Below are 129,933 nucleotides of genomic sequence, written 5' to 3'. Positions count from 1 at the left end.
GAAACTCCTAATTTATAACAGTTAAATATTTCAGTGAAAACAACAGAACATCATTATGTTTAGGTCTACTTTTACCTACATTTTGCAGAATGACTGACGTAACCGTACTTAAATATTGAAATTAGGATAAGTGGGACAGTTGGAAAATAAAAGGAAATTAGGGTACTTTTACAAAACAATGATGTAGCTACTAAAAACAGAAAAGTTTTTCCTTTGCATTTTTGCAAAGTTTTGTGTGCAGACAACAACATTTTCAAAATGATCAAAAAATGCTGTATTATTCATGTCAGGCCAGTAATCACTTTGTAAAGAAACATTGCACGCATATAGACCTAACACGTAATACACATGCGCATAATGTCACCGTTTTCACAAATTCATAATTTTGTAGTTTGAAAACTTTGAAACTTGTGCTTTGAGGTTTCATGTTTTCAGGCCCCCAAAATGCTGCTGTTGTGTAAATGAATAACTAGGGCTGGGTTTTGTTTTAATTCTATTGATTCCGATTCATATAGAAGAAATTTAATGGCAAATGTTTTGAAATAAGAAAAGCTTGTTGAACTGCAGTAATTGAAAAAATATACAATCATTCTTGCATTTCAATGCATTTTATTTTCAGGGTTTGCATTTTTATGGGCTGAAATTCAACATGGTCGTATATTTAAGGAATATTTCACTTCAAAACATTTCACACACATTTTCATTATTAAAAATTTTAAAAATGTATTTAGATAGCCTACCACTTATAGTACATTTGAACCCATAGTGTACTTCAAATGGTAACTAAATACATTTTTTTTTAAATACAGAGGTAGTGTATTAAAAGCACATTTTAGTTCATATTTCATGGTGTCTCAAAATAGCACAATTGAGTACACTTAGATGTTCTTAAGATTATCTTAAGAAGTACTAAAGAAGAATTTTTTGTATATTAAGTACAAAGTTAGTGCGTGAAAATAGAGCACTTTAAGTACATTATTGAAATGTACCCTTTTTTTCACCTGGGTGTTTACTCGCTTACCTGAATGTCACCCATTGTTCACTGTTTTCCTAAGGCCAACGGGTGGCGGTGAGCCCTGGTGCGAGGGCTTTCATCGCTGCTTGCAGCTTTCGTTTAAAATGGAATCTTATCTTACAATTGTGCCTTTTAAGTAATCTAAGGAGGCTTTTTTTTTACTACAAAATTTGAACAAAAAAATAACAAACACGATATGCACCTGCTGCTGTTAAAGAAGTTTTATGTAATAAAAGTCAGAAGTGATTTTGGTTTGCTGAGTTATTTGCATACATTTTGTAAATTTACTGGATTAACATGTAAAATCATTCCAGTTCCTATTTAAAACGAAGTAAAATGTGTTGCTTCTGTTTTGATCATCCAGTATCAGGAGCGTCTGATCGCACACAGCTTGTGTGGGGACGGATTCAACGTGACTCCGACTGTTCCTTTGAGATCCAGATCATCTCAAGACACTCCAGTTGGAGTTGTGAAGCGGTAGCTCTGAAGGAGGGAAGTGAAGAACAGGAAGAGCTCCATTCTGGCCAAACTCTCTCCCAAACAAACCCTTCGACCTGAGAGAGAGATAAAGAGAGATAGAGAGAGACTGTGTTAAATTCCAAGTCAAATTATTATTACTTCAAAACACTGGGAGATTAGATTTTAGTTGTACCTGCAGAAAAGGGCATGAAAGCATCTCTCTTGCAGCCACACCTATTGGGAAGTGTTCTGGGTAAAAGCTGTTCGGTTTCTCCCATTCGCTTGGATCCTTCAGAACAGACGTCAGCAGAGGAATGACGGTGGTACCCTAAAACAGAGAAAAGACAATGTTCAAGATGCACATGGTATCTTTTCTTGGCCTACATGTTTACTCTTCTAACAGACCTTTTTGATGAAGTATCCATTGAAGTGAACGTCACAGCTGGTCTTATAAGGGGATTCATGGGCACTATGTTGGCCAATCTCTGAGTTTCATGAATCACAGCATCTGTATACGGTAATTTCTTTCTATCTTCCACCACTGGCTGACGTCCACCGATCACTCGGTCAATCTCCTCTTGAACTCGATCTGCACACAAATGCAACATACTTTTGTTCCTTTGGACACTACTGGATTCAGCATTGAGGAAAATCTCTTGGCATTACTGTGTTTTTACCTTGTATATGAGGATATTTGGCCATGAGCATCAAACCCCAGCGCAGAGTTGTTCCTGTCGTGTCAGTACCAGCAACAAACAGATTTCCTACCGTCATAAAAAGATTCTCCTGGTGAAAGTGAGTATTTTTTTTTTTTAACTAAAATAATGAGGAAATCAAAATGTTGCAAAGTGTTTTATTGATAATAATACTTTCAAAATGCACATGCAAACAGATTTTTTCCACATATAATCACTGATTAAAGACATATTTTCAAGCTAACAGATATTCATTTTTAGGTTTTTCATGGTGGTTCACCACAAAATGTTTTACGCATGTTTATAAAGAGCTCATATTAGTGCCAAATTTAATGAAAACCTTTTTTACTTCAGTAGTTAAGCCCAGTTGAGTGCAATGGCCTGGAGAGGCCATGAGGAACTTAAAGGTTATGCAACATGTTTGATTTGCAACATGTTTAGCATTTACAGTTTGTTATGTACATTAAGTTTCTGTACATTAATTTGAGTTGGAAAAAAGAGAAAGAATCCTACCATGTTTATAATCCTGAAACCAGGTCCAATATACCTGTCACCGAACTCTTCTGCACTGTTCACTAGAGCTTTTTTGACAGTTTTGTACCCAACTAAGATCACTTTTCTGGGCCCCAAAAACACTTGGAATATGTTTCCGTTGGTTTTGGACAGCTGGAGGACACAGAGGAAGACATTTACAAACAAATCTTAAAATGTTAAGCTACTATTCATTTTAATTGTATCAAGTCCTCACCTCACAAAAGGAGTCAAAGGGTCTCTTGAGGTCAAGGGTCAGCAGGTTCCCCATCAGCGGCAGTGGTTTGGGTCCAGGAGGCTCTTTCCCCTCATTCTGAGATTTGGATCCAGAGGAAAGCAAATACAAAACCAGAAGCAACAGCAAAGCACCCAGAACTGTGCTGAGAAACTGCAGAAGTGACTCGAATACAGACATTTTCTCTCTAAGCTTCTGAACTGATGCACTCACACATTTATAGCTGCTATGTAAGGGAGCATCCTCGTGTGATCCTAAACAATTTTTTAAAAATCCATGAGAATAGAGGTTTGGTATGGTTGTTTAAGCAAGTAGGTGACACCATTTGAGGAAATAACTTTTTTTAACTTGTTAAAAAAAGATGAGGACATTTTTCAAGCAATGAAGCCTTAAGGAAAAAAAAAAAAAAAAACTGGTTTAACAATATTATTGCATTTTCATGCTTTTGGTTTACATATCCACTGTTATATTGTACTTTCCCAGCAAAGCAAGTCTGAACTGTGACACACAGAGATACCGCAACCTTTTCAAACCTTAAACCAACACAATATATATATATATATATATATATATATATTCCAACACTTAACATGTATACGCTCGACAATAAAACACTATTATGAACTCTATTATTTATCTTTTATATATTATAAGTTTTACAACAACTCAATAACACACATGCACACACACAAATCATCTATGTGTTTAGATGGGTATTAAAATATAATAATTTTTAATAACAAATGTATAATATTTTGTATTATAACTTTATAATACAAATATATAAGGTGATCATATCAAAGTAAGCCTTTTCTCCAAAATGCAACAGAATATCAGTCACAGCTTTAAGATGTGCTGCTTTGCATTCAGGCAATGAGCGTAATTACATACAATTTAAATGAGAAACATTTGCACATATTTGAACTTTTTTAAAACTGAACTATGTGGTACGTGATCTGTGGTTGTTGTACAGCAGGAACTGTGCAGAAACTGAATCTGTCTTGATTGCTTCACAGCATGTGAGAAAAGGAATAAAATCTCAATTAAATTGGAATATACTGGTGATAATGAACATCACTTTATCAGTTGTATTACACATTTTCTATTACTCTACTATTATATTCTATTTCTATTATATTTTTTTATAAGAATACATATTAAACATATAGTAAAAAGGGTTTTACATTAGGCTGATTATCTCTCATGTCACATTCAGTGATATTAAAATGAAAATAAAAATATAAATTTATAAAAAAAAAAAAAACTAGAATGTATCTCAATGATACTAAAATAACACTGGTGCATGCTTAAAGAGTTAGTTCACCCAAAAATTTAAAATTCTATAATCATTTATTCACTCTTATGTCATTCCAATATGTTATTTTTTCGTCTGTCACACAAAAGAAGATATTTTGAAGATGTTCATGCTGCTCTTTTCCATGCAGTTAGAATGAAGGAGGACTAAGCCCGATTTACAACGCCAGTGACTTTGTCACAACATGTCGCTAGTCTCTGTACTGTGAAGACGCTTATTTTCATTTTTAGTGCTGTTGCTCTAATGCTATTGTTAGACTGCACGTATGTGGCCATATCTTTAGAAAATGCAATTACAAATAATATATTTTGCAAGAAAAAATAAGATACCATTCTAATTTGACTGAAAAGATTAAATGATCATTCCAATTAGACTTAAAATATCCAAAAATCAAGCATTGCGTTAGTTCAGGCAGGCCATGTCAGTCAAGCACACATCAGCTGATAGTTAGTTGTCCCTGACGTGTACCAATCCAGTTTCGACACTTGTCACAGCGGTCCATATAAATTCTTATTCTTAAATGTACTTTTTACTTCAATTCATTTGGGATAAGTAATGCAGTTACACATTACATTTTGCATGGCACCTAACTTTTTCTGCAGCAGTTTGTTTCTGCTATAAAGAAGCGATATTGCCATCTAAGGGCACTGAAGGTACTACTTCTTGTGTGTTATGCCTTTACTCTCCCGAAATCATTCTCACTGAGGTAGTCATGTAACATTTTGTTCCAGTTTCTATGTGACTGTTTTAAACCATACAGAGACTTGTTGACTTCACTTCAAATCCTTCTGGCTGTTCCATGTAAATCTTAGTCAATTGGAGCATGCAAATAAGCAGTTTTTACATCCATCTGACATATCTTTCCCTTGAAAATCATCATCATCTGACATTGTCTGGTGCTCAGTAACACACTTTGTTAGTTTGTGAGGCTTGAGAGCTTTTCCTGTTTCTGGATAGCAGACCATGAATGCAGGGCATACCACAACTTCAAAGATTTGTGTTATAAGAATGTTCTCCAAATGTTCATTATTGGTTCTGGGAATGTAAAAAAATGTCCAGTTTTCTTGACGTTCTTTCAATTTAATTTTGATTAACAATTCAACATTCTTTCAATCATTGAAACACCTGCTGTGAACAAGCACTGAAAGAAGGAGAAATAAGAACACAAACTACAACTTTCTTCAGCCACAGCCTTGGATGAAATCAACTGAAGATAAAAAAACATTAAATCTCTGAAGATCTGATTAAACAACTCCACAAACAGCATTACCAGTTTCCCTTATTACTAACCAGAATGACTTTATTTCTGCCACACATCTATAGAAGTTCTTATTGAGAATTAACAGAGGTTTAGAAGTTGATGTTTTGTTGAAAATGTTTAGTTTGAAGTCACCATCATGGTGATCAATTTGCTTTAGTTGGGCTCTTGACCCTTGACTTTTGTCAAAGTTACTTTATTTCAGCAATTGCAGGTATTTTCAGAAAACATTACTGCATTGATAAACCAGATCAACATGGTCTGCTTTAAACCTTAAATGCATGACTGTTTCGCCAATCATTCTTACATATTCGGGTCTTTATTGACCCAGATCTATACCTAACACGGAAGGATCTCTACCTGTCTTGATAATATAAAACTCCTCTGGTATTTAGAGTAACAATTACAGAAGAATAACATAAATCATATTTTGTTACCTTTTGGAGCGTGAAAGCTCTCAGTTTGAGCAGATGTTTTATGCCATCATCACTGTCCTCATCAGAGCTCATTTCCCAGTAAATTCAGCAAATAATGGGCTAGTTTTATGTCTGAGGTCACGAATATGAGCCCAATCGCGATCTCAAACATCAAAATTATATAATTTTCAACATCTTTAAAATCAATATTTCGATCACTAACAGTTTCATCAGATCCAACCAGTGACAGTTACAGTCATATTTGATTGCGTTCAGTACTTGTTCAGCAGTAAATTGCTGAGACATTTCATGTTTTTCTTATTATTTCGTTTTCTGTCTGAATGAGTCGTCACTTCAGCATTGTGCATCAGACATTGCCACCTTGTGGAATAAAGATGAATTGCACTTATTCTGTCATTTTAGATTCATTATTGTTGTGCAGAAAAAAAATATATGTACACTCACACACCTCGGGTCGTTTGCGACCCTATACAATTTTTACACAAAATGAATACAAAAATAGGCATTCTTTATAATTTTATGATTTTTTTTCTTGTTATATTCTTTATAATGAATTGATTGAGGAATACCAAGAAGGTTGATGTCTAACTTTAAAAAATGCACAAGGAGGAGGGTAGCGAATGATGTCCCGGATCACTAAAGACCCGAGGTATGCATTTAAGGGTTAATTATTCTAATTATGTTTAATAATTTCTAATACATATTTCTTAAATGAGAATTTTTGTTTTGATCAAAAAAAGAATTTAAACAGAACTGACTTTCTTCAGAAAGAAAATTATACTTTATGCCAGGCTTTATAAAATAGTTTTCATAGACAGAGAAAATATTGTTTAGGGAAAGTTTTTTGTTTGTTTGTTTGTTTGTTTGTTTGTTTGTTTTTTTGATAAAGTTATAAAATATAGATTTTTTAATTGGATGAATGAAAAAAATTTTTTAGTGTGGTACATCATTTTGGTTAAGAAAAAAAAACAGCTTTTTCTTCTACCATTTTTTAACACATTCATTTGTCTATTTCTTCATAGGGTTGGTTGCACAGTCCCTCTGGAAGCTCCTCTGGGCTCTTCAGTGGTTTTGCCCTGTTATAATGATAAACTCTTACTAATAGAGGGTCTGGAGGCAGAATGGAGAAGAACAGACACAGAGACTCTGGTTCATCTGTATCAGATGGTGAGAGCCGACCAGAGGCCCGTTAGCATAATATGATGGCTATAGCTTTATTTTTGCAGAACTGTTTGTAGATACTAGAATTACACACACTTCACCTAAAACAAAAAGAGAGATTTGCATACATAAATACTGGTACAATCTTTGTGAATGCTGAAAAATGCGTTTGATATTTTGAATTTTCAGTCTTAATTTCAACGTGTTTCCAGTAGAGGGCAGCAACGTTTTGTTAATAATAAGAGCCCAGATAATTCACAGCAAGAATGGAAAGTAGACAGACATGATCACATGCAAAGTAAAGAACATACAGTAATGCATTTACACCATTGATCACCTGATATTCTCCTCTTCATCATGAGGAAGAGTAGAAACCGTTTCTCTGTCTGAACTCAGTGTTACACAATACAAGAGAGACATTATACACAGGAAATCACACTTACCTCATTCCTCTGACTGAAATGATTGGTTAGTTAGATAAGTAGTTCAAATTAAAAAAAATTCATGCTTATATATATATATATATATATATATATATATATATATATATATATATATATATATATATATATATATAAAACCAAAAAATATTCAGACAATATTTTTTGTTATATATATATATATATATATATATATATATATATATATATATATATATATATATATATATATATATATATATATTATATTTTTTACTAGTGGGTGTAGGACACTATAGTTCATTTATGCAAGTGAGGATAGCAAAATAAAGTAAACTGTGACATTATACCCAAAAATTCTTTATACAATGGACTACCAGTAAAATTGATTAAGTGTGAAACCATGATTAACTTGATTAACCATGATTAACAACCTACCTGGAGTTTCCAAAAGTGCAAGGTGTCAGGATCTCAGAGACTTTACCACTGTTTGAAGACTTTTTTTCAGTAAGCATTTTTAGTCCATCTCCTGATAAGTCTGTCTTGCAGATATGGACTAAAAACAAACTCCCAAAACGTACTGCCAGATTCCGAACAGTGGTAAAAGAGGATGTTGTGCTGGTCCTTCAAGAGTCACTCTCAATCGGTCTCTCTATAAAGCCTATAAAACTTCAGCTTATGATTCTTATTAAGTGTGGGTAATTTTTTAGGATTCTTCACCTAACCTAAGTCTCTGAGATCCTGACACTTCTGGAGACTACAGGAAGGTTGCAGTTCTGGAAAATGGTGGCACTTTAGATTGAAGGGTTTTTGATGGTTTCACACTTAATTCTTCACCTTAATTCTTAATTATTTTGCCGATAACATGTCTCTTCTTCTCCACCTGTTTTTTTCTGACCCTGCTGACCCAGTGAGTGTTTCACTGTCCAATGATCATGCCTTAACTGCAATTTCTAGTATTGCATTCTTCATGGGCATTTAGTAATTTTTGACTTGTCAGTCTGAGTTAAATCTCTTTTTTTTTTTGGCTCATTTTATCTAAAAGAAAACGTACCTAATATTTTTGCACATTTGAATATAAGGTGTTTTTCATTTCCAGCCTTCATGAACAATTATATATCACTTATAAATTAAATTAAATTATAAATTTAATAAATAAAAATATAAATAAATTTAATAATAAATTTGGAATTGGTAAAATGAGCCTGGGGGGAAAAAAATATGATCAGAAAATCAACTTGCCTTATTATTATGCATACACAGTATATATACACATATATATAGGTCTACCTTCTAGTTATACTTACAATATTGAATGTTATACTAAAGCTGCACTTTACTTTTATTTATTTATTTTTTTTTTTGCACTTTAATTTTTTTTAAATTCAATTATTTAAAATTTTCGATGCTAGTCATGATCTGTCCTACTTTAGAGATACAGATCTGTTCATGCTTTATTTTCTCCTTAGGTGTGATCAGTTGAGTCGTCATTCAAGAGCTTAGTTTTTGAGACATATTTATCTGATTTTAGCAGTTCTTTTGGGGATTATTCTGAGATAGAGAAATAGAGGACAATCTAATAGAGATGCACATTAGGGAGGATGACAAGGGTACTTGAATTGTCCTCTTCAGGGTTTATGAACACAGCTGTTGCCATGACGATTCCATTTCCACAGACATGCGGGAACAACGGCTCAATCACTCTTCTCAGTCAACAATCTCAGTCTTTTTCAGTCGGATGTTGAATGTGTCAAGAGAATCTCAGTAGGACTGAGTGCTTACAGAACATAAGTGTCTCAACATCTTTGAGAAAGAGATGAGCTGCTGTTGAAGTGTCTTCCACATGTTCACCACATGTTCACCAATATTACACTTCAGTTTGAATATTTCTACACTGCAGGGTCCAATTCAATTATATGAAATCACATGCATCATTTTAACTAATTTCATCTGTCTTTCATGTACAAATTATTGGTTGTCAGCAGCAAAGAACGTTTGCATTCATGAAAATCACAAGATGTTACTTTTAAAAAGCTTTCTCTAAATCTGATCTAAATCTCTAAAGCACATTCTATGAGTAGTATAAATGATGGACAGTAAATAAATAATATTTAATGTGGCAGGAGTTGCTGCTGTTATTTAAGCTGAAAGTCATTTGTTTCCAGGCATCATTATGGAGAACATAATTACCTGAAATTTACTCCGGAAGCGACTGGGAAGGTCAATCGTTTCTGTGGAGTCTGATGTCATAAGACAAAACTTACGTTTTTGGCACAGTAACTTGGTAACTGGCACAGATTTCCTTGCGCTTGATGTTTTTGGAGTCCATAGTGCTGTGTAAAGATGTTTTTATAGAGATATTTCATATAAAAGATACAAGTTGTGTCTTAAATTATATACTATGCACTGTGTACTCAACCATCTGTAAAAAATAAATATGTAAAATAACAGAAAAAGCACCGGCAGCTTATTACCCGAACATTATCCAGTAATTTTATGAACATTTCCGTTAAACCTAAAACACAACTCAATGAAGTGCAAAATACAGCAAAACACCTGTAAAAAAAAATGAATACAGAAAATTCTGTTAAATTAATACAGTCGGCATTGAACCCTATTTTTATGATTGTAGTGTTTGAATTTTATAAGGTTATTTTGTCATCCAGCATCAGAGTCTCATAGTCCCTCCCCAGCTGCGAAAGTTGAGTGCCACAAGTGTCAAACATTTTATTTCTTCAGTGAATGTAATGTGTCATCTGGGGATTTGAAATACACTTTTTATTTGCATAATTTTATGTGTGAACACACTTTGTACTCAAAGTGACATTGAATAGTGCATAAGTAATGCACCTATATGGGATGCACCTATAAATATATGTAAAAAAAAAAAAAAAAAAAAAAAAAAATGTCTTCAAATATGAAAGTAGATTTTGCAGTATTCTTATTTTATTAATATATTGCATAATGAAATATATGTATCCCTATCAATATCTGATCACACATCCTAACAGAAGATAGAAGAGTGATAATCAAACTAAAACTGGCAAGTTCGTACCCTTGGTGAACTGATGTATTTCCAGATGTGTGAGACAGTGCTGTGCTATGTGTGAGACTGAAATGTGTGTGTTTACAAATGAGAATGCTTTTAGCAGGTACGCCTCTCATCTTCAGCCTTTTTAACCTTTCACAAATATCGAAAGCTGTAAAACAGACGCAGTTAGTGTAGTTAATCCAAATGAATAGCAAAAAAATAAAGTTATTAATCTTTTCTAGTGTTCAATTACGAAACATTTCGCTGGTGGTTTTGTGGGTTTGTTCAACCATCATTTGTTGGGAGTTTGTCTTTAGCTCTTGGAGAAGCAGAGTCCTGATAGCTCTTCGATGAATTATTCAGCTTCTCCTCTTTGACCATCTGTGGGCTTGTTTTTAAAGTTGTCTACAACCTGCATTTGCTTTCAGAGACCCAGCAGGTGTTTCAGCACAAACTGGCTTCTCATATTGTGGGTTTTTTAGTTTTCTTGTGTATGTGGGAAAGGATTGTCAAGTCAAGTCAAGTCAAGTCACCTTTATTTATATAGCGCTTTTTACAATGTAGATTGTGTAAATTGTGTGTCTGTGTGATACTCTGATATTCTTATACACACACACACACACACACACACACACACACACAAAAACTGGAACTAGTTACTGCTACCCAATGTTTATATAATCTCAATGTTTATGTGCTTTTTTGGAGTTGCTCAACACTGTAAAAAAATCCCGTTGTTTCTACGGAAAGATACCGGCAGCTGTGGTTGCAGAACAATACTGCAAAAATGACATCAACCGTAAACATACTTACGGAGTGACATGTGAATTTTACATTTTAAATCTGTTACATTTACGGTAAAATAACGTATTTCATTAAGTGATATAATGTTAATTTACCAACCTAATGAAGTACTAATATGTGTTTTGTACCTTTATAATACACTGACAGTCACCAAACACAGTGGTGATAAGAGACACACGATGAATCAAAGTTCATCACAAGCAGATTTTCCACAAGCTGAGAAGGACAACACTAACATATAGAAGGTGCACACGGTGTCATTCACACACACACTAAACACCATCATGGTAACATGCATGAAATTTTAAAAATGCAATAAACATTAATTTAACAATATTAGATACAACATAAAACGCTAATGTATATAACTGATTAGAAAAAAATGAGAAAAACTAAGAAGAAACAGAGTTATTTAAACGAAAATATATCAAATGTGAAGTGTCACGCAGGGAATTGTGGGAATGTCAATATACGGTTTTTCACTGTAAATTTTACAATGAATTATTTTTCACTTCCAAAAACTGTGAATTTAATGGTATTTTACCGTAAAATTACATTAAATGTACCATTAGATCTATTACAGTTATTCACCGTATATAGTACGGAAACTTTCTGTAAACCAATCAACAGCTTTTCACCGCAGCATTTTTACAGTCTTTTACTGTTAAAATCACAGTCATTTTTTACAGGGAATCTCATCCAGTAAAACAACATTGTGCTTATTTGGAGTCAGATCTAAACAGATCTATACAGGTGGAGCTGGGGAAGGTGGAGGGTTTCTGAAGCACGCTGCACTGCTAAGCAAATGCTAACTCGTGTATTTAAAGATTAAGCACGCAAACTCATTGGCTACTAACACGGCAAGAACCAATCTGTGACCTATAGATAATGATGTGATTATTAGCAGGCTGAGTTCAAATACCTATTAGCCTGCCCATTAGAGTTTCATGCCAGAACTTTGTGTTTAAACAAGCTGGAAGGACCATCGGTTTTCTCAGTAATAAAGTACATTTGCTAACAAAGGTTGTTCACGAATTAATACTAAATCGCTGTTTAGTGTTCAAATGTACGATACTTGCAAAATGCCTTTTGCTGTTGAGGAGCATCGGATCTGCAGGTTGAGGAGAAATCCTTGATGGTTCGGTTCAAAGTTCTTCTGCGTTGGGAGAAGAAATATGAAACAACTTAAGCTGTTAATTTGACTCTTGTAGTAGGGAAGAGTTCTTTCTCTCTGGGTTAAGCACATGGTAGGGCACATCAAGGCCTACAGGCAGGACCCCACACAGATGCAGTTTCAGTCGGATCAGCAAGAGAGAGGGAGGAGCATTTTGCGCTAGCTTTTAACCTATTGGTGCTGGCCTCTCCCCCTCTGCGTCAGTGGGCCAATCATACTTGAGCTTCCAACAGGAAAGTTTACGATGCTTTGTCTTCAGCAGATCACATGCATGTAACTGGATTGGTTACAGATGGAGAAGAAACTATAAAAGATTCTTGTAATACTGATATGTTGCACAGGTATCGACATATCATATAGACAAGCATTTAAATGTTCAAAATACAAACTCATAGGCACCAAACTTGGTATAGGTTAGTTTACGTTAACCACTGGTTCTTATCATAAAATATGCATAAAACAAATATCATCCAAAAGACACTACACAAAACATAATCATAAACACAATGTCCTAGGATGCATGTTCATTTATAGATCAGTTCATCTATAAATTAATGCAGGAAAGTCTGTTTGGAGGGCTATGGGTCTCTTTGCCTCTGCTTTTCCACTTGACCACATACTTCGGATGTTTTTTGCATTACTGATACTAGGATAAAAACATCCAAATGTCGTTCCAATCAGCTCAGCATAGAGTTTGAACAATGCAACAATGCTGCAGATTTCCAGCATGCATCGCTGCATGAATAAATTATGTTGTTACTTTTATAGAATCCTTTTACTCTTTGCTGGCTTTGTTGTTGTTAGTTTTGTGTGTGTGTGTGTGTGTGTGTGTGTGTGTGTGTGTGTGTGTGTGTGTGTGTGTGTGTGTGTGTGTGTGTGTGTGTGTGTGTGTGTGTGTGTGTGTGTGTGTGTGTGTGTGCTTTTGTTTATATTACATTGTGGGGACCAAATGTCCCCATGATGTAATATAAACCTGAGTTCACCTACATCGTGGGGACCAGCCAGCGGTCCCCACAATGTAAATGGGTTTATAAATCATATAGAATGAGTTTTTGTGAAAAAGTAAAAGTTTGCACAGTTTCCTGTGAGGGTTAGGTTTAGGGGTAGGGGCAGGGTAGGGGGATAGAATGTACAGTTTGTTCAGTGTAAAATGCATTGAAGTCTATGGAAAGTCCCCACAATTCACAAAAACAAACATGTGTGTGTGTGTGTGTGTGTGTGTGTGTGTGTGTGTGTGTGTGTGTGTGTGTGTGTGTGTGTGTGTGTGTGTGTGTGATGTTCAGAGTTCAAATTTAACAATATATAAAATTGTCAATTGTCAAAATGTCAGCCTTACTTGATTTTATATATAAATATATATATATATATATATATATGATATTATCCATATTTAATGGAGAGCAAATGGAGACATTATCTGAAATCTCCTGAGAATAAAATCTTAATAATGAAAGAGCAATAGCATATTACTTTAGATTAAATTGGATTATGTTATTACATGCATTTTGATGAAAGATTATGAAGACTTTCTTTTCTTCAAAATAACTAGTGATTTGTGCACAACAAGAACAGGAACAATGACATTACAGTCAGATTTTATTGATGTTGATTTTTAATTGAATGCTACAAATGCACTGCATCTCAAAACATCTCCATTTGTATTCCAGAAGTAAAGTCATATGGGTTTAAAATGACATGAGGTTGAGTAAATGGTGACAAAATTTTCCTTTTAGGGTGAATTGTTCCTTTAAGTGATGCAATAAATTGCAGGGAAGCACACTCTTTATGTTATTGTTGCGCAGAGCTGATTAGTCGTCCTCTGCTCGGGTGCTTTGCCCACAGAACACCTCCCTCTCTTCTCAACCTCTTTCATTTTATGCTTCCTTCTGCTCTCCTCACAGGAAAGCTGAATAGTCTCGCATTGTCTTTAAGCCCCAAACGCGAAAGCAATCTGCTCAGCAACTGGCACATCAGACGGCTTTCTTCCGATGAACACTAGCAATATTTGATTGCATAACACATTTTAAAATGTTTGTTTTTAAGAGCATACTGTGGTTTAAGGCACTATTCTCTGTAACAAACAATATATATGGCATTTGTCTGTTTTTATTCAGTATATGTTGTTATCACATGTTATATTTTTCTCACAGACTAGACACATACTTAAATATACAATAAATAGACATATACACATACAGGTGCTGGTCATATAATTAGAATATCATCAAAAAGTTGATTTATTTTACTAATTCCATTCAAAAAGTGAAACTTGTATATTATATTCATTCATTACACACAGACTGATATATTTCAAATGTTTATTTATTTTAATTTGAATGATTATAACTGACAACTAAGGAAAATCCCAAATTCAGTATCTCAGAAAATTAGATTTTTAGAAATCTTGGCCAACTGAAAAGTATGAACATAAAAAAAAAGAGCATGTACTGCACTCAATACTTAGTTGGGGCTTCTTTTGCCTGAATTACTGCAGCGATGCGGCGTGGCATGGAGTCGATCAGTCTGTGGCACTGCTCAGGTGTTATGAGAGCCCAGGTTGCTCTGATAGTGGCCTTCAGCTCTTCTGCATTGTTAGGTCTGGCATATCGCATCTTCCTCTTCACAATACCCCATAGATTTTCTATGGGGTTATTGTCAGGTGAGTTTGCTGGCCAGTTAAGAACAGGGATACCATGGTCCTTAAACCAGGTACTGGTAGCTTTGGCACTGTGTGCAGGTACAAGTCCTGTTGGAAAATGAAATCTGCATCTCCATAAAGTTGGTCAGCAGCAGGAAGCATGAAGTGCTCTAAAACTTCCTGGTATACGGCTGCGTTGACCTTGGACCTCAGAAAACACAGTGGACCAACACCAGCAGATGACATGGCACCCCAAACCATCACTGACTGTGGAAACTTTACACTGGACCTCAAGCAATGTGGATTGTGTGCCTCTCCTCTCTTCCTCCAGACTCTGGGACCCTGATTTCCAAAGGAAATGCAAAATTTACTTTCATCAAAGAAACATAACTTTGGACCACTCAGCAGCAGTCCAGTCCTTTATGTCTTTAGCCCACGCTTCTGACGCTGACTGTTGTTCCAGAGTGGCTTGACACAAGGAATGCGACAGCTGAAACCCATGTCTTGCATACGTCTGTGTGTAGTGGTTCTTGAAGCACTGACTCCAGCTGCAGTTGAATGGGTTTTGTTTCACAATCCTCTCCAGGGTGCTTATCCCTTATCCCTATTGCTGTACACTTTTTTCTACCACATCTTTTCCTTCCCTTTGCCTCTCTATTAATGTGCTTGGACACAGAGCTCTGTGAACAGCCAGTCTCTTTTGCAATGACCTTTTGTGTCTTGCCCTCCTTGTGCAAGGTGTCAATGGTCGTCTTTTGGACAACTGTCAAGTCAGCAGTCTTCCCCATGATTGTGTAGCCTACAGAACTAGACTGAGAGACCATTTAAAGGCCTCTGCAGGTGTTTTGAGTTAATTAGCTGATTAGAGTGTGGCACCAGGTGTCTTCAATATTGAACCTTTTCACAATATTCAAACTTTCTGAGATACTGAATTTGGGATTTTCCTTAGTTGTCAGTTATAATCATCCAAATTAAAAGAAATAAACATTTGAAATATATCAGTCTGTGTGTAATGATTGCATATAATATACAAGTTTCACTTTTTGAATGGAATTAGTGAAATAAATCAACTTTTTGATGATATTCTAATTATATGACCAGCACCTGTATACACAAATAGACATACATAAATCCCGTGGCAGATCTAGGCAGGTGGAGCTGGGGAGGTGGAGGGGTTCAGAGGAACTCTGATAGTTTACAGTAAACACTCAACCAGACTATTTAAATGTTTAGCAAGCAATCTCATTGGCTGCAGGATCAGCAGAAGCCAATCAGCTTGTGTCATGCGGTAATGATGTGGTTGATTGCATGTAAAGGACCGATCAGCCTGTGCAATCTAGAGTTTTATGACTGAACTAGATAGGCTACTTCTATCATCAGAAGGTGCTGATGGGTCTCCCTGACTGTTTACCTCTATCAACTCAGTTTTAGTTGTTATAGAGTGCCTCAAATTCAGATGTAAAAGCAATCAGCCAACAGTCAAGTCTTCTATAAATCTCCTGGTTAGAGGTGCAGGACTGTTGTAGATTGATGGCAGAGATGCTGATGTCTGCAGATGTTCTGACTAATGCTGATACAGCTATGGAGCTCTCAGCCATCATGCCAGAGGGATCTTTTCAACTCTCATCTCATTTAAATTCAGTGAAAGTGCAGATTTATAGAGTCCACTTATAGCTTCACCTTAGCATGAACGTTCACCTGATTACTTTATGTACATCGCACTACAACATGCAGTAAAGAAATGCTGTTAATAGTGTGAGCATGGCAATAGATATTCTTTATGAACATGCATTATAGTAAAATATGGCTGTTTTCTAATGGAACAGTAATTATACTGCAGCTGTTTTTGTTTCTACTCTATATTTCAGTGAAAGCTTCACGATAATGGTATTATTGTGATGATAGCTGTTAGCATTTCACTCCAGGTTTGATTCATGGATATTTCCGTGAAGGTTTATGTGCGCCTTTATGATCCATAGAGTCATTTCATGTGAGCATTAGGGCTATATGGCCAAAATGCATAAATAATAAACAGGCTCATACTCCAGAGCACCATTTTGTTCTTTTGTGTTCATATCTGCAACTGTTGGCTTGCAGTGCCCTGCCATCAGTCATTCTGTCAAATTAATTCCCACTTCAGCACCTTCATCAGCCGACCGTTTCCAGTGTGTAACCACAGATAAATAAATCTGTCTTTAGCTTTAGTATAAGCTGGCTCTTTATGAATCTATGCCAAATAGTGACATAAAATCATAAGCCACTGTCATAGTGTATTTATATATTCCTCTTTGTTCCAAATGAATGTGTACTAACTAGTGATAATGACTCATTGTCTCCATGATTCTTTCATGATTCCTATAGCACAATCCTCCAGTTTCTTGGTTCCTCTAAATGGCTCCATCTTTCATATCCCGAGGGTTCTGCCTGTTTGCAGGAGATTTGCTCTGGCGTGACTCACAAACACTTTCTACTCTGGATTTTGACCATGCTGTATTCAGAGGAACCCAGAGAGCCCCAGGCCTTAAAATATGACATGCTTCCACATCACCCAACTCACATCTGCTCCCTTCTGACCCCATATGTATGACCAAAAAAAAAAACAAAAAAAAAAAAACATAATACTGAAGAAATCTATTTTTCGGGGATAAGTTTTAGTTCAAAATATCACCAAAAAAAAAAAAAAAAAACTTTTTAATTATTTATTGAATGATATTCAATTAATTTGGTGTAATGTGGATGTTTCCTATCAGGGGGGTTGTAGGCAACTGCTTTATTTTAACTATAATTTTCTTCTTTTTCAGATCTATTATTTGCTGTTATTGAATGTTTAATATATCAATGTAAGCGAGCATTGATTTACTGCATTATTGTAGAAAGGCATTGGTGATAACCAGTGTTGGGGTAACGCATTACAAGTAATGTGAGTTACGTAATCACATTACTTTTTTCAAGTAACTAGTAATGTAATGCATTACTTTCAGGTTTACAACAAATTTTCAGAGTTACTTTTTCAAAAAAGTAACACAAGTTACTTTGTTTTCCCATTTATAGACTGACAACTCTCCTGTTGCAATGTTGAGCGAAATCAGGAGTAAGTTTGCACTTCCTTAAGCCCGGGGCTTATTCATTTCACTTTTATTGTGAAAGGATCTTTACATTTGCCAAATATAGTTTTTGTTTTGTCTTTTTGTTCAAAATCAGACAAGCAAGCCCAGCCCATGGTGAGCAAAGTAACACAATGCATTACTTTCCATAAAAACTAAAATAGTTACTTTTTCAGGGAGTAACACAATATTGTAACAGATACTTTTAAAAGTAACTTTCCCTAACAGTGGTGATAACAGTGAAAACAATCCATCAAGTTCAAGTTCAATCAAGAGTGAAAAAATAGCTATCAGTGATGCCTGGCAGAAAGCAAAGTTGTTTCAGACACTATAGCTGGGTTTCCATCAAAATTACCCAACAATTTGTCCCAGGAACTTTTTCCCCCCAAACCTATTGCTAGCTGTGTTTCCATAGCGGTCTAAAGTACCGCGAAGATAGTCCAGTGATGTACTGCATGCGCAATCCAGCGGGAACTTTCTAGTTTCTTTGTGAACTCAACCAATCAGCATGTTCAGTTGCGTAAATAAGTCCCACCCTTGAAAGTTCCGGAACTTTGAAAAAGTACTACCTCATGAGCAGGGACTTTCTGAGGAGAAAATCTTTACCTGGAACTTCATGTAGACCCTGGTTTCTGCGATCGAAACACACCGAGTACCACCCCAAAGTTCCTGGGGAAAGTTATTCCTGCTGTGGAAACGCAGCTTATGTACTGTACATAATTTTGAGGAAATGATGGATGATGTGGAGTGAGGAAATTATTTTTTTCTTTCGGCGTAATGCAAAGTGATTTAAGTAAATGCAGTGAATTTTGATTTCATGTTGACTTTAAAGTTATGGTAATATTTTTAGGAATGACATTGATTTTGATGAATGAACATGAAATAATACTCTTTTCATTGCGTAATTATCAATTTAAAGTGAATATATTGCTGGGATGCTCACAGAGGCATTTTAAGTCAATAAAGGTCAGTAGGATATACATTTTTCTGACAGAAATTAAGTGTGCAGTGCAATGCATTAGTCCCACTATACATGCTCTCAAATATGAACATGCACACACATTTGGTTTGCCTCTCATGCCTGAAATATTCATTCAGTGGCATGTTGCGATATTTTGAAGCAGCCATGCATGCTAAGGGTGGACAGAGGAAGATTACTGTCTATTTTTCAGTCAACTTGCCTCTCATGATCGTTCTCTCACATAATGAAGAAGATCATATGATATGATTTAAATCAGCTGCCAGCTACTGCGACCACAGCGAAGAACATCCAGCCCAATGATTCTCATAAACATATGCATGTGTGTGTGTGTGTGTGTGTGTGTGTGTGTGTGTGTGTGTGTGTGTGAATGTGCATTTGCATTTGCATGTGATGTTTTCAGTCCTTTAGGAAGTGAGATGTCTTTATTGTTTCTCTTAGAACTCTTACACTGTATAAATAAATACATTAAAAAAATCTGTGAACATTATAAAATGTAGCTACCATATTTTTATGGTAATGGTCTAGCAACCACAGCTGCCTTTTTTCCCCCAAGTTTTATGGCTTGAATTTAAATTTACTTTTTAAATTTACTTTTAAATTTAAATTTACTTTTACTTTTTAAATTTACATTAACTGATATGTTGTTAATAAAATACTAAAAAATGTTTTGTACTATTACTGACAACCACCTTAGAAACAGAAAGACCCACAAAATGACTTAACGTTCATCACAAATAGCTTTTCTGTAAATCCTAATAGAGATGCATGCACACAAATATAAGTCGCACATGACACTAAAATAATGCAGTAAACATTAATTTAACACAATATGTAACAAAACCCAAATGTACATATACTGATTTAAAAATAATAAGAAACAGTTATTTAACTGGAAGAAAAAAAAAAAAACATTTGAATTGTCACACATGGAAATTCTGGGAATGTCATTTTATGATTTTCCTATGGAAGAGGATTAGGGCCAAGCAATAATAAAAAAATAAAACCATCTTGAGATTAAAGTTGATAAATTTTGAGAAAAAACTCATTAAATTTCAAGAAAAAAGTTGAAATAAAATGTTGAGAATAAACTTGTTAAATTACGAGAAAAAAACGTGTTAAATTTCAAAAAAATAACGAGATAAAATGTTGAGAATAAACTCTTTAAATTACGAGAAAAAAACTCGTTAAATTTCGAGAAAAAAGTCGAGATAAAATGTTGAGAATAAACTCTTTAAATTACGAGAAAAAAGCTCGTTAAATTTCGAGAAAAAATTTGAGATAAAATATTGAGAATAAACTCATTATGACTTTATTCACAACATTTTATCTCGACTTTTTTCTCGAAGTTTTTTCTCATAATTTAACGAGTTTGTTCTTGTAATTTAACGACCTTTTTCTTGTAATTTAATGACTTTATTCTCAAAATTTTATCTCGACTTTGTTTCTTGAAATTTAACAAGTTTTTTTCTCGTAATTTAATGTGTTTATTCTCAACATTTTATCTCGACTTTTTTTCTTGAAATTTAACAACTTTAATCTCGAGATGGTTTTAATTTTTTATTATTGCTTGGTCCTAATCCTCTTCTGTATTTTCCACTGTAAATTATAGTATTAATTCACTTTCGAAAACTGTGAATTCAACGGTAATTTACTGTAAAATTACACAAAATGTCCCTACAGCTTTTCATAACTTACTATAGCATTTTTACAGATAACAATTTACTTTTACTGTTAAAATTATACAGTATTATTTTTTACAGTGAGATTACAGTTTTTTTCAATTGCTAACAAGTGTTTATCAATACTTAAAGTACTTTTTCTAATCTCTTAACACAGCAACGCACCTACATCACACAATTAGCCAAATAGTTAATTTTCTGCTCAGAATCATATTTTGTTATATAAACACAAACTCTACATTTCAAAATGCTAATAACCTTTTTCTACACATACTAACTCTATCAAAACACAGCAAACCTGATTCAAAATCGAGTCGTTCTGTCAAACACTAGCACTAGTTTTCTATCCAACATGAATATATAGTCAATCAAAGTTCAATGACTGTCAAAATACTAACAGCTGATGACATTATGAAAACGGCATTACTTGTCATGTTTCAGTTCTAACTGGAGAAAATATGAAATTCATAGTTTTTAAAATCCAGTTTCCTTTTACTGCAGTAAAAGTATAATGCATGTAAGCCGTTCTACATTTTTGGTTGAGTGTTGAATGTGTGCATTCTTGGCAACAGAAGAGAGTCATTATTTTATTGAATGTGCAGTAGAAAAAGAGAAGAAGAAGAAGTAACAGAATTGCTCAGGGCAACTACTGGTCAATTGAGTCCCTTATGCAGAACTAGTGTCCCTGTTGGTTGAAATCTCTTTCTGGGGGTGGGTGTGTGGTGTTGATGGTGCACTCATGAGGGTGGGATGGTGTCCACTTAGTGCCCCTTAGCTAGTGCCCTGTGCAGACCACATATTGTGTAAATATGAAACAATGGTTGTGGAATCATTGTAGTATAAAGCTTTTACTGAAATGAAAACATGAAATTGCTGCCATTGATCAACAACAAATCCAACATACATGGTCTTTGGTTATTATGGAAGCTTTTTTTCCACCACAGAATAAAAAAGCATAAAAGGTAATTGTGACTTTTTATCAAAAATATTTTTTATTTTGCAATTCTGAGTTTATGTCTCACAATTATGACTTTTATTATTCTCAGAATTGTGATAAAAAGTCACAATTACCTTTTTTTATTTTCTATTTATGGCAGAAATAAGCTTTCATAGGTTCATCATGTGTAAGGGGGAAAACCATAGAGATGCAAAATCCAGCACACATTCTTCCTCCTCTCCTCTACCTCTTCTTCTCACTTGTCCTGATCCAACTTCTCCTCTCCTCCTTCATCAATTCCTCTCCCTCACCCAGATATTATTTTCTCTCTGCTCCTCTGTGTTGTTCTTCATACACACTGAACAAATCCAATTCAAAGAGTCCTATTTTACTGAGACTGGAATCTGCCAAATATTTAAGTGATCTGCTAATTAAAAATACTTATCAATTGTTTCAGTATGTGTTATATGTATATTTTCAATACTTATGAGCTGCTGTTGTTGCAGAATTAGAGGTTTTATCCTATATTTAATGACTGGAACATTAGGTCTTCATTTCTGACTTGCTGTGTTTAAGCATTTGCAAATAAGATGAGAAAGATCCATGATTTTGGTATGAGGTATGCTTATATGAAAAGAAAATTCAAGCATTTTAGAAAAGTGTTAATTGACTGCATTTTGTATGAAAACGACATGAATTGTATTAATAGAATGGCCACAACAGACGGATGTTCTGCTAAATGTGTTTAGAGTTTTGAAAATGTGACTACAGATTGGACAAAAGTATGTTAGCAATTGAAAAAAACTGTAAATGGAGAGTCTCTCTCCAGATTCTCCCTTTTTCTAGTGACAAAAAAGCCTTTAGTTATCTCACTTCACCTCATGATTATATTCTCACGTTGTCTTCAGATTTGCCCAGACATCAAAATCAAATCTCAATCTGCATTATCTCAACAACAAATAATATTAAAATAAAACATAACTGGGACCTTTTGGATGTCTCCTGGGCTATGAAAGTATGATCTCGAGCAATAAGGTTTTATTCTCTTTTTTCATTTATCATTTGTAAATGGCAGTGAGGATGCTTTGAGACATTGATTGTGATGGCACCTCTTACCAGTGAGTACAGATCAGATTCATGAGTCATGACAGAACATGTGAGAGGACATGGTTAGTTTCTCAGTCTGAATAATTTAGATCTTTAGATCTCCTGTGCTGTATTTGTGATCAGGAACATGTCTTAAGAAAGTACATTTTGTTTTCATATTGTCTTTTTAAGTTGCTTAAGCAGAAATATATGTTCCTATATTTCAATAAAGGGATTATAATTCCTATAGCCCAATAAATGCAACTGAAATAAGAAACACCAGCCTGTTAAACTGCAATACAATGTGTAAAACTGCTATAGAAACACAGAGAGACACATTTCAGGTTTTTTCCCCCACAATTTTAGCACAGTTGTGCTCTACCGGGAAAAAAGGCAGGAATGCAACCTGTCCATTCTGACTGCTTCCTAGCTATGGCCTCTTTTTTTAGTCATGAATTTTAATGAGGGAAGGCCGTTTATTTGCCTGTCGCATCAGTGTAGTCTGTATCAGTCCTCCATCTGGTGCGCTGAATAACACGCATCATTTCCCGCGTGGCGGCAGGAAAGAAAGCCATTTTTCTAGTGAACTAGAGGTTCTATAAGATCTTCTGAAACAGGCTCTAATGAAACATGATGTTCATTTACCCATTGTACTTAACACTGTGGGGGAGATGAGGAGAAGAATGAGTTGCACCCGCTGATGGTGCCCTTTATTTGCATGAGATGTTTGCGTCGCTTTAGCATCTAATTCACTGAAGGAGTTATGCAAATCCAGTAACAGTGAAAATGTGCCCATAAAATCTGTGCTAAACTCAAGTTGCATGGCGCAATTTCCCATCTTGTGCCAAGCGAAACTGAGTTTCACCAAAATAATATAGTCACAGTAACTTCTTCAGTGTAAGTCAATAGTATTTTTTTGCACAAATCACAAGTGTGAGTTCTTAGCACAGATCTCGTCAACAAATCACATAAGTTCATGTCTGTAGCATAAATTTTGCAGAATGAGTTACATGACAAAATATATCTGTTAGTGGTTTCTCTAACCCTATGAACAATAATAATAGTGATGCAGATGCCTGCTTTTGCAAGAAAAAAAAACAATCAGAAACAACTGGTTCAATTATTATGTAACATTTATGTGCTGTACATTCATGCTTTTTAATATATTCATGATTTTGACCTCTTTTTTTAATGTATCCTTCAGGTCTTGGAAAATATAATGCATCTGTTTGCTTATGTAGCTGACATGCAGAGCAGAAATATGAAGCATTTGAGGTCTTTATTGATTTTTCTCTTCCTCCGAAACCCCCCTTATTGGAATGATCAAGTGTGAGCAGCAATGCCTGACTGAATGCAGGACTCAAGGGATTGATGTTAAGCAGAGCTGTCCAATAACACACACACACGCACACAGTGGTAAAAGGTTAAGTCCCATTTGCACCCAATGGACTGCTATAATGCACATAAATCACCCTTGAGACATGCACGCTGCTTTAGTTTCAGATTATATTTGCATTTGCTCCAGTCAGTGATGCCTTTGTTATTTGCAAATAACATTAAATGAATATCCAGAATCTTTTTAATTCAAACAAAGGTTTGGTGCTTTAATCTCTAAATAGATATTGTCAGTTTCTGAAAATATATAAATGGAGCTTGCCCATCAAAAAACCCATTGCTACGGTGTTCTAGATGGTTGCTAGGACATTGCTAGGTCCATCCTTAAAGAAACACTCCATATTTTTTGAAAATAGGCTCATTTTCCAACTCCCTTAGAGTTAAACAGTTGAGTTTTACTGTTTTCAAATCCATTCAGCCAATCACCACTTTTAGCATAGCTTATAGTTCATTGAATCTGATGAGACCTAGAAAATCGCAACTTTTCATTTTCCGTCGGTCTTAGTACACGATTTAACTACAGAAGAGTCAAGATTTAAATAGGAAAGATATTAAAACTCTTTGGTCATTTTTGAGTGAGATGCCAACGGTCTAATCAGATTCAATGAACTATGCTAAGCTATGCTAAAAGTGTTACCGCCAGAACGGGAGATCGGCTGAATGGATTCGAAAACGGTAAAACTCAACTGTTTAACTCTAGGAGAGTTGGAAAATAAGCCTATTTTCAAAAAAGTGCAGTGTTCATTTAAGTCTCAATGATATTCTGGTCCTTCATACGTTTTACTGACCACCAAATAAAAACTGAAAGTTTGAGCCCTTAAAGGCACAATATGTAATTTTCCGCCACTAGAGGTCACTTATTCAAATCAAAGGCGCAGCATGTTGATGCCTTGATTTCACATAATCGTGTTGTCTTCACGTATACATCCAGTGCAAAATAATTTGACGAGACTCGGGCAGGAATCCTATTCATGGATGAGTTAATGTATTAAAGATTTTTTAACATTACTGTAGTATGAAGCAGGGTGTGGGTGAAAGCCGTTGGAGCGTAATGAAGCCGCTTGAGCGCGACACACAGCTCTAATAAAACCTTTTATTATTCTGCAGTGCTGTTTCATCACATTAGATACATTTGTGTGTTAAAATTCGTTATAGTGCTACTCTGTGCGTTCGCTCTGTGGCTAATACGAGACTCTTGTTGCACACTGCAGTAAGCAAGATCGATATTAGTCATGGTAAAACATTGTACTACTCGAGGTAAATCGTGAAAACGAGATTTAAACAATAAGACTTACTGTGCTCAGCTATATAACATGATTAGTTTCTGTTGATGAATGTATCCAAACAGTTCCTCATCTGTCTAATAAAACACATACAGTTTTTTTTCAATTGCTAACAAGCGTTTAGCAATACTTAAAGTACTTTTTCTAAACTCTTAACACAGCAACACACCAACACAACACAATTAACCAAATAGTTAATTTTCTGCCCAAAACCATATTTTGTTAAATAAACACAAACTCTACATTTCAAAATGCTAAAAACTTTTTTAAACACAAACTAACTCAATCAAAACACAGCAAACCTGATTCAAAATCAAGTCGATCTGTCAAACACTAACACTAGTTTTCTATCCAACATGAACATATAGTCAATCAAAGCGCAATGACTGTCAAAATACTAACAGTTGATGGCATTATGAAAAATGCATTACTGTCATGTTTCAGTTCTACCTGCAGAAAATATGAAATATATTGTTTTTATACTGTTTATACTACAGTAATAGTATAATGCATGCAAGCCATTCTACATTTTTGGTTGAGTGTTGAATATGTGCATTCTTGACAGAAGAAAGTCATTATTTTATAGAATGTGCAGTAGAAAAAAAGAGGAAGAAAGTAACAGAATTGCTCAGGGAAGATACTGGTCAAATGTGTCCCTTATGCAGAACTTCAGTTGCCCCCTTGGTTGAAATCTCTTTCTGGGGGTGGGGGTGGAGTGTTGATGTTTCCCCCATTAAGGGTGGGATGGTGTCCCCTTGGTAGCTAGTGCCCTACACAGACCACATATTCTGCATATATGGAACAGTGGTAATGGAATCGTTGTAGTATAAAGCTTTTACTGAAATGAAAACATGAAATTGCTGCCATTGATCAACAACAAATCCAACATACATGGCCTTTGGTTATCATGGAAGCTTTTTTCCACCACAGAATAAAAAAGCATAAAAGTAATTGTGATTTTTTTATCAAAAATATTTTTTTATTTTGCAATTGTTAGTTTACAATGTGAGAGAATTGTGAGATAGAAAATAGGAATTGAGAGAAAAATCCGAATTGTGAGATAAAAAGTCACAATTACCTTTTTTTATTTACTATTCATGACATAAATAAGCTTTCATAGGTTCTACATGTGTAAGGGGGAAAAACACAGAGATACACCGTCCAGCACACATTCTTCCTCCTCTCCCATACCTTTTCTTCTCTCTTTTCCTGATCCATCTTCTCCTCTCCTCTTTCATCTATTCCTATCCCTTACACAGACATTATTTTCTCTCTGCTCCTCTGTGTTGTTCTTTATCCACACTGAACAAATCCGATTCAAAGAGTCCTATTTTACTGTGTGTTCATGTAATGAAAATAAATTCAACACCTGACTATGCCTCCAGCTGAGACTGGAATCTGCTATTTTTCAATATTGAAATGGTCTGCTATTACAAATGTTTATCAATGTTTCAGTATTTGTTTTAATAAATTTTGTTACTGAATAATGCTTTTCCAGTACTGCTGTTGTTACAAAAGTGTAGGATTTATCCTATATGTAAAGATTGGAACATTAGGTCTTCATTTCTGATTTGCTGAGTTTAAGCATTTGCAAATAAGATGAGAAAGATCCATGATTTTGGTATGGGGTATGAAAAGAAAATGTAAGCATTTGAGAAACGTGTTAATTGACTGCATTTTGTGTGAAAACAACATGAATTGTGTTAATGGTATGGTCACAACAGACGGATGTTCCGCTAAATGTGTTTAGAGTTTTGAAAATGTGACTAAAGATTGGACAAAAGTATGTTAGCAATTGAAAATGTAACATATTAAAGCGTCTTTGGTGTTTCCATGGTTTCTACAAAATAAAATCAGAAATCGAGAGTTACATAGGATGTCACTGATATGCGGTACACGGTCCGTGTCCTGGTTAAAACTGCTTATTTCTCTGGATTTAAACATTCTTGAAAACATTTGGGATAATGTAAGTACACAAGTCAACAAAATATATAACACTGTTCTAGTGGTTTCTGGATATTTTAATCCAAAAATCTTACATATTGTGCCTTTAAATGAATGTTCACCCAAAAATGTCACTTCATGTCATTCCAAATGCATTTAGTTTTCTTTCCTCTGCAGAACAAAAGATCTTTTGAAGACAAAAGAACATTGGACTTTCATTGTGTGCACAAAGAAATGCTCAAAATATCATCTTTTGTGTTCCTTAGTAGAAAAAAAGTCATATTTTTGTAATGACATAAGGTTGAGTAAATGATGATAGAATTTTACTTTTTGAAGGAATAAAGTACTTTTAACTGCTTACAATGACCGAAAGTCAATCATTTCCCATGAGAATTTGCATAGAAAAACTATGGAGTTCTGACTCAGATCTTGATCCTAAAAACCTGCTATGGACAGTTATAAAAAATCAGAGGTACAAATTGAATTGTTTAAAAGGTTAGTTCACCCAAAAATGAAAATTCAGTCATTTATTACTCACCCTCATGCCGTTCCACACCCGTAAGACCTTCTTTAATCTTCAGAACACGAATTAAGATATTTTAGTTGAAATCCGATGGCTCTGTGAGGCCTGCGTAGGGAGCAATGACATTTCCTCTCTCAAGATCCATTAATGTACTAAAAACATATTTAAATCAGTTTATGTGAGTACAGTTGTTCAATATTAATATTATAAAGTGACGAGAATATTTTTGGTGCGCCAAAAAAAATAAATAAATAACGACTTATTTAGTGATGGACGATTTCAAAACACTTCGGAAGCTTCGGATCATAAATAAATCAGCGTGTCGAATCAGTTGTTCGGAGCGCCAAGGTCACATGATTTCAGCAGTTTGCCGTTTTGACACACGATCCAAATCATGATTCTATACGCTGATTCATTTGTGCTCCGATGCTTCCTGAAGCAGCGTTTTGAAATCGGCCATCACTATATAAGTCGTTATTGTGGGGTTTTTTTGGCGCACCAAAAATATTCTCGTTGCTTTATATGAGCAATATCACACGAGTAGCCGTGCGATATGGCTGTATATCAGCACGCTGTGATTCGTCCGTAGGCACGAGGCTGCAGGCCGAGTGCCGTAGGTAATCACAGCGTGCTGATATACAGCCATATCGCACGGCAACGAGTGTGATATTGCGTTTATACAACAGTTCGACGGCACGAGTGTGTAAATAAATAAGAACAACAACGGAGTGTCTTTAAAACCTTCTTTTGTGCAGCACTACTTCCGTCCGCCACGGATTCAAATCTCAATTTGACAGTTGGACCAAGCCTCCGTTACTAACTCTAAAACGTCATTTTAGAACTAGTAACGAAGGAACGTTGAGTCGCTTCATTGAAACACATTGAATTTTCTACAGTATTAGAGAGAGAAAGAGAGAGAGTGAGAGAGTAGGCTATTACCTGTGTCTGGTATATTGCATTACATTCATTCATCAAGTCGATGTCCATAATATTACATCCTTTATACAAGTCCGTTTAAATGTCCGCTGAGGTAAGCGATTTTTGTATTTGTCTTTTTTTCAGCTTTGGGAATTTTCCATCCATAACACCACAGCGCTAAAACAACTTCCTTTTGCAAAAGTTCCTTTCAATTTAAAAGTCTCTTGTTACTCCCTGACTAATTCTCCTGTAAAGTGTTGCCGCCATCTAATGGCGTATTAATGTAATGTTCACTCAATCCATATTACTTAATGGACATATTTATATAAAATAATATTTATTGAACAACATATAAGCACAATTGTACAGTTCAGTCAAACATAAAGCACTAGTTATTAAAAAAATAAATAGGTCACCATTTACGCTGGTATGTGGGTTTTACAAATATTTAACGAATGAAAAGGATTTTAAAGAGCTTGTGACAAAACCTCCTAACTCCATTGGATCCTCAAACTGTCAATCAAGCCTCATTAATCCACCTCACCTCGTGAATGAAGTGCGCACGCAGTTTGGACATCTCTGTGCAATGCAAAGGTAAATAAAGATCTGATGTTTGGGAAAAAAATTGTAAATGTTTTCTTTACTCAAAAAAACATATGTTTATAAAGTTTAATGTTTTACGTATTTGAAGCAGAGAAGAGTCTGATATGTCCCGTCTAGTTGTAGCCAATATGCTATATAAGGATGTAACGTAACGTTTATTATTATCAAATTTAATATAGCACAATTCGACTTGCTCTGTAACAAATAATAGATTAATAAGACCAAAGATTGCCCGTTCTATGTACTCAAATTGAATTATGTCTCGTGTTTAACCACTATAAGAGCCAGGCACTGGCCGAGATGAAGCTGTTCTCGGCGGTTACAGAAGCACTGAACGGCCGCTGACGCACTCGAGATCGCATCTCCGAAAACGTCAAAACAAATTGTAAAATAAGCACTGTTATTAAATATGAGTCATATATTTCAGGTCTAAACAACTACATTCTCGCCTAAAAAACTATTAAAACTACAGTTCGTGAAAATTACAGTTGATTTGATCGGCCGCCATGACGGTCACTTCAAGCGGAGTGATACAAACTGTGAAAAGGCAGTAGGAGTGCTGTTATCACTGAAATATCGCATGGCTATCAGCCAATCAGATTAGAGAAACAGACAGAACTGTTGTATAAATATTAATATTGAACCACTGTACTCACATGAACTGATTTAAATATGTTTTTAGTACATTAATGGATCTTGAGAGAGAAAATTTCATTGCTTCCTATGGAGGCCTACAGAGCCATCGGATTTCAACAAAAATATCTTAATTTATGTTCTGAAGATGAACAAAGGTCTTATGGGTGTGGAACGGCATGAGGGTAAGTAATAAATTACAGAATTTTCATTTTGGGGTGAACTAACCCTTTAACATTGTAGCCTTTGGCAACCAGTATTATCCACAATTATTGGCTTTTATCTTATATGGGCCACTGTTCATTCATTATACTGTATGCATTACTATCAACACTCCTTGGCAGTAATACTGATGCATGCTATAGCAAACACCACTAATGGGTGTAATGTAACTCTTTGTTTTACATATTGTAGAGACTGACAGGCTTGACAAACTTTGACCTACTGCAATTCAGTTTGAATTTAACATTAACCTACAGTCACTAGAGCTCATACTGTTACCTGAAGAGAGAGAGGGAGAGGCACGAGCTTGAATACAAATCAGACTCCCCGTCGCGCACACGCGCATTCTCTGCAGCCGCACTGGAGAGCTGCGGTTGAGGTGACGATTTCATCTCTCACGCCTCATTAAGGAGGATCCGCCTGTGCATGCGAGTGCGGTTTGCACACAGACCGTGAGCGCATCTGCATACGCTAATGTGAGGAAACGCTCCACGAGAACAATCCCGTGTGGGTGGGAGGATAGAAGGAAGGACGAGGAGAGGAAAGCTGCACAGGAGTTCCATGGCAAACGCGCGTTATGGCCACTGCATAGGAATCCATCGCGACGGCTGCAGGGTGTGAAGTAAGTGTGGCTATCCATCTAACTGTGCATGCTTCTGGTCAGGGGTTCTTCCATTGTGTACGGTGCATGACTGTAATTTCACGGTGAGTGTGGCCGCTTTGGAGTGAGTCACCCTGGAAGGATGAGTTATGTATCCTGCCCCATATCGCTGGAAATCAGAAGGACATGAAGAAGCAGGATGGGGGTGTGGTATTCCCCAAACGCTAGCTCCAATTACCCTGTATGGCGAAATCCCTTTAGGGTTTTACGCTCTTATTGCCTTCGCATACATCCCCCACCTTTAATAGCTTGAAATTGCGATGCTGCCGGATGATGCATGAGGTGATTTGAAACGTGCATGTGTTTCGGTGGCAAATCGATGATTGACAGTAGAGCGATAGACTTACACCGTGTAATCCAGGTGCTTACAACAGCACGCCAGCAAGAGGATTACGCTCTTGAGCATGTGTTTTATTATTGTTGGTTTGGATAAATGAAGGAACGCAGAGAAGAGGGAGAGACAGAGTAAGTCGTGTAGTCTTGGTATATGCTTTTGATTTTCATTTGTACATGATGCATAAAGGGATATTTATTTATTGATGGGATAGTTCACCTAGAAATGATACTTCTGTCATCATTTCTCATCCTCCTGTCGTTCATATTTAGTTTGGACCCCAACATCCTTCATAATATCTTCTTTTGTGTTCTGCAGAAGAATGATATGCATATAGAGCAGCATGAAGGTAAGTATGATATTTTTGGGTGAACTACCAAGCATCAGTGTTTCCATTGCTCCATAATTCATCCTGCTTCATTTGTCATATAACGAGAGGTGTGCTATTACTTTTTTCTAAGCAATAGGATTTATTTTCCTTGGTGGGATTTATGTTGTTATAGACTCTTTTGAGGGATCTTCTGACTTGGGCTAGTAAGCAAACACTTAGCAACCACCTAAAAAGCACGTGCAGCTTGCAGGCAAGTTTACCTTGTTCTGCAAAACTCTTGATTCACTTTTTCTGCAACCATGATTAAAGTCTTTTCTAACCTATTGTGAGTTACACCGATCAGGCATAACATTATGACCTCCTTCCTAATATTGTGTTTGTCCAACTTTTGCTGCCAAAACAGCCCTGACCCGTCAAGGCATGGACTCCAGTAGACCCCTGAAGGTGTGCTTTGGTATCTGGCACCAAGATGTTAGCAGCAGATCCTTTAAAGGGTTAGTTCACCCAAAAATGAAAATTATGTCATTAATGACTCACCCTCATGTCGTTCCAAACCCGTAAAACCTCCGTTCATCTTCAGAACACAGTTTAAGGTATTTTAGATTTAGTCCGAGAGCTTTCTGTCCCTTCATTGAAAGTGTATGTACGGTATACTGTCCATGTCCAGAAAGGTAATAAAAACATCATCAAAGTAGTCCATGTGACATCAGTGGGTCAGTTAGAAGTTGTTGAAGCATCGAAAATACATTTTGGTCCAAAAATAACAAAAACTACGACTTTATTCAGCATTTTATTCTCTTCCGGAATCCTTTCAATTGAATTGATTCCATTGAATATTTTCATCTGTCGGCGTTGGTAATGCACTTTTACGTCGCTGTGGTTGTTTTTGGAGATTAGGACATCTGCGACATTTTGAAGCATCGAAAATACATTTTGGTCCAAAAACTACAACTTCATTCAGCAGTCAGTCTTCTCTTCCGGAATCCTTTCCATTGAATTGATTCCATTGAATTTATTCCATTGAATCCTTTCATCTGTCAGCATTGGTAATGCACTTTTACACCGCCGCGGACATCCGCGACATTTTGAAGCATCAAAAATACATTTTGGTCCAAAAATAACAAAAACTACAACTTTATTCAGCATTGTATTCTCTTCCCGGTCTGTTGTCAATTCGCGTTCACGCTTCTTCTTCTTCTTTCCTGTTTTACGGCGGTTTGCATCCAGCTTATTGGTGCATTACCGCCCCCTTCTGCTCCGGAGTGTGGTTCACGACTCTGGCGTAAGGCGCTGCTGACGTGTTATCCGATGCGCTCGAGCTTCGTTTACAGTCTGAGTTTGGACATTGTTTGTATTTTGATATTGCTATATTTTCTAAAATGGTGTGTAAGTGTGCATGTCGCGGATGTCCTAATCAACAAAAACAACGACGTAAAAGTGCATTACCAAAGCCGACAGATGAAAGGATTCAATGGAATCGGTTCAATGGAAAGGATTCCGGAAGAAAATACAATGCTGAATAAAGTCATAGTTTTGTTATTTTTGGACCAAAATGTATTTTCGAAGCTTCAACAACTTCTAACTGACCCACTGATGTCACATGGACTACTTTGATGATGTTTTTATGACCTTTCTGGACATGGACAGTCTACCGTACAAACACTTTCAATGGAGGGACAGAAAGCTCTCGGACTAAATCTAAAATATCTTAAACTGTGTTCTGAAGAAGAACGGAGGTCTTACGGGTTTGGAACAACATGAGGGTGAGTCATTAATAACATTATTTTCATTTTTGGGTAAACTAACCCTTTAAGTTCTGTTCACAAGCAAGGACCATGCCACAACCATAAATGTTGGAGAATTATTTATTGAAGAAAGTTAGGGATGAATAGGGAGTGGATGAAGAAGAAGGGGAAAGGTATGTTAATCGGTTAGGAATGAATAGGGAGAGGATGAAGAGTAATCAGGTTGATCCGGGCATCTAGTGTTGGTGGCCGGGAGACTCAGAGTGGGGGCATCATTTCAGTTAGATGTAGGCCAAGTGATTAGGACCCCCCGATACAACCTGGAAGGGAAGAGAACCGGTATGGTAAGGATGGTTGAATGGATGAGAGAGGGAGGGAAAGGGAGGGTTTGAGAGAACAAGACAAACAGTACTGAAGGGGGCGGCCCGATATAAGAAGGTTTTGAGAAGTCATGTGATTGGTTGAGGCGTAGCCCCGTTCCAGAACCTAAGTTAACCATTTAACTCCATTAAGTTGCGAGGTGGGGCCTCCATGGATCGGACTTGTTTGTTCAGCACATCCCACAGATGCTCAATTGGATTGAGATCTGGGGAATTTGGTGGCCAAGTCAACACCTCAAACTCATTGTTGTGCTCCTCAAACCATTCCTGAACCATTTTTGCTTTGTGGCAAGGCACATTATCCTGCTGAAAGAGGCCATAGCCACCAGGGAATACTGTTTCCATGAAAGGGTGTACATGGTCTGCAACAATGCTTATGTAGGTGGTACGTGTCAAAGTAACATCCACATGGATGGCAGGACCCAAGGTTTCCCAGCAGAACATTGCCAAAGCATCACACTGCCTCTGCCGGCTTGCCTTCTTCCCATAGTGCATCCTATTGCCATGTGTTCCCCAGGTAAGTGATGCACATGCAGCCGGCCATCCATGTGATGTAAAAGAAAACGTGATTCATTAAACCAGGTCACCTTCTTCCATTGCTCCATGGTCCAGTTCTGATGCTCACGTGCTCACTGTTGGCGCTTTCGGCGGTGCAGCCCCATACGCAACAACTGTGATGCACTGTGTATTCTGACCAGGAACATTCCACAAGAGCTGCAGTTTTGGAGATGCTCTGACCCAGTCGTCTAGCCATCACAATTTGGCCCTTGTCAAACTCACTCAAGTCCTTACACTTGCCTATTTTTCTGCTTCTAACACATCAACTTTGAGGACAAAATGTTCACTTGCTGCCACCCACTAACAGCTGCCGTGATGAAGAGATAATCAATCATTGTTATTCACCCATCAGTGCTCATAATGTTATGCCTGATCAGTGTATATTTGAGTGAAACGGCTTCTCGACCAAGAAAAACTGTAGTGTGGGACTTGAATTTGTCCATGAGGAATTGATTTGATTGGTTGTGGTTTCATTTGATTTTAGCTGGTATTTTTATTATGCCATTAATTTATTTTAGTCAAATGTACTCAAATATTGCATGTAATTTTACCAAACATTTGTTTTACCAAACCATGTCTGTCTTGTTTTTTGTGCGTTGTAAATGCCAGTTTGCATTGGTGAAGACAACTAATGCTCTATTATAGGATTAGATGCAAAGCTAAAGACCTTGAGGAGACTGTTTTGGTTTACTTTTCACCCCCCTTTAATAACAATCATTCTGAACGCTAATGTAATATGAAAGCTGGTACAGACAAATTTTCATACATGAACCATAATGGAAAGTCAGGGCAAGCTTTGCGTTGTAATGGAGTTGGTCTGCTCTGGGAACCCACAACCGCTTGACTGTACTAATTGAAGCTCAAGTGTCCTCTGAGGATATACTGTAGCAGCCTAGCCTCGATTTGTGGTAATCCGGCAACCCTCCATCTCTAGAAAAGCCCTCCTTTTGAAGTGGCTCTTTCAGGATAATTCATTATTTTAGTCATTGCCCTTGTGTTTGTTTGTCAGCTTGGCTCTGTATATTGTATGATACACATGAGTTAGTCATACAGAGCCAGACTTTCGGCTATCAGCAAAGTCTGGCCAACTTTGCAGTTTATTCTGACCAAAACCTGCTCATTTAGTGCCATCTGATCGGAACACAATCATGATGCATGGGGAAATAATGGTACTTCAGTCTACAAAAATAGGCATTTTACATTTTTTAAAACATTGTTTAAATTGAACCTATTTCGTCATGTCATATTAAAAGGGATGTATATATACTGGAGGTATATTCCTATAAATAAACCAATTTTATATGTTCATTGAATAAAATTGGTACCATGTTGTAAGCTTGACTAGCCGACAATTTTGATTACGATCTTGCAATTTTTGTGTGTAAAACGCAACAGACGGTCTGTAATGGGTGCGTGGCTGGTCTGTAGGCGTGCCGTCTGAGACTAAACATGAGTGGACCATATGCTCTTCCAGACAATTTACCTACATCATTTTTTAAAGCTCGACTCATCTACATAATTATCAAAGCACATGTTAACAAAGCCATACTGCACAAAAGTAATTTAAAAACACCATCAACAGTGAGTGAGCAAGAGAGATCCAATTTTGTTCTTAAACCTTCTTCCTGGTTGCCCACTTTGCTTGTTTACAGTTATATTTGGATGAATTTACCCCTGGAGTCTTATATTAGAGCACGTCACTCTCATGGATCATGCATTTTAGCTTCCTTTTTCCTCAAAGATGTTAAAACGACACATGGGCCAGTGTTGCCCCACAATAAAAAAATTCCTGGGATCTGCCGCTCCTTTTTTTTTTTTTACATTATCTGAGGACTCGCACACTGACGGATGTATAATGTTGACCGCTCCACCGCTGTGAGCTTAAGGCACACTAAAAGCGGAGGCATGTACTAGATGCTTTCTGTCGTTGGGCTTTAGTGCTTGGCTTCATGTGATATTCATTTCCCTGTCCTGAACTCAGAGGCTTACGCTGTGATGTTGAACAGACCTACTGACAAAATGCTGCTCGGTGGTTCACAGATGAATGTAAGTCCAGTCCTAGAGAGCTCTTGGTAGGTTTAGACCAGCTGTTTGTAAATTTATCCTAAAGTAAAATTACCAATTAGATTGTAACCTGCTAAAAACTGTTGCACCATTTGTTCTTAACACAATAGTTAATCTTGTAGGTCATAAGCTCTCTGTGAAGTAATGAGTAGTCACTTAATATGACATATATCTTAATTGATCCAAAAAGATCTAGTTTGTAAACAGCAAGTCTTGTAGTATTTCAGTTTACCATTTATATTTAAAACCTTTTTTGGGGGTCAGTGGTAATAAAATAATTTTCTATAAAGTATTTACAAGAACAGGAAATACAATAAATAAATAATCATGAAGCACAATAGCATGTTTTAATATGTAAATAATAAATATTTTTCATTGCAGGTTTGGGGAATGCTTTGTTTCGGAGATCAGCCACTAACAATTCATGTAATGCCCATGATTTTAAAACATAAATGAGCCTTAATGGTTGGTGTGTATATATATATATATATATATATATATATATATATATATATATATATATATATATATATATATATATATATATAAAAAATACACACACACATTATGGTGCTGATTAATTAATCTAATTAATCGCAAATTAATTGGACATCAAACTTGGCTAAGAAATTACCCCAAAAGATAATTTAAAGTCATTATTGTGTTAAATGAGAAAAGCATCAAATAGACATTACAAAAAGTAGCTTTAGAAAGTTTTATTTTTTTTATTATTCAACATAGACTTCATTACACATAAACTTTAAGGCTGCAACAGCCATGATTTTTCGTTTTCAGAAGTTGCGTCTGAATTGGCATTTATTTAGAGACCAAAACAGTTTGGTTACTAACATTCTTCAAAATATCTTCTTTTATGTTCCACAAAAGAAAGACATACAGGTCATGCAGATTTTAAACGGCATAGGGTGAACTATCCCTAAAATATTAAATTCTTTTTTTTTTTTTTCAATGAAATGATCTTCTAAATAAGGAAATAAAACTGCCAGTAGGTGGCAGTAAATGTCTAAGTGAGTAAGTGTCATTCATTCATTTGCTCTTTTTATAAATAGGCCGTTGTATCATCGGTTCACTAGAACATCAGGTTCATTCAGAAACAAAACACCTCTGTGTGTTGCTCTGAGACAGACAAGAGTTTGCTTAACTATATCCTATGATATAAATATGAGACAACAACTCATACAGGGGCATTTTTGTCCTGATATCTATAAATTTAGGGGCATTTTATAGGCTCCATACAGCAGTCAGTTGTTGCCCTGCTTCATGTTCATCACCAATCAACTGTTTGAAATATAATATTTAGTTTATGGGTTATGTTTTAATGTAGTCAAGCAAGAGATGTGCTTCCGATGTGCCAGGAAAAATAAGCTATTGTAATTGAGTTTTCTAGCTCCTGACCTGTTCTTTCTCTTTCTCTTTCATGTGAAAAGACTAAAGTGGGAGAGCGTGAGGAGGAACAGAGCAGAAAGAAGAGGGATCTACAATGGCAGCAGAAGAGAAGCCTGCTGTGAAGAGCAGTAGCTCCATTGTACCATGTTTCCTATTTGTGGAGGTGAGTTATATTCACTCTCATTTGTATGTCCTGTATGTCATCACATTCAATTATGAATTACATTAATAATTTCAAATTGATCAAATAATAGCATTTTCAATTCAAAATAGCGAAATTTCATAAATATGACCAGTAGTTTCCATTACTGGACATTACTGTTGGTCCCTGAATATTTCAATCATAAAACAGTCATTAAATATTAAATGTTTAGCTACTTACTCACCACATACTCTTTCATGAATATGTGAAGTTGTGTGTGGAGTGATGGTGGAGTCGCATGGTGATGCTCCAAAAACTGGTGAGAAATATAGTTCTAAACATCCAGTTTTTTCATTCTTTGTTTCTTGAAGGATGGAAAGATAATGGACTGAATTGTTTTTGTGTTTGTTATTGTGTGTGAGCGCGTGAACTAATGTTGGTGTGCATCACAAACAACTCACGACACTTGCCTCCGCTGTTGTTACTATGGATACCAATCAGCTGGATCTGGATCCCATCTCTGTGCTATCATTTTTAGATTCTCTCTCCCACACGTGTAAATCTTCTCTTTGCTGCTGCCTTCTGCTTTCTTCCAGTAATTTGCACGCACATGCATTCACAGACAGAGCTAGTGTGCTCTTGCAGAATGCATATATGATTATTTGATAAGCCACATTGATTTTTTTTTTTCATGTAGCACATTCAACTACTGCTGTGAGTCACTTTAGCGAGGCGAAGCACAAAGCATGGAAGCTGGGAATGTTAAAGAAACATCATAACAGCCAGTTATGCAACTTAATTGGAGGGCAAATATAAGGTCTGGCCCTTTCAATCCTTCACTTACCATTTACTTACAAATTTTCAATGAAAAATCTGTCATATTTAGTCATAGTTTTTTTCTAAACACAAGGGGAAGGGGAAATTTTGAAGAATGTTCACGCTGCTCTTTTTCATCTATTACCATTTTATTTGTATACAATTCTATGACCAGACCTTCTATGGTGATTCTATGGCCAGCTCTTGCCATACACAAGAGACTATCCATGAATTTTCTTGGCAATGATTTTTCCAGGGTAGGTTGTCAGGTCTTTCCCCAACCCTCCCCATTATATGCCTTGGAGCTCACACATACAGCAAAATCTCCAGAGTTAAATCATCTCTGCTCAGAGTACATATGGTCCCACTCTAAATAGTGTTAAAATAGCACTAAAGCAGAGTTAAAGTTAATGAGAAAATTAAACAATTAATTAAGTGTTGATTGTGCATTAGTGATGAACGCCTGCTGTTAACAAGCAGAATCACTGAAGAAAAGAGAAACTCAAGAACTACAACTGACTTCAGTCACAGCCTTGTTAATTGCTTAAGTATCTAATTAACTTTAACTCTGCTTCAGTGTTACTTTAACACTATTTAGAGAGGGATCATATGTTGATTTAACTCTGGGTATTTACTGTGGACACACACATTCAAACCTATGGCTAATTTAGCACATCCTATTCACCTAAACTGCATGTTTTTGGACACAGAGAACATGCAAACATAGAGAGAACATGCAAACTCCACACAGAAAGGACTCCCTGCTCAGCTGGGATCTGCAACTGGAGACCTTCTTGAACAAAATGCAAGTTTTGGGCACTTGTGACCCATTTACAGCACCTGCAATCACTAAAAACAGCGGGACATTAACATGAAAAATACTTAAAGTGCCTTAAAGGTCCCGTTCTTCGTGATCCCATGTTTAAAACTTTATCTGTAAAATCTGTAAAATTTTAAAGCTCAAAGTTCAATGCCAAACGAGATATTTTATTTAACAGAAGTCGCCTTCATCGAACGGCCGGTTTGGACTACATCCCTCTACGTCCTTCTTTAATGACGTCACTAAAACAGTTTTTTGACTATCCTCCGCCCACAGGAATACACACAAAAGGGGGCGTGGTCTTGTTGCGCTCCCACGGAGAAGAGCAAGAGTTGCGTTTGTAGAGTGTGTAGAGCGAAACGCTGTTATTTTCATCCCGCAGTCCAATCACCTTTGTTTGGCCTTCCCAGGGACGCTGTACTTAGAGATCAATGCTTACAATTTATGTTTAACTCGGTTCCCGAAAATTATAATTGTGGTATCCTTACTGCAATAGTTAATGTTGGACTGCAGTGCACATAATGGCCACAAGAGGGGACTATGTTTATGTATATGGCTGCTTTCCGTATGAGGTACTCTTCTGAGTGAGTGATAACGTTGTACATTTTCTGTCGCTGCTTGTGGAGATTAAAGAGTTCAGTCTCTCGGGAATTATTGTCTTTTGTGTTAATTCGGCACAATACCACAATAATCCACATGTAAAACTATGTGCAGCACACGTTATGGTAAGAGGCGTGACCTTTGCGGGCAAGGAGGGCTAAGCTGCTGTCGAATCACAACACAGGAACCGCTGGCACAATCAGAACTCGTTACGTATTTCTGAAGGAGGGACTTCATAGAACAAGGAAGTCATCAGCCCGTTTTTATGACAGTGGAAACAGCGGTACATAGATAAGAAAATTATGTGAAAAATACTGTGGTTTTTTTTACACGCAAAACATGAAAACATGTTATATTGCACACTATAAACACAATCAAAGCTTCAAAAAAACACGAAAAACAGGACCTTTAAAGGCACAATATGTAATTTTTTCGCCACTAGAGGTCGCTTATTCAAAACAAAGGCGTAGATTGATGTCTACAGCCGGTGGAAATGAATCTGACAGGTCTATTAAAGATTTATTCACATTACTGTAGTATGAAGCATGGTTTTGGTGCAGAACGAGGCCGCTGAGCGATTGCTAATGAGAGACGAGTGCAACACGTCTCAAGAGCAGTGGAGATTTTATTATGCCACAGGCGAGCGCTTCCCCTTCTTCTGGTCAAGCGTATATGGGGTAATGTAGCGCTGTTTATCATATTAAAACATTTGTGCGTTAAAAGTTGTTATAGTGCTGTGCGTTCGCTCGGCAGCTGCTATAAGACACTTGTTGCACACTGCAGTAAGCTGGATCGATATTAGTCATGGTAAAACATGGTACTCAAAAAAAATAATTAAAAAAATTGCCTTTAATGTACTTAAAGGATTAGTTCACTTTTGAATGAAAATTTCCTGATAATTTACTCACCCCCATGTCATCCAAGATGTTCATGTCCTTTTTTCTTCAGTCGAAAAGAAATGAAGGTTTTTGATGGAAACATTCCAGGATTTTTCTCCTTATAGAGGACTTCAATGTCCTCCAAACGGTTGAAGGTCAAAATTACAGTTTCAGTGCAGCTTCAAAGGGCTTTAAATGATACAAGACGAGGAATACGGGTCTTATCTAGTGAAACAATCAGTCATTTTCGAAAAAATACAACTGTATATGCTTTATAAACACAAATGATCGCCTTGCATGTGCTTCCATTTTCCATATTCTTCAAAAAGCTTACGCCGTATGTCCTACGCCTTCCCTATTCTACTAAAAAAAACTAAACTGGCGCCGCGTTCGTTCCATAAGTTGAATAGGGCGTAGGACATATAACATTAGCTTTTTGAAGAATACGGAAAGTGGAAAAAACATTTGTGTTTATAAAGCATATACAGTTGTATTTTTTTTTAGAAAATTACCAATCGTTTCACTAGATAAGACCCTTATTCCTCATCTGGTATCGTTTAAAACCCTTTGAAGCTGCACTGAAACTGTCATTTTGACCTTCAACCGTTTGGGCTCCATTGAAGTCCACTATAAGGAGAAAAATCCTGGAATGTTTTCATCAAAAACCTTCATTTCTTTTCAACTAAGGAAAGAAGGACATGGACATCTTGGATGACATTTATTTGAAAAAGTTTATTTGAAAGTGAACTAATCCTTTAAACAGTGATATTAAAAGATCAAATTTAGTATACACTAGTGTTGTCAAAAGTACCGACCGCAATACCAAGTCGGTATTTTAAAAATCTTTTAATCTTTAATCTTTAATCTTTTATTTTAAAAATCTGGCGCTTTGAGTGCTGTGGAGCAGATTCGTAAACACCTCTGATTGGCTGTTGTGTTCACGTGCTCATCAGATAAGTCTGTGATTGGCTACAATGTTCCACGCACGGGAGCTTTTGAAAGCGCACGGAAGAAGAGGAAGTACATGCAGAAGAAAAATACATCTCTATCTTTCCTATCATCGGTGTGCCTTTGGAAGTGAATAGCCCTGAGCAATAGCAGATCTGCTCGACTATAGTCTCTCTGGCTCCTTTGATAGCAGTGTAGAGATCTACAAAGGCACAGAAAAATGAAAGGAATGAAAATTGATTTTTTCAAACGGGTTTGACACTTGAACTGGCAGGTCACTGATGAGCATTGTGAGAGCTGAGCAGTTTGACTCAGTAGGAGGATAAAAGACAAACAGTGGGAAGGCAGAGGAACAGTTTTGCTCTTGACAGATGAATGAGTAGTTACAGAAGACTTGTAGAAAGGGAGGACATAAAGGGAGGAAAAGCAGCACATCTTGGCAGAGGCCTAAATGACTTGAATTTTGCGCTCCAGCAGGATAATGTGTGTTTACAGCTGAGACTTCACTGCACACATGCACAAACACAGACTAATAACAGACTGATCTTACATCTGTAGTCCCTTAACAAGCTGTTAACTGTGAGGCAACTACAAACATATTAAAACATCATTCATTTTGTGCAGTAAATATTTTGAGCGCCACTTGCCACAATATTAACTGAACTAATATTGAATTCTAAATTCTTATTTGAAAAGCTAAAAAGTGGCCAACATGAGCGAACTTTTTCTTTTCTTTTTTTTTTGTCATTGTTGCCTGCCACAAAAACACAATTTTAAAGATCTTATTGTTGCATCCATCCACCCATCTATCCTCACACAGTACAAGAATGCGGCACATGCTGTCCTTTGGTGCTGTTTAGTTCTGCTCATCAGACAGAATAAAAGCCCTTAATGAGCTATGAATAAGATGAGAGAGAGCTGTCACTCAAACTGCTAGACAGTCTTCAGTGTCTGTCAGCTTGAGAATGCTGTTGAAGACGAAGAACTCTAAAAATACACTGAAAGAAGAGTCTGATTTCAAGCTTAATTAGAGCTGAGACATTTGAATGACACTGAGATTTTGAGTGATATCTGTCTGTCCATCTGTCTGTGGTTCTATCTATCTATCTATCTATCTATCTATCTATCTATCTATCTATCTATCTATCTATCTATCTATCTATCTATCTATCTATCTATCTATCTATCTATCTATCTATCTATTTGTCTGCCGTTCTATCTATCTATCTATCTATCTATCTATCTATCTATCTATCTATCTATCTATCTATCTATCTATCTATCTATCTATCTATCTATCTATCTATCTATCTATCTATCTATCTATCTATCTATCTATTGTCACGGGGTGAAGAATCACTCGACAAGAGGTACGTGAAATCAAAACCCCCGGAGGGTGGATTTATTGAGAACTGTGGGGTGCCTGGTGAAATGTGTGGCTTCGCTCTCTGGTGGCCTGGTGCTTCCCGTGTGCTCTTCGTGCTCTTCCAAGCCAGTTGAGGTGAAAGTGGGTGTCCAAACGTGCTCCAAAGTGGCTGGGCTGTCGATCATTCACTGCTTTCTGTAAAGAGATGAGACAGGGGTTAGACCAGCCTTGCATTCGGTTCGAGACCGCCGTTTGAGCGCAGCGTGTGCTCCTTAAGAGTGTGCTGGCTGATGGGGAGCAGCTGTGACCGATCAGCCGGTGACGAGGAAGTGCAGGTGTTTTCCGTTGGTTGCCAGGGCGACGCTGATTCCTCTGGGAGTGCTCGTCACATTCCCCCCCCCCTAAGCGTCGTTCTGGTCCTGTGAAGACATTTAGAGAGTAGGGGTGAAATTAGGGGAGGGTGGGGAATGACCCCTGACAGACCTGCATAAGCTGTCCAGATCCGGGAGAGCCCATCGGCGTTCGCGTTGGCGGACCCAGCCCGATGGCGAACTTCAAAGTGGAAGTCCTGGAGCGCTAGGAACCAGCGAGTCACCCTGGCATTGGTGTCCTTGGCGCGGGCCATCCACTGTAGGGGCGCGTGGTCGGTTACCAGGGTGAACTTGCGGCCCAGGAGGTAGTACCGGAGCTCCAGGACTGCCCATCTGATGGCCAGGGCTTCCTTCTCCACGGCGGCGTACTTCCTTTCGGCAGGGGACAGCTTCCTGCTGATGTAAATGATTGGATGCTCCTCACCTTCTTGAATTTGGGAGAGGACTGCTCCCAGTCCTGTGTCGGAGGCATCCGTCTGCAGCAGGAAGGGGCAGCTAAAGTCCGGGGCGCGGAGTACCGGCGAGGACGTAAGTGCTGCTTTAACCTGGGAGAAGGCCTCTTCTGCCGACGGGGTCCAGCATACTTTCTCCGGCTGCCCCTTCCTGGTCAGGTCTGTCAGGGGGGCGGCTAAAGAAGAGAAGTTGGGGATAAAACATCGGTAATAACCCGCCAACCCCAAGAAGGCTCGTACCTGGGTCTTTGTCTGGGGTCTTGGGGCAGCGTGGAATGAGTCCTCGGCCGACTTGGAAGCCCAGGTACTTGGCCTCCGAGAGAGCTAGGTGGCATTTTCGAGGGTTGGCGGTAAGTCCAGCCCGCCGGAGCTCCGAGAGCACCCTCCGCAGACGATTCAGATGTTCATCCCATGCCTCGGAGTGTACCACGACGTCATCCAGGTAAGCGGCCGCGTAGGCCTGGTGGGGCCGCAGGAGGATGTCCATCATCCGCTGGAATGTCGCGGGAGCCCCGTGTAGGCCGAAAGGAAGGGTCCGGTACTGCCAATGGCCACTGGGGGTGGAGAAGGCGGTCTTCGGCTTGGCAGCGTCGGAGAGCGGTACCTGCCAATAGCCTTTGGTGAGGTCCAGGGTACTGATGTACCGGGCCCTTCCTAGGCGGTCCAGCAATTCATCCACTCGAGGCATGGGGTACCCGTCGAATTCGGAGACTTCGTTCAGGCGACGGAAGTCGTTGCAAAAGCGGAGGGTGCCATCCGGCTTTGGGACCATCACAATGGGGCTGGACCACGGACTCCGGGACGGTTCTATTACCCCCAACTTTAGCATTTGTTGGACCTCTTCCTCAATAGCCTGCCGACGAGCCTCCGGGACTCGGTAGGGCCGTTGCCTTACGACGACTCCTGGGGCCGTCCGGATGTGGTGTTGAAGCACGTTGGTCTGCCCGGGCTGAGAGGAGAACACATCCTGGAACTGACTGACGAGGTGCTGCAGCTCCGTCTTCTGGGCAGCCGAAAGGTGGGGGTTGACATCCACAACCACGGGCTCGGTGAGGCTTAGGGCAGCTACCTGGTCCTGGGTCCCCACCCATTTCTTCAGGAGGTTGATGTGGTAGAGTTGCTCCGCCTGCCGGCGTCCCGGCTGTCTCAGGCGGTAGGTGACTGGCCCAATCCTCTCCACCACCGAGTAGGGTCCTTTCCAGGAGGCCAGAAATTTGCATGCGGAGCTGGGGACCAGGACCATGACGCGGTCTCCCGGTTGGAACTCCCGTGGTTGGGCTGCCCGGTCGTAATGACGTTGCTGCGCCTGTTGGGCCCTGGTGAGGTGTTCCCGGACTAACGGCATCACTCGGTCGATCCGTTCCCTCATTTGCCGGACGTGTTCAATGATGGTACGATGGGGGGCCGGCTGCTGCTCCCACGCTTCCCGGGCCACGTCCAGGAGGCCTCGAGGTTGACGGCCAAACAGGAGCTCGAAGGGGGTGAAGCCAGTTGAGGCCTGGGGAACTTCGCGGATCCCAAAGAGCACGTAGGGGATCATGAGGTCCCAATCCTGCTTGTCCTCCGCCGCCACGCGTCTGAGCATTTGCTTGAGGGTCTGGTTAAACCTCTCCACGAGCCCATCGGTTTCGGGGTGGTAGACGGTGGTCCTCAACTGCTTCACTCGCAGCAGCCGGCAAAGGTCTGCCATTAGCCGGGACATGAAAGGGGTTCCCTGGTCAGTCAGGATTTCCGAGGGGAGGCCGACTCGACTGGCCAGCAGAAACAGCTCCTGGGCGATGGCCTTCGCGGTGGCCTTCCGCAGGGGGACTGCTTCTGGGTACCGGGTGGCATAGTCAACGATGACCAGGATGTGCTCATGCCCCCGGGCAGACTTCGGCAACGGCCCCACTATGTCCATTCCAATCCGCTCGAAGGGCACCTCGAGGATAGGCAGCGGGATGAGCGGGCTGGGGGGAGGAGTCCTGGGTGACGTGGCTTGACAGGTCGGGCAGGCTTGGCAGAACCGCTTCACTTCGCCGTCCAGGCCCGGCCAGTGGAAGCGGTCGCGGATGCGTTGAGCGGTATTGGCTGCAGCGAGGTGTCCTGCCATGGGGTGGGAATGAGCCAGTTCTAGAATGGTCTCGGTCTTGGCTCGAGGCATGACTAGTAACCTTTTCTCCTCCCCCCTACGCTGGGCGACACAATACAGCAGGCCATTCTCTACAACAAAATGTGGGAGAGGGTGGGGCCGGGGGAGGACGTCCTTTCCATCTACGACTCGCACCTGGCTCCAACAGTGTTTGAGTCGGTCGTCCTCCCGCTGTTCCTTGGCGAAAGAGCCCCCTCCAGCGGCCTGTTGGTACACATCATAAAACAGATTAGTAGATTGGGAGGGGGTCTCACCTTCTCTCCCACTGTCGGAGACGAGCAGGGCCGGTCGGCGGCGGGGTCCAGGCGGCCGCCTCGGTCTTCGACGGTTCCCCTTGGGGCTGGCAGGCTGAGTAGAGGCGGACAGCAGCTTCTCGAAGCCGGGCCAATCCCTTCCAAGTAGTACGGCCACCGGCAGGTCTTTCACCAGGCCTACTTGCACCGGCCAGGTGCCCTGGGGGGACGAAATGACCATCTCACGGGCCGGTACTTGGCGAGTGTCCCCGTGCACACAGGTAAGTGGTAGGAAGTTTTTCCGGCCGCTTCGAGGGGTGCACAGCCGCGACTGGATGAGGGTGACCGCACTGCCTGAGTCCAACAGGGCCCGGAACCGTCTTCCATCGACCTTCACCTCTGCTTCGGGGGCTCCCGCCGGTACTCGCTGGTGAAGGATGCAGCCTGCCAGCCAGGCTCGCGGAGGCGATGGTGGATCTGCACTTGGCATGGGCTCATCTCGCGGTGGGGAAACCGTCGGCCTGCTGACTGGTCGCGCGGTGCCTTCGAGCGGGCGTCGCTCCTGGACCACCCTCCGGGGAAATGGCGGCAGCCGGTCCCCTGCTCCGCTGTGATGGACAGTATCCGCCAGCTCGATCGCCTCCACTAGTTCCCGGACGTCACGTGGGTTCCTCATGCCGACGGCCTGTCGGTAGGCGCGAGGTAGTGCGCGCAGGAGGCGATCGACCACCACTCGTTCCGCTACCTCGGTTGCGGTGGGGTCCCCTTCCAGCAGCCAGTGCTGGGCGATGCGGCTGAGTTCAGCTGCCTGGGCACGGGCTGGCACCCGGGGCTTGTATTCCCACTCGTGGAACTGTTGGGCGGCGCACACAGGGGAAAGGCCCAGCCTCGCCAGGATCTCTCGCTTAACTTCGGTATAACTGTCGGCACTTGCCACGGGGAGCAAGAAGTAAGCCCTCTGTGCTTCACCGGTGAGGAGGGGTGCCAGCGCACGTGCCCACTCGTCTTCAGGCCATCTTTCTCGGTGGGCGGTGTTTTAAAAGACCTGAAGGAAGGCTTCCACATCGTCATCAGCTGTCATCTTGGGTAACAGGCGGGTAGCTTGTGCCCGAGGCTCAGGTAGCGGAACGCGCTGGGCTGCGGCCGCCCGGATGGCGGCGAGTTCATCCTCCGTCCTGCCCAGGCGAGTGGCGAGGTGTTCCGCTATTTGCTGCTGGCGGATGCTTACTTCAGCGAGGCGTTGTAAGACGTCCTCCATCGCAGGGACGCGCACGCCGCCTTCCGTGGTGCTGGTGACACAAACAGAGGAAGAGGGAAAAAAATTAGGGGTTGGAGCAGTGACCTTGTCGGTGATTCCTCACCGTTATGCCCGCATTCTCCACCACTGTCACGGGGTGAAGAATCACTCGACAAGAGGTACGTGAAATCAAAACCCCCGGAGGGTGGATTTATTGAGAACTGTGGGGTGCCTGGTGAAATGTGTGGCTTCGCTCTCTGGTGGCCTGGTGCTTCCCGTGTGCTCTTCGTGCTGTTCCAAGCCAGTTGAGGTGAAAGTGGGTGTCCAAACGTGCTCCAAAGTGGCTGGGCTGTCGATCATTCACTGCTTTCTGTAAAGAGATGAGACAGGGGTTAGACCAGCCTTGCATTCGGTTCGAGACCGCCGTTTGAGCGCAGCGTGTGCTCCTTAAGAGTGTGCTGGCTGATGGGGAGCAGCTGTGACCGATCAGCCGGTGACGAGGAAGTGCAGGTGTTTTCCGTTGGTTGCCAGGGCGACGCTGATTCCTCTGGGAGTGCTCGTCACACTATCTATCTATCTATCTATCTATCTATCTATCTATCTATCTATCTATCTATCTATCTGTCTGTCTGTCTGTCTGTCTGTCTGTCTGTCTGTCTATCTAGTTCTATCTGTCTATCCGTCTGTCTGTCGTTGTATCATCTATCTATCTGTCTATCTATCTATCTGTCTATCTGTCTGTCTGTCTGTCTATCTGTAGTTCTGTCTGTCTATCCGTCTGTCTGTCTATCTATCTATCTATCTATCTATCTATCTATCTATCTATCTATCTATCTATCTATCTATCTATCTATCTATCTATCTATCTATCTATCTATCTATCTATCTATCTATCTATCTATCTGTCTGTCTATCTGTCTATATGTCTGTCTGTCCATCTCTTTCTGTCTGTTGTTCTTTCTTTTTATCTGTCATTATATCTATCTGTCTGTCTCTGCAATTCTTTTGTATTTCACAATAATATGGATCTTTTTCCAGTTGTTATTTCCTTGTTTTTTATTCAATTTTTTCTTTGACAACCAATATAGTTATATTTAGTCCTAAACATCAAACATCAGCTATATGGAAAACAAATTCTCAGCGTTCAGGCTGAGAAAAATCTAATATTTCACAGGCCAGCTGCACAAAGCTCTTGAATCAGAAAGAGGTCAGAATGCTCTGAGGAGTCATACCTTCTCAAACAGGCTTTGAAACAGATCTCGGTTCACCATGTTCTTCCCGAGATTACAGCACATCTGTCATGATTAATTTATGATAGCAATGTATCTTGTCCTTTGGAAGTCCCCTTCTCCGCTCTCCTCCAAACATAATCAAGCGTGTCCTCCTCTGCGCTTCTCCAAAGCATGGCGTCTGCTGTCAGCTTTGTTTACTGTGATGCTGTGGTTAATACGGCAAGGGTCTCTATTGATCTGTCTCAACTTGTTTGCAGTATGCACTACAATAACGGTATATAGAAGTACATATATTACAGAGCAAATATTCATATGCAACTGTGACGCACATTTTTTTTCCTCATGTCTTCCACAGCACATGGGCTCTTTATTTCAGTTTGGTACAGTCATGTCTCCAGGCTTGTTCAGAAACTGAACTTTTATCTCAGACTAAACTATCCAGAACTGACTGATGATAGCAGAGTAATGTTGAATTTATCTTCCTGTTGAAAAACATGTTGCCATATGGAATATTTCTGCTCCCCCCGCTCTCTAATTAGACTCATTGAGTGAACACAGACCCACAGAGTGATTCTGGCACAGTTGGTTTAATGATTGTTTCACTAACCCATGCCAAATACAAGCAGCATGTTCCAATGAGATACTATTTTAAAATTTGGGTTGAATATTTCCCACTAACAAATGAATGAATGATCAGATACTACAATCATCATTATCAATGCTTCTTTGAGGTAGTATATTAGTAGAAAGTGGCTGAAAAAAAAACTAAAACAACTAGATTTTTACATTTTGCATTTTTAATGCCCTGTTGTGACGTTTCTAGGTTTGCTACTTGCTCTAGGTGTTTGTCTACTAGTTCCAAGTCAAACGACTCCAGCCTTATGAAGTCTGTAAATATGACTTGAGTCCCTCCTTTAATGTAAATTTGTAGGGTTTTTTTTTTTTTTTTTTGCCTATTTTATTCAAAATCATAAGTCTGATCACTTAGAAAACTAACAGCACATCTCTCCCTAACAAACCAAAGTTTATAATATTATTCTTTTTTTTTTACGGTTATTCACCAAAGTTTAATACCTATGGTTATGGAATTGTTCAGATTTCTTGCTCTAAATATAAGCAATCGTAATAGTAATTCTTGCCTTATCAGACACTGATCATCTTCAAAGCTCTGGTCTGTCCCCTAGTGGACAGTATCAGCATTGCACTACTCTAAATCTAAGCTCTTTTCTTTTTATCTTCTTTATTTTTGTTTCTTGTAAAGCTGCTTTGGAATGGTGTATTTTTTAAAAGAATATTTTAACCCTGTATGTTTAACCACTTCACCAAGGCAATCATATGCAACAGTATTTGTCTTTTTCTCACTTTTTATATGTGAGAGACATTAAGAACTCTTGACTGACACATGGGTCAAGGTTTGTGTTTGGGTGTGTGTGTGTGTGTGTGTGTGTGTGTGTGTGTGTGTGTGTGTGTGTGTGTGTGTGTGTGTGTGTGTGTGTGTGTGTGTGTGTGTGTGTGTGTGTGTGTGTGTGTGTGTGTGTGTGTGTGTGTATGTGGGTGTCTGTGTGGGTTGAGAGATCTGGGTGAATAATCCAAGCATATTTTTTACGCTTCATATGCTCAGGAAAGAATGCACTTATGAGAATAAGAAACATATTATATTTAAATATAGTGGCCTCCAAAAAAATGCCTTTGGGCATGTATGTCACAGTTATGTCAGGTTACATTTAACACTAATATATATATATATATATATATATATATATATATATATATATATATATATATATATATAATATGATTTTTTATATTGTAATATTATTCATGTGTTCATGTATTATTCATGTAATGTTATTCATAGTCATGTGACATAAATTTACTGCCAATTTATTTTTTTTTACATACAATTATATATTTATTTAATATTTTCATATTTAATAAAAATAATGTGAAATATTACAATATTATTTAGATTTTTTATTTTAATTTTAGTATGCATTTCATTGAAACAATATTTTTATATGAATATTAAAATATTAAACATTTTTATTATTATAGTTTATATACATGTATAAATGTATTCTTATATTATATATTAAAATAATGATAAAATTGTTTCATATTTTTAATCAAATAATGTGAAATATTACAATAGTATTTAGAAGTTTAGTATTTAATAGTTTATTTAATATTTTAATATTATTTAATAAAATGGTTTAATATCATGATAGTATTTATAATATTTTAATATTTCATATTATAATATTTTTCTTATTTTGTTTTTTATTTTGTCATTCTTTTTATTTTCATTTACTATTATTATTATTATTATTATTATTATTATTATTATATAGCCATGTTGAAATATTATAATCACAAATTTTGGCCAAAGAATGTAGCCCTACAAACAAGCACAGCAAACCTGAATTTTTTTTTCTTTTTTTTTTTTCCAAATGCATTTTAAATCGCTATTGCAATTAGATTTTTCCCCCAACTTGTGCAGCCCTATTAGATACCTTTTGTGATCATTATATATCAGTAGTTATTTTTGGATTGCTTGTGTAAAAGCCTGTTGTCTTTGTATTTTAAAGGTTTAATGAGAAGCATAGTGTGTTAAAAGGCTTGAATGAACGGGAGCTCGTTTTGAAAGTTGCTAATGAGTGTGTTCACACCCTCGTTGTGTTTCACACACATCCAAAATGTCACATACGTGAACACACGGACACACACATGCGCTGCTGAGCCAATTTGTGTCTGCTCAGGCTCAAATTCACGCTGTCCCTCCCCGCTGTTTCTCTCCACATCTTTCCCCGCTTTCCACTCTCCTCGCACTCGCTCTGTGCGGCTTTCCTCGTAGAACAGCATGTAACGTTCTCAGTATCACGACACCGGAGTGTGTGTCTCTGTGATTGTGCGCTAACACACAGGCTGTGGCGGAGCGTCTTCTTCTCTGGTTCTAAAGCGTGGATCATGTTCTATTTTCAGCTGGTGATCATGGCAGGCACCGTTCTCCTGGCATACTACTTCGAATACACGGACACCTTTCCCGTACACGTCCAGGGATTCTTCTGCTTCGATAAGACGTTCTCCAAACCTTACCCTGGACCGGATGAGACCAGTAACGTACCGCCGGTGCTCGTGTACTCTCTGGTTGCTGCGATTCCTACTATAACCGTGAGTAGCCCTTCATTTCTCTGTGTGCTTGTGGGTAGTGAGAACTTTAGCTTGGGTGATAAAGGATGAATCATTCATTATCTGGATATATGTACATGTGATGTGATTTTGTGCATGTGTGTGAGAGAGAATTCAGATCGCACAAATCCTGTCAAGAGCAAGTGTGGGTCATGTTTCACACCAAAATCAAACACTTATAAAACAGGCTTTATTATATAACAAAGGTTATTTTAGGACTTATCATTTTGTATGTGACATTATTTTCACAACCCAAATGGCATTCTTTTCACCATAATGTGGGGGGGGGATCATAAAGATATTAAGGTAGGGTGGGCAATTCATAAACACTTTTAGAGTTATTCTGGTTAAAATTCACATCCTGATAGCAATCAATAATATAAGTGGTCTAAATGTACATATATCTTCTGTGGAAGTCTCAGGAGCAAAAAATGTTCATCCAATCATTGCATTCGGTCCTGTCAACATATGTATTTTTATACCTCAGATATCACACGTCATCAGCTTGTTTCATGCTGTGCAGTTAGACAGACGTCAGTCGCAGAGTGCCACAAACAAACAGCAGCTGCCTTTACAGTTCCTCCTTAACCTAAACAATGAGCTTATGCTGTTTCACGCCATATCGTAACCATGACTATAAGATGGCAAACCATGACGTTTTACCAGGAGCTGTTCACGTCCTCAGATTTATGCATTTCTATGCCAACACTATCAACACCGAAATTAATCTGCAGCAGTCAGGTGGAACAAGTTACCGCTTTGTAAGTTGTTTATGTTCATTATTCTTGTAATGTTATGTGCTTTGCAGACTGTACTCTGGCTATGTGCGTTCATGTGTTTCGGGCGAGGCGTGGCTTTGAAGACGCTCTGAAGGGAGGGTGGGATCTCATGCTTTGAAAGCTAACTTGCTATTGCGAGCCTCTCTGAAATTGCCTACCTTACCTTTATTATATATTCTTTAAATTGTAAAATATTTATTCAATAATAATAAAATAATATGAAAATATTAAATAAAAATATTAATTTATTATTATAGATAAATTAATTTAGCTATAATAATAAATTATTTATTATAATTATAATAAATAAGAAACATATTTTTATATTTGACCGTTTTAAATTGGTAACATGAAAATATCATAGTGTTAAAAATCGTAAAGATTTTTTAAGCATTTTTTTTTTTTTCATTTTGATTTAGAAAATAACTGGCTGTATTTTAGTAATAAAATTTGTTTTTCTATTTTAGTAATAAGAGTTTTAAAATTGACAATAATATTACAATGTAAAAGGGGGGGGTTAAAGGGGGGCTGTTTACACGACACTGTTTTCAACTAAAAATTTAAAACTTTATGCGTTTTGGCCGTTTTGGCATTTACACAACAATAGGGGCCTGGAAAGTGCAAGTTTTTGAAAATGATAGTTATCGTCAGTGTTGGGGAAAGTTACTTTTAAAAGTAATACATTACAATATTGCGTTACTCCCTAAAAAGTAGGAATACATTACATTACTTTTGTGTTACTTTTTCTCACCTGGACTGGGCTTGTTTGTTTTTAATAACAATAAAACAGTTATATTTTTGGCAAATGTTAAGGCCTTTTTCACACCAAAAGTGTAATGAATAAGGCTCAGGCTGAAGGAAATGCATATTTACACCTTTACAGGAGAGGGCGCAACTCAAACAAACCGTTCAGCTGTGCTGCTATTCTGGAAGAATAGGATACAGGAGAAGGAAGTTCAACACTCTTATTTCTAAATCTAATCTAAAGTAATTTTTGCTTATTAGTATGGTTGAATTGGATCATCGATGTTCAGCAGTAAAGACATTGGTTACTAAAGTGAGATTAAATGCATATATATTTGTGCAAAATGTATATTTGTGTAATTTAATATAGTTTATTACAGGTTTGCATAAAATTCTGAGATTTGCATTTCACTGTTTTTATTAATTTTGAGGTATTCTGAATGTTTTTGTGCAAGTGAAATGAGTAAATACATGTACATATTTAGTCTGGAACTACAATGACCATCATGTTCACACAGCGCACACAATTTCTCTCAACATAGAGTCAGGAGAGCTGTCAGTCAATAAATGTGAAAAAGTAACTTGCGTTATTTATTTGAAAAAGTAATGCGTTACTTTGCTAGTTACTTGAAAAAAGTAATCTGATTACATTACTCAAGTTACTTGTAATGCGTTACTCCAACACTGGTTATCGTCTCCGTGTCTATGACAAAAATGATCATTTGTGATGTGTAGGTGTGTTTCTTCATCGCCATGAATAATACAGCGTTTTTAATTTCACTGATCCATGTGAACAGGGATCGTTTTGACCAAGTTTATTCTCATCATAATCAATTCCTCCTTACCTTTTAAGTTTAAAGTTAATCCCTTACCAAGATTTAAAAAAGCGTTTCAAGTAATGGAGCAACAGGATTACATTTTATCTATCTTAAATGTAAATTAAAACCAGGATAAAAATATTATAGCTTAAATGTAAGCCTGTCTATTTTTCACAAAGTCTGGTGCAACAGAATTATCATGTAAAACTTGATTTAATATAGTTGCCAGCTTAATCTTTATTGGTGCAACTCACCATAGGGACATTTTATATTAAGCTGATAGTGAAATGAAACATCCGTGATGAGTCCATGACTAGTGACAGAGCGACCTCTGAACAGTAAAGAAGGTGTAGACAGCAACTATAACTAGATGTGATGGTTTGTAGGTGCTGGTTTTACTGGTGTCTCCCTGCCACGTTGTGAAATGGAGGCAACAGATTGTGGGACCACACGGATCTGCCTCCCTCCTTTTCTGAGTCTGTCAGAGCCACGTGTGGTACTTCTAGTGTGTGTGTTTGTGGGCATGTGTTTCTGGGCGAGTGCATGAGCCAGCAGTAGATCTGAAGCCTGGAGTACGAGCTTCATGTGTGAGTGTACTGGCATGAGCTGTCAGAGACAAAACACACTCACACATAAAGTACAGCCAAGTGAAGACGAGGTCGAGAGACGCATGAGGAGGAGTTTGAAATGAAGACTTCTGTTAGATTCATAAATAAGGGAAAGTACAAGAAATCAAGCAAGGCATGTGGGATAGAAACACAGCCAAGAGACTCGTTTAGAGATGTTGTGATGGCCCGGCAGGGGCAATGATAGATTGAGAGTGAGAAAGAGAATGAAATGTGCAACATCTGGTGCTTTTTTCCCATCGGGACACAATCACTTTCTGTCCAAAACAGTGACACGGTCACCCAGATTTGTTTTTTATGAGGGAATGTCATGCATAAAATACACTACAAATCTCAAAAACACTGTAAAAACAGTGCTATTGTGAAATATTTTTACAATTGATGATCATTACTCCAGTCTTAAATCATTCTAATATGTTGATTTGATGATCAAGAAACATTTCTGATTATTATCAATGTTGAAAACAGTTGTACTGCTTCATATTTTTATGGAAACAATGCTAAAAAAAAAGGTTTCTTTGATAAATAGAATGTTTAAAAGAACAGAACAGTACACTTTGTAACCTTTTTTGTTGTTATTGTTCAAAATCATCAATATTTCTTCCAAAATGTGTTTTTGTCTTACACTGATTCACGATGGTAAGCCTGTTTTAAGTGTTTATATTTTAGACCTGATGGGAGGGTTTTCGCGGGGTTTTCATATTTATGGTGTGGGAGTGGCATAGGTTAGTTGTGACAATGAGCAAAATGCAATGGAACACTCCACTTTTTTTTAAAAAATAGGCTCGTTTTCCAACAGTTGAGTTTTACCGTTTTCGAATCCATTCAGCCGATCTCCGGGTCTGGCGGTACCACTTTTAGCATAGCTTAGCATAGTTCATTGAATCTGATTAGACCGTTAGCATTGCGCTTAAAAATGAGAGTTTCAGTATTTTTCCTATTTAAAATTTGACTCTTCTGTAGTTACATTCAGGGTTCTAAATTAACACCCGCCAGATGCGGGTTAAAATTCATTTTGGCGGCTGTTAATAAAAACTTACTAGCCAGTTTGGCCGGTGATGCCACCGTTTTGTAGCTCTTTCAAAATAACCCGCAAATACATTGCAAAAAAGCCCGACCAACATACAGCAGCCTGTTGGCTGGTTGGTTTTCGGAGCAATCGTGTAGTGATTATATTCACCAACAGAGGGGGCTGTGCAGCTACACTGTCACTGCTACACTTGGTCGCGCGCGCGCCGCTACTTCATGAAGAACGTAACCTGGACCAGAGCAGATCGCCATTATCATCAATTATCAAAAGAAACATTGCAATTGGTTTCAACTTGTAAGGTAGTAACATACTATTCATGTTAAATTAAAGTAATACAGTTGTGTGTTTTATAACAGGGCTTAAACAAGGTGCAGGATTTTTTTGGACTATTTAAACGTCCTCAGTCACAAAGCTGCAATTTCCACACACGTCTTAACTATCACGAGGTGAAGGTACACTCAGATATGAATAAATAAAACAATTATAATAAAATAATAATACACTTGCAACTTACTTAGTGCTTAAAATGCAGAATGATAGTTAAAAATAGTTAAATGTTTAAAAAGTTGTCATTTCTGTACAGTAGCCTATAAACAGCTCATGAAAATGAAAATATTAAATTCAATAATAAATGTTAAAAATATTTGTTAAATGCCATTTTATCTCATATTTATGTTGTTTTAATGTTGTAATGTGATTTTTCAAAATAGTGTAATACTTTTTTTTAGTTAGGCTTGGTTAACAGTGTTATAGTTTTTTGGTGAATTGTATTAAAACCAGACCAAAAGTCCTAATAATAAAATTAAAGTAGTCTCAACTTATTAGGCTTTATAGTGAACAATTAAAAAACATTAAAAATGTTTTGTCCTCGTTTTTTTATTAATAGTTAATAACAAATGAGATTTCAGTGATATTTTGACCACTCAAATAGGAAATGTCCATTTCATAAATCTGGTCGCCTTAGTATGTACACTAAAGAAAAAACAAAATGAGTAATTTCATGGTGGGAAATAATAATTTTAAAGTAGAGGCAGTAAAGGACCAAGATGTGATTCAAATGATAGATAGATGAAATGTTTGCACTTTCTGTGCATATTTTGTTGTATGTTACATCAATGTTAATAAAATAATCAAATGCATTCAGTGGCACTCATAATTTCTCTTATTTTCACCAGAAAAAAATTTGGCTAGTGGAAATTCTGATTGGCTGGTAACTTTAGAAAGTTACCAGCCACATTGGCTGGTGATCAAAAAAGTTAATTTAGAACCCTGGTTATATTGTGTACTAAGACCAACTGAAAATTAAAAGTTGTGATTTTCTAGGCCGATATGGCTAGGAACTATACTCTCATTCTGGCGTAATAATCAAGGAACTTTGCTGTCGTACCATGGGTGCAGCAGGAGCAATGATATTACGCACCTCCTGTGACCCCCTGTTTGCACAGGGAGCGTGCCTTGCAACCATGGAGACATTTGTTGTGAGAGATGCTGTGCAATATCATTGCGCCTGCTGCATGACAGCTGATTGGTTTCTGCTGATCCTGCAGCTCATGAAGTTGCTTGCTCAATATTTAAATAGTCTGGTTGAGTGTTTGCTGTAGGCAAAACCCCTCCACCTCCCCAGCTCCACCTGCCTAGATCTGCTACGGGATTTATGTATGTCTATTTATCCGGCAGCAGCAAATCTTACAGGCTCACAGCAGCGTGTCTGTTAATCTAGTAGCAGTAGCAAGTTCATACTTGCTCAGCAGTAGCAGTAACGAAAAAATCAACAGAAGCAGCATAGCAGATCTAGTCTGCCAAGACCAAATACATTTACACTGCCATATTCAATAACATGCTAAACCTAGTTGTCATCTATCTATGTAGGTTTCCTGAGTCACATCGCTCACTGTCTCTCAGCGAATTTGATGGAGTGTTTTCTGTCCCCTGGTGTACATTCATGCTGAGACTTCAAGCTGTAACCACTGAAGCTGAAATGTCACTCAATGTACAGCCACAAGTCCCATCAAGCTCTGTGGTGTGTCTGCTCATCTCTCTCAAATTTGACACTCTTCAGGAGTAGAAGTGGCTTTCTTCATGTTTCTAAAATCTGATGAGAAACTATTTAATGGACAGACCTTCAGTTTCTAATTAATATCATGTTGTCTGATTCTAGAGCTTCCTGGTCAGATGTGAATGCTCGAATTATTCCACTGAAAAGTGGACAAAACAATAGTCCATAACAGTTGTTTTCCCCCCAAAAAAGGATCAAAATAATAATATCTTCTCATACAAATACAATGTAATTCATAATGAGGGCAGTGAGATGTTGATTTAATATGGTTTGGTCTTACAAGAACATGGTACTTCACATTTGGGGAAACTTGAATATTTCAAACATCTCTCAGGTCTGAAATGAGTTTTCAGACCCAAACAGGCCTGAAGCTTGTTAAGACTTGGATTTTCATCTTCACCATCTACTGATGTAGTGACATATTGAATATTCAGTTTTACAGTCAGGGAAGTACTTTTTACATAGACAAACTCCAACAACAGAAACTACCTTTCATATATCATATAACAGATGTTCTTCAGCCAAAATAAAAAAAAAGTTTAGTTTCAGTCATAAAAATGTAATTTTATCAAAGGGTTCTGCAAATTCTCTCGCCGAATCTAACCCGCAGAAGAGTATATAATACACCAAACAAAGAGAAAAGTGAATGAAAGGGTGTTCACTGTGATAATTAATTTGAAGGGAATATGAGAACAAGAGACGGTAAGCATGAGTGGTAGAGACTGATGAAAGAAAGCCCAAGATAAACGCTCTCTCTGTCACAATCTCTACACCGTATGATCAAAAGAGCCCAACTCTAATGCTGAAAGAATGTCAAAAACAAGCAGTTAATTATTAATTTTGTGCTGCTCTAAAAGTTCTTTTCAAAAGCTGTAGGTTTTGCAGGTAACTTTTGTTTTCTGAAAATTTGATAGCATCACCGACACCTTTAACCTACTCACGATTTAAACTCATGATCAGATATGGTAAGGAGATGTTTAGAAAAAAAGTACACTGCTGTTTCACATAATTAACATATTCAGTTATCAAAGGCTTCAAAAATTACATAAAAGTGACATGTAACCACCAGAAAAGTGTTACATATGACTAGTGTGCTATGTGTGTAAGTCTTCTTAAAGTTTCATTTTTGTGCATATAAAAAGATCAAACAAACATAAAGTGCATTTTGTAGTCTTTTAAAGGGATAGTTCACCTGAAAATGAAAATTCTGTCATCAGTTACTCACACTCAAGTTGTTCCAAACCTGTATGAATTTCTTCTGTTGAACACAAAAGAAGATATTATGAAGAATGTCTGTAACCAGACAGTTGACAGTAGCCATTGACTTCCATAGTATTTTTAGTAACGCTTTACTTGAAGGGGTGTGCATAAGACTGACACCTTCATAATCTTGACATGACACATGTCATGAATATGAAGGAGGTTTTATGAATGTTTATGACAACTGTCATTAAATGTCATTCGCTCAATTATGTAATTTTTAATGCAAAGATGACATTGTTTGAGATGTCTTTGTTACGACAACTTGACATAAACCAATACATCATAACCTGTCAGTGTCTTTGTCATGACAACTTGACATTAGCAAAACATCATAACCTGTCATAAACATGACGTAGCAGATTAATTATCAAACTTAAACTACTTGGCTTTATGGGTTAACATTACATTACATTATTTTGGTAACACTTCAGTATAGGGAACACATATATAAACGATTAACTATGACTTTTCCCTCAATAAACTCTTAATTTACTGCTTATTATAGTTAATTGTTAGGTTTAGGTATTGGGTAGGATTAAGAATGTAGAATACGATCATGCAGAATAAGGCATTAATATGTGCTTTATAAGTACTAATAAAGTTTAATAATCTTTTTTACGAAATTTGAAATTGTCTATTATCTGACCTTCTGTTGGAGGAAACCTAAAAAAAAAAAAACATGAAATGAAAAATAGTCATGACACTGTTATAAAATTATTTGTCAGAGTATTGTCACTAAATGACATTTTAACGACAAGTTAAATTTGTACCACTGTACTTGAGCTCAAGATACATATTCATGACACTATTATAATGGCCTCATGACAGCCAATGTCAAAACCAACCACATGACAGTTTAATGTAATGTTAACCCATAAAGCTAAATGATGTCAAGTTGTCATGACAAAGACACTGACAGGTTATGATGTATTGGTTTATGTCAAGTTGTCATAACTCGGACATCTCAAACAATGTCATCTTTGCATTAAAAATGACATTATTGAGCGAATGACATTTAATGACAGTTGTCATAAACATTCATAAACCCTCCTCATATTCATGACATGTGTCATGCTATGATTATGAAGATGTCATGTCAGTCTTATGCACACCCCTTCAAGTAAAGTGTTACCGTATTTTTTTTGTACAGAATGTGTCTGAGGTTTCAGCTCAAAATACCCCATTGATAATTTATTCTAGCTTGTCAAATGTGCCCCTATTTGGGTGTGAGCAAAAACACACTGACTTTAAATGCAAATGAGCTGCTGCTCCCGGACCCCTTTCCAGTAAAGGGCGGAGCTTTAACAGCTCATGCTTTGGTTTCTCAACAACAACAAAACTGGAGAATCTCATGAACCCAAAATGAGGATTGTCAGTAACGGTGTTCAGCCTTACATTGTTCAAACCGGAGTCGGACACTGATGGAGAGACTCAGGAAGAAGTTACAACTTTTAGAATGAAACTGGACATTTCTGAACGGTTAGTGGATAAATTTATGTAATTGTTGTGGAGTTGATTCAACTCATCGATTAACATGTGTCGTCATGTTAATCTTTTGTGCAAATCCAGCGTTGAATTGAACCGTTTGTGAAGAAGTCTGGTGTAAAATGACGGCATGGCAACAACACTCGACTACAACAACTCTTCCTCTTCTCTAAAGCAGCCCAACATGGCCTCATCCCCTTTGTTGAGTGTTCTCAGGGGTGGGGTTTATGTAAATTTTAGGGTTAGTGATGTCACAAACCCAGGAAGAAGCTCATTATAGTCAAATCATATCAAATCATAATCAACTACCACTTTAAAAGATCTTATTTTGTGTTCAAAAGAAGAAAGAAACTCCCATACAGGTTTGGAAGAACTTTAGAGTGAGTAAATGATGACAAATTTTATGGGTGAACTTAAAACCATTTTAGTTATTCGGTTGGCCATAATACTTCTACCAGAAAGACTCGGGCGGCAAGATAATGTAACAATGATATTTGTTAACAATCAAGCAAAATATTTTAAGATAAAGTTCTTTGGGGTAGGCCCTGTCCCTATACCACATCCTAAAGGATTGCAGACTCTGCATTCCTGCCTGAAGATGAAGGCAGGGGCGTAGCCGACCCCCTGGGAGGTCTGGGCAGGGACTATCCTGGTGGTGGTGGGGAGGATGGAGGTGAAGGTTGGCGTCAGCATCTGTGAACTCAGACAAGTGTAAGTACCGATCTTTTATACTCCAAGTTTAAGATAATGATTGGATGGATCTAAACTAATAGGTGACATAACACTGAGTCTTCCTGGCAGAACTTATGCTACAGCTTTCATTTCCCTAAACCGTTTTACCACAACATTTCCACTAATGTGCTTTCATTTATGAATTATAAATATTTTGAGGATGTTTGTGCTCTGCTTGTGCATTAGACAGGTCACTAGATTGCCGCACTTTAAAATCACCATGAAATCAATATTGACAGTTCTTATTTTTTATGGATTGTTGCAGTATTTAATGTAAATGATTTATCCGTGCATTTTTTTTTTATTCATATGCCCTTGTATTCTTTAATTAAAGTAACTTCCCCTCTCTCTTGCAGTGACATCTCTTCTTTGAAGATGTATTTACTGATGTGAGGGCAAGACAACTTGTAACATGAGATCCACAAATAGCAAACCACAACCGTCCAATCATTCAATCAATTCCCCATGGACAAAATGATGCCCCGCCCTACATTTGTTCTTTTTCGAAAAGCTGTTTCACTCGAAGATGCGTCACAATAGGGAAGAAAATACAATCACAACTTCCATTTCATGCTACATAAAATTCTTGCTTCAAAATTGCCTGATTTGAGGTGTAAATAGCATCAAAACAGCCTAAATATAACCTTGCGATGGCCAGAGGGAGGGTTGGAGCGTGTGGAGGGTGAACAATGATGCCACCTGAGAAACTGGAGCAGATGGCACTAGCTACTCGAGGGGGTGAATGCACTGGCATTTCAACATATGTCTGAACTGTGCACCTCTCTGTCATGGCATGTATGTCCACTCGTAGCCTCAGGGAAGAGCAAGTTCATGATCTGTTTTACGTCACAATGAGAGAGAAGATGAAACGGGGAAAAGCAGCAGTGTCAGGACTCTAGGATTTCATTCTGTTTCATCACACATAAAAAGGCATCGCTTGACTGTCTGGTTTGCTCAGGAGATGAACAGAAGGTGCATTTAAATGATGCAGATGTATTTATACATGCATAATTGACATGATCCTTAAATAATAATTTTTTAGCAAATAATTGAACTGTAAAAACTGTAGTTAAAGGATTAGTTAACTTTCAAATAAAATTTTCCTGATAATTTACTCACCCCCATGTCATCCAAGATGTTCATGTCTTTCTTTCGTCAGTCGAAAAGAAATTAAGGTTTTTGATGAAAACATTCCAGGGTTTTTGAAGGTTTCAGTGCAGCTTCAAAGAGCTTTAAACAATACCAGACGAAGAATAAGGGTCTTATCTAGAGAAACTATCGGTCATTTTCTAAAAAAAGTGTAAATGTATATGCTTTAGGCCCAATCCCAATTCTACCCCTTACCCCTTCCCCTTTGTTTCGCGCGTTCACGTGAAGGGGTAGGGGTGTCCCAATTCTCATTTGGTTGGAGGGGAAGGGGTAGGGGGAAGGGCCAGGTAGCGAAGATTTTTCGGGACCACACTTCAGACGAAGGGGTATGATAAATTTCCAACATGGCCGACCGAGCGAGCAGAGAGACCCATAAATGTAAGTTTTTTTTTTACGATAAACAGTATTTTAGTAATAAATAATCACTTGTTTTATGTTGCCTTTAATCTTGTGTTCATGTATACGGTTATGTTCTCCGAAAAAAAGATTTGTAAAAATCGCTATGAAAACAGTTCGCTAATGTTTTTTACTTTATGATAGTTCCACAACATATATTTTTTTATATTTTATTGAAACCCGCGTTGATTTGACAACATTTATTCAAATCCGGTGGCAGCTAACTTGTCTTTTTGCCGCATGCCTGATTAATGTTTAGTTTTGTTGTGGTTACGTCCATAAATACGTGTACGTTACATGATATAAACAAAAAGTGCATTCAGTTTGCGTGCTTATTCATCAGTATTGTATGTTCTGTATCAACCATGGACTCCTGAGGAAACACGCAGGCTCGTCTCCTTTGTCTTATGCGAAGAACTGAAGACAAATGCAAAAAAAATAGCTGTCGCCCAAGCAACAGAGATCACTACAGCTATCGAGGGCATCTTAAAAGGCCAATTCACACCGCACCAACAAACAATTTTTGTTAGCGCAACCCTTTTTATTAACGAGACCCATAAGCATATACAACCATGTAGCTAAACAAGCCAAAACGAATTATTAAAAACGAAACTGAAGGTAAACCTGCGTTGCTCTCATGGTGGTTACGTTACCTCTCTCTTTCGGTGAAGTGGAGCAGCTGCTCTTGCTGAATGGCACGGATTGCACTATGGACTATTGTACCTTTTTGTATATTTTTTAACAGTATTTTATTTTTTATAATGAACAAGCTGCGATGTCACGTTTCCACTGCTTTGTTGCGTGTGTGTAAGGCGCGGGCGCGATCAAACAGCTGTCTTTGCAGGGGACTTCCCTAATCGTCATGGCAACGGTTCGTGGCCAGGTCAGATTACATCAGAGTTTGTTGCTGTCTGTTGGAAAACTGTTCACACCGCGCAGACATTCCACGACCCGACAAACGCCGATTAAACATGTTCAGTCGGGTGAAAACCGACTTCAACAGACGCCAACAGGGGTATCACACCGATCCAACAAACTCCAACAGACGAGTGTTGTCGTTGCGGTGTGAATTGGCTTTTAGAAGTGTGTGATAAACATCGGCGCATCTATGACGTAGGAGCTAGCGACGACTTATGATGACGTGTAACGGTCTAGTAGTGGTGTCCCATTTCTTAGGGGAATATTTTCAGCCCTACCCCTTGACACTGTTTCAAGGGGCAAGGGGAAGGGGTAGGCGTAGGGGGAAGGGGAAGGGGTATAAAATAGAATTGGGATTAGGCCTTATATCAGGGATGGACAACTCCGGTCCTGGAGGGCCAGTGTCCAGCAGAGTTTAGCTCCAACCCTAATCATACACACCTGAACCAGCTAATTAAGGTCTTTAGGATTAGTAGAAAGTTATAGGCAAGTGAGTTTTTATCAGGGATGGAGATAAACTCTGCAGGACACTGGCCCTCCAGGACCGGAGTTGTCCATCCCTGCTTTAACGAGTTCGTTTGCCCATATAATCTTTAGGATATTAGGTTAGCTAATTTGGCTTGCTGTCCACTGAGGAGGGGCTCGATGAAGCATCTTCAACTCGAGCTCTGATACACCCCCCAGTGAATAAATATAGGATGTGATTACATAGGGCAAGGTACCTGAAATGAAGGTGGAGTTTGGGGAGGTGGAGGGATGCTGAAACAGCTGAGACTGAAGAGAGGTAAGCAGCTGCTTATATACTCTGGCTGTTGATTGGAAGATTAGATGGGCTCGCTCCTCCCTAAATTACGTTTAGGAACTTCACTTATTTAAACAAACGATCACCTTTGTAAGTGCTTCCGCCAAAACACGCACTTTCGTATTCTTCAAAAAGCTTACGCTGTATGTCCTACGCCTTCCCTGTTCAACTTACGAAACGAACGCAGCGCCAGTTCCATTTTTTTCCCTAAGTAGAATAGGGAATGCGTAGGACATACAGCGTAAGCTTTTTGAAGAATACGAAAGTGCAGTTTTAGCAGAACCACTTGGAAGGTGATCATTTGTTTATATAAAGCATATATTTACATTTGTTTTCGAAAATGGCCGATCGTTTCACTCGTAGTACGCGGTACTCGCAGTAAATCAAGAAAACGAGATTGAAACAATAAGGCTTACTGTGTTGAGCTCTATAACATGATTAGTTTTCTGTCGATGAATGTATCCAAACAGTTTCTCACCTGTCTAATAAAACACATAATATATTAAAGTGTCTTTGGTGTTTCAATGGTTTCTACAAAATAAAACCAGAAATCGAGTGTAACGCGGGTGTGATGTCATTGATAAGTGACGCACAGTCACATCCCGAGTCCTGGTTAAAATTGCTTATTTCTCTGGATTTAAACATTCTTGGAAACATCTGTGATAATGCAAGTACACAGGTCAACGAAATATATAACATTGTTCTAGTAATTTTTGGATATTTTTACTCAAAATCTTACATATTGTGCCTTTAATGTGAATTTCACATCTTGATCCGTTCATTTTAATTAGGGAGGATTTCTTCTTTTCTGTGCTGTGATCTCATATCATTTACTTTGGTATCAAATACTCTTGTGATTGTATGCTGGGAATTAGACATCGTATTTTGTGGGTGACCCTTTCCTGCACTCACTTGGGAGCTTTTGTGATGTTGAGATCTGCTTTATAATATACATTTATATGAGAAGCATGAGCCACAAGCCTAATCGGCCATGACAGGCTATAAAAGCTGAGCTAGAATCTCATCTAATGGTGCGTTATTCCCACTCAAACTGATGTTCACAGTCTCACCAACGCACTGCGTTAGATACACAACAACATCGCAGTCGGATTTTAAGAGCAGTGCATCCAAAAATGAAAATCAGTCACCTTATAGAAGATCATAAACCCTCCAAACTTGTTCTTGCTGCATGAGTCATCTGGACTGTGTTGATCATTTCCTCTGTGTGTCTGTGCATCACTGATGTCAGTCTGTGTCAGCGGTCAGGTGCTAAACTGGGAAATGTGTGAGGTGAGCGCCGTGTCCCTGTCCCTCACTGTCTCATCCCTGACGTATCTCTCTGTCGCTTTGAGTCGAAGGTAATGGATTTGATGTCAGTGTTTATGGTCTCCTGTTCTTCTACCACCAGGGAAGTGCTTGTTTTCCAGTATGGTTCAGATGTTTATTGTACCCAAGTAAATGTTTTTAAAATGTTAATGCTCTTAAAGTCAGAAATTAAAATGTAATAATATTTGCATGAATTGCTTCATCTCAACAACATGCAAATATTTAATGAGACTTTGTGTTACTCACTTTTTTTAAGGTTGTCTTTATAATTTGAGTGTATTTTTGCAGTACAGTTATGGTCTCATGAATCCATCCTAGGCATTTTATTTTATTTTAAATATTTTTGATTTCTGTGGTAGAAATTCTCCTACGCACCTGGCTTAAGTTAAACCAGGTGTCCTCTAATATTATCCTCATGTGACTTCCTCCCCTCACGCCTAAGAATAGCTACTCTGACTACATCAGGTAAACCCGGATGCCTGAGACTAGAAATACCAGTATTTTACTGACTGCATAAGATGCCTAAGAATAATAGCTACTCTGACTACGTTGGTAACGCTGGACGCCTAAAAAAAACTCACTCTGATTTGGAAGACGTCTCGCCTCCTTTGAACACTGACACTTGTGAATAAAGGTCTCTAGTGCTCCACTGACCTGCTGCGCAGCAGTAACCAGACACACTGCAGACAATGCCTTCGAATATGCTTTAATCAAGACTGGAGGATCTCAGACCAATTTTAGAGAATTTCCCCTGACAAACAGAGTACAACAGTTTTCATTGAATAGGAGCATGGCAAAGGTGACATGACTCATTCTCCAATCTGATTGGTTCTTCATGTGTATGATTCTGTATCTATTTTTGCTAGGCAAAAACAAATTTGGATTCCTTGATGCTACAGCTTGATGCCAGGGTCATATATATATATTCAGACAATTGTCTAGTTATATTCAGACATTGTTGGGGATATTTAGTTTTCAAAAGCAAACAAAATGTAATTCAAGAAAAAATAAATAATAGTTATGATCAATTAGAAATTTCATTCTCTTTTGCATTTACAATATTATAAAGCTTTTATTTTATTTTTCAATTTTATTTTATTTTATTCAGTACAGTTATGGTCTCATTCATCACATCATAAAGTTGTTTTTATTTTTTATTTTTCAATATTAAAAAGTTATTTTATTTTATTTTATTTTATTTTATTTTATTTTATTTTATTTTATTTTATTTTATTTTATTTTATTTTATTTTATTTTATTTTATTTTATTTTATTTTATTTTATTCAGTACAGTTATGATCTCATGCATCACATCCCAATATTATTAAGTAGTTTTTATTATTTTATTTTATTTTATTTTATTTTATTTTATTTTATTTTATTTTATTTTATTTTATTCAGTACAGTTATGATCTCATGCATCACATCCCAATATTATCAAGTAGTTTTTATTTGTTATTTTTCAATATTAAAAAGTTGTTTTTATTTAATTTTATTTTATTCAGTACAGTTATGATCTCATGCATCTCATCCCAATATTATAAAGTAGTTTTTATTTTATAGATTTTTTAAAAATTATAATAATTATTATATCAAGTAGTTTTTATTATTTTATTTTATTTTATTTCAGTACAGTTATGGCCTCATTCATCACATCCCAATATTATAAAGTTGTTTTTATTTTTTATTTTTCAATATTAAAAAGTTATTTTATTTTATTTATTTTATTTTATTTTATTTTATTCAGTACATTTATGATCTCATGCATCACATCCCAATATTATCAAGTAGTTTTTATTTTATTTTATAGATATTTTTCGATATTAAAAAGTTGTTTTTATTTAATTTTATTTTATTCAGTACAGTTATGATCTCATGCACCTCATCCCAATATTATAAAGTAGTTTTTATTTTATAGATATTTTTGAATATTATAATAATTATTATAATATATTATAATAATAATATTATCAAGTAGTTTTTATTTTATTTTATTTTATTTCAGTACAGTTATGGTCTCATTCATCACATCCCAATATTATAAAGTTGTTTTTATTTTTTATTTTTCAATATTAAAAGTTGTTTTATTTTATTTATTTTATTTTATTTTATTTTATTTTATTTTATTTTATTTTATTTTATTTTATTTTATTTTATTTTATTTTATTTTATTTTATTTTATTTTATTTTATTTTATTCAGTACATTTATGATCTCATGCATCACATCCCAATATTATCAAGTAGTTTTTATTTTATTTTATTTTATTTTATTTTATTTTATTTTATTTTATTTTATTTTATAGATATTTTTCAATATTATAAAGTTGTTTTTATTTTTATTTTTCGATATTAAAAAGTTGGTTTTATTTAATTTTATTTAATTCAGTACAGTTATGATCTCATGCATCTCATCTCAATATTATAAAGTAGTTTTTATATTATAGATATTTTTTAATATTATAATAATTATTATAATATATAATAATATTATTATCAAGTAGTTTTTATTTTATTTTATTTTATTTTATTTTATTTTATTTTATTTTATTTTATTTTATTTTATTTTATTTTATTTTATTTTATTTTATTTTATTTTATTTTATTTTATTTTATTTTATTTTATTTTATTTTATTTTTTTCAGTACAGTTATGGTGTCATTCATCACATCCCAATATTATAAAGTTGTTTTTATTTTTTATTTTTCAATATTAAATTTTTTTTCTTTTTATTTTATTCAGTACATTTATGATCTCATGCATCACATCCCAATATTATCAAGTAGTTTTTATTTTATTTTATAGATATTTTTCAATATTATAAAGTTGTTTTTATTTTATTTATTATTTTATTTTATTTTATTATTTATTATCATGCATCCAAGTTTTTTAACATAACTTTCAGTGTTACTCTTTTTTTACATTCTTTATAATTTGAAAATTTTAGATTTTATTTTTAAATATTTATTTAACCCAAATGTTCATAAAATGTTAATGCTAGATTTGTAAATGTATTAGATTGTCTTACTGTGTATTTTATTTTATTCTTTATATTATTTGATTTTTTAATTGTATACAAATGTGGTCTCCAATATAATAGACATCCCTAATTTTCATACATGTTTTTGAGCACAGAATAACATGATTGATCAGAAATGAGTATGACTGGGAGCTGTGTTATAATTATGGATAATAAATTAGCTTTTACTGTTTGCATTACAGAGAGAAGACATACAGTACGAGGATTTAAACACACTGATGAGAACTGATGTGTGTGCAGCTCTTACATGGCAGAGCAGAATTAGTCATGTTGAACGAGCTGTTACTCGTCTTAACTGTAACCAGGGAGATCAGAAATAATGAGGTTCTGGTGTTGGCATTTGGGAACGGTGAAAATGAGGGACTATTAGCAACTCATGATTCAAATTCTCAAGGAGGCAGATAAAACGCCTGCTTAGCCAGAGTATAATGCGCATGTTTCCCTGCACTCGGTTTTCAACCAAATGGAGCTACAACAAATTATGCCAAAGCAAATGGAGTGGTGGATGTTCTGGCAGGCTGAAGCAAAGCTCCAGTTTGATCCATTTGTGTGTTTTCCTCTTCAGATTCTGGCTGGCGAGGTGATGGCGTTTTTCATGAGGTCGGAGGGCACGCAGGAGAAGACCATAGTCACAGCCGACTGCTGTTACTTCAACCCCCTGCTGAGACGCGTCATACGCTTCCTAGGTACAACAGAGTAAATATATTTGATCATGATCATCATTAAAAGCATAAAAGCCATTTTGAAGGGGTTTTCATGGCGAGAACCATTTTTGGTTCCCCAAAGAACCTTTCATTGAACATTTCTTTCTAGTCTGAAGAACATTTTAATACTCTAAAGAACCTTTTTCCACTACAAGGAATCTTTTGTGCAATGGAAATGTTTCATGGATGTTAAAGGTTCTTTATGGAACCATCAATGCCAATAAAGAACTTTTATTTTTATGCAGTTTGTGTTTAATAGGTAGTTTTTTTTTGTTTTTGTTTTTTTCAAGATTAAATTTTTAGGTTAAAATGTATGTTAAGGAATGCAAGTAAATGTGTTTTTTAAATACTCTTTCTGAATACCAAGTTTTTTGTTTATTTTAACATTTAACTTTTTTTTTTTTTTTTTTTTTTGCAGTTTACTTAAATAGTCCTGCATTGTGACAAATGAAATTTAAAAGTAGAAATATTACATGTTATTTCTCAAGTTCATAAGAACTGCATTTATAATAAATATACAAGAATTAGAAAAATGCTCTTTAAGATCATTTCCAGTAAAGTGTCACATGGTGGGACACGGCTGCTACTATTTTACTTTTCAAACCAAATACAATATTTTATGACTATTAATCAATATAATGACCAATATTATAAATTTTTTTTTTATTTTCATGTTACTATGAACAATTATGAATATGATAAACAATTACATTTTATTTTTATTTTTTTATTTACAACAAATGTAATGGACAATATTAATAAGTTTTTTATTTTATTTATTTTATTTTATTTTATTTTATTTTATTTTATTTTATTAACCAACAAATATAATGGACAATATTATTTTATTATAATACAATATTATAAAACAATATTATTATATATATATATATATATATATATATATATATATATATATATATATATATATATATATATATATATATATATATATATATTTATTTATTTATTTATTTTTATTTTTTTATTGACCACCAACAAATATAATATAACAATATTAATAAGTTTTTTTATTTATTTTATTTTATTTTATTTTATTAACCAACAAATATAATGGACAATATTAATAAGTTATTTATTATATATATATATATATATATATATATATATATATATATATATATATATATATATATATATATATATATATATATATATGTGTGTGTGTGTCTCTGTATGTATAATATTTTATTGACCACCAACAAATATAATGGACAATATTAATACGTTTTATGACCAGTAATGAATATGGTGGCCAAACTGGCCAATATAATAAATATTTTTTATTTTATTTTCAATACAGATCATATTGGCCGGTTGCTTAAACTGCCTTGACTAGTCTTACAAGTTAGTCATCTAATTTTTTTCTTCAAGATTGTTCATAACCTTTTAAAATTAAGTTACATAAAAAGGTCAAATTTGAATCCAAAAAGAAAGACTGATTAACCATAACTGTTAGTTGGTCAGAGTAGTTCATAAGACGCTTCACCCAAGGGTTAGTTCACCCAAAAATGAAAATAATGTCATTTATTACTCACCCTCATGTCGTTCCACACCTGTAAGACCTTTGTTAATCTTCGGAACATAAATTAAGATATTTTTGATAAAATCCGATGGCTCAGTGAGGCCTCCATCACCAGCAATGACACTCCCTTTTTCAGTAACTAATTACATAATTTTCATTTTTGGGTGAACTAACCCTTTAACATAATGGCTATGTTACATGCCACTCTCCTATGGTCTCCAATATATCAGTAGCCTCAATATTTACATGTTTTGCATGTGTTTCTGCTATCTTTCATTTCTGTTCTCTCACTCAGGTGTCTATACCTTTGGCGTGTTCACCACCACCATCTTTGCCAATGCTGGACAGGTGGTGACAGGAAACCAGACGCCTCACTTCCTGTCAGCGTGCAGACCAAACTACACAGCACTGGGCTGCCATTCCAACTTACAGTACATCACAGAGCGCAAAGCCTGCACTGGAAACCCCCTCATAGTGGCATCTGCACGGAAATCGTTTCCCTCCAAGGATGCGGCCCTCAGTGTTTATTCAGCAGTGTATACAGTGGTGAGTTTATTGAACCTAGAACTATTTTAATCGTTTTAGAGATACTGAATCTGAAATGACTCCCTTGTGGAAGTACTGACAGACAAACAAAATAGTGCAGCTGTAACTCTTTGGATTTATAAGCAATACACTGCAAAAAATTCTGTTCTTACTTAGTTTTTGTCTTGATTCTAGTCAAAATATCTTAAAGTTCTTAAATCAAGAAGCATTTTCTTGACAAGTAAAAATGATTTTCTTGTTTTCAGGAAAAATAAATCAAAATTAAGTGTGTTTTTCCTTAAAACAAGCAAAATAATCTGCCAATGGGGTAAACAAAATAATCTTAATCCAAATTGAAAACAAGATTATATATCTTTTTTTTGGTTTGAAATAAGATTAATTTGCTTACCCCATCTAGCCAGTGCACGGGTATAGCCATGTCACCAGCAAAACAAATGCAAAACTGCAAAACTGGTTCAACATGTTCCTTCTGGTGAATCTGGTCAGACAAGGAAGTCTTGGTCTCAAAGGGGTCATGAACTTCATTTTTCGTTATTATTATTATTTTATAATGTTTCCTGACGTGCACTTATAATGTTAGTTAGGGCTGGGTGATTTGGCAAAAAAATAAAATCTTGATTTATTTTTATTTATTTATTTTTTTCAGAACGATTGACCGATTCATGTTTTAGATGTTTTTTTTATGTTTAACTAGTCAACTTAAAAATGTAACTACAGTATGATTCAAGCAACATTCTCTCTTTTGACTATTAAACTCTTTATTATGGTTAAAAAAGTTCCATTCCAAGTACGCCACACCTGAAGTGATCAACATGTAAAACAAATTACTTAAATCTTAAATCCTATATAAATAATATTAAATAAATAGTAATAGCAATAAACAACACCAGTAATATCAGAAAATAACAGCACCTTTCAGCCTGTCACCATCATGAAATATCAAACGTACAGTAGTAGTTCTTGACAGGTTCTTGCATTCCATTGCACTATTTTTCCTGTTGTTTTTATGTTTGGCTGTTACACCCGTGTCTCGTGTCTTTTGCAGCACCTCACCCATGAAAAGGCATTCTAAAAACGTGCCGGTCAAGTTAAAAAAAAACAACTTTAATAACTTTGCTTTTTTTCCCCATTCCACTACCCTTTCCCCATTCCACTGCATTTCTGAGCGAACAGCCGCTTGAGACTAGCGATGTGTTCTACGTTCATAGAGCATCACAAGAGAGTGGTTAGTCAGGCACACTATCATGTGGTCGGATTCTTTTGTGTACATATAAAAATCATAAATACAGTTTATATACAGTGTAAAAATCATACTATCTATGGGAAGTCCCTATAAAACATGGCAATTGTATCAGGCTTATTCTTCACCATTGCCTGCCTGTGATTGCAGATGTACGTGACGTTGGTGTTTAGGACTAAAGGGACGCGTCTGACCAAACCCACACTCAGTCTGACTCTGCTGTGTCTGGCCATGTTGGTGGGTGTGGTCAGAGTGGCTGAATATCGCAACCACTGGGCCGACGTCCTCGCTGGATACTTCACTGGCGGAGCCATCGCTGTCTTTCTGGTGAGAGAGTGATTTCGGCTATCGGATTGGATCACATCCTGAAAATGGGTTGAAAAATGATTCTGAAATCAGATTAGATCACAAAATCCAATCTTGGTTTTGATCTGGATCAAATCATCATTTTGTGCTGTTCAAAACTTTTTACTAAGATTGGAATACCTTTTGATCCAAAAAATCTGGATTTTACAGAGATGAACCAATCAAAAGTTCTTTGTGAGCGAACGCAGTTTCTCGGGTGAACGTTACACAAAACTTTTCTGAGAGAACACAAAAGCATTGAAATATTTATTTTTTTCCCCATCACCATGTCCCTTTAGGGGCGCCATAGAGCACTAGCAATCCAGATTTGGTAATCTGGTAATCCAGATCCAATCCAGTTTTGCTTTGAAAAACTGGCACAAAGGTAAAATGGATTACCTGATCCTGGATAGCAAAACATGGGATTTCCAAATCCAGATCATTCTAATCCAGATTAAACTTTTTGAACAACTTTTGGCCCTGTTTCCACCTGGTATTAAGATGCACTTTGGTCGATTGGATCACAAGCAGATGATGCTAAATACAGGTGTGAACAGGATCTAAAACGATTTGAGCTTGTCCACTTTCAACCACTTCCAGAGTTAGTCGAAAACGAATTTGACCAGATTGCTTTCGTAGTGTAAACGCTCATGTGGTCGAATATATCCAAACAGCACAAAAGACCACCTACTGACCTAAAGTGTGAACTTTATGGTCAAGCGCATTAGCCAAACAGGATTTAAACTTTGTCAGCTGAAGACCCAAATTTGGTTTAAAGACCAAAAATGTACCAAGCACAATGTTCTCTCACCATTCCTGATTTGCTGCTGCTCTCCGTATGTTTTTCCATCATATCCTTTCGTGTTCATATGTAAACGGGTGTGTCTCCCTTGTCCGCTTGTAATACGATCAACCAAAATGCATTTTAATACCAAGTAGAAATACAGCCTTAGAAATTATCACAAGACCTTATTCTGGTTAAGACAAATTGCAAATTTTGCCAACATATTGATGAAATCCAAGAGATCCCTCTCTCCATCACTCCCTCCACTACTTCTTCTCTTTATTCCCTCTCTATCTTTCTTTGCTCTCTTCTCTTTCTCTCTCTAGGTGACGTGTGTGATCAACAACTTCCAGCAGGCAAAGCCCCCACCCCCACCAGCGCGACCCCAGCGTCCTGAGTCTGTGCTGGGCATGCCCATGGTAGCGCTGCCCTGCGTAGAGAGTCCACTTGAAAAGTTAAGTGGCACTCAGGTAAGGGGTGGGAGTGGGTTAGTGGCAGGGCTGCACACATAGGGGGGATGGATTACGCCCCACCCTGTCCTTCTGTTTTTTACCCAGTGGACCCTAATGTGACTCCCACGACCCACCCAGCCCTCCTTCTCCCTTTACTAGCATGTCCATCCTGCACAACCCAAACACCAAACCTGCAAAACCCACTGACGCTCTGGAGGATCGCTCTTGCTCTTTGCTTAACCTGAGGACTATTACATTTATAATAAAGTATCTGAGAAGCAACAAAATGTTTAGGGCCATTAACTCATTGATTCCTCAATGGGCTGATGGAAATTGGACTGTGTAGCATGTGGAACTTCAAAGATGGAAGGCAATTAGATGGGAAAAATTACACCAGTGTGAGTTTCCCTTCGTAGGCCACCCTCATCCTCCTCACTTTTGAAACTGATTTACCTTATTTTCCTCTCTTTGTCACCTCGATCATTTAGTCATCCCTTTTCTCTCTCTGCCTTATATTTATTTTAGTGATGAACCGAAAATTTCTGGCCAAAATTGTTTTGCAGGGCCAAAATCATTAGCTGAAAGAGTGACGTTTAATTAGCGCTTCTCCGACAACGTGTTAGGTGAACATGTCAGATGTGTTGCAGCTAAGGCTGGCACATGTCTCCAATATAAGGATTGCTTTGTTATTTTTTAATATGGAACAAACACAGTGAAGCAACACAACTGATGCTGGTGGGTTACATGACAATGACAACATGGCGGATGTAGTACGTCTAAATTTCATTCATACTATATTGATAGAATGCACTTTTTTAACGATTGCGAAGTAAGTTTCCAATCATATGTAGTACCTACTATACAGTATGCAATTTCGGATGCAGCGAAAGTCTTTCAGAGCTTTCAGATTCTATCAATTTTATTATGAAATTCAAACAATAAAACTGTTCTGATGCTCTTAATGTGGCTTGACAGATCGAAGCCGTGGCAAGTGAACCAATTAACTCTTTCTCTTTACTACTATTTATAGAACAAAATAAATGTGAATAAACATCAGAAGGTATGTTGAAAGAAACAGTACAACCGAAATGTATCATTTAATCGCCCTTCGTTTCTCATGTAAATACTCAATCAGCGTTCAACCGCAAAAAAAATCAATAAAACTTTTCTGACACTTTTAATGTGGCCTGACAAATCGCAGCCGTGGCAAATTAACTGATCATCCATTTATTTTTACTACTAGTTATAGAACAAAATAAACATGAATGAACATCAGAAGGTATGTTGAAAGATACAGTACAACGAAATGTATCATTTAATCGCCCTTCATTTCTCATGTAAATACTCAATCAGCGTTCAACTGCAAAAAACGTCAATAAAACTTTTCTGACACTTTTAATGTGGCCTGACAGATCGCAGCCGTGGCAAGTGAACTGATCATCTATTTGTCTTTACTACTAGTTATAGAACATAATAAACATGAATGAACATCAGAAGGTATGTTGAAAGAAACGGTACAACGGAAATGTATCATCATGTCTCATGTCATGTATCACTCAATCAGCGTTCAACCGCGAAAAGACGTCAGTAAAACAGCTTGTAAACAATATGTCTCCTTACATTACATTTACCTCAGAAAAGCCATTCAATTACCATAAACTCGATAGTTAGCTAGAAAAATGAACTCTAGAAAGGAGCATTTGAATAAATATATGCACTATATTACATATTCATTATACAAAGTAAATTCCCCGGTGTTTAACACTGTGTTCATATGTGAACAACCAGCAGGGTGTTAAAAGTAACGCCGAAGCAGTGTTAGAGTTAATTAGATACATAAGTGATTGATTGTGTGATGATTGTTTGATTATTGAAGACACCTGATGATAATGAGCAGAATCACTGAAGGAAAGAGAAACACAAGAACTACGACTGACTTCCAGCCACAGCCTTAGATGAAATCAACTGAAAATACATTAAAATTACATTACATCTCTCTTTCATGGTTTCTTTTGTAACAAATTACATGTTTTGGTAAACACTGTTACAAAAACCTCAAACTGACATGAAAAGTCAAGAGTCAAACTGCCATCTAACAAAACACTGATCATCATAATGGTGACTAACCATTTTCAATAAAACATCAACATCTAAACCTCTGTTAATTCTCGAAAAAAAAAAAAAAAACTGTAGATGAATGACAGAAATAAAGTCAGTCTGGTTTGTAATAAGAGAGATTTAAAGCTGTGGCTGGAAGTCAGTTGTAGATCTTGTGTTCCTCTTTCCTTCAGCGATTGTGTTCATTATCATCAGGTGTCTTCAATAATACTCAATCATCACTCAATTAATCACTTTTAACACCCTGCTGGTGGTTCCCATATAAACACTATGCCGTGTTCCTTATTAAAAATGTTTCAGTTTTCTGCTTTAAATTTGGTCTCTGTGTTTTGGTTAAAAAAACATTTCGGTGCATCACTAATTTTAGTTTCCACAGTTTCCACCTTCCAGTCTTGGTTTCTCATCCTTTCTTTCTCTCTCTCCCCTCACACTCTCTCTCTCCCCCCCCCCTTACAGACTCCAAGGGGATCTCCATTCACTGAGATCACATGACCATCAGCCTCATCGGTTCCCCGTCCCCCCCGATGTCCTCATACCGTCTCGCTCCATTTCCAGCGAAGTCTAGACCAGCCGTCCCAGCACACGCGCCACTGCGCCGCCCACTCCGCGGGACGCTCCGCCACTCTGCACCGCTCCTACTCGACACAGGTCTAGATTTCCTCACCTCCAACCCATCATCCTCCATATTCCTCCATGCTGCCGATAGGGCCTCCACAAACCGCTCAAACAAACGATGAGAAGCACTTTTCGAGAGCCTGTTCAAAGATGTTGAACACCTGAACGAAAGCCAGAAATCACAGGTAGGCGTCTCACTCTTGCCAGAGGGTTTGTTTGGACTGTGGGTGGAGGATTTGCACCTATTTAGACCTCAAACCTCAACCTGACCTATTTCCTGGGGAACCGATGAAGAAGTCTTGATCAGCCTTTGACTGAAATGCAGAACTCGATTTTTACTGTAGTGTGTCAGATATTTCAAATCATATGTAAATACATGCAGAGTTTTCTTCTTTTTTTTGGTTAAAGGCATGTCTGTTTTTTTTCTATTTTGTTCATAGCATTAATGGAGTTAAGTTTTTATATTCATCACACTATTTAGTTTTGAAAATCAAGGCAGTGCATCTGTACATGGAATATGTATTGGTTGTCTTTGAGTCACTATGCACTTGGGACAATCTCATTAGCATCAGATTTCTGGACATTTTGTGAGTGCACATCAAGAACTGCATTAGGAAAAGACCTCTAAACTTGGAGACAATCTTGATACCAGCTCTTATAATAATGTTTGGAATCATCAAAAGGAATTGCAATGTTTAAGGACATACACACAAAAACTGAACCACAGAATTTTTTTGAATATTTAATGTCCAGTTTGTGCTCACAAGGATTTCTCCACCAGCTAGATGTAATGCACATGAGCCGTCATTTTCATTCTGTCGCTCCAGACACAACACGACGCTTTCAGACACAAAACATTCTTACAGTTTGTCATCACAGAAGGATTGGAGAGAAAAGCAAGAATTGCACCCCAAGACGTCAACAGGACAGTAAAGACAACATCTGTATTGTTGTTGGTATTTTTGTGAAGGTTTTCAAAAATGCAGTAACTGAAGGTCAGCTAGTTTCTTTCTTGTATAGTGAATAACCTTTTCACATTAGCATTATCATGTGTTACTAACAGGGTTGTGCACCATGCAGAATTGAACTGAAAATGCCTTTTTATTTACAATTTGGTTCCTGCATTTGAATTGAGGCAGCAGACAGATTCAGAATGGCAGTTCAAATTTGAATGCAAGGAAGTGACTGAAATTCAAAGTAACTGTACAGTAATTTGTAACTATAAAATGTTGTCTTGACAAAGTTTTGTTTAAAGATGATAGATAGATAGATAGATAGATAGATAGATAGATAGATAGATAGATAGATAGATAGATAGATAGATAGATAGATAGATAGATAGATAGATAGATAGATTGATTGATTGATTGATTGATTGATTGATTGATTGATTGATTGATTGATTGATTGATTGATTGAGGGGTGTGGCCAGTTCAGTTCAAATTCACATTTGTAAATTGAAAGGGAACCAATTCTGAATTTTGCACAACCCTCATTAGCAAGTGTGTAAAAACCTTTGGCTGTCATTTTATATTGATGATGTTATGAAAGGACCTTGCAATGAAATCATTCCTGATCTTTGCAAACAGCACAGGATGCCTTGTAATACAGTGTGATTTTAAAGTTTTAAGTTATTTGAGCTGTTTGATGATTGGTTAACATTAACCTATAGCCTGCACTGCCTAGGTGACGAGAGCTGAAAAGGAAAGTCATTTCATTAGTGAAGCAAGATTTTACATTTTGATGAAAGATTAAAGAGGACCTATAATGCCCTGTTACAAGGTCTTGATTTTGGGGTCTACTGTTATAGGTTTTCATGCTTGAATGTTCAAAAAAACACATTATTTTTCACATATGTGACATTGTTGCAGCACCTCTCTTTCCAGTCTGTCAGTATCGCTCTGTTTAGTCTCTATGAAGCCCCTCCTTCTGAAAAGCTCAATGTGCTCTGATTGGTTGGCTGGACAGTGTGTTGTGATTGGTCAACCACTTCGAGTGTGTTTGGGAAATGCCACACCCCTTACAATAACCTCGAGTTTCAACACACTACTAACTAACTCATCCAGGCCCCGCCCCTTTACTTTGTGCATGCCTTTGGCGGGAATTTTTTAAATGAGGAATATTGTGACGTGTTCGTTCCTGGAGGAAAAGTCAATACTACAATGGAGGCGTTTCATGGAAATTTTACTATTACTGATATAGAGAATAACTCCCTCTGGAGTAACTTTGTGCTTTGTAACTTTGCAGCAACAGCAACATTACACACTAAAGAAAGTAAAAAAAAATATTATAAAAAAAAGCATAATAGGTCCTCTTTAAGACAAACATTATTTTCTTTTGAAAGAAATAAGACCTGGAAAATGTATCAAGAAAGTAATTAGATCGATTTTAAAGTCCCCCTGTGGTGAAAATCAAGTTTTTAATGTTGTTTATATGTCTATGTGATGTTTTTAATATGCTTTAAGACAAACCATGTGCAAATTCATGTCAACACCATTGCTGAGGATTTTCTGTTTAAAATGACGGTTTGAATTCGCTGGTGTTTCTGACGTCACAAACTACCTTATAACCAATCCCGTCAATGCTCTGAAGCAGGAGAGTCTCTAGAAAATATATATCTCGATATATTTTTCTGTTGATATGAAAAAAATTGGGTAGATTTGGCAATATAGCTGGTGTATGATGTTATGATGGACTATAAGCCTTTCTCCACTGACATTAAGGTGTTCAAAGCATTTCTAAGGATCCTGATTGTTAGAAGACAGATGTCTGACTCGCAAACGGGAACATGGTTTGTAATATTAGCAACACATTATTAGCTGTTTGATAATGTAGTCAAGCAAAAGGCAGCTAATCGTATTAATTACCGTTATGTGTCCGAGGTTTTAAAAAGCGATACCATTGTGCAGCATTTACCTCAGTAAGTTCACCGAGTGGATCTCTTGAGCTTGTGCGAGTGAGTGGAGGCGGGGCTTATTAGCATATTCATAAATCCGCGTATAATAAATGAGGCAAGGGTTTAGAGTTACATTCAAGCTATTGTTTAAATGTGTCATTTTGGTGATCAAAGATGAGTTTTAAGGGATAAAATTATTGACTACAGGGGGACTTTAAACAAATGATTAGGTGTCTCAGGCAGCTAAAATAAAGTGATGCTCACAGATTTATGTGTGCATGTTTGTTTGACTATAATTGATTTTGAGCGTCAGTTTTTCTAAACTAAGGATGCTTATGAGCGTGTCAATTGGATGTATGTGCTGTACTGTACCATTGGCCAAGTTTTGTGCACTACATAATTTTATTGAGCTCTGTTAAATTGGCTGTTTCTGCCTATTTTTCTGTACGTTTTGCTTTGAATCACATTTTTTTTCTAACATAGTGTTTACTTAGACTAATTGTTTGGTACTGTAAGTAAGGTGTGTATACAAACTGTGTACTTTAATCAGAAGAGTGTAAACTCTCCATCTAGTTGCACTCCAAACGGATGAAAAATAATGTTTGTAACATTAACTGTGACATCTAATCTGTCTGATGCCCCCTCTGCCTTTACATCCCGGCACCAGGTCCAGCCTCTGCCACATTCTGTGCTACGTACAGTTACTGTCTCTGTTGTAAGAGCACCATGCTTCACATGCTAAGAAACACATTTACACCCTTAAAAATCCCTTAAAGGTGAAGTGTGCAATTTTTGTACCACTAGGGAACTGCAACAACAATGATTTTAAACGTTTCCCAAACGTCTGCTATTGGTCAGACAAGCAGAAAGCCCCACCCCCAAACTCACGCTATTGTTTGAGCCAATGGAATTCTCAAAGAAACAGAGCAAATAGAGTCACAGCTATAAAATCTTCAAACTTTTGGGTAGAATCAACCTATAAATTATTCATTTGCATATTAAACAAGGATACAATTTAACATGGAAAAAATTACTCACTTCACCTTTAAAAATCTTTCACCTGTAGCTCTCAGCTCTTGTTTCTTCTTTCATACACCCAATTGAAAAAAAAAAAAAAGATATTTGTACAGTTTTGCAAACAAGTCTTTTTGTATTAAAGAAAAAAAAATGACAAAATGAGTTTTGCACATGACATCACTTCTGTGCACCGGATTCATTTGCTACTTTACTTTGGTGATCTTTATTTATATACACCCAACGTCAATGATCTGTGTTTTGGGTAATTGAATAAAGTAAAACCGTGACATGCCTCTGACTCTTTCTGTGACATTATTATTAAAGGTTTTGTTGAGTGCTTGAGGCCTGTTCCATGTTAGCAGTAAGTGATTTCTGTGAAACACCGCCTCCCTTCATTGCTCCGCCCCCAAAATGCACGAACTCACAATGCAAGAGTGGATGTCTCTTTATCATAGCAGAACAACTAAAGAGAAGATGACAAACGAACAAGGAAGAACAAAAAATGAACATACAGTAAGGGTCTTGTCTAGTGAAACAATCTCTCATTTTCCAAAAAAAAAAAAAAAATTATATACTTTTTAACCATAAATGCTTGTCTTGCACTAGCTCTTTGGTGCGCCACTCATTACGTAATCATGTTGGAAAGATCACGCGTAACATAGGTGGAAGTACTGAGCAAGTGTTTACAAAGCGAACATGCAAAGACTAGGGCAAACGGCCTTTACCAAAAAAGGTAAAACAACGATGTTGGTTTAGTTTTTCGCCCTACCGCGGTACTTCCGTAACCTTTCCAACGTGATTACGTAATGCATGATGCATCGCAGAGCAGTGCAAGACTAGCATTTGTGGTTAAAAAGTATATAATTTTATTCATTTTTTTTTTAGAAAATGATTGTTTCACTAGATAAGACCCTTATTCCTCGTCTGGGATCGTGTAGAACCCTTTGAAGCTGCAATGAAACTGTAATTTGGACCTGCAACCCGTTGAACCCTGTTGAAGTCCTTTAAGACTTAATATTTGACTAAAAGTGTGAAGAGTCTTCAGATAAAGCAACATCATTATTGCCTTTTAAAATGATTAGGGTTAGGGATAGACTGTAAATAAATATGGACGTAGTGTCTGTGGCATCACTCGTAGATTTCTGAAGAGCATTTTTGAAGCCAAAAAGCGTCCGTTGCCATCTTGTCAGCGCGTTACTCTCGGATAACTGAAAATGGCTAAAGAGGCAGGAGGTGGTTGGAACTGAGGTGTCTGGTTGCTAAAACAATGCCGCCTAGCATGACGTGATCATGTTAGCAGGCTAAGGAGCTATTTATCTATCTTGTATACATTAGACTCTCGCAAACAAATGAGCCTGCATCCAAAGTATAATTTTTTTAAATAGTGCAGCTTTTTTAGTTAATATCCAAGCAGTGCTGTCGGAATTTGTGGTGTCTTGAGAGCCATATTCTCCAGCAATGTCATTATAGTAAATCTGACAAACAAAACTTTGAGCTAATGCCAAGACGATCCAACAATGTGTGTTCTGTTCTTTCTGCATGTGTGCACATGTACACAAACTTACATATGTCTCGACCATTAACGCAGCAAGCCATATTATTTGATAATTGTAGGAAATAATCCCAAAAAAGCACAAACATGGCAGAGATGCCAAATTCAGCGGATGGAATTAGATGAGGTAACGTGACGGCTCACAAACAGCAGCAGTAATCCACCTGTCACTCAAGTGACCACGCCCTTAATTATGCAGAACTTTAAAGGTGCCCTAGAATTAAAAATTGAATTTATCTTGGCATAGTTGAATAACAAGAGTTCAGTACATGGAATGACATACAGTGAGTCTCAAACACCATTGTTTCCTCCTTCTTATATAAATCTCATTTGTTTAAAAGACCTCCGAAGAACAGGCGAATCTCAACATAACACCGACTGTTACATAACAGTCGGGATCATTAATATGTACGCCCTCCAATATTTGCATATGCCAGCTCATGTTCAAGGCATTACACAAGGGCAGGACATCTGGATGTTCACAGCTGAATCATCAGACTAGGTAAGCAAGCAAGAACAATAGCGAAAAATGGCAGATGGAGCAATAATAACTGACATGATCCATGATATCATGATATTTTTAGTGATATTTGTGAATTGTCTTTCTAAATATTTCATTAGCATGTTGCTAATGTACTTTTAAATGTGGTTAAAGTTACCATCGTTTCTTACTGTATATATGGAGACAAGACTGTCATTATTTTCATTATTAAACACTTGCAGTCTGTATAATTCATAAATACAACTTCATTCTTTATAAATCTCTCCAACAATTTGAAATGTTAGCTGTTAGCCACGGAGCATAACCTCAAACTCATTCAGAATCAAATGTAAACATCCAAATAAATACTATACTTACGCGATTAGACATGCTGCATGACAACATTTTGTAAAGATCCATTTGAGGGTTATATTAGCTGTGTAAACTTTGTTTAGGCACTGTTTAAGGCAAGCAGGAGCTCGGGGGCGGGGAGCAGGAGAATTTAAAGGGGCCGCGCAGCCTGAAACGGCGCATATTTAATGATGCCCCAAAACAGGCAGTTAAAAAATGAATAAAAAAAATCTAGGGGGTATTTTGAGCTGAAACTTCACAGACACATTCAGGGGACACCTTAGACTTTTTTGAACTCCACTTTTTTTTGAAAATAGGATCATTTTCCAACTCCCCTAGAGTTAAACTGTTGAGTTTCACCATTTTTGAATCCATTCAGCCGATCTCCGGGTCTGGCGGTACCACTTTTAGCATAGCTTAGCATAGTTCATTGAATCTGGTTAGACCGTTAGCATCTCGCTCAAAAATGACCAAAGAGTTTCAGTATTTTTCCTATTTAAAACTTGACTCCTCTGTAGTTACATCATGTACTAAGGCGCAATGATATTACGCAGCGGCTGTGACCCCCTGTTTGCACAGGGAGCGTGTCTTGCAACCATGGAGACATTTGTGAGAGACGCTGTGTAATATCATTGCACTGCTGCACCCATGTACGGCAGCAAAGTTCCTTGATTATTACGCCTGAATGAGAGTATAGTTCCTAGCCATATCAGCCTAGAAAATCACAACTTTTCATTTTCCGTCGGTCTTAGTACACGATACAACTAATTGATTCGCGGAATTGATTCGAAAATGGTAAAACTCAACTGTTTAACTCTAAGGGAGTTGGAAAATGAGCCTATTTTCAAAAAAAGTGGAGTGTTCCTTTAAGGCTTAGTATAATTTAAACGGATTTATAAATAATGCTTATGATTTATAAATCGAGGGAATGAAATAGTAAATTATGTGCACGATTTAGTCAATCGAGGGAACGAATTAGTAAATTGTGCGCACGATTTTTTTTTTTTTTTCTTGCATGTCATGTGTGGGGCTCCGTACTATATAGACCAAAACCACAATTTAATCCAAGCTGTAAACATGTTTGTTTTTTTGTTTTGTTTTTTTTTATTAAAGTTGAGTTTCTGCTCTCTTTTGGAGCCTGTCCCTAGTGTCCAGTCGATGAATTGCAGTTTAAATCAGTTCCGTATTGGCTTCAAGAGAAACTGGGGCTTGGATTTGACTCATAGTTGTGTGCTGTTATGTAAGTCACATGATTGGCTGAAAGATTAATATTACAATACATTTACAAGTAAGTGACTTACAAAAGAGGCACAAAAGCAATTTGTCAAAGATAATTGTATACAGTATATAACTAATTCCATGTTGTATTATATGCATAAGTCCACAGAGCCCAGAAACATAAGCACCATGTTGACCTGTATTCAGAAGAGTTGCAGTTCAACATGGGTTTTTAATGACTAAATTTTAGTTCCACCCAGTCTTTATTGTAGTTATATTTAATTACATCTTTGCTTGTGTCTGTATGATAAAGGCTCACAGCTAATTATAAGCTGATGTCACCTATAAAAGAAGTTATACAACTGCAGTGGCTCTAATTATGATGTCCAAATACTGTAGAAAAGGCTGGTTGAGTCAAATAACAAAAGCAGAACTATTCACTGCCATCGTCTGATGGTTACCTTTGCCTGTCTGCATTCAGTATGGGGGGGGGGGGGGGTTATCTAATGCAATTTCATTTGTAAACAACTACAGACAACATGAAGACTGCTTTCCCCAACCATGATGTGTAATAACTTGGTCAATATTGCATAACACCTGAAATGGACACTGAAATCTGCTACTGTCATGCCTTTCTCCTAGAATTATTGTGCATAACGCCATTAATACAGCATGTTTAATGCTAAAATGCAAACCAAATCGTTAAAAAACTAGAAATACAAACGTTTGTGTGGTGGGCGGGGCTTCGTTAGGGGGTGTGTGCGGGGAGGAGGGGAGTGGGCGGGGCCAGTGCTGACGTAACGCGGAGCCTGTCAATACGCTGAAGAAATGCAGTGTTTGGTGCGGCAGACTCCGTGGAGGTTTACGAAATCCTTGCGTGTTTATTAAAGGTCTGAAATGGCCTCGCTCCCAGAAATACAGGTTTACTCGCCAGTACGCCACTGAAGACGTGCGGGTTTAGAGACAGCGTGTGGGCAAAGCGCTCGCTAGCCGTCGCCATCTAAATAAACCTGGGTTCGTGGACAGAAGAAAGAAGACGACAGGATCTGGACACGTTTACACAGACCTATGCGACTCTTATCAGGTGATGTAAACAGTAAATGTCATTCGCAAAGCTTGTGTGTACAGCAGCATCGCTCTCTGCACCTGTCACATGCATTATTTACATGGCCATTGTTAGCGCGACAGATGAATAGAAAAGTTTAGCGCGCTAGAGTTGGTTTGGACACTCATTCAAGTCGCTACGTATGCACGGTTTCCTTACGCACTGCACATGCTACATATTTTCTGCGTAAAAGCGACTAGGTTGACTGCGTTTGGGCTTTGTTATTGTTCGCTAGTTTGAGAATAGGGGACGGTTACGCGGATCATTATTATGCAGAGCATTATGACGCACTGGGTATTATGACGCAGTCGCGCTTTCTTTCATGTTTTGGAGAAAGTGTGAATGTAGGATTCAAACTTAAGAGCTGCTAATTGTTGCATCGGCGAAACTGAACTCGCTCAGCGGAACGAGCTTCCGCATAATTTCGTTTGATAGCTGGCTAGCCTTCGTTTCTTGTCGCACTGCTTCTTTTAAAGACATATAACTTGTGTGAGTGTGATAGATAAATGCATTTAAACGTTATGGTTGTGTATTTAATTAAGCTTTACACTTTTTTAATGATTGCATATTTGATGCATTTCTTTCACACACACACTCATATGAAGAAATTACTTTTTCCAAAGAACTTACAAAAATATTAGTACGTTTTTATAACAAAGAAAGATTACTTAAGTTCTTATTTGAAAATTTAATTTAGAAAAAAATCATTTCTTATTGTCTTTATGTATTCGAAGATAACTGACTTCTAGTTTAATTGTTGTGTTGGCAAGCCCAGTGGTGTATATCCAGATGTTTCAGCTTGTGTCATCATGTATAATGCATTTAAATAGAGACCAGTCAACCACACACATGCCGTAAGACATGTAATAAAGTCAAGCCTAAACTGATGTTCAAACTCTATGAGCAGTGTTGGGGAAAGTTACTTTTAAAAGTAATGTGTTACAATATTGTGTTACTCCTAAAAAAAAAAGTAACTGATTGCATTACTTAGTTAATTTTTTGTGGAAAGTAATGTGTTATGTTACTTTTTCTCACCTAGACACCAAAATGAAATCAATAGGCTAATCCCAAGACTAAAGGAAATGCAAATTCATGTCTGTATAGTAGAGAACAATAAATGAGAAAACAAAGTAACTTGCATTACTTGCTTGAAAAAGTACAATACTGTGCTATTCCCCTCCAAAAAAAAGTAACTAATTGCATTACTTATTTACTTTTTATGGAAAGTAATGTGTTACGTTACGTTTTCTCACCTTGGCTGGGCTTGCTTGTTTTGTTTTTTAATAGCATAACTAATTTTAACAAATTTTCTACTGTAAAGGCCTTGTGACACCAAAAGTGCCACGAATAATCCCCAGACTATAGGATATGCAAATTCACGCCTGTACAGTAGAGATTTGTAAATAAGAAAACAAAGTAACTTGCATTACTTATTTGAAAAAGTAACTCAGATATTTTGTTGTAAATTTAAAAGTAACTTGCGTTACTTGTTTGAAAAAGTAACAGATATTTTGTTGTAAATTTAAAAGTAATACGTTACTTTAAAAAAAGTAACTCAGATATTTTGTTGTATAAATTTAAAAAGTAATGCGATCCTTTAGATATTTTGTTGTAAATTTAAAAGTAACTTGCGTTACTTGTTTGAAAAAGTAACAGATATTTTGTTGTAAATTTAAAAGTAATACGTTACTTTAAAAAAAGTAACTCAGATATTTTGTTGTATAAATTTAAAAAGTAATGCGATCCTTTAGATATTTTGTTGTAAATTTAAAAGTAATGCGTTACTTTTTGAAAAAGTAACTTAGATATTTTGTTGTAAATTTAAAAGTAACTTGCGTTACTTGTTTGAAAAAGTAGCTTAGATATTTTGTTGTAAATTTAAAAGTATTGTGTTGTTTGAAAAAGTAACTCAGATATTTTGTTGTATAAATTTAAAAAGTAATGCAATCCTTGTTTGAAAAAGTTAACTTAGATATTTTGTTGTAAATTTAAAAGAAATGTATTACTTTTTGAAAAAGTAACAGATATTTTGTTGTAAATTTAAAAGTAACTTGCTTTACTTGTTTGAAAATAATAGATTTTAGTTGTAAATTTAAAATAAATGTATTACTTTTTGAAAAAGTAACTTGGATATTAGATATTTTGTTGTAAATTTAAAAATAATGCGTTACTTGTTTGAAAAAGTAACTTGGATTTTTTTTGTCAATTTAAAAGTAATGCATTACTTGTTTGACAAAGTAACTGATATTTTGTTGTATAAATTTAAAAGTAACACATTATTTAAAAAAAAAAAGTAATCTGATTACATAACTTAAGTTACTTGTAATGCATTACCCCAACACTGAATGGGAATACCAAAACTTTAACAGTAACCTTTGAGAATGACCCTTATACTCTGACTTGCATGGTTTGTTGTTACTGAAACATCATCTAGTGTATCATGTTGTGGATGAATCGACATCCATTTGTGCATTATTCCCTAAAATCTATCATTCCCACTCCCAGCACAGGCTCAGCAGAGTCTTGTGACCAGCCATGAAAGACAGTGGTTATGTGGTGGTGGTCGTTTGTTTGTTGATGAAAGGTTACCTGTTGCACATTCCCTCTCAACAGTTCGTGTCACGCTACAGTGTGCAGAATGTGCTCCATACGTGCCCTCACCAGAGAGGATCACATGGTTTCCAGCCACCTTTTTTAGTCTGTAAATAGATTTACAATGGAAGTGTTAACTTAGGGCAATGGATCCTGGTTACTAGATTAAAGAAAGATATTGTGCAGATATCATCATGATCCAATCTGCTCCTCTTTAATCAATGTCTTATTGTTGCAGTCTCGTCAGTACCTGGGTAAATGATTTAAACCTTTATTAGTTTAATCTTAATAAAGCTGCATGTTTACTCACATTTTTGGTGGGATTAGTGTGATTGAGCCCTTTGTTTCTGTGTTAGACCCAATCATGAGAGGTTGCACAATGGAAGTTCAAGTAAATACAAGAGATCTATTGGAATGAACAGCCAGACATTTATGTGAAAGAAAGCATTTAAAAATACATGCATTCTATACTAAAAAGAATGCTTTATGTCAAAAAATGTGTTTTTTTTATGTTGATTAGGTTAAAATAAGTTTTTATTGCTGAAGTAGTTTTACCACTTTATTGCAAAGACATTGATGCAAAGGTATTTCTTTAGTGTGTTATAGCTTGATACAGTGATACAGCTTGAAAAATACCAGATGACTCAATATGACTCTTCAGCATGCTGGGGGACAGTGACCCCACTCTATGATGACACACACACACACACACACACACACACACACACACACTTATTGCATTCCTCTTGCCTCTGGTGCTCATTTGTCTGAGTTTTGGAGACATTGACCTGATATGAGATGTTTCCTGTGGTTGTTTTCGCTTAAAATTTCTTGAACTTTCTATTGTTGCATTTATCATTCCTTTTAATGATTCAAGAACTGCAAGTGTTAATGTGTGCAAGAACTGAATGAAAAACTGCATTGCACTGTAAACATGAATAAGTTAGTAAGACTCAAAGAATTTGAGGTGATCAGTTACATAAACTTTTTTAAGTTCGGAAATTCAAAATTTAAGTAAGCAGAACTGGCAGATTTCAATTTGGTAGTCGTACATTTTAATTGCTTTTAACTTGAAATTTTTGAGTAAGTTCATTTATACATTTAAACTTAAAATTATCATGTAATATTAACTTAATCTGTGTTGTATACTATCCTAAACATGAAGTTGCTTTGTCTAATACAAAAAAATTCAAAACTTTACACTGGTATAAAGCTTAATGGTTTATCTATTAAACTTTTTTATGTAGCAAGTCCATCACAATCATTTTTTGAATGTAAATTGCATTAACTGAGAATTTTCTGTTTAGATGATAGTGTGATGTTGTATAATGTTTAATATTTGAAACTACAATAACCCAGCTTTATTTAAGGGATTTTAGACAACTTGGAGGTTATCCTAAATTTAAGAAGTTATTTATGATCATTTTTAAGTTTTGTTTTAAAAAATATTTTAAGAAAAAAAAAAAAGAAAAGAACATTTGTATTTTTGGGAATGCATAATATTTCTTATTAGAAAACAAGAGAAAAATGACAGTTAAGAAGAATTTTCTATTTAAGAATTTTACACAAATCTGGATCCAAATGTGTAAACGTAAATTAAGCTATTTATGTTCTTTTCACTTTTGAAAATTTGACAAACTGTTTTGACTATTTTTAGATAGCATAAATAGAGACATAAAAATAAATCCATTTCCAGAAAAATGATTTAGTTTGTCTTTCTGTTCCTGTTCTTACGTTCTCCGTCACTCTTTCCCACCGTCATAATCTTCTTTCTGGAAAACATTTGAAAAACAATGACCTGCTTTCATGATATTACACTTTCTTTGTCAGTCTACTACTTTTCTCACAAACAGATTAATTCTTAACACATAGTCTTTGTGAAATGAATGAGCAGTCAATCAGATGCACTGTTATGAGCTTTTGACTGGTAAGAGATTTCACTTTGTCGGCAGAACGCAGTCAGTATTCGTTAGCTGAGCGAGCACAAGTGTGACGGTGTGTTTCTGATGTCTCGTGCAGGTGAGCGATGGATATGAGAGAGGTGTATGTGGTGGCTGGCAGCTTCGTGGGGTTCCAGCTGTTCTTCTCGTGCGTCAGTCCGGTTCTGTCTTCCAACTTCACGCAGGGTTATGGGAAACTTCCACCACACAAACTCAACGACTGGAACTCCAGGTATGAGCTTAATAATCACCCGAACAGAAATGTGGGTAGAAATGCATGAATAGGTATACGGTATAAACAGAGATGAATGGGTAGCTATGGATAAATAATGGTCAAACTGCAAAAATATATAGACCTATACATACACACGAAGCAGATCCAATGGAAGTCAATTATTGTGAAATCATGCATGTATGGCCTATGTATAGGTGCATTGATAATGTTACTGGGTTCATGTGTGCAGAAAGAGTAACTGGAGCTGGGTTCATGAAAATCTTAAGAAAAACTTATCTTCAAAAGTATCATTATCATTCATAAATCTGTAGTACACAAGTGTAGCTCAACGCAAGCGAGGTCTAGTGATCGCTGTACTGTATTGTGAAATGTAGGTGAATGGTTTTCTCTAATCACCTTTCCTCTTTGTAATCTTTTGAACCTGCTTAACTTGACCTTGCACCACTTAGTTAGGAAGAGATAGGTCTCTGTACAGCACTTTACATTGTTGTATAAAATGTTCGAGGTCAAATTGGTTTTAGAAGATATTAAATACCCCCGTTCTGGTTTTGACATCCTGCTTTCATTTAAAAGTCATGACGTGTTTAGTGAATGAAACTGATATGACATTCTGTCAGCAACTCTAAATGCTTTAATGCTGTAATGAAAGCACAACCTGCTGCATTGATTGCTTGTACTGGAGCTGCAGCATCTCTTTCTTTCCCTATAAAGACTGCGTTTAATTTTTGAAAGATTGTTTAACATCCACTGCCTTTTAACAATGGTACAACAATATATTTGTAATTATCATGGGATGAAAATAAGGCTGTATCGTTCATTTGATGTAATCTGATAGCAAGTATTTCCTGTAAAACTTGCCATCCTTGTTCACTTAACATGGTGGACAGAGAATTTAAAAAATAAATAACACATTGGATCAATGGTCTTCTTTTTTGTTTGTGTGTCCTGTCAAATGGTGAAAAGAGTCTTATGGGGTTTCTCAATATTCAGATAACGGATACAAAGGTCTACAGTCCACAGACAATGTTCACACTCAAGCACACTAATGGATCAGTTCAAATCGGTTCATTCACTGTCTGCTATCTATTATAGATACCATTTCCTGCTGTGTCAGCACCATGTTATCTATGTGATATTCCTAATGCAGACAGCGTGCAAATTATACAGTGACTTTACAGGGGATTCACTTTTTAACCCCTTAAATGTCACCCCCCTTTTTGAGCATAGATGCAAAAATACACTGTCCAAACTTAAATTGTTGTAATTCAAGAATGCTTTGTGAAAGCACAAAATGAAAGTAGGAAAAAGTTATAGAAGTTTAAATTTGCTGTAAATCAAATGTACAGTGTTCATTTTTTTATATAAAATACAGGTGCTGGTCATTAGAATATCGTGAAAAAGTTCATTTTTTTATTGTAAATTATTTTTAAAAATGAAACTTTCATATATTCTAGATTCCCTACATGTAAAGTACGTTTTTTTTATTATTATTTGTTGATTAGAGTGTACAGCTAATGAAAGTCCAAAATCCAGTATCTTAAAATATTAGAATATTTATATTTGAGTTTCATTAATTGACCATCCCTACAGTATAAATTCCGGGTATCTCTTGTTCTTTGAAACCACACTAATGGGGAAGACTGCTGACTTGGCAATGGTCCAGGAGACAATCATTGACAGCCTCCACAAAGAGAGAAAGTCACAGATGGTCATTACTGAATGGGGTGGATGTTTACAGAGTGATGTATCAAAGCATATTAAATGCAAAGTTGACTAGAAGGAAGAAATCAGGTAGGCAAAGGTGCACAAGCAACAGTGATGACCACAAGCTTGGGAATACTGTCAAGTAAAGCCGATTCAAATGAGACAAATGAAGCCGGAGTCAGCGCATCAAGAGTCACCACACTCAGACATCTTCAGGAAAAGGACTACCAAGCTACTTCTGAAACAGAAACAACGTCAGAAGCATCTTGCCTGGGCAAGAAAAAGAAAAAGATAAAAGTAAATTTTGCATTTCATGTTGAAATCATGGTCCCAGAGTCCAAGCTGCTTGAAGGCTAGTGGGAAGTTTCTGAAGTCAGTAATGATTTGGGGGGGACATCTGCTGGTGTTGGTCCATTGTGTTTTATCAAGTGCAAAGTCAATGCAGCCATCTTCCAGGAGATTTTGGAGCACTTTATGCTTCCATCTGCTGACAAGCTTTATGGAGATGCTGATTTCCTTTTCCAGCAGGACTTTAGCACCTGCCCACAGTGCAAAAACCACTTCCAAGTGGTTTGCTGACCATGATATTACTGTGTTTTATTGGCCAGCCAACATGCCTGACCCCTGAATCTATGGGATATTTTCAAGAGAAAGATGAGAAACAGTCGATCCAACAATATACAGTTGATCTGAAGGCTCAATAGTGCCTCAGCAGTGCCACAGGCTGATCACTTCCATGCCACACTTCACTGATGCTGTAATTTGTGCTAGGAGCAAGTCATTTGCTGTAATGTGTGCTGCCGACCAAGTATTAAGTGCACAAATGAACATACTTTAAAGAACTTGAACTTTTCTGTTTTGAAAATCCATTTTTTTATTGATATTAGGAAACATTCTAATATTTTGAGATATTGGATTTTGGACTTTCATGAGCTGTACGCTCTAATAATCAAAATTAAAAAAAAAACAAAAAAAAAAAAAACTTTTGAAATGTTTTACTTTACATGTAGGGAATCTAGAATATATGAAAGTTTCATTTTTAAAAATAATTTACAATAAAAAAAATAAACTTTTTCATGATATTCTAATTATATGACCAACACCTGTATATATTTTACAAAATAGTTTTTACCCTAAAATTGAGATAAAATCAATTTTACCAAGTTGTGTTCCACATTTGAAGTTTAATATTATGTTGGTCGCTGTTGTTGTTATGGTAAGAGAATAGGGGCTTGACTCTCGTTGCACGTCCATGCAGACAGTGTTTGAGACGCTACTGTAAGCTGCTGTGTGAACGGGACATTTCGAGACTCACACCTGTAAGTAAATGCGGTTGTCAATCCCCAAAATGTACAGTGTGAACGTAGCCATAGATGGAGTAGATTGCATTCAAAACCCCAAAGGTTCACATTCCTATACCTTGTCCTGGGTTGACATTTCATTCAAAGACGTTTTGATTTATATGCTGTTTAATGTTCGAAGATTATGTTTACATGTGTGTAAGCAATGCTTCCATCGCTTGCTTCTGCTTCTTCACTTGTTTTTGGATCTGGAGATTCTGTATACTCTTTCAGATGATGCTTAATATCGCCCCCTACTGTATACGACAGAAAATAATAGAAAACGATAGAAAATTCTGTCTATGGCGAGGAAAGAGTTATTTTTTGTGAATTTCAGTTCATTGATTATAATCTTTAAATTCAAATTCAAGTCGCAATTCTGCATTCTGTTCACTACCTCAAGTCAACTTCAGGAATTTAAAATACTTTTGTTTTAACTTCTTTTCAGGTTCAAGATCCAAATTTCTCTCATATTGGGAATAACAGCATTGTTTTTATGTCCTCAGGCTTGTGTCCACTGTCCATGCATTAATAGTGGGGCTGTTCTGTCTCTATATCCTGTGGTTTGATGATGCCGTCAATGAAGACCCCGTCTGGTAAGATGCCAGTAGTTCAAAAGCAGGGTTAAACTTCATGAACTTTTTGAATCTCATTGTGAAATTTTCATTTTCTCACCGTTTAGAACCAAACTCACAAATGCGTCTTTTGTAGAACAGCTATTTAAGAGTCCATAAAAACCCCGAAACAATTAGTACCAATCAATATTTAAGTGGCAATATTTGATGATATCATGGATTATATGTCCAGATGAGACAAATTTCCCTTTATCCTGAAGTTTTAATAGAAACGTTTGCTCTGTCATCAGAAATGTTGTGTCCACTGTAGTCGCCAGTGCAGAGAACTGCCGTCTCATTTGTCTTCTTGTCTTTATTTTTCTTTTCTTCTTTCCCTCTCTCTTTAATCTTTCCTTTTCTGCCTGCTGCCTGTTTGGTCTGCATCTTTGCATCCTGAAGGGGAAGAATGGTAATTTGTCTTTAGTTGTTGTCCTCTGCAGCTCTGCTCCAAAACTTACTGAGCTGCCTACCGAGACAGCATTTTGAGGCATCATAAGCACGCTTGCCCACAAGATGCCTTTTCCAAAAGGAAGTCAGCAACTTAACGTTTCCTTCTAAGTTGCCTTGATTTAGCACCATTGCATGAGATAAAGCAAACCCAGAATGTATTGGAACACACAATACTCTGAGCATAAAAATATAAGCTGCGTCTCAATTCGGAGGCTCCGTCCTTCCAAGGCTGCATTTGAAGACCGAATGCTTCACAGTGGCGCGACGAAGGCCTTCTCAATTTGAACCCTCCTTAATGGCCTTTCAAGTCCGCGTCCTTTGAAGGATGCAGCCACTGAATTGGGACACAGCTATATAGTACACACAAATATTAATAGCGACATGCTAATGCCAGACTCTGTTGGAATCAAAGTCAAGTCTCCCATCCAATTCATATTTGTTGCATGTGAAATTCCTGCTTTTGTTGAATATACAGCAAGGCAGCTCACTAGGTTTGGGAACAGAGCACTTGTCTTTGCATTTCACTTCTATATTCATCTCTTCTTTGCCATTTCCTTTTAACAGTGACACTTTTTCTGCTATTTTGTTTCTGTAGGTAATTTTTTCTTTCATTTTCTCCATAGAGATTTCATGAAATGCTTTAATAAAGAGCTTTGAATCGTACCAAACGTCTCTGAGATGAACCACAACATTGCACACTTTGTAAAAATAAACGTGAATAGGGAAAAAAGAGGGAATGAACTACTCATCCCATTGATTTATAATAATTAAAGTATAAACATAGTATTGCAAAATATCCAACCCAATCTCAAGAGTGAGAAGTGGCTAATTCATACAACCTCACTTTTACGAATTTATATGTTTTTTGCTAAATCGTATGTTTTTTTTACAAGTTGCCAAATTCGTATGAATTTGTACGAATGACGGACCCCTAACCCCCCCCAAACCTACCTGTCACTGGGGTTCGTATGAACTCGTACGAATTAGCCAACTCGTAAAATACTTCTGAATTGGTCATGAGATAGTGTTGAAATATCACATATTTACAAAATTACAAATATATAAATAAAGACTCATTTCAATTCTCAATTCTCAGAGTTTATGGTAGGACTGTTTTGAAAGCTGTACATTATGGTTAAAACGGTTTCTCTATGGAACAAATTAATATTTCTTGAAGGAATATTTGAAAATGAATATTTACTTCTGATAGCTTTTTCCCCAGTTCCTTGTTTTGTCACCTCTGCTCTCGCTTTATTTCTTTTCTCTTTATTCATCACCTCTGCTCCTTTTTTTCCCTGTTTTCTTTGGTTACCTGTTGACTTGTTCAGAGAGGGAGATGTATTTCTGTATGTCTGATGTTGTCAGTGTCTCTCTTCCTCTCTTCCTTCTCACTCTCTGAGATCAGAGAGTTTTTAATATTGCCAACAAGGCTCCTTTTCAGCAGGAAACAACAGATTCCCAGTCCCCCTCCTCTCTGGTATCATGTGACAGTCCTCTAGGCCTCCTCTGATCTGTCCCTCTCTCACTGTCCCATAGGCCGTCTCAGGCCAGAAATGCTCCCCACAAACACACTGCTGAGAATTAATTCCCATCCACCCCTCACTTCATCCTCATCCCCAATGGACTCTTTTCACATTTCCAGGGGGTTCTCAGAAGCTCAAGTCCTCATAGTTGGGTAAACTGGTGAGCCGAAAAACTACAGCAAATATAATTTTAGCATTCCCATTTGCTTGAATAGCAAGAGACAAAATCCACAATAGCATTTCTATGACTTTCCAAAAGAGGAAAACGTATCGAGAGATTGATTACGGTGGTCAGAAGACAGAAAGATGTCAAATTTGCCTTACTTTCTCCTGTTTTATTAGAAACACTTGCACAGTGAAATTGGTAGCACTTTATTTTACAGTCCTGTTTCCCCTTGTACATACTATGTACTTATTACCCAGTCACTGTAATTACTATAATAATTACTAACACTGAACCTACCCCTAAACCTAACCTTAACCCATGTAGTTACCTTATGTTACGTAAGTACACTAAGTATATATACTGTAAAATAAAGTGCAACTGTGAAATTTAATGCTAAGGTAATACAATAATGTTATAAATGACATTTTTACCAATTAAAATATTAAAAGCTTAGCTTGATTTATGATGTTAATAACTGGAAATGCATCACCACATGCTATGTTTCCATCCAAAGGAATATCACATTAAACATTTGTTTCTATCCCATGTGTTCAAGAGAACAAATTTGGAAATTTCTGGGAAATTGGTGTAAAATATCTGTAATATAAAAGGAAGTTGCTGGAATCAGAGAAAGTCACTATGGCTCAGAGCGTGCCGACGAAACACAAAAAACTGTCATGTTATCTTTACGATGGCCCAGTAGTGCACAACACAATGAAATTTAAACAATACAACGGAAACAAGTCACAACACAACAAAACTGCTGCAACACAACACAGCAGAAACAACCACAACACAATGATATTGCCACAATGAAAATGGAAACAAGCCACAACACAACAAAATTCAAACAACACAACGAAACTGCCACAACACAATAAAAATTGCCACAAAGAAATTGCCACAATGCAATGGAACAACCACAACACAATGAAATCGTCATAAGAAAATGGAAACAACCACAAAATAATGAAATCAACACAACGGAAACAAGCCACAACACAACGAAATTTAAACAACGTAATCCGTAACACAACGAAATTGCTGCAACAAAACAAAATTGCCACAACACAATGAAATCGCCACAATGCAATGAAATTGCCACAACACAGCGAAATCATCACAAGACAATGGAAACTGTCACAACACATTGAAATTGCCACAAGACAATGGAAACAACCACAACACAATGAAATCAATACAATGGAAACAAGCCACAACACAACCAAATTTAAACAACGCAATCCGCAACAAAACAAAATTGCCACAAAACGATGAAATCGCCACAATGGAACAAAAACAACCACAACAGAATTAAATTGCCACAATGAAACTGCCACAACACCACGAAATTTAAACAACACAATGAAATTGCCACAAAACAGCAGAAAAGCCTCAAAAGAATGTGTGTGGCTTGTTTCCGTTATGTTGTGCCGATTCAGTTATGCCGTTTCCGTTGTGTTTAAATTGCATTGTGTTGTGCACTACTGGGCCACTGTATGTGTTGCGTTCTGATGCCTGGTGTTAGGGAACGCATTGTCTGCTTTGCTCTTTTCATATTCGTTTTTGCTCTAAGTCTTCTCTTGCTGTCGGGGGATCATGGCGCGCTTTAGAAGGAAAGGTTTCTGTCTTTATTTTTCTTTTCTCGTTATGACCCATCTGAGCAGCCATCGCATGAGTTGTAAATATCCAGTTTCAAGTGTAGGTAAATTGCATTTTGTGCATCTCAAGCTACATGAATCGATATTAATGTCGGTCTACTGTATAACTAATACAGTTAGAGCTGATGGTAACAGGGTTTTACAGTCTTGATGGTCTTGTGCTTGTGTCATTCAAGGTGAATTTTAGAAGGTACATTTAATGCTGATATTTCTACAGACATCTTATTTTCAATAATCAGTGGTATACTTTACAAAATGATGGTAAAAGTGACATTTTAAGCTCTTCCGCCAAACTTAACAAAATGTAAGATAAAGTGATATTTATGTGTCCCTGCAGAGTTCATTTGCTGAAAGAAGGATGATGTTAGTATATTACATTAATAAGGGGTGGTTATGATGACAACTGGAGTGATTCATAACTTGCGGGCACAACAACATTCCTTTTATATAATGTCAAATATGGGATTGTCTTTTCATTTGAACTAGGACATGTCCCCCGTTTTGTGTTTTCAACTGTATTAGCAATTGTTCACATTTATCTACACGCATGGTAATGAAAGGCACTCATTTTGTAGAATGACCCAACAGAAAGTTATTTTATTTCAGCGACTGGGTTTTTGTTTGCTAAATTAACAAAGCAATTATGCCTGTTTACTCACTGATTGTTTGGTCTGGTCTCGCCTGAAGAGTCTCGCTCCACAGAACCTTTTCAAAAGTTCAAGCCGATCTCTTTGTGTTTTGTGGTAATGGCTTGATTCAAGCCTTTTTCATTAGATTTGTCTATACTTGTAGCTCTAGCCTGTTTTGTGTTTTGTGGTAATGGCTTGATTCAAGCCTCTTTCATTAGATTTGTCTATACTTGTAGGTCTAGCCTGTTGGGTCAGGTATCAGATTCTGTTCCCCAAAGCTGATGGTGAACTGAATTAGATCAAAGTTGAAGAATCTTGCTTGGGTATGTCCATTTGAAGGCTAATACTACATCTATCTATCTTCCCCTATCTATTTTCCCCATAAACCAATGAGTTATCTGTAGTCAGGTAAGAATAAAATAACCTGATAGTTAAATAGATTAAAGGTTAATGTCAGAAGGACATGTTCCACATTAAAACCATAAACCTTCTTGAAAGAAATGGATTAGATAAGAGGGCACATTTAATATAATTAAAAGACTTTTCGTTTTAAAAATCACAAAGTAATAGTTTAAAAAATAAAGAATTATGGTGTCTTTTTTTTCCGGCAAACTGTACTTAAATGTACTTAAAGGTGCAGTATGTAATATACTGTATAGACAGCTAGCTGATGAAATAGGTACTGCAGTATAAATTCAAAATATTGGAGAGGGTTGTCTCTCCCATCTCCTCAGACATGCGGGTTGCCAGATTGAGGACACGCAACAGGAATTGGAGCGCAATTGACAATATAAAGCGACAAGCCTTACACAGTAATTTGATGAGTTGATGTATTCACATTTAAAGGAATAGGCTAGTTCACCCACAAATGAAAGACGAAAATTATCACATAACTTACTCAACCTCAAGCCATCCTAGGTGTATATGTCTGTCTTCTTTCAGACAAACACAATCTGAGTTATATTTAAAAAAATTTCCTGGCTCTACCAAGCTTTATAATGATAGTAAATGGCGCTCACGATTTTGAAGCCCAAAGTAGCGCATCCTTCCATCAGTAATCCATACGGCTCCAAGGGGTTAATAAAGGCCTTCTGAAGCAAAGTGATGGGTTTTTGTAAGAAAAATATCCATATTTAAAACTACGGCCCTGGAGCCTTATGGATTATATTTATGATGGATGGATGGATGCACTTTTTTGGGCTTCAAAATCATGACCGCCATTCACTACCATTATAAAGCATGGAGGACTAAGGATATGTTTTAATATATCTCGGATTGTGTTGGTCTGAAAGAAGAAAGTCATATACACCTAGGATGGCATGAGGGTGAGTAATTATAGGATAATTTTCATATCCCTTTAATATGCCTCTGGTCCTAGAGCTTTTTAGATGGATACCACAACTTTTTAGGTCAGGTATAATCTGCAATCTCTGACCCAGTTTCTTTGCTGGATTCCTTGACTGAAATACGCTGTGTTTTCCTCCAACTGGCAACCCGGGCTGTCGAAATACTATTGGGTAAATTGGCAGTGGGTGGAATCACATAATTTTTTGTTGTTTATTTCCTGATTTGTATTAGATTTTGAATCACAAACTTGCACTTCCATTGATTTCAATACTTTTTGTGTTTGTTCAGAAACAAAGATGAGTAGGTAGTGAAAAACTCCAGATATATTTTGATATATGGAAAAATTGAGTCAACTAAAGTGTACCTTATTTTCCCCATATTGTTTAGTAAGAAAGATCATAGATACTTAAGAACCACTTGCGCTCGTGAGATGAAGTGTGAAATCCTGCATGAAGGCATCATCTGTGCAGTGCTGGGCGGGCAGTGAGAGTTCAGGTGCTTGACTGAGGGGTCAGAGTTCAGTGAAGGTGACAGTGGAGTCACGCAGAGGGTAACTGAGCTTCCTGTGCATGAGAGTCTGCTAGCGCTCATATTGAGATCGTGTTTCACACACTCGGCCTCTGCTACTGGACACCTGCGATCGCTGTGTATCAGTTCCCTGATCGCTTTACAGGCTCAGACAGAGACACAGATCTCAGGGACACATGTACTGTAACGCTGGCATGTTGTCCACTCAAGATATTCATCTTCCATATGGCAAGCACACGGGTTTGTTTAGTTCATTTCACCTCTCTCAAATGACCCCATCAACTTCACTCAAATGTATGTTCATGACAACAAAACGCTAGCTGTGATGCTTGATGCCATTCTCTACAGTTTGAGCTACTATATACTATAAGTTTATGCGGCTTTTTGTCTTTTATTAATTATGCTCTTGTTTCAAAAGATCATCCGTTGACCCATTAGGGCCGTATGATTTCTGCAATGCTGAAAACACAGACAAAATAATGGAATTCAGTAATAAAAATGGAATGTACTTTTATAATGTGGAATGTCATGGAATTTGGCAAGATTTGGATGAATAAATCAAAAGTAGGACTGTACACTTAAGCCGGGGACACACATTAACGATTGTAAGCCCGATTGTGAATGTAATTTATTACTTACTGATCATGCCCAAACGTGCCGAGTCAGAAATAGTTGCGTTCAGTCTGTGTTTACAGTCAATGTTTAAATTCCATGTGTAATCTGCTTCAGTCAAAGGAAACAGTCTTTGTGTGTTGAGCTCAGTCTTAGAATGCTTTAGCTAGTCGTTAAGTGTGTCCCCGGCTTTAATAATGATATAGACTATATCTGTGAATATTAATATTATTAAATAATTATGACAGAAATATATTACCATTATACAGTAGAATGTCTTTCTCCAAGTAATAATGACAATAATAATAATATAAATCATTAAAACATTATTTTTTTAAGGAATATTGCACAATTTCTCATCCATGTTTTAATATAAAACTCTACTGTGAAGGACTTTGTTTGCCAAAAATGAAAGGAATTGTTTACATGTCATTTGATTTACATTTTAAAAGATTAATTAAGTCATTGAAGTTATATTAATTTACTTTTTTACCACTATTTTTAATAAAAGATTTTATTAAATCATAAACTATCCAGAAAAATTAATTGTTAAAGTTTTATGAAAAACAGTTGGTTAAACATTCTTTTTGTTTATTAAAATCGAATTAAACCATTAAAATGGAATAAATGAAATGGAAACCAGAAAAAAAATGATGTCAAATTGATTAATCATGATTAATTGCATCTAACATAAAAGTTTGTAAATATAAATATGTGTGTATATATAAAATATATAATATATACACACACACACACATTTTTACACTGTGAAAAAATCCCAGTCAAATTTACGGTAAAAAAACGGCAGCTGTGGTTGCCAGAACTTTACTGTAAAAAATCTGTTAAATTAACGGTAAAATAACGTATTTCATTAACTGATATAATGTTAATTTACCAACCTAATGAAGTACTAATATCTGTTTTGTACCTTTATAATACACTGACAGTCACCAAACACAGTGGTGATAAGAGTCACATGATGAATCAAAGTTCATCACAAGCAGCTTTTCCACAAGCTGAGAAGGACAACACTAACATATAGAAGGTGCACACGGTGTCATTCACACACACACTAAACACCATCATGGTAACATGCATGAAATTTAAAAAATGCAATAAACATTGATTTAACAACATTAGATGTAACATAAAACCCTAATGTACATAACTGATTAGAAAAAAATGAGAAAAACTAAGAAGAAACAGAGTTTTTTCAACGAAAATATATAAAATGTGAAGTGTCACGCAGGGAATTGTGGGAATGTCAATTTACGGTTTTTCATTGTAAATTTTACAATGAATTGTTATTTTTCACTTCCAAAAACTAACCTTAACGGTATTGTACCGTAAAATTACATTAAATGTACCGTTAGATCTATTACAGTTATTCGCCGTATATAGTACGGAAACTTTCTGTAAACCAATCAACAGTTTTTCACCGCAGCATTTTTACAGTCTTTTACTGTTAAAATCACGGTCATTTTTTACTATCTTTATATACACAAACTTTTGTTATATGCAATTAATTGCAATTAATCGATTTTACATCACTGGAAACAAAAAGAAAAACTAAAAAAAATGACAGTTCAAGAGGTCATAGCACACATTTGGTTCACATAATAAACATTTTTATAATATATTTGCAATTAAGTAGATATGTATTTGCTTACAAGAGACTATTACCAGAAATCTGTGACCATGAAAAAAATTTCAAATATTCTTGAATGGTGTTTTTATTTTGAATGCAAATGTTGGGGAATTTCATGAAATATTGTTTCACTGGAATGTGATTTCATGGAGGAACGTCACTTGTACAGTTGGCAGTGTTGACAGTGGCATGTTGCCAGTAATAGTACAGTAATAAATGGCTTCAGTCAGACACAGCACCACTCCCTCAGGCTTTGTTGTTGGCTAAGGTTTCCATCTGCAGGTTTATTGGGTGGTGATGCTTTTATGGATTACCCCTTTCAGAAAGAAACAGTTCATACTAATCTTATTTAATCCTCATTGCTGAGTGACTGCATTTCTTATGCTGTTGTCTTTGCCTTTTGTTTGAGCTTTATCATTTTCTCCTTCCTCAGGGGTGATCCTAACATGGTTAAGCTCAATGTGGCCATCACCTGTGGATACCTGTTCTATGGTATGAATCGTTGTTTTATTATGGAAGTTCAAGCACAGATGACACATCTTTTCAGGTTTGTCTACATTTTTTTTTACTCTCTTGTTTTCTCTTCTATCCTCTACTCTTCTCTCAGACCTGGTGCTTCTAGCTTGTAACTGGAGTACCATGGGCGACGTGTTTTTTGTCTGTCACCACTTGGCGGCGCTGTATGCTTATGGATATGTGCTGGTAAGTACCTGGTAATACAAAGCACATCATGAAAGGCTCTTGAAATTGAGGGCATTTACTGTAAATAAAGAAGTCTGATATAAATGAAAAATCTTTGATAAATCAAATAAAACTGTAATTGTAGGTATCGTATGTAGTCAAATTGACTGTAAATATTATTTTCCAAGTATACTTTTTCTTATTTTAATTTTTTTTATAATTATGAATATTGTGTTTGACTATCATAAATTAAAAGGTTAGTTTGGGCTGTCAAATGACACAAGCTCAAGAAAACTTGCAGTTTTTATGAGACTTACACAGTCTTGTTTGCTTAGTTAGTATATTAGTTATGGTACAAAATTGTATGTTGTTTTCCCATATATGGATATTAATGTTTCACTGCTTATTTTTAAATAAGAATAACATATATAAATATATGGGTCAATGATGTGATGGGTCATTTGTTTGTCCAAAGGCCTTAATAATAATTAAAAAAAATAATAAAGATATGACATCCAAAGTATGTAAGGTATTAAGATCACTTTTATTTAATCCAAAAGGTTGTAATTATATTTTGCTACATATAAAGGTATTTTAAAGATTTTAAAGTGTCAAAAGGTCATTTGGTTTAACCGTCCAAAGACCAATACAGCCATTTCATTTGTGATTAAAATATCTTAAAATGTAATAAATGTATATATTTTTTTATTCTGGCATGATTTTATATTATCATTTATCAACATAGTGCAAAATTATATTAAAATTATGTGTAGAAGTCTTTGCTTTGTTATGAGAAAGAATGTCTGGAAAAATGAAGTTCATTGATGTCATTCGGAGTAACCAAAATAAAGGGACCATTTTGGACCAAGTCATGTGGTCAATATCATGTGACAGGATGTGACATCATTCAGACACCTGCAAAGGACCACATTATCATGAAGCAAAGTAATTAACTCTCTTTTAACTATTTGAAAAATTAATGTTTTCACTTGCTCATACTCATGTCCCGAAACATCAGGTCATTTGGTGCAACCGCTATAAAACATGGAAAATGTTGTAATATTTTAAAAACTTGTAATAAATATAAAATGTTTGCTTGTCCTTTTGTTAGATCACTAGCTAGCTAGATATCAGCCTGTTAGCATTGTTTGAAAATATTGTCATTCAGTATAACCAAAAATGTCATTTGGTTAAACCGAAATTTTGGTTAAACTGAATGACTTTTTGGTGACATATTTTGTCCATCTTGTAAAAAATGACAAAAACAGTGTTAATTGATTATAAAAACTACATAATCTCATTGTTAACACTTAATAAAACTTCCAAATTAATTATATCTCCATTAGGGTTTTGTTTTTTTGTTTTGTTTTTTTTTACTTTTTAAAAAAATTCGTCAATGACCCATATACACACACACACCACAGCTCCATGGCTCCATGTAAAAATTAATTAATTAATTAATTAATTAATTAATGTAAATTCAGAAAATGAAAACATGTAGAGGTATTCAAATAATTATCTGTATGATCTGCATTTTTAATGTTTTTTTGTTTTTTTTCCCAGACACGCGGAGTGCTTCCCTATTTTGCAAACTTCCGACTGATTTCAGAATTGTCAACGCCATTTGTGAATCAAAGGTGGGATTTGTTCACTCATAGGGAGAGATTTATTTAGAACCATTAACTTGCCAAATGCTAAACTTCTCGTTTGACCTCTATCTCTCTGCAGGTGGTTTTTCGAAGCGTTAGCCTACCCTCGTACCCACCAACTGGTTGTCACCAACGGCATCGCGATGGCGGTCGTGTTCTTCCTGGTCCGGATTGCCGTGATGCCCCCCTACTGGGCGAAGGTGTTTGGCACCTTCGGTACGCCAGCGTTTGAAAGGCTTGGTCTCAGTGCTCAGGTGGCTTGGATCGTATCCTGCATTTGTTTGGATATCCTGAATACAATATGGATGTACAAAATCGCCCGCGGCTGCTACAAGGTCATAACCGGCAAGCTAAGAGGGGGCAAAGTGGACTCCAAAAAGAGCGATTTCGTGAACAACCACACAGACTGAGAATCATCCGCAATAATGACCTATAGATTAGACATATTCGCTTCCCAGAATATAGCAACTTTGGAGTCCTTTCCATTGTTCTTTGGATGGACGTGCTCTATAAAGGTTTTGTGTGGTTTTAGCCTATATGTCATTTACAAACAATCTGAATTCACCTACACCGGTGAAAGTCAAGTAGATAAATGCCTCAAACACAACCAAAGTGCCTCAAAGCACAAAGAGAAGCAATAGAACATAAATATATGAGCTTGTGACCACGGAAAGTCCATCGCATCTCCATCACAAAGCCTTATCCAGTCAGTTCCCACCTATGTTTTTTTCTCTAAACCAATCGTGGTTGGCTTTAAGAGCCATGCTTCCTGTGATATTTACACTGATGTGCCTCAGTGGTCTCCAGGTTTGAACTTGTTCCATAATTGCTCATTTGTTGGCGGATTGGAATTGCTCATCGAATTCATTCAGTCTTACGTCAACACTACATTGCCAGTCTGACTAGTTGCAAGGCTCCGTGAAACCACAGATCTACCTCTCTCTCACCCCGTCAAGCACAAGTGTAGTAGTACCTGCCCATCCTAGAACCAACACCGTATGGACTTGCTGCGAAAAGACGGTCCATGAGAATCAAGCGCTCACGACCTTTACTGTTATAGCCCATACCTGCACAACTCATCTTATGTATGTGACGTGTGCTGGCAAAATGAGTCGCAATGAGCACATTTTCAAAAATGACTTATTGTTATTCTCCATTAAAAGAAAAAAAATCAAAAAAATGAATGAGCTACACCTGTTTGAAGTCAATTTTGAGATTTTTTTTATTTTTTTTATTTTTTTAAAGTTTTCTGAAGGTTCTAAAACAAAATCACATAGCAACCATACCTGATAAAACCACCAAATTTGGCACAAAGCTAGTCAAAAACCCATATCTATAGGGAAAAAAATATATATATTAAACTTTTTTGCATGATTCTACAATTGTTTGATTAACATTATGAAACAGACAGCCTATATATTAACACGGTATCACACGGATCTAATATAATGTTACACATCAGATGTTTTTCCCTAATAGTTAACCAAAATTTAATTTAAGACATAACAGATAATGTTTGAGTGAATATTTTTTTTTTAATAGCCTACTGTAATTCTGTGAATATGTGTATATCGGGATCGCGGCGTCTTTGTGCGCGCGCTCTGGATCTGTCAGTCAACGCCAGTAAGATCGTTTTGTTTACATCAGCATGAGCTTGAAAATCACATTTCATTTGTTCAGACTCATACCATATATGAATATTCACAAAGTTGGAATGCTGCACTTTAAAACGACACCAAACTTGTGCTGAGGGGAAGCGCTAGTCGTCGTGAAGCGAGCAGAGAAAAACGGCATTTTTCACGGTTAAAGGAAAGGTAGGCCTACTTCCCTCAGAAAACGTACAAATAAAGATACTTTTAGATGTTTAATTGCTATTTGAAGCATTGGGATCGTTTGACGAGGGCTCAATGAACTATTTTTTTGTGAAAACCTCACAAAACCGTTCACTTGTTTTACATGTAGCTCGAAATTAGCCTGTGTGCATTCCGACTCATTTTGCCAGCCCGGGTCACATGTTACACCTCAGTCGCTCTTTTGCATTTCCAGAAGTTGTCTTCCATGTGGAAATGCAGTGCAAAGCTGGTTTGTAAAGCCTTCAGATTTTCATTGGTTTTGTGTGCATGCTTCATTTCCGACCGTGTTGGTCTGCCTTGAGGTCATGTTTGCATTCGATTCAAGGAAACTGTAGTGGTTTATCCATTTCTCAGGTTCTTGCCTTCTATAGCTCTTCATTTTCTGTATGCATTTCTCCAACAGGCTGAAGTTGCATTATGGTTTCTCTAAACTACACGTGCACAGGTTTAAAACTGTTTCTGTTCTCGCCAAATAGCCAGTTTAAACGACTCAAACTTTCATCTCAGTCCTTAGTTCTGTTTCTGCCAAATTCAAGGGTCTTTTCAGCTTGTTGCTCAGCCCAGGCTTTTGTCATGATACATGAATGCTGATTCTCTTGAATGTGATTTCCAGCTTATATTTATTTGGGCATGTGAACCCATGTTGCATTGTGCTGTGGTGTTACGATACAGTATATATGTGTGTAAAACATATGCAGTACTTAATTCTGCCAAGTGAGGACAAAATCCTTCTGTATTCAGAGCTAGTGTTTCTCTTCTGAAATCAGGTACGCCTCTAAATTGAATGTTATTTTGACTTGGATGATTTCTGGTAGAGAATGGGAGAAATTTGTGGGAAATGTAGTTGTTTGCCTTATCCATAATTTGAAATAACCAAATCATCCTCTAGGCCTTGAAAATGTGAAGCTGTGACAATAGAAAAATATTCTGGTGATGTTCTGGAGAAGGAAGTGTAACAGGAAATGTAATTATATGTACTTAAAATATCTGAAATGTCTGAAATTAGCCGTAATCTTCATATGGAAATGCAAAAGAAGGTTAGGCTTCATGGTACGAAATCCACAAAAACGTTGCACAATCGGATGCCTTTGTGGCGTCAATATTGTAATGTTCTTCAATGGCTGGCCGTCCTCACTATGCTAGTAGTAGCCTATTGCATTTTGAAGGGCTGATTAAAATCAATAAAAAGTTCAAGTACAAATTGGATTAACAATACTATAAAAATAAGTATTCATTAAAACTTAGTTATTGATGGTTTTCTTTACAATAGCCACACACACACACAAAAAAAACGTGCCTGTTGCTATATAAGCTACAAGGTTTGAGTGTATGAAATGAGAGTATACATAGGACTTTACTAGTACAAAGCAGCCGTAGAGTTAGTATAACACTAATATTAGTACTGTGCCTAGCTCAAGATTAGCTTAAACTCCTACGTAAGAGTGGAGAATGTGAAAAAATGGCTAAATCTAGGATAACCTTAGTAGACGGGATCCCCCATATCAAACATCCCATTATTGTTTACAAAAACCTTTGTAATAATCCATGCTGCACTTGCCTGCTCTCGTTTGGTCCGATCCTCGTGTGGAGCCAATAGATAGTATGCTAACCAAGATAAAATGTGTTTTTTTTTTTTTTTTTTTTATGATCACAAGGAGCCCCAAATTATTTCAGTGTTTCAAGCTCACGTGACTTTAAAAATGAGCAGTCGCCATCAAATAAATCATATAGGCAGGCAGGATAAATGTTCAATTGCTTTACTGTATTGGAGAAAAGGAAACCCATATTTGTTTTTGATTATCAATAGAGTGCAAAAGTTCCCACCCTCTTTTCCAGCGGTGCTGGTTCCGGAAGTATTTTTTTCATTCATTTTTCCCATAGGGATTTAAAAAAAAAAAAAAACTTTGTTAAAGAGTTAATCACAGTACTACAAACTTTGATTTGAAGCAAAAAAGTATTTGAAAATCGGACAAAAAGACAAAGGTACGACTGTGTACTTAACGGTTTTTGTGAGGGAAAGAACTACAATCCAATGAAGCATTGCGAACAGATTATTTAAGCTTAGTTTTAAAATAATCATTTTTAGCTCAAATTCCAGATGAAAAACTACATTACCCATGATGCAGTTCAGAAAACTCCACCAATCAGAAAGCCAAAAAAAGCAACATGCTCCAAAATAGATCTTTAGCTCCACCCACTCCAATGAAGCGCTGAGAATGACTAATTGAAATACTGAAATGTTTGTATATATGTGCGTATATTGCAATAAACTTAAAATACATTGGTTTTTATACATATAGGCTAATCAACATTTGTAAATGTTCAGCGTAGTTGAATTAAAAACAATGGAGAAACATAAAACTACTCATTTACAAATGCTGATTAGCCTATATGTATAAAAACCAATATATTTTAAGTTTATTGCAATATATATATATTTACAAACATTTCAGTATTTCAGTATCAGCGCTTCATCGGAGTAGGTGGAGCTAAAGATCTGTTTTGGAGCGTGTTGCTTTTTTCGACTCTGATTGGTGGAGTTTTCTGTACAGCATCATGGGTAATGTAGTTTTTCAACAGGAATTTGAGTTAAACATGATTATTTTAAAACTAAGCTGAAATAATATATAAAATAATGTTGACTTCAGCAGAAGCAAATACTATTGATCAACAACCTTGTGGCTCACAGTCGGTCTGTCTTTAAGCATTTATACATCTTTCATTCAAAATCAGTTTCCTTATGCAAATGAATGGAGTTTTTACTTCCGGATCCCAACATTTGCAGTCTGTAAGGAGCAATAATCAATGGCATGGTGACTAGACAGATTTTTCTACCTGTCCAGATGTTTGGACAGGGCTTTTTCCTTCTTATGCTGTCAGCCTTTTGTACAGACAACCTGGTATTCAATGGAATCATTTACTATGTGCAATTTGGTGACTAGTCCAATGCCAGTATTGAAAACCTATGTATTTGTACATACCTTCCTTCAGTCTTGAAGTCGCTTATAAAACGTGATTATAAGAATAATAAAATGAGCACAGAACTGTTGTATAATTGTACTAGTTCAGTTCTCTGATCTTTTTAATTAGATTTTTTTCTTCTTCTTCTTTTAACACATTACTGTGTTGTGGATCTTATCGTCTCTGGAAACTTTAATGTGAAAATCAACACTGAATAGAGGCCTCAGAGCCCCTGTGTCAGCACACTTTGAATCTGATGGATGACATTTATGACCACTAATAATATTGTCCAAGTAGCAGTCAAACCTTAAGAAGTGACAGATTTGTTCATTAATAAATATGAGATTATGAAAAGCCATCCTGAGTTGTCGTGTTGACTGACTGAAAGCCTTCAACAATTTAACTACATACACTGCTGTCCAAAAGTTTGAGGCCATTAAGCTGTTTTTATATACTTTTATTCAGCAAGGACTCTTTCAGTTGATCAAATGTGACAATAAAGATATTTATAATGTTGCAACAGATTTCTATTTCAAATAAATGCTGTTTGTTTCATAGTTCTGTTCATCAAAGAATCCTGAAACAAATGTATCACCGTTTTCATAAAAATATGAAGCAGCACAACTGTTTTCAACATTGATAATAATCAGAAATGTTCCTTGAGCATCAAATCATCATATCAGAATGATTTCTGAAGGATCATGTAACACTGAAGACTGAAAATTCAGCTTTGATCTCAGGAATAAATTACATTTACAAAACAGTTATTTTAAATTGTTGACCCCAAACTTTTGAACAATTGAGAAAGTAAATGTACTTCTTCAGGTTTATAGTTCTTTTTGATGGATGAAGAATTACTTCTTAAAAATTTCACCTTTTTTTTCATTTCATTTCATTTATTTAAGTCTCTTTGTACACATTTAGAACGATTGTACACATCGTAGAACACATTTTGTGAATGAAATATATTCGATTTAGTAATGGGTCAAATTATTCATGCTCATGCTTGCACTTCACACATTTTACTCACTTTTTCAAACATTTTTATTATCATGACATGTTTTGATGTGACAATTAATCTACTGAATGTTTGTTTAATGTGTGTTTAAGATGTTTGACATACAAAGTGGCTGTTTTGACTATTTAGCTAGCTGTTTGCACATTCAGAGCACTTTTCTGCTGGCAAGAATGTTGGCAAATGCCAGTTGATTAATCCATATTCAGTAGCAAATGGACATCCTGATGTTTAAGTAGTACAAAGTAAAAAAAAAAAAAAAAAAATCTATTGTTCTATCTATCGTTCTGTCTGTTTGTCTGTCATTCTATCGTCTGTCTATCATTCTGTCGTTCTATCTGTCTGTTCTTTCTGTCTCTATCGGCTGTCTGTCTATTGTTCTATTTATTGTTCTGTCATTCTATCTATCGTTCTGTCTGTCTATCTATCTGTCTGTATCTATCTGTCTATTGTTCTGTTATCTATCTATATATCGTCTGTCTATCATTTTATTGTTCAATCTATCATCTGTCTGTCTATTGACAGACAATCTACTGTTCTGCCATTCTGTCTGTTGTTCTGTCGTTCTATCATTCTTTCTGTCTATCATTCTGTCTGTCTATCTGACTGTCGTTCTATCATTCTGTCATTCTATCTATCATTCTATCTATCGTCTGTCTGTCATTCTATCTATTGTCTGTCTGTCTGTCGTTTTGTCATTCTGTCTGTTCTGTCTGTTATCATTCTATTTGTCTATCGTCTGTCTATCATTCTGTTGTTCTTTCTATCTATCATCTATCTATCGTTCTGTCATTCTGTCTGTTTTGTCTATCTATCTGTCATTCTATTCTGTCTATCCATCGTCTGTCTGTCTTTCTATCTATCTATCAATTGTTTTGTCTGTCTATCGTTCTATCTTTCTGTCTATCATTATTGTTCTATCTATCCATTGTCTGTCTGTCTGTCATTCTCTGTCGTTCTCTCATTCTATCTATCTATTGTTCTGTCATTCTGTCTGTCTGTCAATCATTTTATCTATCATTCTGTCTATTTGTCTTTTTATCTGTCTATCTATCTATCATTCTATCTATCGTATGTCTGTCTGTCTGTCGTTTTGTCATTCTGTCTGTACTGTTGTTCTATCTATCTATCTATCTATCTATCTATCTATCTATCTATCTATCTATCTATCTGTTGTTCATTCTATCTATCTATCTATCTATCTATCTGTTGTTCATTCTATCTATCTATCTATTGTTTTGTCTGTCTGTCTGTCATTCTCTGTCGTTCTCTCATTCTATCTATCTATTGTTCTGTCATTCTGTCTGTCTGTCAATCATTCTATCTATCATTCTGTCTATTTGTCTTTTTATCTATCTATCTATCTATCTATCTATCTATCTATCTATCTATCTATCTGTTGTTCATTCTATCTATCTATCTATTGTTTTGTCTGTCTGTCTGTCGTTCTATCTTTCTGTCTATCATTCTATTGTTCTATCTATCCATCGTCTGTCTGTCATTCTCTGTCGTTCTGTCTCATTCTATCTATCTATCTATTGTTCTGTCATTCTGTCTATTGTTCTATCTATCTAATTTTCTATTTATCTATCGTTCTGTCTATCTATCTATCTATTGTTCTGTCATTCTGTCTGTCTGTCTATTGTTCTATCTACTTTTCTATTTATCTATCGTTCTGTCTATCTATCTATCTATTGTTCTGTCATTCTGTCTGTCTATCGTTCTATCTATCTACTGTTCTATTTATCTATCGTTCTGTCTATTTATCTATTTATCTACCTATCTATCATTCTGTGTATCTGTATTGTCTGTCTGTCATTTTTTTAGCTTTACCTGTTGAAAATGAGGTCTCAAAATAGGCCTCAGCTCTGAGCCTATGTAATAAGACATAAGAAAGCAGAGGTAAAGAAAGCCAACGAGGATGACAAAGAATATTAAAGTTGGAAAATGAGAGATCTTTGAGCCTGTAGTCTGGCTCTGATTGAATCCAGTTCTACTGCATGTACTCATGGTCAATGGGTTGGGTTAGAGCGACTGTGTGTGTGTGTGTGTGTGGATAGCTTTTACCAAACATGGTCACACAGTGCATCTGAAGCTGAGTGAAATCTCCCCTGGTACCTTCACACACACACAGAGACACACAACACTACATATCATACATCTGCAGCACTGCTGTGACATTTTTTATGCCTCACACCAAGCCCAAGTATACACTTTTCACTTTGCTATATTACCAGCCAGAGATGGTTTTCATGGGCATGTATACATTTAAAGCATATGCAAAGAACTGTAAATCACTCCAAATTTCTGTTCTGATATTAAATCTAATGCACAGCACAGATATTTAAAATAATGATCATACACACATCCAGGAGTTATGAAGGAAACCGAACTGCACTCAGACATTTATCTTGAAGTTGTTCCCAGATGTAGATTTGCATTCCAGGCACTCTATGATCTTTATATAGTTACATTTACGAGGCATTAAAGTTGTTCGAGGGTCGTTTTGTCTCTTCTAATCAGAGTTGTAAAGAATGTCAAAGCAGATTTATGATTGGCTCTTGGCATGTGCTTGTTTACAATAGTCTCCAGTACATTTGGTTGGTTGGTTCGGGATATGGATGACTACTGTGTGCAGAAAACCTGCCTGTGGCTGTTAGATCTCCAGAGCAGCCTACTGAATTCCTCTAAGCTTTGTAGCTTGAATGAGCCATCGACCATAAATAGGCAGACAGACCTATCCTAGAAAGGAGAGAAGGAAGTAGGGAGAGCAGGGAAATCTCTGGAACTGGTGCTTTCAGATGCTGCTATTGTAACATTTGTTGTTCTCACCATTTCTCCATCCTTCTTGACTTTTCTCTGGCTCTTTTGTGTCCATAAACACACATATACAACTAGCACTATGTCTGATGCAGATGAGTGCCAAACTCGCATTCACATAAAACTGCAGCTGTTTGTCTCTTTACAATCAGTATTGTCAGCTTTTCCTTTGGCCGTTTCCTTCTGGATTAATTTTTCCCTCCCTTTGTCAAAGCCAAAATGCTGTTATTGTACAAACTTAGAGTTTCAAAATCTCTCACCAGAGAACACAGTTCCTACATTATTGTCTAAATCTACAGTCCATTGAAAAGCCATTGAAAATATTTCTAGAAACCACCCAGAACATCTTCGCAACCCTCTGGCTACTGCCTAGCAACACCTTAGTAACCACCAGAACACCAATCGAATTATTGGAGAAACCATTTAGAACATCTTAGCAACTGCCTAGCAATGCCTTAGTAACCACCATAACATAAGCAAGCATCTAGCAACTGCCAAGCAATGACATAGAACCTCTTAGCAACTGTCTAGCAACACTTTAGTAACCATAATAACTCATTGGCAACCCTCATGCAAGTGCCTAGCAACCACTCAGAACATCTGAGAAACTGCCTAGCAATGCCTTGGTAACAACCAGAAGACCTTAGCGACCCTCTAGCAAGTCCCTAGCAACCATTTAGAACCTCTTAGCAACTGCCTAGCAACACCTAAGTAACCACCAGAACACCAAACGGATGATTGGAGCAACCATTTATAATATCATTGCAACTGCCTACATAGCAATGCCTTAGTAACAACCAGAACACCTTAGCAACCCTCTAGCAAGTCCCTAGCAACCATTTAGAACATCTTAGCAACTGCCTATATAGCAGTGCCTTAGTAGCAACCAGAACACCTTAGCAACCCTCTAGCAAGTGCCTAACAACCCTTTAGATCATATTAGAAACTGCCTAACAGCACCTTAGTAACCACAAGAACACCTTAGCTTTCCATTTCTATTTTGAAACTTGTCTTGCTTTCGTGTCTTTTATTTGCTTATCTTTGCTGAAGTTGTTTGACAGACCAGTGACCGACTCACACCTCGCATTGACATCCTCATTGAGTAATTTATTAAGGGTGTACAGTGAAAAAAAAGGCACCTTTAACACAGAACAGATCTCCAGAGCATCTAAGAATGGATACAGCTAATTAAATGATGCCAGCATTACAAAATAATTTATTCATATACAGAGACACTCATTTGGACTTGGTGAAATTCGACTGAAAGTAAAGTCCTCCCATGAGGCTCATGAGCTGTACAGCACGAACACCTCTTCGTCTTGACCCTCATAGCAGGGTGATAGTCTGCCTCAGTCATGACCAAATAAAGCGTCCAAATTCCTCCCCTGCTCTTTTTCAACCCCTAGAATGTTTACAAGAACGTTGGATCAGGCTTTGCGCCGTATGACTCTCTTACTGGGACGGCTACTGTATCAGAAAATCACAGAGCCACTTTTAGAGAACTTACACACAAACTATCTTACCCTGGTGATTGTCAGGGGGATAAATTCTATCATCCAACCATACTCCATATTGTCCCCTTGTTAAAGCATAATTTTGGGGATAAAATGTCATTTTTTGGAGTACTTTTTTATCTAATAAACTGATTGCATGGCATGTCTATTTCTTATAACGATTTTTGTTATCATTTTCATTATGAGAGATGGATATATTTTTAGTCAGTAGTAGGGTAACCCTCATATTTATCACTCTGTTTATTCCAAAGGTTTTCTGACATGAACATCTTATTAATTAGCCATATTTCTTAATGTTTGGTCATTTAGCAGGAGTTAGTAAGCCTGCGGTCAGATAAGCCATGGATTACAGTGATGGATAAAGAGTGCTGTATTGCACGTTTGTAAATGTTAACACAATAATTCAGACTCTGCTCTTTCATATTAGATAATTATAGTACAAATACATGATCACTTTGATAACCACTGGTTTATGAGACATTCTAGTGAGATTTCTCACTTTGTATTTGTTATGAATCAGAGTGTCGAATCAGCAGTTCGGAGCGCCAAAGTCACGTGATTTCAGCAGTTTGGCGGTTTGACACGCGATCTGAATCATGATTCGATATGCTGATTCATTATGCTCCAAAGCTTCCTGAAGCAGTGTTTTGAAATCGGCCATCACTAAATAGGTCGTTATTTAGTTGTTGTTTTTTTTGGTGCACCAAAAATGTTCTCGCCGCTTTATAATATTAATATTGAACCACTGTACGCACATGAACTAATTTAAATGTTTTTAGTACATTAATGGATCTTGAGAGAGGAAATGTCATTGCTAGCTATGCAGGCCTCACTGAGCCATCGGATTTCATCTAAAAATATCTTAATTTGTGTTCTGAAGAGGAACGAAGGCATGAGGGTGAGTAATAAATGACATTATTTTCATTTTTGGGTGAACTAACCCTTTAGTGAGTGTGTGATAAAATGACACTAAAATAAGTTCTATATAAAGTGTCAAAACATCATTTCATGACATCATATTGTCTTTGTCTGTTTCATTCCTATGTTGGATCTCATAGCACCATTATGACATCACCGTCCCGCTGAACATTGTGCTCTGCTTTGGATGAACGGGAGGTTTTACCAGCTTATGCTCTCTGACTGGACGACACACTCCTGGCCCCACATTCCTATGGCTTGTCATCTGTATCAGAATAACGTAGTGCGGTGAAAAAGGAAAATCAGCTCATTGGCATCAATGCGTAACACTCAGACACTACAAAAATCATTGAGTTCACACCAGTGGGCCACAATGTACATTAAAAAAAATGAACACTTATTTCTAATAGACCAGAATAACATTATATTATTATAATATATTATATAATACTATGATTATAATATGTTGGCCCGGTTTCACAGACAGGATTAGGCCTTAGTTCAATTAGGATATTTAAGTAGCTTTTAAAAATGTTCACTTGAAAAAAACATTACTGGTGTGCATCTTGAGACAAAACAATGTCACTGACATATTTTAAGATCTGTAAGTACAAGTTACTTTCAGTTAAAAACAGCTCAAACATGCAGTTTAGTCTGGGAATAGCTTAAGCCTTGTCTGTGAAAACGGGATTATAATGTTGTCATCAGAAATTAAGAGAAAACTTCAATAGAACAGAGAACCAAAAACAAATCCAAACAAAATGTGGAAATAACAATAAACATATTATATTATATTATATTATATTATATTATATTATATTATATTATATATGAGAGAGAGAGAGATAAAGTAATTTATTTGTGTTAAATTATTGTAATGCATTAAAGGATTAGTTCACTTTCAAATAAAAATTTCCTGATAATTTACTCACCCCCATGTCATCCAAGATGTTCATGTCTTTCTTTCTTCAGTCGAAAAGAAATGAAGGTTTTTGATGAAAACATTCCAGGATTATTCTCCTTCTAGTGGACTTCAATGGCCTCCAAACGGTTGAAGGTCAAAATTAGTTTCAGTGCAGCTTCAAAAGGCTTTAAATGATACCAGACGAGGAATAAGGGTCTTATCTAGAGAAACGATCGGTCATAATAAAATACAACTGTATATGCTTTATAAACACAAATGATTGTCTTGCACATGCTTCCACCAAAACCGCACTTTCTAATTTGTAATTTTGACCTTCAACCGTTTGTGCTCCACTGAAGTCCACTATATGGAGAAAAATCCTGGAGTGTTTTCTTCAAAAACCTTAATTTCTTTTTGACCGAAGAAAGAAAGACATTTAAACATCTTGGATGACATGGGAGTGAGTAAATTATCAGGAAAATTTTATTTGAAAGTGAACTAATCCTTTAAGGATTTCTGATGCGTTAACATGTTAACATTAACAGCCCTAATTTGTACATTCATTGAAATAATTGAAATATATATGTTGAAATATATATATACAGTCAAACCAAAATTTTGAACATTTCATTCATTAATACAGTTTATTCACTATAGTTTTAAAAAGGGTAATAAAATATGACAAGATCTCAGAGTGTCAGAAAAAATTAATCCTAATTATGTCAGATAACACTGAAGCAAAACATGGTCAGGTCAAAGTGTCTGAATTATTTTTGGTTCCAAATTTTTTATCAATTTTACTGGTAGTCCACTGTATGAAGAAAGTTTGGGTATAATGTCACAGTTTACTTTATTTTGCTATCCTCACTTACATAAATGAACTATAGTGTCCTACACCCAGTAAAAATATATAAAAAATGTCTGAATAATTTTCGGTTTGACTGTAAATTAGGAGATAGATAGATAGATACATACATACATACATACATACATACATACATACATATACTATACATATTTCACTGAATGTATTTAGGACACATAAAATATGAAATTATCAAAATGAGATTCCTATTCTATTGCTTATTTTATTCCAAAATGTAAATTATAATGTAATTTTCATCACAGAATATTATCAAAGACAACACAAAAAGGTGAAAATGTTCATGACTTCCAGGGGAAAAGAGAGACAGGAATGCAAGAATATTATTAATAATATATTTTAATGTATGATTTTTGTTTCGATAGACATATTTGGTACTGTGTTGGGTCAGCTCTTGATGTCCAGTGTAAAATCTAAAGCAAAACCAGCTGAGAAGCACTGAAACAGACAAATCAGAAGCATCTCTAATTCACTTCAAAGTGGAAAAAGTGACATCGGACGCGTTTAATGCCATGACGGTGACATCATTTTTACAGAGCGGCGTGACGCCGCGATTGGACGTCGGCCCCGGCCAATCAGCGCTCGCTCCGCGCACGCACAGATGGGAAGAGTTTAAAAAAGATTGTGGAAAAGAAGATGTGGCCCAAACTTTCCCACATGATCGGACAGTTGGACTGGAGATCCCAGATCTAACGTTGCATCGCCACCCTCTCGCCGAATCTGTTGAAAAAGCACAATGTCAGGTCAATTCAAGAGCGGACCCACGTTCGGACTGTCTGCGGAGGTCAAGAGCAAGGTAGGCATCTGTTTGATTGACAGCTGTCAAAGATGCGCAGGGGCGCGTGCGCTACTGAAGATAGAATGTTTACTGTATCATTTGTTCTATATGCGGAATTTTAAATGTCAACAACAGGGTGTGAATTATGGGTAAAGGGGTTTTAACACAACTAATTAAAGTCTGAACTGTCAAAACAAAAGGTTATGAGGAGGGGGTATTAAAAGTACACATTATTTTTAAACAAAAAAGGCTATATATCTTTCAAAAAAAAAAACAAAAAAAAAACATTTCAGTGACCAAAAACTTTAGGCTTCAAGTTAGTATGTGCGCCAAATAGCCCCTCTCGAGAGATAACACTTTCCGTTTGGATTATTAGCGGACGGTACGTCGACGAAACACACATACACGTTATTTATTCATAATTTATTATAGGTTTACATTGCACAGATATGAAATATTGTTTGGTTTCAAACGCCTTAAATTGATCAACGTTAAGCTGATTGGGGTAGAGACTCAATTGCTAGCTAACAATTAATTCTCAAATACTATCATCAATATTTTAAAACTCAACATGGTCAAGTGGTAAATCATATACATTTTGCCAATAATGTGCAATAAACAAGTGTGAAATGTGGTGACATCCATAACAAAGGCTAACTATAAATTCTCCTCAACTAGCTAAACTTTACTAATGTAGCAGAACTCTATCAAAGCATGTAAATATTATGTCCTTGTTGACATCTAGCACTCATTTTGAAATGTCATGGGTGCAGGTGCAAACTGCGGTTTAGACGGGGCTGATATCAGTCATATTTGCACATTGTTCTAAAAGTTACATACAATGACCAAAACATTAGTGATTTCAATCATATTAGATTATTTGATAATTTTGCTTTCCTCTCTCATAATATTTGGCCTTGATCATATCATTCCATCTTAAAGTAACATGTTAGTGTCTGTGTTTGTCAAATGTACCTTACATTCTTAAAAATAAAGGTTCTTAATTGGTTCCATGAAGAACCTTTTTAATATCGGTTGAAACTTTTTAATGCACAAAAAGTTCCTTATAGTGGAAAAAAGGTTCTTCACACGAAGAAAAAAAATGGTTCTTTTAAGAACTGATGACTGAAAAGTTATTTGGGGAATCCAAAATTGTTCTGTTTCATCACCATGAAAACCCTCTTTGGGAATATTTATGACATCAGAAGGGGCATTTAATTAATTCCTCTGTCAAACTTCTGCCACATTTATTCCCATCACAGTCTCAGTGGTGCAGAAAAACCTGGAACATAAATGCTTTCTGGCTCTAGCTGTCATTGGTATCTCCTTACACTTCCCGAGCAGCACCAGAACAGAAGTCATAACAGCACCACATATCTGCATTCTCTGGTATAACACAAGTCATGCTGCACAATTTCAGGTGTCAAACTATGGATTTCGCATGTCATTGGGATTATGTCAGATGTGTTTTCCCGAGCACTAGGTATGTGGCTTTCAGTCCCCATATAAGGAAGGGTTGTGTTCACTCACAATATCTGAGGAGAGGAGCATGATGTAAACAGTTTAGAGTAAGGAGGAGCATTGTTGGACATCATCTCTGTAAGCCTCAACTAACCATTAGTCATTTCCGAAAGTGCGGATACAGGCCTACTCTTATTAGAAATGTCAGAAAATTACATTACACAATTCATTTACACTATTCATTTTTCAATGTTTGTCTTTTTGGCTGTCATTATGTACTGATGAAAGACCTCATATGGTTCCATAAACCATTTTGTCTTAGTGTGAAGAACATTTTAATCATCTAAAAAAAGCTTTTTCCACTATCACTCTTAAAAATAAAGGTTCCTTATTGGCATTGATTGTTCCATGAAGAACATTTAACATCCATGGAACTTTCCATTAAACAAAAGGTTCTTTTCTTTACATTTGGGAAACCAAAAATGGTTCTTCTATGGCATCACTGCTCTCTCTCTCTCTCTCTCTCTCTCTCTCATACATATATATATATATATATATATATATATATATATATATATATATATATATATATATACATACATACATACATACATACATACATACATACATACACACACACACAGTGCTGGGTAGATTACTTACAAATTATAGTCAGTTAAATTGATTCCAAATTACATGAAAATTTTATTTAGTAATGTAATCTACTCATTTATGTATTCTGACTACTTTTTGATTACTATTACTTTTGAACTAACTAACTAAATATATATATATATATATATATATATATATATATATATATATATATATATATATATATACATATATATATATATAGTTATATATATATATATATATATATACATATATATATATAGTTATATATAGTTATATATATATATATATATAATATAATTAGTATTAGCAGTCTATTATAAATAAAAAGTAATGCAATTATAGTAAATATAAGTAGGCTATAATAAATAAAAAATATCAGTATTCTTTAAAAAATAAGTTGAAATTGTGCAAACTGATGACTTTTAACAAATGCACAGACTATCGATTAACATCCTCTGATAGGCCTAGTTACAGTAGGACAGTAGGAAAACAAAAAAGTTTTCATTAAAAAAAAATTTCTATGGAGAAAATGAAATACTATAAAAATAGTTTTAGTTATGATTTTTTCCGCCATTTGGTTAAGTCTAGTTAGTTTTGTATCAAATACAGTGTGATTTTCGGTCATCAAGATCTAGCAGCAGCAGCTCATTATTCCTCTTGGGCTAGCGATCCGCTCAGAGCTTATCCTGCCCATGAAATCCGCCATAGGCAAACCAATGAGAACGCGCTACAATGTTGACGCTCCATAACAAAAGCGCGAAGGTGCAAAAGCTGCTGTAGATCAGCTTACCTGGAAGTCTCCGTAACTGGCAGATTTAAAGAAAATTACCATTGTTTGGCAAATAAATTAACTACGGACAGTTACATATGCATTACCAATCATGTGAGCTTTATGGTACACCTCAAACAAGGGATTTAATAGTAATTTATAATGTTAACAGTGCCCTAGAAATTTTTTAAAAGATGTAATATAAGTCTAAGGTGTCCCCTGAATGTGTCTGAAGTTTCAGCTCAAAATACCCCATAAATTTTTTTTAATACATTTTTTTAACTGCCTATTTTGGGGCATCATTAGAAATGCGCCGATTCAGGGTGTGTGGCCCTTTAAATCTGGTGCTCCACGCCCCAAGAGCTCGCGCTTGCCTTGAACAACATAAAAAAAAAGCTAACACAACCCTCAAAATGGATCTTTACAAAGTGTTCGTCATGCAGCATGTCTAATCGCATACGTACAGTGTTTATTTTGATGTTTACATTTGACTCTGAATGAGTTTGAGGCTATGCTCCGTGGCTAACGGCTAATGCTACACTGTTGGAGAGATTTATAAAGAATGAAGTTGTGTTTATGATTATACAGACTGCAAGTGTTTAATAATGAAAATAACGACGGCTCTTGTCTCCGTGAATACAGTAAGAAACGATGGTAACTTTAACCGCATTTAACAGTACATTAGCAACATGCTAACAAAACATTTAGAAAGACAATTTACAAATCTCACTAAAAATATCATGTTATCATGGATCATGTCAGTTATTATTGCTCCATCTGCCATTTTTCGCTATTGTTCTTGCTTGCTTACCTAGTCTGATGATTCAGCTGTGCAGATCCAGATGTTAATACTGACTGCCCTTGTGTAATGCCTCGATCATGGGCTCATTGGGCTGGCATATGCAAATGCATATTAATATATGCATATTAATGATTTATGCATTTGGCAGACACTTTTATCCAAAGCGACTTACATTGCATTATACTACACATTTGTATCTGAGTATGTGCAATCCCTGGGATTGAACCCATGACCTTGGCATTGCTAGTGCCATGCTCTTACCACTGAGCTACAGGAAAGTACAGTCTGTGTTATGTTGAGATTCGCCTGTTCTTCGGAGGTCTTTTAAACAAATGAGATTTATATAAGAAGGAGGAAACAATGGAGTTTGAGACTCACTGTATGTCATTTCCATGTACTGAACTCTTGTTATTCAACTATGCCAAGATAAATTCAATTTTTGAATCTAGGGCACCTTTAATATTAATTGCAGAGTCCACGAATGGCTTGGGTAAGCAGAGCATTCGCAGCTTATATGGACCACACACCACTGATATATATATATATATATATATATATATATATATATATATATATATATATATATATATATATATATATATATATATATATACTTTTCTGGGTAGTACCATTTTACACCAGACTACTTCACAAACGAGGGTCAATTCAACGCTGGATTTTCACAAAAGATCAACATGACGACACATTCTAATGGATTAGTTGAATCAACTCCACAACAACTACATACATTTATCCACTAACTGTTCAGAAACGTCCAGTTTCATTCTAAAAGTTGTAACTTCTTCCTGAGTCTCTCCATCAGTGTCCGACTCTGGTTCGAACATTGTAAGGCTGAACACCTCATTTTCGCTGCATGAGATTCTCCAGCTTTGTTGTTGTTGAGCAACTGAAGTGTGAGCTGTTAAAGCTCCGCCCTCTTCTGGAAAGCGGGCCGGGTGCAGCAGCTCATTTGCATTTAAAGGGACAGCATGTTTTTGCTCACACCTAAGTAGCGGCAAATTTGACAAGCTATAATAAATGATCTGTGGAGTATTTTGAGCTGAATCTTCACAGACACATTCTGGAGCCATCAGAGACTTATATTACATCTTGTAAAAGGGACATTATAGGTCCCCTTTAAATGATTTAATTACTTAATAGCTTTTCATTAAACTCACAAACCCCGGAACATCTGTGGACCAGTTCCAGACTTTGTTCCCAAATTTCACTAGGAATTTCTACTGCAAGTTGTTCTTCCCATGCAGATTTAATTTTCTCCATTGATGGACTTTTCACCTGTTCTAAAGCCTTGTAGAGCAACGAGATGGTTCTACCAGAAGACGTGATGTAATATTTAATGCACTTAATGTTGTTGATAATAAAAATAAAAATTCCTCTTTGTATTTTTACATTAATATGGCACAAGATTTTCCTATTCAAATCAATCTGATAAACGAGTTAGGTCAAAAGTAATCCAAAAGTAATCCAAAAGTACCTTCAGGGTTCAGGGTGTAATGTAATGGATTACGTTACTAATTACAATTTTTGTAATGTGATTTGGAATCAGTAGATGACTACAATTTGTAAGCAATCTACCCAGCACTGTATATACATATATGTATGTATGTATATACATATAAAAAAAAACTTTTTGCGTCCAAAAAATCCAAAAGGCCAGTAATTCCATTTATGTTAAAGTTTCTTTATGGAAAAAGCCAATAAAGAACCTTTATTTCCGAGTGTACTCAAAGTTAGGAATCATATACAATGTAACTGCTAAAAATAAATGTTAATGTACAACATGCAGGTATTTCTAGTATAACCAAGGGTATAAAGGAATGTTATCCAGGCCGTCTGTGACAGAATTCCTGCTGAAAAAAAATCCAATCTTGGCCTGGACTCTATAGAGTTAGACTGAGGTCTGTTCCAGATGTCCAGAATGAGAGAAAAACAATAAATCAAGCCCTCAGCAGAATTCCTTGGAAGGTTATGAGTGCTGTCGGTCTTGGCGTCCATTTATCGGACACATTTAGCGTGTGCTAAGCACGTTACTTTACACAAGCAGACATGCAGGAGCGAGAGGAAGCAATAGGGATGAAGAAAGTATCAGAATGGAGGGCTGATCGGATGAGACTGTGACAGAGAGAGAAGGCCAACAATAACACCGATTTAAAGTTACAGCGTTTATTTGGCTTCCACACCAGCACACCAAACTTGGGAGAAACAGCTCTCTCAGATCTCTCTCTCTCTCTCTCTCTCTCTTCCTTTTTTCTTTCTTGTTCTTCCTTTATTAGAAATACTTCAGAAGTGAAAGACTAAGATCTGTCGCGTAGCTGTCGAGAGGGAATATTTTGCCAACGCTGCAATACATTGAAGGAAACGCTGTTCGTCATAGAGTTCTAAAAATTAAGCAATATTTTTCAACATTGATAATAGTAATAAATGTTACTTTAGCATCACATCATTATATTAGAGTAATTTCTGAAGGATCATGTGACACTGAAGACTGGAGTGATGATGCAATTCAGCTTTGATCAAAGGAATAAATTACATATTAACATATATTCAAATAGAAAACTAGTTATTTTAAATTGTAATATGTCACTATTACTGTTTTTACTATTTTGATCAAATAAATGACCCCAAATGGTAGTGTAGATGTGTAAATAAAAGTGTAATATTTAAGTGTTTATTTTATATTTTCATTTTTTTTGACTGTTTCATTTGAACTAGCTCTACAGTGTGTGTGACAAATTAATTGAAATCTGCATGATTGTTAAAGAATTGCTGTAGAGTATATAAATACTGTAAAGTAGATGTGTGTAGTGATGCTTTGACCTTTGACCTCCAGCTGGCCCACAAGTATGACCCACAAAAAGAGGAGGAGCTAAGAATGTGGATCAGTGAGGTCACAGGCCGCAAACTTCCCGAGAACTTCATGGAGGGACTGAAAGATGGAGTTGTCCTCTGCGAGTGAGTGATTCCCTGATTCTGTCTGAAGATCTTAAAGGGACAGTTGACCCAAAAAATGAAAATTGTGTCATCATTTGCTCACCCTCATGTTGAGTTTCTTTCTTCTGCTGAACACAAAAGAAGATGTTTTAAAGAATGTTGGTGATAAAACAGTTGATGGTAGCCTTTGACTTCCATGGAAGGAAAAAATACTATGGCTATCGTCAACTGTTTTATTACAAACATTCTTTAAAAGATCTTCTTTTGTGTTCAACAGAAGAAAGAAACTCAAACAGGTTTGGAAAACTTGAGGGTGAGTAAATGATGACAGAATTTTCATTTTTGGGTGAACTATCCATTTAACACTGAAAATAAAGGATTTAAAGGATTGGTTCACTTCAGAATTAATTTCCTGATAATTTACTCACATTGTAAAAAAAAATATATATTTTCATGATTTGTTTTCACAACATATTTTCTTTTGTCAAATCAACTTCAATAATTAATGTGGTTCAGATAACATGATAATTTGAGATTCTGTTGATTAAACCAATCGACTTTGTGGTATTAACTCAAATTTTTCATTTCAATGAACTCAAAATTTCAAGGGAACCAGGTAACTTCCTCTTTTTTTAAGTTAAACCAACGATTCTTTTTTACAGTGCATGTCATCCAAGATGTTTATGTCGAAAAGAAATTAAGGTTTTTGAGGAAAACATTCCAGGATTTTTCTCCATATAGTGGAGCTCAATGCAGCTTCAAAGGGCTTTACATGATCCCAGATGAGGAATGAGGGTCTTATCTAGCGAGACGATCTGTCATTTTCTAAAAAAAAGAAAAGTTTATATACTTTTTAACCAGAAATGCTCGTCTTTCACTGCTCTGCAATGCGATCATCATGTTGGAAAGGTCACATGTGACATAGGCGGAAGTATGGAGCAAGAGTTTGCAAAGCGAACGTGTGAAGACCAAATGCCCTTTACAAAAAAAAGGTAAAACAACGATGTTGGACAATTTTGAAGTTGGAGGAGAAAATTTGATTTTTTTGCCCTACCATGGTACTTCCACCTACGTCACGCATGACCTTTCCAACGCAATTACGTCATGAGCACATCGGAGAGCAGTGCAAGACGAGCATTTATGGTTACATTTTTTTTTTTTTAAATAACCGATTGTTTCGCTAGATAACACCCTTATTCCTCGTCTGGGATTGTGTAAAGCCCTTTGAAGCTGCACTGAAACTGCAATTTGAACCCGTTGGAAACTGGAAACTCCACTATATGGAGAAAAATCCTGGAATGTTTTCCTCAAAAACCTTAATTTCTTTTCGACTGAAGAAAGAAAGACATGAACATCTTGGATGACATGGGGGTGAGTAAATTATAAGGATAAGTTTATTTGAAAGTCTAACTAATCCTTTAAGATATGGTTTGACAGCTATGAAGTTCAAAGGCCTGATGTAACAGATTATTCCAAGAATGTTATCATTCCTAAATAAAATAAAAGTGATGAACTACCTACTACCAACCAGTTATTTAAAAAAATAACATAGGCATTTCCTTTATACAAAAATATATTTCAGTTTTTAAACAGTCATTTTTTTCTTTCTTCTTCATGTTCATTATTTATGAACAGGCTTATCAACACCCTTCAGCCCGGTTCTGTAAGAAAGATCAACAACTCTCCTCAAAACTGGCATCAGGTGAGCAACAATATCGCTTTCTCAAGCAAATCTGGCTGTTCCAGTTCAGGTCTGATCTGCACATGAAATCAAAGGAAATGCTTCCAAATGTTCCTCTCTTCAGTATTTATACTCGGTTAAACAATCCTTTTGAAAGAACTGACAGATCAAAACACTTTGGAGACTTTAATGTGGGACGAATACAGAAATCAGTACATGTTTCAGGTATTTGGTTTATTCCAAATGGAACATGCTATTTATATAGTTACAATATGTTCTGTGCATAATAAAATGCTTGTGTCATTCATAAAATCTAATAATCTTCCATTCCAAATATAATCAGGGTTTCTTGTTACTTTTGAATCAGTTGTGCATACTTTCAGATTTTGGACAAATCACAGAGAATGTCACTTTCTTCCTGGTTTGGCCTTGTTTGTTGCAGCTGGAAAATATTGGTAATTTTGTCCGAGCCATTCAAGAGTATGGAATGAAGCCACATGATATATTTGAGGCCAACGACCTGTTTGAGAATGTCAACCACACGCAGGTCCAGAGCACACTTATTACACTGGCTGGCATGGTGAGTCACACATGTTAATACAGAACTGATAAAACATCTGGCTTCTGGCATATTCTCGCTTCTTATCTACATTTCAGAAATAGTAAGGAGAATCATATGGAAGTATTTAACTGTTAGCAAAGTGATTAACATCAAAACATGTGGTTATTCCTGCAAACCAACAATCAAGCAAACACCAAAAAAGGAATCTCTCTTTTGTGTGTTCAAATTGTAATAAGTTGTTTCTGCATGTTAGTTTATATAACTTCATGTACTTCCACTTTCTAAATGTAAAATTCCTTTAGTATTTACTTTCGTTTATGTATCATTATTTTGAAATGCAGGCGAAATCTAAAGGCTTCCATTGTAAATACGACATGGGAGTGAAATACGCAGAGAAACAGCAGCGCAGATTTGCTCCTGAGAAACTAAAGGAGGGACGCAACATTATTGGTCTACAGGTCAGTGGATGTTCGTCAGGAATTCTCATTTTTTTTAAAGAAACTTGGGCTTTAATTAAAGCCTTAAGCATTGAAAACTGTTACTGTTACTGGGATTTTATCATTAAAATTTTATGGTAGACATTTTATCTCATCATATCAATATTTAAATAATATTTATATTATGTTTTTAATTATACAGTACCATTCAAATATTTGGAATCAAGAAGATTTTTTCAAAGAAATTAATACAAAATTAATTAAAGTAATAAAAATGACAGTGACAGTAAAGAGTTGTTTTAAGCAGGACATTGATTATAATATGAAACATTTTAATGATTTCTGAAGGATCATGTGACACTGAAGACTGGAGTAATGATGCTGAAAATTCAGCTTTGATCACAGGAATAAATTATGTTTTAAAATATATTCAATTATAAAACATTTATTTAAAAATAGTTATAATATTTCACAATATTACTGTTTTTACTGTATTTTTGATTCAATAATTGCAGCCTTGATGAGCAGAAGAGACTTCTTTCAAAAACATTTAAAAAAACCTTATTGAACCCAAACAGTAGTGTGTAAGTTATATAAGACCAATGTTGGGGAAAGTTACTTTTAAAAGTAATGCCTTACAATATTGTGTTTAAAATAGAGTTACAAATTGTGTTACTTTTTATAGAAAGTAATGTATTACGTTACTTTTGTGTTACTTTTTCTCACCTGAGCTGGGCTTGCTTGATCGTTTTTTTAATAAAAAACAACAAAAAAGTTCTATTTTAGGCAAATGTAAAGGCCTTTTACCAACAAAAGTGCAAATGCAAAAGGAAATGCAAATTCATGCCTGTACAGTAGAGGGCGCAGCTCAAACAAACATTTCGGCTGTGCTGCCATTCTGAATCACAGAAAAAAGTTCAACACTCTTACTTCAGCAATAAAAACTGATGTCTATAAAAAATTTGATGTTTTTACAATTGGATCATCGAAGGTCAGCAGCAAAGACATCGGTTACTAAAGTAAGATTAAATACATAAAGTATATGTATTATTTATTGCAAGTTTGTGTAATATTTTGAATTTGCATTTCACTGTTTTTATTAATTTTACTAAATATTTTTGTACAAGGGAGTAACAAAACAAAGTAACTTGAAAAAGTAA

At 36.5% G+C, this 129,933-nt stretch overlaps 3 protein-coding genes and 1 pseudogene across 7 annotated transcripts in view; 3 read left to right on the top strand and 1 right to left on the bottom strand.

Annotated features, from left to right (window-relative positions):
• Positions 1-1,381: 1,381 nt before the first annotated feature.
• Positions 1,382-3,115, bottom strand: LOC137004091 (cytochrome P450 2K1-like; annotated as a pseudogene).
• Positions 3,116-38,000: 34,885 nt separating this feature from the next.
• plppr2a (phospholipid phosphatase related 2a) lies at positions 38,001-82,083 on the top strand. Of its 3 annotated transcripts, none has more exons than XM_067381339.1 (7): positions 38,001-38,121; positions 52,167-52,355; positions 70,101-70,221; positions 72,081-72,331; positions 73,722-73,898; positions 75,027-75,154; positions 77,727-82,083. In XM_067381339.1, the coding sequence occupies exons 1-7, from the start codon at positions 38,053-38,055 to the stop codon at positions 77,833-77,835; spliced, it is 1,044 nt and encodes a 347-aa protein (XP_067237440.1). In that variant the 5' UTR covers positions 38,001-38,052; the 3' UTR covers positions 77,836-82,083. The 3 variants fall into 3 exon arrangements, with proteins under 3 accessions (XP_067237440.1, XP_067237442.1, XP_067237441.1); XM_067381341.1 differs by having other exon boundaries at positions 75,027-75,170; XM_067381340.1 differs by lacking the exon at positions 38,001-38,121 and having other exon boundaries at positions 51,934-52,355.
• A 4,124-nt stretch (positions 82,084-86,207) lies between these two features.
• tlcd4b (TLC domain containing 4b) lies at positions 86,208-109,767 on the top strand. Of its 2 annotated transcripts, XM_067381337.1 has the most exons (7): positions 86,208-86,484; positions 91,117-91,269; positions 94,823-94,912; positions 103,928-103,986; positions 104,102-104,196; positions 105,739-105,812; positions 105,904-109,767. In XM_067381337.1, the coding sequence occupies exons 2-7, from the start codon at positions 91,124-91,126 to the stop codon at positions 106,232-106,234; spliced, it is 795 nt and encodes a 264-aa protein (XP_067237438.1). In that variant the 5' UTR covers positions 86,208-86,484; positions 91,117-91,123; the 3' UTR covers positions 106,235-109,767. The 2 variants fall into 2 exon arrangements, with proteins under 2 accessions (XP_067237438.1, XP_067237439.1); XM_067381338.1 differs by lacking the exon at positions 94,823-94,912.
• A 9,478-nt stretch (positions 109,768-119,245) lies between these two features.
• cnn1b (calponin 1, basic, smooth muscle, b) overlaps positions 119,246-129,933 on the top strand; it is a 12,734-nt gene continuing 2,046 nt past the window's right edge. The window contains exons 1-5 of one of the 2 annotated variants that reach the window (XM_067381334.1): positions 119,261-119,488; positions 125,993-126,114; positions 127,729-127,795; positions 128,217-128,354; positions 128,678-128,794. In XM_067381334.1, the coding sequence (XP_067237435.1) occupies positions 119,429-119,488; positions 125,993-126,114; positions 127,729-127,795; positions 128,217-128,354; positions 128,678-128,794 (504 nt within the window). In that variant the 5' untranslated portion in view covers positions 119,261-119,428. Of the gene's footprint in view, positions 119,489-125,992; positions 126,115-127,728; positions 127,796-128,216; positions 128,355-128,677; positions 128,795-129,933 lie in introns of both variants that reach the window. The other variant, XM_067381335.1, reaches the window with a different exon arrangement.

The sequence above is a fragment of the Chanodichthys erythropterus genome, chromosome 3, assembly GCF_024489055.1.
Source record: "Chanodichthys erythropterus isolate Z2021 chromosome 3, ASM2448905v1, whole genome shotgun sequence".
NCBI classification, from domain to species: domain Eukaryota; kingdom Metazoa; phylum Chordata; class Actinopteri; order Cypriniformes; family Xenocyprididae; genus Chanodichthys; species Chanodichthys erythropterus.
Note: the sequence above shows the minus strand (reverse complement) of the source record. Positions and strands in the feature narration are given on the sequence as shown.

Coding starts and splice junctions, on each gene's coding strand:
- plppr2a (XM_067381339.1), top strand. CDS start 38,053: ATGGCAGCAGAAGAGAAGCCTGCTGTGAAGAGCAGTAGCTCCATTGTA. Junction 38,122..52,166: donor CATGTTTCCTATTTGTGGAG/GTGAGTTATATT, acceptor TTCTATTTTCAG/CTGGTGATCATGGCAGGCAC. Junction 75,155..77,726: donor GTAGAGAGTCCACTTGAAAA/GTTAAGTGGCAC, acceptor CCCCCCTTACAG/ACTCCAAGGGGATCTCCATT.
- tlcd4b (XM_067381337.1), top strand. CDS start 91,124: ATGGATATGAGAGAGGTGTATGTGGTGGCTGGCAGCTTCGTGGGGTTC. Junction 104,197..105,738: donor ATGCTTATGGATATGTGCTG/GTAAGTACCTGG, acceptor TTTTTTTCCCAG/ACACGCGGAGTGCTTCCCTA. Junction 105,813..105,903: donor ACGCCATTTGTGAATCAAAG/GTGGGATTTGTT, acceptor ATCTCTCTGCAG/GTGGTTTTTCGAAGCGTTAG.